The 137,580-nt window shown below is 52.6% G+C and overlaps 1 protein-coding gene across 3 annotated transcripts; it reads left to right on the top strand.

Annotated features, from left to right (window-relative positions):
• The first annotated feature begins 29,743 nt into the window (after window positions 1-29,743).
• CACNA1I (calcium voltage-gated channel subunit alpha1 I) lies at window positions 29,744-137,097 on the top strand. Of its 3 annotated transcripts, XM_066257479.1 has the most exons (37): window positions 29,744-30,076; window positions 43,983-44,235; window positions 60,758-60,869; window positions 62,397-62,530; window positions 78,390-78,487; window positions 91,795-91,954; window positions 95,658-95,973; window positions 97,129-97,221; window positions 100,647-100,959; window positions 102,716-103,137; window positions 109,259-109,410; window positions 110,014-110,199; window positions 110,486-110,603; window positions 111,360-111,515; window positions 111,967-112,060; window positions 112,710-112,909; window positions 113,468-113,938; window positions 114,310-114,410; window positions 115,090-115,213; window positions 115,480-115,548; window positions 116,084-116,268; window positions 116,685-116,811; window positions 118,045-118,170; window positions 119,271-119,360; window positions 120,703-120,895; window positions 121,474-121,625; window positions 123,067-123,176; window positions 123,797-123,930; window positions 124,638-124,708; window positions 126,803-126,881; window positions 127,492-127,613; window positions 128,085-128,432; window positions 128,679-128,822; window positions 129,224-129,346; window positions 129,895-130,060; window positions 131,661-131,857; window positions 132,872-137,097. In XM_066257479.1, the coding sequence occupies exons 2-37, from the start codon at window positions 44,003-44,005 to the stop codon at window positions 133,475-133,477; spliced, it is 6,525 nt and encodes a 2,174-aa protein (XP_066113576.1). In that variant the 5' UTR covers window positions 29,744-30,076; window positions 43,983-44,002; the 3' UTR covers window positions 133,478-137,097. The 3 variants fall into 3 exon arrangements, with proteins under 3 accessions (XP_066113576.1, XP_066113566.1, XP_066113556.1); XM_066257469.1 differs by lacking the exons at window positions 29,744-30,076; window positions 43,983-44,235 and having other exon boundaries at window positions 60,774-60,869; window positions 102,716-102,825; XM_066257459.1 differs by lacking the exons at window positions 29,744-30,076; window positions 43,983-44,235 and having other exon boundaries at window positions 60,774-60,869; window positions 102,716-102,825; window positions 131,658-131,857.
• Window positions 137,098-137,580: the final 483 nt, after the last annotated feature.

Here is a 137,580-nt window from a genome sequence, read left to right as displayed (position 1 = left end):
TTTATGTGTAAAGCCAGTAGCCGTGGCCACTTTCACAGCTGCCTGGCCCGTGAAGGTTCGCATTTGATTCGGACAGACGGTAATGAAACAACAGAGCCAAGAACTGGTGGGCCATTAGCTTTAATCCTAGCTTGCACCTGGTGGGCAAGAAATACACACAGTGGGAAAACACTTCCCTTTCCATTCAGGGTTCCCAAAGCCACTGACTTATCTGAGTTTCCTAGAATCAAAGGTTTCTACCTCACCAGCCTTGTTCACCTCTGTTCCCCATCTCCTCTCTGTACATACTGGCTTCTCCTTCAGCACTCCACCATCTTGGCTGCTTCCCCTCTCCTCCATGTGGCCTTTCTCTGCTCTCCTGCATGGGCTCCTCTGCCTCATTTTATAGTTTAGAAATCAAAACCTTTAATCCAATACAAACAAGGAAGTCTCTGATACAAAATCACTTATCTGAGGCATAATGGGATTCCTCATGAGATTGCACCACCCCACATCATGCAACAGTCAAGGGTGTGGGGAAAAGCTGTCTTAAAACTAAGCCTTGGGCTATAACGACCCTGCTTGCTTACAGCCTGTCCCCTACACCCAATGCAAACTATAAGCAAGCAAACATATATATCATATTTACAAACTTATTTGACCAACATTCCACCCCTTTTGCTCACTTCACAATCTAAAGCACAGGTATTCCTGCACAAGGAAATTAGGCACATTACACAAATTACAACAACATGACAAACATACAGTTTTAACAATTACAAAGGAACATTTCACCAGTCTCTGAGCACTTTGCCAAAAGTGCAGTGTCCTCTAACTTCTTTCTATCCGTATGAAAAGCTTTCAAGGGCAGAGGGAGGGCCTTTAGCAAAGCCGCCCCCCACCCCCATCAGGGGATTTCACATTGTCCAAAATCCGTAAGTCCATCCAACAAAGGAGCCACTGCCCACTCCGGTCGTAGTCCAGGAATCAGTTCACACACATGGGGCCTCCTCCATCGCCCTCATCTCTGCTGTCCTAGCAGGTCTTACACTGTCCCAAGGAGGAGCACGTGGCAATGGCAGTCAGCATTTCCATCTCTGCTCCAGAGAGCATGATGGCATTCACCCTTATGTCCCAAAAATCGCAGACTTACCGGGGGCGTAGTAAGAACTCCTTGCTGCTGGGCTCTCACCTTCTGGAGACTGCGGATTGCAACTCCAGCCGGATTCTCCTCATCCTCCAAAGAGGAACTGAAAACACCAGCTCCTGCTGCCGGGCTTGAGACCCAGGCCACCGCCGCCTTCTACTCTGCAGGCCCTGCAGCCTCAGCTCCGGCCTCAGCACTGGCCTCCCATCACAGCTGGCTCTCCACAATGTCCAGGGCAATCTGCAACTCATGAACCTGTGATTTCTTCTCCAGCGGCTGCTTCATTTCCAATGGAATCTCACAAACCTGGTTGGCCTCCTCCGGTGCTTGCTCCAGCTCCAGGGTTGGCATCTCTTTCTCCCATGTTTGCTCCAGCTCCTTCCACTGCTCGGTTTGCAGGTCCCAGGAAGCCTCTTCCACAGAGCTCTCAGTTTCCTCACCCATGGCTGTAAAAGTCAGCCAGCCTATGGCCCCCAAAAGGACAGCCATGGGGAACCATAACAGCAGCCAGTCCTCTACTCCACCTCTCAAAGGTGGTGGTGGCTCCATACTGATCTGTATTGAATCCTGCCACAGACTACACCAAATGTAAAGCCAATAGCCATGGCCACCTTCACAGCTGCCTGGCCTGTGCAGGTTCGCATTTGATTCGAACAGACGGTAATGAAACAATGGAGCCAGGAACTGGTGGGCCATTAGCTTTAATCCTAGCTTGTACCTGGAGGGCAAGAAATACACACAGTGGGGAAACACTTCCCTTTCTGTTCAGGGCTCTCAAAGCCACTGACTTATCCGAGTTTCCTAGAATCAAAGGTTTCAACCTCACCAGCCTTGTTCACCTCTGTTCCCCATCTCCTTCTCTCTGCACAAACTCTGCACAAATTGGCTTCTCCTTCAGCAATCTGCCATCTTGGCTGCTTCCCCTCTCCTCCATGTGGCCTTTCTCTGCTCTCCTGCATGGGCTCCTCTGCCCCATTTTATAGTGTAGAAATCAAAACCTTTAATTTACTATACAAACAAGAAAATCTCTAATACAAAGTCACTTATCTGAGGCATAATGGGATTCCTCATGAGATTGCACCACCCCACATCATGCAACAGTCAAGGGTGTGGGAAAAAGCTGTCTTAAAACTAAGCCTTAGGCTATAACGACTCTGCCTGCTTACAGCCTGTCCCCACACCCAATGCAAACTATAAACTATGATAAACATATATATCATATTTACACACTTATTTGACCAACATTATGCTAACATGAAATGAGGTTATTTTTAATGAACTAATAAATATTTTAAAAATTGTTTTATTGGGAGAGAGAGACAAACAGGAAGGGAGATGAGAAGAATCAACTCATAGTTGTGGCATTTTAGTTGTTCATTGATTGCTTTCTTAGACGTGCCTTGATAGTGGGGGTTTAGGGGCGGCACGATCTTGGGCTCAAGTCAGCGACCTTTGGGCTCAAGCCAGTGTCCATGGGGTCACATCTATGATCCCACAATCAAGCCAGTGTTCCCGTGCTCAAGCTGGTGACCTCAGGATTTCAAACCTGGGTCTTCAGTGTCCCAAGTAAATGCTCTATCCACTGCACTACGCCTGGTCAGGCTGAACTTATAAATATTTAAAGTTGTCTCAGTCCTCATTTCTGTGGCAAATAGCAGTAGATATTTGCATATACAAAAGCTCTTTGGCATCCTGAAATTTTAAAAAAAACATGAAGAGGTTCTTAGACCAAAAAAATTGAGAACTTCTGGTCTAGAAATTACTCCTCTTGCAGCGGAAAGGAACCCTGTCTTTACAGCTCCATCTACAGCTTCTAGTCCAATACTACCTGGCATGCAGAAGGCACTCAGTAAGTGAATTGTAAGAGGAGGAACCACTGAATTCACTGACCAAACATGTTGTAAGGGTCTTTTGTGCATCTGGCACTGTAGAGTGTGGGACACAGTGATGACTCAGCTGGTTTTTCCTGGATGACCTTACTGTTTAATTTCCATCAGCTAGGCCAAGAGGGAGAGAAACACCTCAAGAGATGTTAATGATAACAAAAAACTATGTCAAAATACTGTCCTTTATTTTATTTTATTTTTAAAAAAGAGACAGGAAGTGAGAGAGATGAGAAGCATCATTTTTTTGTTGAAGCACTTTAGTTGTTCACTGGTTGCTTTCTCATATGTGCCTTGATGGGATGAGGGGGGTGGGCTCCAGCCAACCAGTGACCCCTTGCTCAAGCCAGTGACCTTGGGCTCAAGCCAGTGACCTTGGGTTTCAAGCCAGCAACCTTTGGGCTCAGGCCAACGACCATGCATTCATGTCTATGATCCCACACTCAGGCTGGCACCTCGGGGGTTTCTAACCTGGGTATTCAGTGTCCCAGGCCAACACTCTAACCATTGCGCTACCTCCTGGTCAGACAAGTTGCTGTTCTAAGTGTTTTACACTTGTTAACCCACTCCCCCCTCCCGAAGATTCTGAAATAGAAATAATTGTTTTCCCATTTTATACATAAAGAAACAGAGAGATCAAGGTATCTGACCAGGTTACATTGGTGGTATGGGAGCTGGGAATCAAGACAGCCTGGCCTGAGTATTTGTGCACTGGATGGGGCTGGCATGTCTGGGGTCAGGAGACATCCAGAAGAGAAGAATAGCTATATGAAAAGGCAGAGTCCCTGGCAGGAGGACCCCATGGTGAGTTTAATTCCCTGGGACAGGAGTGGCCCTAGAGGAGCCAAGAAGGCAGGACGGTCTAATTGGCAACAGACTCCATGAGTTTGCTGTAAGGGCCGTGTGTGTGTGTGTGTGTGTGTGTGTGTGTGTGTGTGTGTAGCCTAGTGACTTGTCAGACATGCTCTGTTCCACTGCTTCTAAAATACCTAGATTGTTCTGTTTGATGTTTATTGTGTTTCCCCACCATGCCTGATTTTAAGCTCCACAAGGGCAAGGATCTTTTTTATTTGCTTTGTTTTATTTTTAAAGTCTATTTTATTTTATTTAAAAATTAAAAAATAAAATCGATTCTAGAGAGACAGGAAGGGAGAGAGACAGAAACATCAATCTCTTCCTCTATGTGCGCTGATGAGGGATCAAACCCACAACCTTTGAATATTGGGAAGATGCTCCAACCAACCGAACCATCAAGCCAGGGCAGGGATCTTTGTTTTGTTCATGTTTATCTCTAGCGCCTGGAACAGTGCATGGCATATATAAGCGCTTCATAAATGTAAGAATTAGATAGATGAAGGTTGAGTTTGGAACGTCTCTGGGCGGTGGGTAGAGATGTCTAGGTAGTCGTAGGATGTGTGAGTCTGCCTCTCGGGAAGGTCAGGTCCAAGCTCTACTGTACTTGGCCCTCCTCCAGACCTGGGATGGTCAGCAGAAGGCCCCGGGGCAGAGGAATTCTTTGCATTCTAATATCGGAATGAATAGGGACGCCTAGTGCCGGGGCGATTCCTGCGGCGTTCCCAGCACAGTACCTCACTCATCCGGACCCGCGGTGTCAGGAGTCCTCTTCGGCCACCAGGTGGCGCCGCAGGACAGCTTTCTCGCGCCGCACCCCTCCGCGATGCGGTGTGCCGCCATCCCGGTTGGGGTGTCCAGGCCGAGTGTGGGGTCGGGCCACCCCTGAGTCTCAGCTGGCTCTTTGCAGCTTCCCCTCCCCCCCCCCCCCCACACACACACACGCGTGGCCCCAGCTTCCTGCTGTCCTTGCGCAGCAGCCTTCCAAGACCAGGCTTACACACCCTTGCTGGGTCTGGCTTGGAGGAGTGGGTGAGAAGTTGAGGCAGAGTGCGGGGCTGGACTGCTCGGGAGGAGATGAGGGCTCCTTCAGGAAAGTTGTGCGAACGGCAGCAGCTGGGCATTCACTGTTGGGGAGGCTGCAGGGGGACTGTGTGACCCTAGCAATCTCTCTCTCTTTTTTTTAAATTATTTATTTCTGAAGCTGGAAACGGGGAGAGACAGTCAGACAGACTCCCGCATGCGCCCGACCGGGATCCACCCGGCACGCCCACCAGGGGCAATGCTCTGCCCACCAGGGGGCAATGCTCTGCTTCTCCGGGGCATCGCTCTGTCGCGACCAGAGCCACTCTAGCGCCTGGGGCAGAGGCCAAGGAACCATCCCCAGCGCCCGGGCCATCTTTGCTCCAATGGAGCCTCACTGCGGGAGGGGAAGAGAGAGACAGAGAGGAAGGAGAGGGGGAGGGGTGGAGCAGATGGGCGCTTCTCCTGTGTGCCCTGGCCGGGAATCGAACTCGGGACTTCTGCACACCAGGCCGACGCTCTACCACTGAGCCAACCGGCCAGGGCCTCCTAGCAATCTCTTAAAGGGTGCCTTAGGTTCCTTCTCTGTTAAATGAGGCTTAGCTTTTCTTAACAAGGTGGGTGTGAGGAGTCAGTAAACTAATACTGTAAAGCGGCTAGAACAGGGAGTGGATAGGTCAGGGCCCAGAAACTGTTTGCATCAATATTACAGATGTCTCCACTCCCACTCTGGACAAGAACGAGGTGCCCATATCTGGGCACCTCAGAAGTGGCAGACCTGCCCTGGACCCCTGAGAGGACAGGCTCAGGAAAGGCAGCTCCCTCCTGCTCTGTCCCTCTCCCTGGCAGAGGGTGCAACTGGGGTCGCACAGTGGGTTCCAGTCCTGTCTGTATTACGTTGAGAGAGCGGTTTCCTTATCTGTAATGGAAGCACTGGGTCCCTACCTGCCCATGGCCCTTCCTTAAGTCCCCCTCAGTGCCTGCTCAGCTGGGCCCTCTGCCACATAGAAAAAAACATTATGGGGTGGTTGCTGCCTTCCCAGATCCTGTTGCCCACATCCCTTGACCTTCCCAGAACCAGCTTGACCTCACCAATGCTCAGGAGACTCCTGACGCTCAGAGGGAGACGGGTCTTCTGTAAAGTCACAGTGTGTTTCAAGAGCAGAGTCAGCACTAGAACCCAGGTCTTTGAGTACTGAGCAGGAGTGTGCATGAGTATGTGTGTGAGCCTGTGGGGAGAGTGCTTGTGTCTGTACGCGTGGCCTTTTTGAATTGTGTGTTGGGCACACCGAGGATCTTGTAATTTGCATTAGCTTTTCTCTCTTCCTTCTGTCTTTGTGTGTCCTTTATCTTCTTTTCTTCATCTCTGACTCTTGTCTCTCGTGTCTCTGTCCTCTCTTCTCTGACTGAGTCCTCTCTCTTTCCAGCTCTTCCTCAGTCATCCCCGTCCTGAAACTCCTGGCCTCTCTCCACCTTCAACTGAAAACCTGAATGGAATTTTCAATTGTCTTTTCGGACAAGTGATCCAGTCTCTGCAGGTCGGTACCTTCCACGTTCTCTCTGCTACCTTGTCCTGCATTATTGCTGAGTACAGCCTCCCTCTCTCCCTCTCACCTCTGACTCCTGTCATCGGTGGCTTTGAAGTGCGTTTACCTGAGAGCTTGAGAGAAAATCCATTTCTGCACTGTCTGGTTCTAGATTGTCAGTGGAGGGGGTTCCTTTTGGCCTCTGGTCTGGTCTTGTTTGTCCCTCTCAGATCTCCTGGCCCTGGCTCTGTTTCGACTTTCTTTTCTAAAAACTGATGCTTGTGTCTCACATCTTGTTTCCTCCTGACCATGCTCTCACAAGGCAATTACTTCTCCTCAGTGCCCCAGATCAATGTCCTCCTGGGTGGGAGATGTTGGGAGATAGGCAGGGCTGTGTGCAGAGGGATCCTCAGGGCTGACACCGATGCTTGGGGTTGACAGACTGCACACACAGCTGTGTGTCCAAAAGCAAGCTGCCTTTTTTTTTTAAATTTAATTTTATTTATTCATTTTAGAGAGGAGAGAGAGAGGGAGAGAGAGAGAGAGAGAGAGAGAAAGAGAGAGGAGAGAGAGAGAGAGGAGAGAGAGACAGGGGGGAGGAGCTGGAAGCATCAACTCCCATATGTGCCTTGACCAGGCAAGCCCAGGGTTTCGAACCTGCGACCTCAGCATTTCCAGGTCGACGCTTTATCCACTGCACCACCACTGGACCTGCTTCCTTCTCTGTGAATTGGGTTTTGAGCAGTATTATCTAGCCCTTTTCCCAGGGCTGGAGGTAGTAGGGGCCCAGAGTTCCTGGGTCCTGAGGGCTCGAGGGAGCATGGGTTCTAGAGCCAGGCTGTGCTAGTTTAAATCCTGGCTTTTCCACTCACTAGCTGTGTGACCTTGGATAAGTCACATAACCTTTTTGTGACTTGATGCCCTCATCTGTGAGTTGAATATAATAATCATCATAGCATTGCTGTGAGGATTGAGTGCAAAGCACTTGGAATAGCACTGGACATAGTGTAAGTGCTATATGTTTATAAATAAATGATGTCCACATGGGCCAGAAGTGTGCCGCTGGGACCTGTGCCTGTGTCTGTGTGCATGACCTAAATGTGTATGTAGCTGCTGGGCCCCATGCTCTTGTGATCCGCACAGGGGGTAGGTTGAGGCCATAGAGAGTAATGTTCAAGAGCTTGGAAGAAGGTCGGTGTTCAACTGTAGCATTTGGCACTCACCAGCTGTGGGACCTGGTGAGGTTATATCACCTCTCTGAGCTTCGCTGGAGGGTGGGGGTTGGGTTGGGGCAGTGAGAGGCAGCATGCCTGACACTCAGTCATGTACTCACTCAGCAAACATCTGCTGAGTACATACAGTGTGCAGAGAGCTGGATTTGGAGGAAACACAGGGCTGCTTGTGGGCCTGGTGGCGCTCACACGTTCACGCTGTGCTCTCAGCTAGTGTGGGCCTCTGCTGCCCTTCAAGAGCCTGTGTTTGTGATCTCAGGGTGTGCAGGGTTCAGGGTGGCACCTGGAGACAGTGGACCCATCTGGGGGTATGTTCCAGGTGGAGACAAGGTGGCTTCTTTTCAATTATTTGGTAATGAAAAGATCAAATTATTGACATCACTGATTTTAAGAAGTCAATTAAGACATAGGAAGAAGCTGCTGGAAATTCTCCATGGAGCCTGGGTCAGACAATGATGCTGGGTGGGGTCATGGGCGGAATCTTCTTTTTAAAATATTTATTATTTATTTATTTATTTATTTATTTATTTCATTGCGTGAGATACAGAGACAAATGGGAAGACAGAGAGATAAGAAGCATTAACTCATAGTTGCAGCACCTTAGTTGTTCATTGATTGCTTTTCATATGTGCCTTGACTGGGCGACTCCAGCAGAACCAGTCACCCCTTGCTCAAGCCAGCGACCTTTGGGCTCAAGTCAGCTACCATGCAGTCATGTCTATGATCCCAAGCTCAAGCTGGAGACCTGAGGTTTTTTCTCTCTCTCTCTCTCTCTCTCTTTTTTTTTTTTTTCATTTTTCTGAAGCTGGAAACAGGGAGAGACAGTCAGACAGACTCCCTCATGCGCCCGACCGGGATCCACCCGGCATGCCCACCATGGGGCGATGCTCTGCCCATCCTGGGCGTCGCCATGTTGCGACCAGAGCCACTCTAGCACCTGAGGCAGAGGCCACAGAGCCATCTCCAGCGCCTGGGCCATCTTTGCTCCAATGGAGCCTTGGCTGCAGGAGGTGAAGAGAGAGACAGAGAGGAAAGCGCGGCGGAGGGGTGGAGAAGCAAATGGGTGCTTCTCCTGTGTGCCCTGGCCGGGAATCGAACCCGTGTCCTCCGCATGCTAGGCCAACGCTCTACCACTGAGCCAACCGGCCAGGGCAACCTGAGGGTTTTGAACCTGGGACCTCAGTATTCCAGATTGACGTTCTATCCACTGTGCCACCACCACTCAGGCTGGGATCTTCTTATTCCTTCTTCTTTTTTTTTTTTAGGCTGGGATCTTCTTCCTTTTTTTTGAAAGAATCAGTTATAATAACTTTAATTTATCTTGCATTTTACAGAAGTCTGTGAACAGTTAAAAAAGCACCGCCTTATCCCTCATGTTGAGTATGTCAACATGCAACATCCTCTTGCAAGGATTTCAGACCAACCATAGGCTGGGATCTTCTTAATGGCGCTAACCTGACTAGCCAAAGACACCGCTCTGCCACTAGATTCCTGTGTGACATTTGCACATGCCCTCCCTCTTGGGCCTCAGTTCCCCCTGAGGTAAGATGGGAGGGGACACCCAGCCCTGCAAGGCCCCCAAGGCCAGTGAGGTGTGAGAAGTTACAGGGAGGGGAAGGGGTAATCTTGGAAGACTAAGAGGAGGACTTTGGGGACCCTAAGCAAGCCAACACTCCTCCCCAGCCAACTCTTACCCCACCCTCAAGGATGGGGACATAAAGGGGTTCTTCAAATAGAGCAGATAGAGGCTAGACTCTGGGGAGTTGGCCTCACTTTGAGACCTTGAATAAGTCCCTTCTCTGCTTAGGACCTCACGGTACCCATCTGGGCAGGGAGGACAGACATTAGGGGTGCGGTGGTAGGAAAAGTATCAGGTGAGGAGTGAGAGTGGGTTCTGGTTCCTAAAGGAATGGGATGGGTTCTGTCCCTTTCAGCCTCAGCTTCTTAATTCTAATTACATCTTCATTAAAATACAAATTCCCAACAACAGGCACTGGCGGCCCTGTTGTCACGGCAACTGGATCTGGGAATAGGGAGAGGGGAGTCATCTCCACCTCCTGACCCTTCCTGACCATGCTGGGGACTGCCTGGATGCCCCTCTTCTCTCCCTCTCAGAACTCTTAGCATCTCACCCACTGCTTGGTGGTCTCCTGCCCTGAGGCTGGGTCTTCAGGGGAAGGGAGCTGAATAACTTTACAAAAGTCATTTCCCCTTATTGGTCTCAGTTTCCCCATCTGTGTATTGGGGAAAACATTATAGACTTCTCTTGCAGGGTCATCCTGGGAATTCAGTGAATTAATGTATAGTACATCAGGGAAAGTGGTCTGCCCTCCAAAAGTCAGTGTGAAAATGGCCTTCCAGTCCTCTGTAGGCTCAATTCTTTAGGCCTAGGTTTTCTTACAGTAATCCTGTAGCCATTTGACTTTATGTTGTTGTTTTTCTTGCAAGGGGATATGGGTGGGGGAAAGATCTTTCTGCCTCAAGTGGATCTGAAAACAAGGGAGAATAGAGAGAAGAAACTCTAGGAAGGGAAACGGGAACTGGCAAAAAAAAGCAGGAAGAGATGAATATACGGAGGAAGTTCTGTTTCCTTTTTTGTCTGGGCATCTAGGAAGCTCAGATTGAATAGTATTTTGACTGTATTACGGTAATACATGTAATTTATTACATTATTGTATTACATTTCTAAATTATTCAACTGTGATAAATATTCATTTCAAATTTCTAGTACATCTAGCTCACTCCTGTTCCCTAAATGATTTCTGATCTTTTATTTTACTTTTTAAGAAATCCTCTTTAGAAATAGCTGAGAGTATAAATTATAAATTAACAATTGTGACAGAGAGAAAAAGAATGAGCGTGGCCGTCCGGCACAAACCTTTCAGCTCCTACATTGCTAGGGGATTTTGGCCTTATGCCAAGTGCCCACCAGGAGGGGAAGGCGGGGTGAGGATGATGGCATTTTGTCTGATGATTGGTTTTGAGTAGGGCTGAAGAGCTGGTTTTAGAGGGGACTGTTATCGAGCAAGATGGGGCTCGGTTCCCAGAAGGGGCTGCGCGTTACCTCCCTTACCAGTTTGGGGAGGACAGAGCGTGGTGTTCACTGGTCTCCCCACTTCTACCGCAGCTTTCTTTGCAATTAGGTGGGTCCAGGAATTGAGTTCTGAGCCTGGCCTGGCTCTTGAAAGCATCCCTTGCACTCTCCAGCTCATTTTCCTTGTTACCATGGCCTTGGTACAATGTGGGTGGCAGGGAACTGTCCAGTTGGACGGTGACACAAATAAGCAGTAAATTATTGTTGTAATAAAGCTCTGAGAGTGTTGAGATCTATTTATTACTACAACATAGCCTATCATATCCTGACTAATACATCCCCCAGTTCTCCTCCTGACAGTTTCTGGGAGCCCCCAGGAGCCCCCAGGAGGTGAGGCTGGGGCTCTGGGATGACTTGTGTCAGGCGAGGGGCATTCTCAGAGGAAGACCAAGGAGGAGCAGACATTGTCATGGCTTCAGAGTCCTATGTCTGCTCGGTGGGCAGAATCCCAGTCCTCTGAAGGCTCAGACTTCAGAATGCAGAGGCCCAGAAAACCCGTCCCTCTGCCCATCCACTTCCTTGGCCAGGAGCTGGGGCTTGAGGCCTATGGGTGTGCTGAGCTTTTGGCCAGATCCCTGGGACTTCCTCTTCAGAGGAAAAAATCTGAGGGTCCCGAGATGGCTTGGAGGGGGCATTTAGAGAAGAACAGGGTCAGAGACAGGGGCCTGCATCCTGCCCCTACCTGTCCTCGCTGGCAGGAGTCATCCCCCTTGGGCCTTCTTCACCAACCTGTGAAAGGGAGGCATGAAATGTCTTAATCTCTTCACTCCAAACAGATGGTGCTGAGGGGGCAGGGGATACTCCTCTGGACCCAGAGCCCCTAACTGGGTTTGTACTGAGAGGCTGCATCTGGATGAGGAGCCCAGGACAGGAGTCAGGACGTGGCCAGAGAGGAATTGCAGGATCTCCAAGTAGAAAGCAGAGTCAGAAATTTGCACCGACAACTCCACCAAGGACCTCTGAAAGGGCTGGTTCGTTCCATCCCACCGCAGCTGGTCTGACCCAGCCGATACGCTCTAGTCTTTGCTTGGTGCCTGGCCCTGTGCTGGGCTTTGAAAGAGACACAGAGAATTATCTGTCCCCACTACCACGAAGGAGTTGGTGAGGGAGACACCCGACAGTGCCTCTTGACTTGGTGTGACAGGGCTGGCAGGCCAGAGGAAGAGGGGGGGAAGGGGAGGGTGTCTGTTGGAGGCCTTGTGACCCTACGGGCAGGGCTGACTACACAATTGTGGTGCCCAGTGCAAAATAAAATGCCACCATCTGCCATCAGCCTGGATTGCTGAGAACGTCTTCCATCCCACAGCCAACAAGAGAACAGGGGCCTCAGTCCTGCAACTGCGAGGAAATAAGTTCTGCCATAACCGTCAGAGCCTGAAGAGGGACCCCAGGCTCCAGGAGAACACATCATCCTGCAGACACTGATTTCAGCCTCAGAAGGCTCTGGCACAGGCATGCCTGCCCCAGACTTCAGACCTACGGAACTGGGACCTAGAAACGGGTGTTGTTTTAAGCCACTAAGTTTATGAGAATTTGTTATTCAGTATAGGAAAACAAGTATACTATGGATGAAAATATTATCAAAGATGGTGAAATAATATTTAAAAAAAGAATCAAAATAAAAATTCGGGGTCCCTTGTTAAAAAATTATTCAGATGGTGAGAGCAGAGCATTAAACCAAGCAGGAGGCCTGACCAGGTGGTGGTGCAGTAGATGGAGCGTCAGGCTGGGATGCTGAGGACCCAGGTTTGAAACCCCGAGGTCACCAGCTTGAGCACAGGGTCGCTGGCTTGAGTGTGGGATCATAGACATGACCTCATGGTTGCTGACTTGAGCCCAAAGGTCACTGGCTTGAGCTCAAGGCCGCTGGCTTGAGCAAGGGGTCACTGACTCAGCTGGAGCCCTTCAGTCAAGGCACATATGAGAAGCAATCAATGAACAACTAAAGTGCTGCAACTATGAGTTGATGCTTCTCATCTCTCTCCCTTCCTGTTTGTCCTCCTCTCTCTCGCTCTCTCTAAAAACAAAAAAAAACAACCAAACAAACAAACAAAAAAAACCAAGAAGGAGGCCCTTCTGAATAAGTTAGGGGTGTGGGGAAAAACCCTGTGTGACTGTCCCAAGGGCCTGGGGAGGATTCTCAGCTTGGATATTGTCTAAGCCAGTGTTTTTCAACCAGTGTGCTGCGGCACACTACTGTGCCGTGAGACATGGTCAGGTGTGCGTGGGGAAATTAAACATGGATCCCCAAACTATGGCCCGCGTGCCAGATACGGCCAGTGGAGGCTATTTATCTGGCCTGCCACCAGCCGCCTCCATCTGAACATAAACATTCCCCTCACAATCCCTCTAGCTATCAGCGACAGGAAGAGTGGAGGCACAGGACCACTAGCAATGAACCAATAGTAGGCCGCCTCTCATCCACACCCAGGAAGATCCCCGCTGGGGCTGCCGCGAACTTGTCATTGTGTGGCCACAGCGAGTAGTTGAAACTGCTACTCCTCCCCATGGTCCTGATTTCTAATACTGGTCAGGACTGGAGGTAAATGTTGCCACCACTAGATGAAGCCTCAACCTCAGCTGGTTATGTTTATCCCGATGGTGTATATAGATATTTGACCTTTTTCTTTTTAAAAGAGGCCCCCGCAGAGGGTGATATACAATGCATTGCAATGTTATCTAACTTTAAAGCTAAAGTTTGCTGATCTTCCTTTGGACAGTTTTTGGTTATCTGTTGCCAAGGAGTTCCCTATTCTGGCCAACAAAGCTATTTTGACATTGCTCCCGTTTTCAACCACATATCTATGTGAGCTGAGCTTCTCAAGCTTGACTGTGATAAAAACTAAAAACAGAGAGAGACTGAGAACTGTTGAGGAAGAGCTTCGTGTGTGTCTTTCTATCATTCCTGCCAGGATATCCCTTCTGTGCTCATCAAAGTGAGTATAAATACATTTAGAAACTATATTATTAACTATATGTATAATATGTACTGTGTTAGAGTATCATTTTGGTAGGTGGTGTGTCCCAGGATTCTGTAAATGTAAAAAATGTGCCACGGCTCAAAAAAGGTTGAAAATCACTGGTCTAAGCCACTTTCCACCCCACCCCAGTTAACCTGGTGGCTTCTAGCACAGACTGGAGCCAGAGGGCCTGGTGCAGATCTGGCTGGGAACAGAGGCCAGATACTGCCTGTACCTCAGTTTCCTCACCTGCAAAATGAAAAGAATAATAACACCCACCTTCAAGATTTGTTGTGAGGGTTCTGTGAGCTAAAGTGGCTAAAGCCTGAGCCAGAGCTGGGACAGAAATCACTGCACAGGTTCAGATTGCCATCAGCACCCCGACCCCTCGCTCCTACCCATGCTCTTCCCTGCTGTTTTTCTCCACAACACATACCACTTTCTGATTACCACATGGTGCTTCATAGTCTTGTTTGTTGTGTGTCTTCTCAATCACAGTACAGATATCTGTTCTCTTCTGTAGCTGCAGAGCCTAGAATGGTGCCTAGCACATAGTAGGTACGTGACATCAGCCCTCCCCACATATCTCCTTCTGCCTCTAGGCTTGCCCCCTTCAGAGGCCTCCTCAGGGCAGAAGTTGCTGGGAGGTCCAGTCGGGAATGGACAGTAATGGACAGCTTTTGCCTGCCCAGCCGGTGGCCCACACGGTGCCTCTGCTGCCTATCTGCCTGCCTCTGGGTTGGCAACACTCCACCTGCTCCTACAAACCATTTGCGCCTAGGGCTGCATGGCTTCCACACAGGCAGGCTCACAAGACCCATTGGTCCTGGAGTGGGGGTCTGTGTCCCCAACCCAGGTCGGGTCCCAGAATCACCCCCTTTTCTGCCTCTGCCCCCCCTTCTCTGCTAGTGTCCTCCTCCTGTGTCCTACCAGCCTTAGTGCCGGCTCCCTTCCCTTTTCTCCCTTCTCAGTCTCCTTGGGGAAGGGAGCAGAGCATGGTGGCTAAGGGCAAGACACTGGAGCCAGCCTCTTGGGTTCAAATCCTGGTTCCACCATCTATGGGCTGTGTGACCTTGGGACAATTACTTAAACTCTCTATGCTTTAGTTTCTTCACTATAAATTGTGCTTAATAATGTCAATCCTGTAGATCAGGGGTAGTCAACCTTTTTATACCTACCGCCCACTTTTGTATCTCTGTTAGTAGTAAAATTTTCTAACTGCCCACCAGTTCCATGGTAATGGTGATTTATAAAGTAGGGAAGTAACTTTATAAAATTTATAAAGCAGAGTTACAGAAAGTTAAAGCATATAATATTACTCACCAAGTACTTTATGTCGGATTTTTGCTAAGTTTGGCAGAATAAATCTTTATAAAACAACTTACTATAGTTAAATCTATCTTTTTTTATTTTTATTATTTTTTTGTATTTTTTTTTTTTGGTATTTTTCTGAAACTGGAAATGGGGAGAGACAGTCAGACAGACTCCCGCATGTGCCTGACCGGGATCCACCCGGCACGCCCACCAGGAGCGACGCTCTGCCCACCAGGGGGCGATGCTCTGCCTCTCCAGGGCATCGCTCTGTCGCGACCAGAGCCACTGTAGCGACCAGAGCCTGCACGCCAGGCCGACGCTCTACCACTGAGCCAACTGGCCAGGGCCTGTATTTTTCTTAAGTTGGAAACGGGAGGCAGTCAGACAGACTCCCGCATGCGCCTGACCGGGATCCACCGGGCATGCCCACCAGGGGGTGATGCTCTGTCCATCTGGGGCGTTGCTCTGTTGCAACCAGAGCCATTCTAGTGCCTGAGACAGAGGCCATAGACCATCCTCAGCACCCGGGCCAACTTTGCTCCAATGGAGCCTTGGCTGCAGGAGGGGAAGAGAGAGAGAGGAAGGAGAGGGGGAGTTTGTCCTCCTCCATGTCCCACAGACTTCTCAGCCTTGACTTGTCTCAGCTTTGACCTCCCCCAAACCTGCTCCTCCTTCCTCTGTCTCACCCCAGTCAGAAACCGGGGTGCCACTCTCCCTCTCTTTCACGGCACATGAGAAGAGTCACCCGTCCTGTCCACTGAACCTTCTAAATCACCCTCAGACTCTCCTTTTCTCCACCCCCAGAACCATGTTCCCAGCCCAGGTCATCAGCCCTCCCCCACATATCTCCTTCTGCCTCTAGGCTTGCCCCCTTCAGAGGCCTCCTGAGGGCAGAAGTTTCTGGGAGGTAGAGAAGCAGATGGGTGCTTCTCCTGTGTGCCCTGGCCGGGAATCGAACCCAGGACTCCTGCATAAATTTATCTTTTTATTTATACTTTGGTTGCTCTGCTACCGCCCACCATGAAAGCTGGAACGCCCACTAGTGGGCGTTAGGGACCAGGTTGACTACCACTGCTGTAGATGGTTGCGAGGATTAAATGACCACATGCTTTGTGAACATTGCGATCATGTTTTTTGTGCCCATTCATTTACTAGTTACCATCTGGTCCTCACACTTAACCTGTGACACAGGTGTCAGACCCACTTGAAAAATGTGGAATTTGAGGTCCCCACCTACTTAGTTCAGTAGAAAGGCTGGGACTTAGGGATCAGACTTGGGTGTGAGTTTAAGCTTGGCCATTTCCTGTATGTCTTTGAGGGATACACTCCCTCTTCTGAGCCTGTTTCTTGTTCTTTAGAATCAGGATAATCAGCCTTACTTTGTAGGACTCGGAGAGTCCACCACTTTTTCGCTCTGTGACTGTTAGCCAGTTACCTGCCTCTCGTTGTTTCAGTCTCCTTACCTGTGAAACGGAGGGGATGATACTAGCACCTGCGTCATAGGTTGTTGTGAAGGCAAAATGAGTTTATACGTGAACGTGCTTAGCAAGGTCTGGCGCATAACGAAGACTGTACAGGTGTTTGCTATTGTTATTATTAATATTATTACTTGTTGATGTAATTTGCACATAACTCAGGATCTCCAGACATTGCCAGGAGGTTCATCCCTGGAGTGTCAACATCCTTGGATTAGATGTCCCCTGGGATTCCCTGTCAGAGATGCAGTGCATATGTGTGAGAGATTGCTGTGGAAGTGTCAGCAGGGGCTTCAAGCCAGAAAGAACATTTTTTTTCCTTTTTCATATATTTCCGAAGTGAGAAGCAGGGGATGGGGATGGGGGTGGGCAGGCGGATAGACAGACTCCCGCATGCGCCTGACTGGGATCCACCCGGCATGCCCACCAGGGGGCGATGCTTGGCCCATCTGGGGTGTTGCTCTGCTGCAATTGGAGCCATTCTAGCGCCTGAAACTGAGGCCATGGAGGCATCCTCAGTGCCCGGGGCCAACTTTGCTCCAATGGAACCTTGGCTGCGGGAGGTGAAGAGAGAGATAGAGAGAAAGGAGAAGGGGAAGAGCGAAGAAGCAAATGGGCGCTTCTCCTGTGTGCCCTAACCTGAAATCAAACCTGGGATTTCCACACACTGGGACGACGCTCTACTGCTGAGCCAACAGGCCAGGACCCAGAAAGAGCATTTTTAAAAACACTTATCTATTTCTTATTACTTGCCAGTCAAAAAAAAAAATATTTATTTTTATTTTTATTTTTACAGAGACAGAGAGAGAGTCAGAGAGAGGGATAGACAGGGACAGACATACAGGAACAAAGAGAGATGAGAAGCATCAATCATCAGTTTTTTGTTGCGACACCTTAGTTGTTCATTGATTGCTTTCAAATATGTGCCTTGACCGTGGGCTTCAGCAGACTGAGTAACCCCTTGCTCAAGCCAGTGACCTTGGGTCCAAGCTGGTGAGCTTTGCTCAAACCAGACGAGCCCGCGCTCAAGCTGGCGACCTCGGGGTCTCGAACCAGGGTCCTCCGCATCCCAGTCTGATGCTCTATCCACTGCACCACCGCCTGGTCAGACAAGAGCATTTTTGAGTCCTGGTTGTGGCCCTTATCTATCTTGTGGCTTTGGGTAAGTTTCTTCTTGTCCTATGAGCCTCAGTTTCTTCTTTTACAAAGTGCAGATGGTAATACTGTGAGGTTATTAAGGTCTGTTGGATGAAGTGCTTGACAAGAGAAGACCCTCAAGTAATGACCACAATGATGGTGCTCTCATGCCCAGTTCTCTGGCTGTGCGTGTAAGTTGGGCTCTGGAAACACCAAGTGGGGTTTTCCCCTCAGCCCCTTGCTTCCTCTCCCAGCCACCTCCTCACCTTCTACCCAGCACCCTGCTTGTCCCAAAGCCCAAACATGATGGAGGGACTCCCTGCCGGCAAAGTAGAGGGCATACCCGGTCTCAGAGGACAACCAGACCCTGGCCTTCTCCCTTCCTTGAAACAGGAAAGAAAACCTTCCCTCCCTCTACTTTTATTCCACCCTCTCAGGGACTATTGAGCGATACCTCAGACTCCAACTCAAATCTCCTCGGAGACTCAGATTAATTAAAGATGGAAATGTAGCAGGTGAGGTAGTGGAGGAGGGGAGGCAGGGCCATCTTTCTGCCAGGGGCTCAAAGATTTTCTCCTGAGGGGCATTTGTGGCCAAATAGGGCCCAGGGGCCTGGGAGAGCGAGCCGGCCCCCTCCCCGCCTGCTGCCGCTCAGAAGGACATCCCCACACTCTTGGTCAGCTTCAGGATGCCCACTATCTCCCCGGTCAACTTTGTACAAAGCCCTTTTCTCTCAGCCTCAGTTTTCTCATCTGCAAAATGAGACAAAGTAAGGAGGGAAGACTATACATGTGTGTGTGTGTGTATAATGTTATATAAAACATCTATAATATATATTATATGTAGTGCTATATATAACATATATTACATAAAATATTATATATAATATAAAATATAACATATATATCCATTGATTTGAGAGAAAGAGGGAGGAGGGAGAGAGAAGCATCAACTTGTTCCACTCTTTTAAAAGATATTTTTTATTATTTATTATTATTATTATTATTTGGATTTTTCTGAAGCTGGAAACGGGGAGAGTCAGACAGACTCCCGCATGCGCCCGACTGGGATCCCTCGGCACGCCCACCAGGGGCGATGCTCTGCCCACCAGGGGGCGATGCTCTGCCCCTCCGGGGCATTGCTCTGCCGCGACCAGAGCCACTCTAGCGCCTGGGGCAGAGGCCAAGGAGCCATCCCCAGCGCCCGGGCCATCTTTGCTCCAATGGAGCCTTGGCTGCGGGAGGGGACAAGAGAGACAGAGAGGAAGGAGGGGGGGTGGAGAAGCAAATGGGCGCTTCTCCTATGTACCCTGGCCGGGAATCGAACCCGGGTCCCCCGCATGCCAGGCCAACGCTCTACCGCTGAGCCAACCGGCCAGGGCCTATTTATTCATTTTTTTAAGAGAGGTGGGGGGAGAGTGAGTGAGAGAGAGTGAAAGAGAGAGAGAGAGAGAGAGAGAGAGAGAGAGAGAGAAAGACAGTGAGAAGGGTAGAGGAAGGAGAAGAAAGCATCAACTCCCATACGTGCCTTGACCAGGCAAGCCCAGGGTTTCGAACCAGCGACCTCAGTGTTCCAGGTCGATGCTTTATCCACTGCACCATCACAAGTCAAGCCTTATTGTTCCACTTTTTAAAAACATTTTTATTTATTGATTTTTGAGAGATAAGAAGAGAGAGAGAGAGAAAGAGAGACAGAAACATTAATCCATTCCTGTACATGCCTTGACTGGGGATCAAACCAGCAACTTCTGTGCTTCAGGACGAAACCCCAACCAATAGAACCATCCTGCCAGGGCTTGTTGTTCTACTCAGTTGTTCTATTTAGCTGTTCTAAACTCACTGGTTGCTTCTTGTATGTGCCCTGACTGGGGAATCAAATACTGAGCCACCTGGACAAGGCTAGGAAGAGAATATTAAGTTGTCTTTCAGGTTGCTTTGGGCAGTACTTTTCTATTTAAGAACATGGAGACCTCTCCTTCTGAACACCTCAGACACTCTCCTTGCCCCAGGCATCAATATTCACCCATCCCCCAATCCTAGGATATGTAGCTAGGAATTTTTTTGGCTCAGCTCATTCATATGGAAGGAAAGGAAATTAAGTGAATGTATATGACAGGCTCTGCACTAGTTTCTGGGGGGTACTTCCTGCCCTGCAGTGTCCCAGAGGAGACAGAAGAGCTGAAAGGAGAATGTGGGTCTAGAATGCACTCTGGGTGGGGGGAACAGCATGTGCAAAGGCCTGGAGGCACAAGACAGTGTAGTGATGGGGCAAGTGTGACTGCAGCATGGAGGAGGGGGTCATGTGTGTGCCAGGGAACAAGGTTCCTGAGCCTGGCATATGACAGAGAAAAAGAGGGTTAGTGTTCTTCTATGTTTCCAAAGGAAAACAAAAATTTAAAACTGTCAGAATTGTGATGGAACTGTCAGGAGTACATGAAACAGCCACGCATTCTGGGAAATGGAAGTCATAGATTGGTTTGTTCTGTGACAGTGTGAAAACTCACAACCTTTTCATCAAGACGGGTAATAAAACACAGGAAAACTAGAAGCACTTTGGTTGAACTCTGCTCAGGCCATTACTCTCAGCCCACCCAGCTCCCGCCCTCCAGCCTGGATTCCTTTGTGCATGTCAACACTTGCTCTGCTTTGCAGACATCTCATTCTGCCTTGCTTCCTTGATTTGTCAGCCATCTTCACTTGTGGTGTTCTTGGTAACTGGCTGTTTGAAAACCATATCAAAGAAGAAACTGCTTTCTCTCCATAAAAATCTCTGGCTGGGGCCACCTCCTCAATAATCCCTGTCTTTTGTTTCCTTCTTCCCTTCCTTCCCACCACCTTCGATCCTACTGAACTCCTGGGAGACGTCTGGGTGGGAATGGACACTGTCCAGATTGGGGAGAGACAAAGAAAAGATTCAGCACCGCGGACAGCGACACAGCTCAGGCTAGTTAGGAAACGAATTGGGTTGGTTGGGTGGCCTTGAATGCCTACTTGGGAGGTCTGGTGCAGGGAGCTGGTGCCAGAGAGCTTTCTGTGGGTTTGGAGATAATTTTGCCAATGGAATTCTCTATCTATTTTGCTCCCAGGATTCTTGATCACCTTCCCCTGACCCCTCCTACCTCAATTCTATTACTTCTTTGATTTGTGGGACTTGGCTGGTGCTCTCTCTCTTTCCTTCTACATTTGACTCTCTCTTCACCAACCCCCAGCCTGCCTACCCCTGGGAACTCAGCCTCACCACCACAGACCCTCACCCCCATCTCCTGGGGGAGTTTCTGGCCTGACAATTACAGAAGGCTCTGGTGTAGCTCATCCATTTGAATGTTGTGTAACTTCGGACAAGTGTCACCCCCTGACTGACTGGTATCAGAATGGGCAGTGTGGACCATGTTATTTTTGAGCCTGCAGCCAAACCCCATGGTCAGCGCTGGGTAGGAAGAGCTGCAGGCAAGGGCAAGATGTGTGCTAGTGCAGCAGGAGGGCACAGGCAGAGCCCTGTGGGCTTGGGAGAGAGAGAAGCAGGCAGCACAGTGTGTGTGTGTGTGTGTGTGTGTGTGTGTGTGTGTGTGTGTGTGTGTGTGTGTGTGTGTTGGGGAGGAGAGGTGAGGGCGGGAGGAAGAACACAGGAGCTGCTGGACCAGAACAGAAGAACCCCTTAGCCTATATATTTAGCTCATTGAGGTATATAAACAGAAACCTGGAGCCAACTCAACGCTCCCCCCCCTCAAGTGTGAGTCATCAGTGCTGCTGCAGCTAAAGTTAGGCTCCAATTGCAGCTCCCTCTCCCCTCTTTCTTCCTGTCTTCTTTCTTGCTCTGTCTCCCACTGCCTCCATATCTCCTTCTCCCCATCTTTCCCCTCTTCCCTCCATCTTTCTTCCTAAATCCTTCTCCTTTTTGGATGCTCTATACTTGCTCCCTGATCTGCTGATTCCTTCCTTATTTCTTTCTCTTTGATTCATCTGTCTTCCTTTTGACTCTCTTTCTCTTCTTTTCTCTAACACCTCAGTATGTCTTCTCCTCTTCCTGAGTGCATTTAAAAAAGGGCATATTTGCACTTGCCTTTGTGTTTGTGTGAACTTAATAATAATAACATGCTGTGTGTACTTGAGAGGGAGTATGAATGTATCTGTGAATTTGTGTTTTGGTGTGAGAGTGTATTTAATCAAAACGATATAAGTTGTTTGGGTGTATGTGTGAGGGTGCATGCGGTGTTTGTGCAGTCTGTGTGAATGTGTTGGTTTGTGTGTCAGTTTTATGTTTCTTTTCCTTTGAGAGAGGGAAGCTCTGTGCCCCAGAAGTAAATGCTGTGGGTTAAGCTGTGGAGAGTACCAGTTTTCTGTGGAGGTTTGTTGTACAGGGGGGTCCCAGGGTCCCTATTGACTGGGAGCACGGTGGCCACAAGCTCCAGGCTATCTACAGAGTAGATCTAGGCTTCGCTTTTGGGCTCTGCCACTTTCTGCTATGTGAACCTGGGCCAGTCTCTTGGCTTCTCTGGTCTTTGCTTCTGCATCTGTCAGAGGAATGTGACGACTCTGCTCACCTCACCAGGCCGGGGGCGGGGACGACACAAGGCAATTCATAGGTATGGAGGTGCAGGTAGATGGTGCTGGGGACAGGCTGGTCACTAGGACATCAGAGACCACTCTGTCAGATGTGTGTTTTTCTGCCTCAATGGTTCATACTGCTTCCTCAACAGTGTATTTATAATTTATACCAATGTTCAAATAGAATTGGAGGTTGTATACCCTTGCTGGAAGTACTCCCCCATCTTAACCTGTGGTTGGCCACTGCCACATTCAAGGCATTTCTTTTTTTTTAAAAAAAGATTTTATTTATTGATTTTATAGAGAAGAGAGAGAGAGAGAGAGAGAGAGAGGTGGGAGGAAGGTAAGGAGCAGGAAGCATGAACTTGTTGCTTCTCTTACATGCCTTGATGAATTTCAAATCGATGCTTTACCCACTGCACCACCACAGGTCAGGCTCAAGGAATATCTTAAAAGCCACTCTCTACGTAAAGCCTCCTCAGATGTCTGCTGAGGGTGTGCACCTGCCTCCTTCATCCCTCCCTGCATGGGCCTCTCTGACACCCCACCACGGTCTGTTCTCTGCTCCTGCTCAAGGGGTTCCTGGAGAGGTTTTCTGAAAGGGAATGCATGTGCCCTGGGGATGGTGTAAGACAGCGGAAGATGAGAGATGAGCATGCATGAACGAGTGAAATAAAGGCGGAGGGGCTGGTGGGGCAGCTTGAGCCCCAGGCTCTGCTCACCAGGAAGGAGGAGTGGCTGGGCCCTCAGCTGGGTAGGTGGGTCCAGGTATCAGGGGCCATTTGCATCAGGGACCAAGCAGCCTGCTGAGAAAGCATTAGTCTTCTCGCTATAGGGTGTGTGTTGACTGATAATAGCATCTCCTCCCCATCTAGTCTCTATGCAGCAGACAGAGAGGTCTTCTAGGATTTGAGTCAGCTCATGTCCCCGACCACATCACTGAAAACACATCTACAATTCTCATTCTCTATCCATCTCTCCTGCTTTATTCTCCTCTATAGGCTTATATCATCTGAAGTACTACATAAGGCACATATTTACCTTATGCAATTTCCTAACTCACTACAATATAAGCTCCATGAGGGCAAGGACTTCCTTTTGTTCAATGCTGAATTCCCAGGGCCTGAGACTCTGCGGGGCACACAGCTGGGGCTCACAGGGTTGTTGCTAAAGAAACAAAGCTGCCCTACCACATGCTCCTGTGTCATAATCATTCATTCATCCATTCATTCACTCAGCAAATCTTCAGTATGGCCTCTTCTGCAGGATTCTCAGTCTGGTGGGAGTACGGCCAAGGAGTAGTTCATGACAGGGTAAGAATGTGGGGTGAGGGACCCCTGACTTGGCCTGATGTGATTCCAGAGGAGGAGATGTCTGAGCTGGGTTTGAGGATGTGAAAGTACTCTCTAGGTGGTGGCACTAGATTATGGCCTTTTCTACTTTACCTAAAATCATGGTCGAGCAGAGGGGAGGGCTGGAGATTATTCTCCAAACCTGGAGTGGGCATATGCATGCAGCTGGCCTCAGGGCTGGAGCTCTGGTTTCCATGACCCTCCCCAGGGCGGTTCCAGTTTTTTTTTATTTGTGTGTGTGTGTGTGTGTGTATGTGTGTGTGTGTGTGGCAGAGACAGAGAGAATCAGAGAGAGGGACAGACAGACAGGAAGGGAGAAAGATGAGAAACATCAATTCTTTGTTGTGGCTCCTTGGTTGTTCATTGATTGATTTCTCATATGTGCCTTGACCGGGGGGCTACAGCAGACCAAGTAACCCCTTGCTCAAGCCAGCAACCTTGGGCTCAAGCTGGTGAGCTTTGCTCAAACCAGATGAGCCCGCACTCAAGCTGGTGACCTCAGGGTCTTGAACCTGGGTCCTCCACATCCCAGTCTGATGCTCTATCCACTGCGCCACCGCCTGGTCAGGCTGGTTCCAGTTTTAACAAAGATCAAAACCTTAAAAGAAAGGGCTGCATACCTGATGGTGGAATTTCAGGAACTCTGGCGGGTTTAGGAGCTGCCCACCCTGCCTCTAAAATGCTCATCCTGAGGTACCTTGGGTCAAAAGGTGGCAGGGTAGGGGTCATGGGCATCCTGGGTCAGACTCTCCAGCCCAGGGCCCTACTTCCATCTGCATAGCCCCCAATCATTTCTCCTTTATGGTGACATTGACGGTGGCTTCCTGGAGGCCTGACTGCTGAGCACCAGAAGTGCCAGCCTTTGTCCAGCAGAGGCTAAAAGGAAGAGGTGCCTGCTCCATTATTCTTTTTCCAGCAGCAAGCACAACACAGAGACAAACGGCATGAGAGTGAGAGCGCACGTGTGTGAGAGACTTACACACACAGGGCGTGAAGACAGGGAGAGCGAGACACAGAGGGAGCCCAATACAGGGAGTTAGGGAGATAGTGGGGTGAGGACAGAGATCCAGCAGGAGGGAGAAAGAAAGATGGAGAAGGAAAGAACAGAGAAGCAGGCCAGGAGGAAGAGAGACAGGCGAAAGGAACTAGAGAAAGGAGACAGATACCCACAGAGACACAGGGGTAGAGAATGCCCCTCAACTGTGTTGATTTCTTTCCTCCCTTTATTCCCCCTCCCACTCCATCAGGCCAGCACTTGTCTTTCCCCTCACCTCTCTTCCCATGGCCTTTTCTATCTCATAGTTCCCTCTGATTTGCCATCTCTCCCTCACTGTGCCTGTCACTCCAATCATGGTTCCTGCCTTCCTAGGCTCTGAGGTTTTAGAGCCAGGCTGGGAGGAGCCCTGGAGATTCTGCTGGGGAGGGCCGCAGGCACCACCATCCAACCAGGGAAGGTCCAGAAACCAAGGCCTTCCTTGCTCCCCTTCTTCCTTAAGTTTCCAAGTTCTGTCCCTCTGTCTTCTAAATGTCCCTCAAACCCGTCCCATCCAATCCCTCCTGTCAGCAATGCAGCCCTGGGCTAATCCAGGACTTCCGCGTCATGCTGCCCTCTGCAAGCGGCTCTCCTGCTGCCCCCAGGTGGGGCTCTGCCGCAAACCTGACCTTGCTGCCGCCCACTTCCCTGCGCTTGGCCTTCAAAGCCACATGGGACATCTATTGTTTCCACAACAAGCCTGGTTCCTCACACCCCTGAGCCTTTTTTCTTGCTGTTGCCCCTCTGGGTTGACTTTCCTTCTGTTAGGAGAGCTGTCACTGCCCACCCCTCTCCAAGCCTTCACTTGGTCACTCTACATGTGAGACCTTCTGTGTCTGTCCCCTGCCAGAAATGACAGTTTCCTCCTAGGGTCTCGATTTCTCTTCTACTGTGCCTAACTTGGGTTCTCAGTCTCTGTATCCAACACCTGGCACATAATAGGTGGTTAATATGCATCACCGAGTGACCATCTAGGGTTACTGTTGGCATGTCCTATAACCTCTCGAGATCTTAATTTCTTTATCAGTAAAATAGAACTGGAAATGACTGCTTGGAGCCCCGACGTTCAAGAAACGCACTGAGCAAACATTGAGCACCTGCTGCATGCCAGGTTGTGTGTGCTGCGTGTCATGGGGCACAAAGGAGACGATGTGCCAGCTTCCAGCGCCAGTCAGAATGGGGGAGCTTCTGGTGTTTCCGTCCAGGCAGGCGTCCGGGCAGTCCCCCTGCCAGTCTCCTCTCTGACATTCACGCTGGAATAAACGTGCTGCTGCGCCATGCTCCCGGTGCCATTTGCACACTGTTGGACATCTACCAGCCCTTTCCAGGTGCACCCAGACTGGATTGTTCAAGCCCCATCCAAAGAAGCTTCTATGGCATCAACTGCCTCTTTTGACTGAGAGTCAGGGCCCTCCCACCTGGCAGAAAATTGGGGGTCCTGGGACCTATTTCTTCTCCCTCTGCCCATCTCCAGCCTCCTTCCTTGGGCAGGTGGAAGAAGGATCTCTCTCTCTTTCTCTCTCTCTCCCTCTCTCTCACACCCACATACACACACTGGCATAGAATCTTATTTCTGCTGCTCATTAGCTGTGTGACCCTGGGAAATTTACTTAATTTCTATGGATTCTGGCTCTCCCATCTGTGAAATGAGCTTCCTCTCACCTAAGACTGTGCCAGGGTTAAGCAGGCTAATGGAGCAAAAGGGCACATATCAGCAGGCAGGTGTGTTCTCCGCTCCTCAGCTGGGTAAGCCGCTGTACCCCTACCCTTCCTGCCAGAGCAGGATTCTGTCACTACAGTGATGTTGGGGGAATGCCAGTGTCCTCCTAGGCTCCTCTGGCTCTAACCTTTGCTTCTGCTGGCTTAGTCCACTTGGGGGATGGACTAGGTTACTTACTCAGTATCTAGCCCACCCTCCTCTGAGACTGACTCTAGCTTCCCCTCCTTGTTTCACCCACAGTCGGCACTTCTGGACCTCTCCACATGGTAATGTTCTCCAGCTCTGGCATATGCCTTGTACCGGTAGATGCTTATGAAAGCTCCCACCATTCACTTTCTCCTCTCTTCTTCCTATCATAATGGGCTGCTCCCAGGGCCTGGCTCGGAGGCATTCAAGGTGCTGCTTGGGGCTGAGAGTTGTCCTTCTTCATGCCCTGGGGGAACATGCTCTAACAGGGTGGGGGTGGCCCATGTGCCAGTATCTCAGGTCAAGCCCCTCCTTTGTCTAGTAGGTGGGGCCATGCTGCCAGTTTGGAATCCTGGCAATCTTGACTCTTCAAGTTTTGAATCTTAGAACCCAGGACTCTAGTTAAGAACACAGACTCTAAAGTTAGGACCCCTGAATTCAAATCCCAGCTCTGCCATTTATTAGCTGTGTTACCTTGAACAAGTTACCTAACTTCTCTGTGCCAGTGACTCCTCATCTGGAAAAAAAGAATACAAGATTGTGGGAAGGATTAAATATGTTAATATTTGTCAAAGGCTTAGACTTGGGCCCAGTGCAGATAATCATTTTGTAAGTGTTTGAAAAAGAAGTCATTGTGGATTCTGAGGATACTGGAATCTTGTTTCTGTGATCTTAGGGTCTTTAAGCCTGAAAAGAACCTCATCTTATGTCCCGGGGCAGGAATCTTGTCCCAGTTTCCTTCAACCCCAGCTTGCTTATCCCTATTGACACTATAATTGCTAGCAAGTTCTCCTGGGGGACTGAGGTGAACCTGGGATGCTCTACCTAGCAGCTGCTGAATTTGTGAGTGAGTACCTACTTGGTTAGGCCTTGTCCCTGGGAAAGGGGATCAGAAGTCTGGCCCAGTGGCCAGTGGGTGCACTAGGGAATTCCAGGATGGGGTCCATCTTGCCTACCTCTTGGCAGTCCCTTGCTTCCAGGGCATGGCGGGGCCTAATGAGTGTGTGTGGCTGCTGCAGCCTTCTGCAAATACCAGGCACAATATAAATAGCAATAATGAATAAACGAAGCTCCCGCAGTCAGCAAGAGCCTCCAGGAGGGACTGCCGCAGTCTTGCTTCTTGCTGAGACCTGAGTTGCAATCCTATCCCCCTGCAGGTTTGAGGGTCATTCTTCACCCCACTTCTATCATGACCTTTAGTCTAACTGCACCCTCCATGTCTACTGCTTGCTGAGGGGTGGGGTGTGGTGGGCAGAAAAGTGAAGTAGTAGACAATGAAGGCTTTAACTGAAGCATAAAGCATTTAGATTGGATACAAAGCAGGACTTCCTGACAGTGTGGATGCTTGAAGAAGGCTGGGGAGGCGCTGTTCGTCCTGCCAGAACAGGGAAGGGACTAGGATTACGGAGCGGGCATATTTCTCCTTAGATATAAGAAAAGAACTTTGAATGACCAGTGATGCCCAGAGAACAAAGGAGCTGCCCCAAGAAATGGTGAGATCTGTGTCACCCCAGGTATGCAAGCAGAGGCTGGGTGGTCACTTTGGGAGGTTGTAGATGAAAGGATCCTGTCCTGAGAATTCACCATCTGGTTGCTTCTCAAAGTCCTGTCCAGCCTTTTGAACTTCATGAAAATGTTGCCAAAGGATAATGGAGAGAACGTAATGGCTGTTATCTTCTCCGAGCCCTGCTGTCAGACTGCTTTCATTTGCCTAGGCCTGAGCTTTCCAGCAGGGCACTCAGCCGGGCGGGGTATGAAGCGCCTGCCTGTGCCACCTTATTCCTACCTCTATGCTTTTGCTTATGTCCTTTCTATTTCCTAGTAGATGCAATTTCTCCCCCATCTTCTCCTCCTCTTATCTCAATCCTACATAAGCCTTCAAGGCCCAGTGTAAGCCTCTGGCCTTTGATGAGGTCTTCCCCGAAGATTCCTGATCTGAAGCCCACTCCGATGTGAAATAAATCCATCCTACCTGTGGACGCCTTCTGGTCTGTTCAGTCCATGCCCACGAGACACCTCCTAGCACTGTGTTCTGGTGTCAAAGGTTTGCTTTGTCTTCCTGGAAAGATGAAAAGATAGAACAGGGTAAATATTTCTTGAGTACCTACTATGTGCCAGGCTTGGTGTTAAGCATTTTTTAGACTGGTTGACTGGTTTCATTCTGTAAAGTGTGAACTTTTATCCTCATTTTACAGATGAGACACTGGAGGCTCGGAGATTGTAAGGGGCATGCCCTAAGCGTTCAGTCAGGAATTACAGAGCTGGGATCAAATCCTGAGCGCATCTTCCTCCAAATCTCTGACCATCTGCCAAGCCAAATAGCCCAGGGGCAGGCCTCAGCATCCCTCCACCCCCACCCCAGCCCCAGCCCAGTTCCTGACCCATACTGTACATTCTCTGAGGAGATGAGATGAGGTGGGGGTGGGGTGGAGATGGCTGAGCTGTCCAGGGGAAGTGGTGAGGTTTCGGCCTGTGCAGCTGGAGAAAGAGGCATCTGTTCCTCTTGGGAGCGCTCTTGGAAACCTTCCTGGAAGATGTGGCCTTTCAGCCAAGCCTTGAGAAGAAACATTAGTGTGGGTGAGAAGTGAGGAGTGTCTGGGCCTTGGAGGAACCTTTGGAGTCGAGTTTTGAACTGGCTCCACCATTTAAGGGCTGTTGGCCTTAGATGGGTACCCCCTCACTGGAATAGTAGCAGTCCCCACCCCTCGCGTTTCACAGCACCTCAGTGAGAATCCAGAGTGGAATGTGGCCAACCAGGCACTTTGGCCATGGGGGTGGTCAGTATTGGGGTCCCTCCCTTTTTACACATGACGTAGCCCCCTTGCTGAAGGGGTAGGGCACTCCCCCAGGCACGAGCCTGACTTTTAAGAAGGTAGCCACAAGGCTGGGGGCTTCCTGCTCTCCAGAGAGGGGTGGGGGCTCATCAGCCGCCGTCAGTCTGTCTGTCGCCTCCACGCCTCCCTCCTTCCCCGTCCCGCGCCTGCAGCTTTCCCCGAAGACATTTGGTGTCAGTATAAGGACGGCTTTGCCTCGCACGCGGCGCGGCTGGGTCTCGCCGCCGCCGCACGTTCCCGCACCGCCCGGCGCTCGGGCTCCTCCGCAGCCCCCGCAGCGCAGACCCCGAGCCTCAAGCCCGGGGCCAGAGGCTAGCGGATCCCAGCTAGGGAAGCAGCCCCGACCCCGCACCCCCACCCCGGGCTGCCGCCCGCGCCCGCCGCCGCGCGGGTCCTCTCCAGGCACTTGCCCGTCGCTCAGTCTCCGCAGCGCCCCCGTCCCCGTTCCCGGCCCCGGAGCGCCGCGCACCCGCCAGCCGACCGCCGCGCGCTCCAACTCCGGCTCCGTTCGTGGCTCGTCCGCGCTGCTGGCTTCTAGGCGCCCGCGGAGCCCTGCCAACCCTCCGCCAGCCCGCCGTCTCCTCACGCCATGGCCCGGGCCCCGGGGCCCGCAGCCCACCGCCCGCCGTCCCTGGCGCCCCAGGGGCTCAGCTGATCCTGAATTGACCGGGGGCGAACGGCGGGGTTGGAGGTCCCCCTCGATTTCCGTCTTGGGAGGGGATACGTCGCCCCAGCATCTCTAACCTGGGCGATCTCCCCCGCTACCCTGCCAAGTCCATGCCCAGGTAGGTGGGGGTGGGGGAAAGAGGTGGGGGAAGAAAGGGAGGGTTCAGCTCCGATACCAATTAATTGGCGCGTCGGTTCCTTCTTTATTGAGGCATTTATTTATTTCTGGGGACTGGTCCCTCCACCCGCGCATACCCGTCAGGTCGACCCCCCCCCTCCCCCCAACCCGTGTCTTCGGGGCAGGTGCCTTGGGAAGAAGGACGGGAAACTTTGACCGGTCCCTTCTCCAAGGCCACGAAAGTTCTCTCGGTTCCAATGCTGAAGCCAGCTGAGCCAGCTGAGCCAGCTGAGCCAGCGCTGCAGAATTTATTCAACAAGTCAGGATGCCGGCCGGGGCCCAGGCTGTCTGTCTGTCCCGCTGCTCCTCTGCTGCTGCGGCTCTGCTGCCAGCTGGATCAGAGCTGGTGCTGGTAGCCAGGGGGCTGAGCTGGAGTGTTGGGGAGGGGAGAGCGTGGCAGGGGATTGAATGGGGGAATCCCAGGCAACGCTTAACTTTCCTGGAGGCCCAGGTGGCTGTGGACCCTTTCCTTGTAAGCACCCCAGAGGGTAGCCAAGGCCTCACTGCATGAAGCCAGGCCAGGGTCAAAGCTGGGACTCTAGGGGGTAAAAGAATCCTCAGCAGGTTAGGGCTGGTTATATAATGAATGTTTATCATGATTGGGTTTTAATTGTCTCCTGGGTGGGATGTGGGGGATGTGGGGTACAAGAGGCCTTGGCATGGGGTGAGAAGGCCTCCTGAGGGTGGTGGTCAGGATACCTGGGTGGGAAGGGGGGGCTCCTGGATGGGCCCCTGCTGAGGCATCAGGCAGTTACTCTGCTGTGTCTTTCTTCCCCTTCAGGGCCCTGGGGGCTTCTGAACTGTGGATAAGAATGGCAGTGGGGAGACCCCTGAGCTATATTCTGTCTCTGGGAGTCTGTGTTCTGGGGCCGTGTGTGTGTGTGTGTGTGTGTGTGTGTGTGTGTTGTGTGTGTGTGTGTGGAGAGAGAGAGAGAGAAAGCTTGCTTGCGTCTGTGCCTGTGTGGTGTGATGGGGTCTGACACTCCGTGTGAGGAGTGTCCTAGGAGCTGGAGTGTTCAGGTTGGCCTGAGCAAGGAGCCAGTCTGTCCTGTCTCTGGCCACCTAGGAGATCCACCCAGCAGATACTGGCATACTAGGGATACTAGGGGTAGAATGCTGTGAAGATAGGGGTGTGGGTTCATGGGCTTTGCCCTGAGGGAAATGGTCTGAGTTAGGGCTATAGTCTGCAGGCCTTCCCCACATTGTTGGGTCACCTCTTAGATCAATGTCTTCTCAGCCCCAACGACTGGCTTCAGACACTCTTATCCACCCTTTAGGACAAACTTTCTGTTCAGGCTCCAGGGCAGGGCTGGGAAGGAGACTAGGTGGGGAGACTGGAGCCCTCCCTGTCCCCTTCTCACCCCCATCATCCACACTGAGCCAGAGAAAAGGGATGACAGTGGGTGACAGGGCAGGGTGACACTGAGTGGAGATGAGTTCTGGGGCTGCAGTCAGGGGAGGGAGAGGAAGAAAGAAGAGCACATTGGGGGTGGGGTGGGGTGAGAGTGGGACTGAGCTGGCACCAAATTCAAGAGCTACCATGGGGCCTGGGCACCACACCACTGTGAGTTCCCTTCTGGGCTGCTCAGAGCTGCCCAGGCCTGCCCCGGGGATCATGATGGCCAGCTTGGAGGAGGGGCTACAGCCCTGGCTGAAGGTTTCTCCCTGTTCCTTTGACCAAGGTTCTTTGCCCCCTTCACCCCACCCCTGTATTTTAGGTGCCTCTTAGAGGACGTTTTCTAGGCCCACCAGGAAGCAATGGTACCCCTGTCTCTGCTCCTTGACTCCCCTTGACCTTGGGTGAAGGCTGAGGTTGCTCAGAGAACCCCTCCTCTCCCATGTTTTGTCATTGGCTCCAAACAGCCTGCCCCTCATGAGCCCACAGCCAGGCTGGGAGCAGCTTCAGGGACCTGTGTGACTGTAGCCTTTCTGTGGTCCTGGACCCAGATCCATACCCTGAACCTAGGGGGCCACCTTTGCCTCCCCTCCCCCAGACCCCCTTCACTGCCATTCTTATCCACCCTCACCCTGAGCTCCAAGTGGGGTCCCCTGAGCCTCAACCTTCCTAGGAGAGTCTGTCCCTCCCCCACCCTGGAAAGATTCCACCCCCAGCAGCTTCTGAGTGTTGTTTGAGGTAAGAAACAGGTTCTTGTGGGGCTCCTTGACTCCCTGTCTCTCCTTCAGCTGCCTGTTCTCTGAGTGTCTCCCCCCTCACCCCGCTAGGGTGCCCAAAAACTACATCTGGAAAGAGGGAATGCTGGGCTGGGTGCAAGGCTCCAGGGTCATCCCATGGGCTGCAGGGTCCTCCTTCTCTTCCCCTTTTTCCTCTTTCCCCTTCCCTTCCTCTGTCTTTCTTGTCCCTCCCAGCTTCTGCTCCTTTCTGACCCCTTCTTTCCCTCTGGTTCTTTACTGCAGAACGTTTCCTTCCCACATGTTCCCAGGACGTGCTCTTCCCTTATGCCCTCAACCCTGTACCCCCAGAAGTCCTGGGCTGGTCTGGGGGCTCAGAGGCAGTCCAGGCAGCTGTGGGTGCATGATTTGTGGGCATGTGGTCTGTGGGCACAGGCTCCAGGATCCGTGTTCTGTGAGTCTCTGTGACTGTGTGAACATGTGGGGTCTGGGCGGTCGTAAGTTTCATGGGCCCGTGGGTCTACAGTTCTGTGGGTGGATGTGTCTACGAACTTATGGCTGTGCAGTTTCGCGGATCTGTGGGTCCATAGGTCCGTGGGCCTGTGGATCCTGATATTTAGGAAGGTGTGGGCTGAGTCTGTCCTCCTCATGGCTTCTAGTATAAGGAAGAAAGAAAACAAATCTGATTTTCTGATTTCCATCTCTCTCTTTTATATTTGTTAAGCACCTACTCTGTCTAGTCCTGTTCTGGTCACTGGGGGACAATGCAGTGAACAGAAGGGAACGGACAAAATCTGCCCCCTTGGAGCTTCTGTGCCCCCACAGAGAGCGTGGGCCTCCCCGTGCCACATGTGGTGTGGGCATGTGGCCACCGGGCCTGGTTTCCTCTCATGCTGTCGGAGGGGAGACCTGGGTTGTGTTTGATGCGTAGGGGTGCAGATCATGGAAGACTTCGAAAGCACAGGGTGTTGGGATGTCCTGGAACATATGCTGGGATCTCCTGGGGCTCCTTGAGCAGGAAAGGATGGGCAAGGAGTGGTTTCTCCACGGTGTTTTGGGGCTGGAGGTTATCACAGACCTGGCCGTGCCTTGCAAGCCTTCTGCTTTTATCTCGGTGGCCCTACCTCTGCCAGCTCCCGCTTCCCCTGCACCCTTGCCAGGGCTCTCTTACTGATGGTGCATTGAGAGAAGAACATCAGGATTTTCCTTCTCCTTACTGCTGACCACTGGCCTTGATGGGCAGCGAGGGTTGCATCCCACTATTGGTTTGTTCAGGGACTTAGGCCTCCTCCCTGGATCACTTAGCACTTGTCCTGCCCAGAGAGGTATGAGAAAGTTCATGATTGTGAGCATGGCCCAGAAGACCAAGGTTCTTAGCATCACTGGAACATTGGCTTCTTGTAAAATTAGGATCACGTCTTGTACCTTAAACAGTTTTGTGAGGCTTAGAGTGTCTTTATAGTGCCTAGCACGGGGCCTGATACAGTGAAGCTATCTTTCTTTTATTAAGGTACTGTACTTTCCAAATCTCTGTTCTAGTTTGCTACCCTTTCTGTGAGATAGATAAAGAATCATTTTTGCATTTTATACAAGAGAAAATAAAGCTTGGTGAGATTGTATGATGCAGTGAGGGTGGAGTTGGACTTAAACCTGGGCCCTGGGACTCCTGACCCAGTGCTCTTTCTTCTAGAACACCCTCCCTCCCATCAGAGATCATGTTCACCCACCCCAATTGGTTAGCTGAAGGCCCTAATTACTGCAGAGTGAGTAAGAACTGATCAGCAGGGTCGCCTGCTGGGAAATGTTCAAACACACTGATGGATATTCAAACACAGTCTTACTTGCTGGCACTTGTCATAATGCTGAGAGCTGAAAAACAAGTGACAATGCCTAGTGACAGACACATGGACAGGTACCCATGTGTTCTGGAGCCCCACAAGCACCCGGCACTTGCTCAAGGGCATTCGAACACCTAGTGCTTTCCAAGCCTTCCATGATCTGCACTTCCACGTATTAAATACATCCTGGTTCTCGGGTCTGAGCAGTGGGTGGGTGGGCTGCAACCCCCTGTCCACGTTAACTGGTGACCTGGATTTGGGCTTCCCAGATCCGGGTCCCAGCTCTTCCACCAAGTACTTCTTGATCTTTGGAAAATTCCTGAACTTTTCTGTACCTCAGTTTCCTCACCTATAAAATGGAGAGAGTATAAGTACTTACTTCATTGGGTTGTAATGAGGTACCTGGCACATAGTAAGTTCTTGGCCGAGAACGTTGCCTGTGACTCTTGTTGGCCGTCATGGGAGAGGTTGCTAATCCAATTCCTTGAACCTTGCAAAGCTGGGAGGGCTAACTGTCGATTCTGGTGAGAGGACAAGATGCTGCAGTGTGGGCAGGCTCAGCTGGCCAAACCAGAGCAAGTCCTGTGTCAGGTCATACACCTTGGGGCCACACTGTAACCATTCATCTATGGGCTGGAGGAGCCTGGCTTTGCTGCAGTTCCTCTGAAGAAGATCTGTGGGAACCAGTGGACCACCTACCCCACAGGTGCTACAGTCTGACTGGGTTGCCAGACAGGCTATGGGGCTCCTAGGTTGCATCAAGAGAGGGCCCCCTGTAGAATCAGGCAGGTGACTTGTCTGTTCTACTCTGAGTGAACTTGGTGCCACCTGCTCTAGCCCTTGCAGAGGAAAATAGGCAAGCTTGAATGTGGCTGAGGATGGAGTCCCAAGGAGCAGATGATCTGGAAATCGTCACCTCCCCAAGGAACAGATAAAGAAGTTGGTGACAAGAGGCCCAGGGCAGATGAGGCTCGGTGGTGGGCGGGCTGTCATCAAGCATCTGCAAGGGCTGTCATGCAGAAGAGGGAGCAGACAGAGGGTTCCAGAGGCTCTGGGATGCTGGCTGGAAGATTCTGGGAGACAGGTTTCCTGTAGCCTCACAAAGACTTTTCTTTTCTATAGGTCACCAGATGCAGCCTCTGTGTCGGTGTGTGTGTGAGTGAATGTTGTGTGTGTGTGAGTCTGATGAGTGTGTGAGGTATGTGTGTCTGTGTGAGTAGATATGTATGTGTCTGTAAGTGTGCACCTGTGTCAGAATGTATGTATCTGTGAGTGTATATCTGATTGTGTATGTCTGTGAGTGTATGAGATGTATGTCTGTGTGTGATTATGAGTATGTGTGGTGACAGATCAGGCCACTTTAGGGTCCCTTCTTTTCAGAGATTCCCTGTGTGATGATCAGGAGCTCTAAAGAATCTGAAACCAGACGCTGTTTTTCTGGGACTCCTGCATTCCGGGATTCTGGAATTCCGTGGCCGATGGCACTGACACGCATGGGAGACCATCCCGGGGCTCACTGTCACCGGCCCAATGCCTGGTGTGTGGTCAGGTCTTCAAATGTGTTACCCCGGTTCATCCTCCCAGTAGCCCTCCTCAGAGCAGTTGTCACCCTCATTGTTAGACAGGGTCACCGAAGGCCTCTGCCAGGCTGAGTTGTGTGCCAAAGTGGATTGGTGTCAGCTGGTCTCGGCTTTCAGCGCCCATGCTCTGAAACACCACATGGTAAAGTCTAAGGTTATGGTAGTTGATATCTGGTGCCTCTGAGGTTCCAGGTGATCCTCAGATATGATTTAGAAATTACTGGATTCTAGTATTCTCAGAATGAATTCATTGCTTTTTCTTCTAACTGTGAATTTGCTGATGTGTGGTTGTTGACAAAGGGATAATAAACAAGTTGCCTGCCTTTGTGTGTCTGTGAATGAACACACACACACACAGCCAGGCCTCGGGTCTTTTACCCTCCAGGACTCTGAGCTGTGCAGACACAGGCCTCCCTACACCTCACCCCAAGGCCTTCTGAGCAGCAGCTGGAAGATTCTTTGCCCACAGTAAGGGTCTTGGCTGGACCAGCAGCTATAACTGCACTGCTTGGTGACTCAGCTAGGAGGAAAGGCCTGGTTCCAGGGCATATATCCCTGTCCCAGAGTGTGCCTGTCCTGGTTCAGTGCTTGGGTTTAGGGGTGGCAGACCCGAACTGAGACTCAGACTCTGCTCTCTAACAAATGGGTGACTGGGGCAATGCCGACTTTCCTGAACCCCACTCTCCTTCCTCATAAAGTAGGAATAAGCATGGTCTGTATTTCATGGGACTGTGGTGGGAATCAACATAGATAATGCATAGAAAGTTTTTTGTCCATTGCCTGGCATAGTCAAATGTAGAGCCTCTGTGATGATCATGGTGATGGTTATGGTGGCAGTGTTGGTGGTGTTTTAGGTGATGGTGATGGTGGGTAGTGATAGTGGTGATGGAGATAATGGGATAGTGGTAGTGATGGTGATGATGGAGGTGGTGGTGGTGGTGGTGGTGATGGAAATGATGGTGGTGGTGATGATGGTGGTAGAGATAGTAGTGATGGCAGAGAGAAGGCTGAGGTGGCATCCCCTGGAGATAGCTTAGCTGGCTCCATGCATGCTTGGACATCTACCATCATGGGTTCTTGAGAGCCTTCCCATTTATATCATGTATTCTCAAGGGCCTGTGAGGCAGGCAGGAGGGGATCCAAACTTTACAGAGAGGAAAGCCAAGAGTCCAAGAGGCTGATGGAGTTAGGGGTGGATGTATGTTCCAGACCCAGTGGGGTTCTGGTATTCCTTGGCCCCTGCTCATGGAGCCCAGTCCAATGACCACACCACTGCCTGGTGGGCCCTCCCTGAGAATGTCCAGAGGAAGGATGCTGGGAGGCAGAAGTAGCTCTGGGGCCAGATGGACCTTAATTAGAATCCACCAATTCTGACACTTAATGCAGATCCTTTAGACTCTGTGAGGATCCATCTGCAGACAGGTTGGAGCCCAGGTGGGCCCACCTGCCAACGTCCCAAAAGTTTCTAGCCATAGGCACGTGGACAGCTGGGGACAAGAGCTAGGTGTTAGGCCCAGGGCAGAGGGAATTGAGAATGGGTAGCAAGTCTGGGTGGTCACTAAGGAGCAGGCCAAAGGGTAGAGGTCTGGGTGGTAAATGGGGAACAGGTCAAGGACAGAGATTGGGTGGTCACTGGGGAATATAAGTCAGAAGGTGGAGGCTGAGAGGTCACTGGGGAATATAAGTCAGAAGGTGGAGGCTGAGAGGTCACTGGGGAATAGGTCAGAAGGTGGAGGCTGAGAGGTCACTGGGGAATATAAGTCAGAAGGTGGAGGTTGAGAGGTCACAGGGGAATAGGTCAGAAGGTGGAGGCTGAGAGGTCATAAGGAATAGGTCAGAAGGTGGAGGCTGAGAGGTCACAGGGAATAGGTCAGAAGGTGGAGGCTGAGAGGTCACAGGGAATAGGTCAGAAGGTGGAGGCTGAGAGGTCACAGGGGAATAGGTCAGAAGGTGGAGGCTGAGAGGTCACTGGGGAATAGGTTTGAAGGTGGAGGCTGAGAGGTCACAGGGAATAGGTCAGAAGGTGGGGGCTGAGAGGTCACTGGGGAATATTAGTCAGAGGGTGGAGGCTGAGAGGTCACTGGGGAATAGGTCAGAAGGTAGAGGCTGAGAGGTCACTGGGGAATAGGTCAGAAGGTGGGGCTGAGAGGTTACTGGGGAATGGGTCAGAAGGTGGGGCTGAGAGGTCACTCGGGAATAGGTCAGAAGGTGGGGCTGAGAAGTCACTCGGGAATAGGTCAGAAGGTGGGGCTGAGAGGTCACTGGGGAATATAAGTCAGAAGGTGGAGGTTGAGAGGTCACAGGGGAATAGGTCAGAAGGTGGAGGCTGAGAGGTCACAGAGAATAGGTCAGAAGGTGGAGGCTGAGAGGTCACTGGGGAATAGGTCAGAAGGTGGGGCTGAGAGGTCACTGGGGAATATAAGTCAGAAGGTGGAGGTTGAGAGGTCACAGGGGAATAGGTCAGAAGGTGGAGGCTGAGAGGTCACAGAGAATAGGTCAGAAGGTGGAGGCTGAGAGGTCACTGGGGAATAGGTCAGAAGGTGGAGGCTGAGAGGTCACTGGGGAATAGGTCAGAAGGTGGAGGCTGAGAGGTCACTCGGGAATAGGTCAGAAGGTGGGGCTGAGAGGTCACTGGGGAATATTAGTCAGAAGGTGGAGGCTGAGAGGTTACTGGGGAATATTAGTCAGAAGGTGGGGCTGAGAGGTCACTCGGGAATAGGTCAGAAGGTGGGGCTGAGAGGTCACTGGGGAATAGGTCAGAAGGTGGAGGCTGAGAGGTCACTGGGGAATAGGTCAGAAGGTGGGCGCTGAGAGGTCACTGGGGAATAGGTCAGGAGGTGGGGGCTGAGAGGTCACAGGGGAATAGGTCAGGAGGTGGAGGCTGAGAGGTCACTGGGGAATAGGTCCGAAGGTGGAGGCTGAGATGTCATAAGGAATAGGTCAGAAGGTGGAGGCTGAGAGGTCACTGGGGAATAGGTCAGAAGGTAGAGGCTGAGAGGTCACTGGGGAATATAAGTCAGAAGGTGGAGGTTGAGAGGTCACAGGGGAATAGGTCAGAAGGTGGAGGCTGAGAGGTCACAGAGAATAGGTCAGAAGGTGGAGGCTGAGAGGTCACTGGGGAATAGGTCAGAAGGTAGAGGCTGAGAGGTTACTGGGGAATAGGTCAGAAGGTGGAGGCTGAGAGGTCATAAGGAATAGGTCAGAAGGTGGAGGCTGAGAGGTCACAGGGAATAGGTCAGAAGGTGGAGGCTGAGAGGTCACAGGGAATAGGTCAGAAGGTGGAGGCTGAGAGGTCACAGGGGAATAGGTCAGAAGGTGGAGGCTGAGAGGTCACTGGGGAATAGGTTTGAAGGTGGAGGCTGAGAGGTCACAGGGAATAGGTCAGAAGGTGGGGGCTGAGAGGTCACTGGGGAATATTAGTCAGAGGGTGGAGGCTGAGAGGTCACTGGGGAATAAGTCAGAAGGTAGAGGCTGAGAGGTCACTGGGGAATAGGTCAGAAGGTGGGGCTGAGAGGTTACTGGGGAATGGGTCAGAAGGTGGGGCTGAGAGGTCACTCGGGAATAGGTCCGAAGGTGGGGCTGAGAGGTCACTGGGGAATAGGTCAGAAGGTGGGGCTGAGAAGTCACTCGGGAATAGGTCAGAAGGTGGAGGCTGAGAGGTCACTGGGGAATAGGTCAGAAGGTGGAGGCTGAGAGGTCACCGGGGAATAGGTCAGAAGGTGGGGCTGAGAGGTCACTGGGGAATAGGTCAGAAGGTAGAGGCTGAGAGGTCACTGGGGAATAGGTCAGAAGGTGGGGCTGAGAGGTCACTGGGGAATAGGTCAGAAGGTGGAGGCTGAGAGGTCACCAGGGAATAGGTCAGAAGGTGGGGCTGAGAGGTCACTGGGGAATAGGTCAGAAGGTGGGGCTGAGAGGTTACTGGGGAATAGGTCAGAAGGTGGGGCTGAGAGGTCACTGGGGAATATTAGTCAGAAGGTGGAGGCTGAGAGGTCACCGGGGAATAGGTCAGAAGGTGGGGCTGAGAGGTCACTCGGGAATAGGTCAGAAGGTGGGGCTGAGAGGTCACTCGGGAATAGGTCAGAAGGTGGAGGCTGAGAGGTCACTGGGGAATAGGTCAGAAGGTGGGCGCTGAGAGGTCACTGGGGAATAGGTCAGGAGGTGGGGGCTGAGAGGTCACAGGGGAATAGGTCAGGAGGTGGAGGCTGAGAGGTCACTGGGGAATAGGTCCAAAGGTGGAGGCTGAGATGTCATAAGGAATAGGTCAGAAGGTGGAGGCTGAGAGGTCACTGGGGAATAGGTCAGAAGGTAGAGGCTGAGAGGTCACTGGGGAATATAAGTCAGAAGGTGGAGGTTGAGAGGTCACAGGGGAATAGGTCAGAAGGTGGAGGCTGAGAGGTCACAGAGAATAGGTCAGAAGGTGGAGGCTGAGAGGTCACTGGGGAATAGGTCAGAAGGTAGAGGCTGAGAGGTCACTGGGGAATAGGTCAGAAGGTAGGGCTGAGAGGTTACTGGGGAATGGGTCAGAAGGTGGGGCTGAGAGGTCACTGGGGAATAGGTCAGAAGGTGGAGGCTGAGAGGTCACCAGGGAATAGGTCAGAAGGTGGGGCTGAGAGGTCACTCGGGAATAAGTCAGAAGGTAGAGGTTGAGAGGTCACTGGGGAATAGGTCAGAAGGTGGGGCTGAGAGGTTACTGGGGAATAGGTGAGAAGGTGGGGCTGAGAGGTCTCTCGGGAATAGGTCAGAAGGTGGGGCTGAGAGGTCACTGGGGAATAGGACAGAAGGTGTGGCTGAGAGGTCACTGGGGAATATTAGTCAGAAGGTGGAGGCTGAGAGGTTACTGGGGAATATTAGTCAGAAGGTGGAGGCTGAGAGGTCACCGGGGAATAGGTCAGAAGGTGGGGCTGAGAGGTCACTCGGGAATAGGTCAGAAGGTGGGGGCTGAGAGGTCACAGGGGAATAGGTCAGAAGGTGGAGGTTGAGAGGTCACTGGAGAATAAGTCAGAAGGTGAAGGTTGAGAGGTCACTGGGGAATAGGTCAGAGGGTGGAGGCTGGAAGGTTATTTGGGAATAGGTCAGAGGGTAGAAGCTGGGTGAGCCCTGGGGAGTGGGCTGGGAGTGGTAGCCTTGGCAACTGTGGTCACTAGTAGCCCCACAGTGAGGGGGAAAGGTGAGAGGACAAAGGACAACACAGTGTGACAGCTGTAAGTAGGGAGTGAGGAGAGGGAATGACACATGCTGTCCCAGAGGCCACAGCAGCTCTTTCCACCCATGTGGGTACAGGAAAAGTTTTGGCAGTGCTGGGTGGTGACCTTGGCCCAATACAAGCCCCAGCTTTTCTGCCTCAAACATTTATGTCAAATTCACCCCTCCGTCCCACCTCCACCAGCACCCAGGCCAGGCTGTCCCATTTCCAGCTTTCTCCGGCTCTTCCTGGCCCACCCGAGCCCCTGCACCCACTCTCCGCCAACCCTCAGAAGGATTGCTTAAAGGTGCACACCAGAGCACACCACTCCTTACGTAAATGTCCTTCTGTGGCTTCCTGTTGCACTTGGACTGAAACCGATGACTTTGCAACGGGCCATGCCAAACCCTTCACTTTTATCCCTGCTCCCCGCCCCAGGATCAGCCACACTGGCCTCATTTCTGTTCCTTAAATGCAATTTCCTCTACCTGGAGCGTTCTTTCCACAGATCCCTCATGACCATGCCTTCTGATTATTGTTTTTTTAAATTTCTTTTTTATCTTAAATGTTTCTTTCTTTAGAGAGGGCTTGGTGGCTTCTCCCCACTCCTACTTCCCCCCCTTGTTTACTTACTGGCCAGCACTTTTTATTAATTTATTCAACAGATATTAATTGAGCACCTAGTATGTTTCTGGCACTGCTCTAGGCACTGGGGGATACAGTAGTGAACAAAACAGACCCCATTCTGTGCTCTCTTGTAGCCTTCCTTCAGGTGAGGAGACAGACACTGAATCATGAAGATATAAATACATAAATTATACGGTATGTTTCATAGCGATAAGAGCTATGGAAACCCAGGGAGAAAGAGAGATGAATTAACTTGTGTCATTTTCCCTGGCTAGAGTGTGGGCATTGTGAATGAGGGCTGGTACCAAGTCTGGCTCATTCACCAGCATAGCCCCAAAACCTGCACGGTGTCTGCACATAGTAGGTGCTCAGGAAGTATTGTTGGACAAATGAATGAATCTTCAGGGCCTGGTAGAACAGGGTGTGGGCAGTGAGGGAGAGAGTGCTCCAGGGAGAGGCCTGGAGGAGGCAGCCAGGACTCTAGGACTCGGGGAGGTCCAGTTTGGCTGGAGTGAGGGGCCAGTGGACTTTCAGGATGACACAGTAGTGGGCAGACCTGGAGCCACCTCAAGGAGCAAGGTTTTCAGTCCAGGGGTTGACACGTGGCAGGCTGAGGTGCCTGGGAGCTTATGTAAGGCCTGTGTCTGTTTTTCTGGAACCAGGAGCAAAGACCCAAGCGTGAGAGGAGACTCTGCCTCTCTGACCAACCGGACGAAGTGGCAGGAGGTGCCAACTCCCACCTATTGCCCCTGGGAGCCAGGGAAACGTCCAAATGCATCAGCTCTGGCAGCTCAGCAGATAGCTCAGCAGCTGTGGGTGGCAACCTGGTGGGTGCCAGGGATTTGGGCCTTATCTCCAACTCCCATTGCCCAGCCTGGCGCTGTCAGGGTTCTAGGTTCAGGAGAACCCTGTGGATAAAGATTCAGGGTTGGTGGCCTCTGAGAGGAGGTGGTGAGGGGCAGGCCCTGAAAAATGCCGTTCTTCCTACCCTGGCATTGTTCGGCTATAGAGGGGACGAGAGAGACCACAGTCAGTCACCCCTGAGTCTAGAGGGCTGCTGCTGGGATTCTGGCCACCAAACATGCCTCAGTGTGTAGTCTTGGCACACTACTCCCTTCACTGTGCCCTAATTTCACCATCTGCTAAATGGGCATAATAATCCTGCTGGGGTTGCTTGTGAGCATCAGACAAGACCAGGCTGTGGAAATGCCCCTGAGATGGAGTCAGGACCACCTATGTGATTTGTAGAGTGCAGTGCAAAATGAAAATGTGGGGCCCCTGAATCAAAAAGTATTAAGTCTTGAGTTGGTGGCAGCAGAGCTAATAAGCAAGCACAGGCCCTTCTGAATGTGGGGCCCCAGGTGGCTGCAAAGGCTGGATAGCTAGGAAGCCAGCCCTGCTGGAGTTCAGTCTGTGCTGAGACCTGGCTGTGTGTCTGCTCTGTCCCTTCTCTGGGCCTTATTTTCTCCAACTGTAAAGCAAAGAGATTGGTATGTAAGGCACCGAGGTTCTCAGCTTTGGGAGGTATTGAGTGGTGGGTCTCTGGGCTCCGATGCAGGTCTCAGCTCAGCTGTCCTCAGGAAGCCTGCCCTGATTTTCTCTCTGCTTGCCCAGGTCCCCTGGGTTTTGGTCCCACAGCCCCCTGACTTCTCCTTTGTAACATGTATCATCCTGGCAATAATGCTTGTCTTTACAATAACTTTCCATTTTTTCTTTCTTCCTTTCTTTCTTTTTTAAGTGAGAGGAGGGGAGGTATAGAGACAGACTCTCGCATGCGCCCTGACCGGATTCCACCAGCGACCCCCATCTGGGGCCGATGCTTTGCCCATCTTGGGCCAATGCTCACAACCAAGCTATTTTTAGTGCCTGAGGCAGAGGTTCAGGAGCCATCCTCAGCACCTGGGGCCAATGCACTCACATCAATCGAGCCATGACTGCAGGAGAAGAAGTGTGTGTGTGTGTGTGTGTGTGTGAGAGAGAGAGAGAGAGAGAGAGAGAGAGAGAGAGAGAAGAGGAAGATGGGGTGGAGAAGCAGATGGTCACCTCTCCCATGTGCCCTGACCAGGAATCCAACCTGGGACTTCCACACGCCAGGTTGATGCTCTACCTCTGAGCCAACCAACTAAGGCCCCCTTTTTTCTTGAAAAAATTTCTTTACCTTTGATGAGGTAATAAACACACAACTCTAGTCTTATAAAAAAAGAAAACTAATATCACAACTACATTCTAAGAAGGTTTTATTCTCCCCACTCTTTATCTCCCCAAACTGAGGCTCGGCAAAGTTGCCCAGACTTGCCCCAGGACCACCCAGCCTGGAAGTGGATTCCAACTTGCAGGCATTTGGGACTTCACTGCTTTTCTGATCCTCATGGCCAGAGTGGGGCAAGGGACCTGCAGGCCTGAGGCTGGGCTGTCCCCTTTTGGGGGAGGCTGGTTGGGGACTGTGTGCCAGGCCTGCCCTGCCGTGTGTCACCTCTTTTTCTTCCCCAGGCTTCTCACTCAGCGCTGACATGGCTGAGAGCCCCTCGCCGCCCTCCTCTTCTGCTGCGGCCCTGGCCCCTGAACCAGGAGTCACAGAGCAGCCCAGACCCCAGAGCCCCCCGCCCTCCCCTTCAGGCCTGGAAGAGCCCCTGGATGGAGCCGATCCAGATGTCCCTCATCCGGACCTGGCACCTGTTGCCTTCTTCTGTCTGCGACAGACCACCAGCCCTCGGAACTGGTGTATCAAGATGGTGTGTAACCCATATCCTTTGTGGGGCCTGGGCTTGTCGGGGGCCCTGCTTGTGGCCAGGTAGTTCCTGAGGTAGCTTACCTGCCATGCCCACCTCTGGTTAGGAAGCCTGAGGCTGCTGGGCCTTGTTGGTGGGGAGCAAGCTCAGTGGTGAGGCTGGGGAGGTGTTGGGGGCTGGAGGTTGGACTGATGAGGAACTGGTGATTGGCTGATATGAACATTCTGGAAGTTGCTGACTGCTGAGGTGAGTCTAGTGGCTGGCTGGCTCAGAAAGTCTTCAGGTGTGAACCCCAGCTCTGTGCTGGAATTAAGGACAAGAGTGAAGTCAAACGCTGGCCCATGGCCCAGCTCCCAGTGACTGAGCTATTCCATGGATGGTAACCACAGGGGTCATGAGAGCTGAGATGGGGACCTGTGGGTATGGCTGAGGCAGCAGCAAGCAGCCCCTCACAAACCTGCCTGCCTTCACTTGCTGGTTCTGGTTGGCTCATGTCACCCCTATTTAAGACCTTTCACCATCCCCCTGGTCAGTAAAGTCTAACTCAGCACACCAGGCCCTGCATGCCCCCGTCCAGGCTCACTTCCCACCTCTCTCCTCCCTCTGTGTTCTTCCAAACCTCAGGGCCATTTCATGTGCTCGTCCCTTTGTCTGAAGTGACCTTCTCTTCTCTCTTCACCTGGGCAAATCCTTTGTTGTGTTCTTCAAATCACAGCTTAAGTGTCATCTCTTCAGGGCAGCCCTCTGTGATTGCTCCTTAGCCGCCTTGATTTTTGTCACCACCTAGTTGTGGAATTCTTAATCTAACATTTGCTTCTTCCAGGGGTACTGCCAGGTGACCAGGACACAATCTGAGCTTGTCATATTCACTGCTGAACCTCAGCACCCAGCACAAGAGCACAGCTGTGGGTGCTCCTTCAGTGTTTGCTGGGCACATCTTGGCAATGTCTGAGCTGAATCCAGTAATGAATGGTGTTAGGTGGAGAGGGCAGCAGGGACAGGGGCATGGGAGGAGCAAAGGCCTGGGAAGGCGAGGGACTGAGGGCAGTTTGGTGTGATTGGAATGGGGAGTGAGGGACAGAGTGGAAGGAGGAGGCTGGCGGGGTAGTGGGAGATGTCACAGGCTCCATGGGCCAAGTGAGAAGCTGACCTGTGTCCTGAGGGTGATAGAGACCTGGCATAGTTTAAAATAAGGACTTGATGTGGTGAGATCTGTGTTTTATTAGGACAGCTGAGCTGTGGATGCATTGCAGCCTGGCATAGTTTAAAATAAGGACTTGATGTGGTGAGATCTGTGTTTTATTAGGACAGCTGAGCTGTGGATGCATTGCAGGTGTGAGCCTGTGGCTGGAGGCTGCTGACCCTTCACCTTCCCAGACTTGGAAAGATTCTGCTCTCTATCAGGAACCCAAAGGAATGGTGGGTGGATAGGCATCAGGGCCAGGCTAATAGGAGCAGCTCTCATGACCAACAGGCCCAGGGCAGTGTGGGAAGTCTGCCCCAGAAAGACAGTCCTAAGCACTAGTGTCACCGGTGCCAAGGAGCCCTGGCTCCATTGACTCTTGGTGCTTCCTAACTTGGCTCCTCGTCCAGCCTAGAGCTAGGCTCTGAGTCACCACTTCACTCACGGGAGAACCAGAGGCTGCTGGGACCCTCCCTGAGCCGATGAGCAGGAGGGGTTCACTTCAGCAGTACTTTCTGCATGGTCTGGGCCATGGGACCCCCCATGCATTGTCAGCTGGGAGTCCAGCTGAGAGGTCTCTGGGTCTAAAATGTCGGGGGATTGGTTGCACTGTTTGATTTGTGGGGAAATGACGTATAGAGTATGGACCTTAGACAGACCTAGGAGCTGGTTCTGCCTCTTATTTGCTGTGTGATCATGGGCCAGTTTCTTAACCTCTCTGAGCTCCAGTCTCCCCACTTTTCAAACGGGGGTGATAATTCCCATTTCACAAGATTGCAATGAAGACCAAAGCAGTTACATAAGGAATATGTGAGAACAGAGCTGTACAGACTAGAAAAACTGCCACACATGCGGTTTTCATTCTTATTATCTGTGCCCAGAGGCGAGCAGGGACCTTGTGTGCGGCTGAGTAAACTCTGCTCACGGTAGAGTCAATGACATTGGGCATCAACTCTTTAGATAGATCATAATGCTTTCAGAGGATGTTGTTTCTGGGGAAAATAAGATTCAATCTCTGTTATTTAGGTAAATTTGTGCTGGTTATGCTGCTAGTATCCATGCCCTCATCCATGCAGACATTGCTAATCCATCACAGCATCCTCTAGCAGGGCAACCCTGGCAGCAGGACTAATCAGTTGGAAATCTATTTTCCGCCTAGATTAGACTTAGAGATCCTTTCTTAGTGTGACCATAGGCATGTGGGAGAAAAGCCAGTAGTGCGCGTACTCACTCTACTTTCCCTTTCTTGAGTCTGTTTTTCATCTCTGTAATGGGACAGTTTAAGGTGGTTAGAGGTGATTCCTGTAATGCATCCAGTGGTGTGGCCAGACTGGAGGAGGTGCTCAGGAATGACAATAAAGAAAGCTGGCATTTACTGTGCTGAATACTTTGCCTGCATTATCACCTTTAACCCTTATAACCACCCAGAGGTGGGTGCTGTCACACGAGGAAAGGGAAGCCCAGAGAGGTTGAATCACCTTTTTCCAGGGTTGCACAGCCAGAATGTGGTGGAGCTGGGATGAAGCTCTCCAGCCTTAGCTTTTATCCAGGATGCTGCTACCCCTGGCAGAGCCTGGAGAAGCAGGGTTCTCCACACTCACTGGGGCAGGGAGGTTTGCTTCGTCGTGCCAGGCAGCTTGGCGAGGGTCTCCTTGGGTTCCAGGATCTACATCTGGCAGCACCTGGCCGTGGCCTGCCTGGGGCCACCCCCCTGAGGAGTTTGCAGCTCCCTCCTTCCCAGCATGCTTGGGGCTGCTGCCACCCCCTCCAGCCAGGGCTGAGCCAGCGCTTCTGCTGCTTGCGAATCATTCATGCACAGTGGAAAGCCAGTCGGCTGTGAAGGCTGCCTCTCTGCTGGGGGGGGGGGGGAGGGTTGTGCCAGCCTGGGTGGGGAGGCAGAAGGTGCCAGCTGCCAGTGACTTTGGACAAGTTACTCCTCTCTAACCCTCAGTCTTTTCTTTTTGTCTGCAGGATGGGAGAATTGGCCAGAGTAGTCAGGAAGGGTATAAACAGGGTACTTATTCTCTGGCACCCTCCTCAGGCAGCATCTCAGTGGTGTATCTTGGGTTCAGGCTTCTTGTGGGGGCTCACTCAGTCTGTGCCTTTGTGGCTGGGCTCCTGCTTTTCATCTGCCACCCTGCCCCTCTTCCCCTGCCTGGCTCTAGCCCTCTGCTTGCTAGGTTGGGGTCTGTGGGTGCTCTCACTTCGAGGTCCCCCTGGCCTAGATCCCTGCTTCTTGGAGACAGAAAGAGGGCAGGGCCCACAGTCTCATCATAACCCTGGACTGCCAAGTCCTGTGCTGTTCACCGTGAGAGTTCGGCATGTTTGTTGAGGGGGTGAAGGGCTCCCGTTCATCCATTTTTCACTCACCCACTCACGAGATCATTCAACAAGCCTTTATTGAGTGTGTGCTGTGTACCAGGCATGTGCAGGGACAGCCGTGGCCATTCTGTGCAGGGGAAGGTCACTCTGGCTCCTGTGAGAGAAGCCAGCTGAGAGACCGTCACGAGAAGACGCCTATGGGATGGAGGAATGATGGTGGCCCAGGGTGCTGGCAGGCCCTGGAGTGGAGGTGTGTCTGCCTTGACATTGGTGTTGGAAGGAGAGGACTCAGAGGGGGCACGGGGACTGTGGTTTGGTTGCTGTGTGAATGAAGACTTGCTCTTGCTTCTTGGCTGAGGGGCTTTGGACAAGGCTTTTGCCTTTGCTGAGCCTCTGTTTGCTTATCTGTGAAGTGGGGGTCACAGTGACCCTGGTTGGGAATGCCAGGGAGTCAAGTGAGAAGCCAGGACAAGTATTGACTGGGCAAACTGTTGAGCGCTGAGCAGCAGCTGTGTGCATACTGGGGCTGATGGTGAGCTAGCAGGGAGCCACCTGGGATGGCCCCGGTTGCACAACAAGAGGTGCCTGGCCTGACCAGGTGGTGGCACAGTGGATAGAACGTCGGACTGGGATGTGGAGGACCCAGGTTCGAGACCCTGAGGTCGCCAGCTTGAGTGTGGGCTCATCTGGTTTGAGCAAAGCTCACCAGCTTGGACCCAAGGTCACTAGCTTGAGCAAGGGGTTACTCGGTCTGCTGTAGCCCCACGGTCAAGGCACATATGAGAAAGCAATCAATGAACAACTAAGGTGTTGCAACGAAAAACTAATGATTGATGCTTCTCATCTCCTTCCATTCCTGTCTGTCTGTCCTTCTCTCTGACTCTCACTCTGTCTCTGTAAAAAGAAAAAAAAAAAGGTGGCTGACTTCTGGACAAGGGTCTGGAGGTCGTCAGGCAGATGGGCCCCCTGTCCTTGATGATGGTCTGAGAGGCCTGGGCCACTCCAGTAACCTCTGTGAGCTACCTCTCAGTCCTGCTGCACGGGATGAGGCCTTAGGCCACTGGATACAGCCCTCTTTCTGAGGGCTCCTGACTATCAGGAAGTTCTCCCTTAATCTAACCTTCGTTTCTCCTGTCCTGAGCCCTTTTTCTGTGGCGTGGCCATTGGTAGCCTCAGGGGTTGGATTTTTTCATCTCTTCCTATATAAGTAGGCAGCTCACCTTCTGCCCCACGAGATAGCTGGTGCCACCCTGCCTCCCTTCCCCTGACCAGTGGACAGAACACTTGGCCAGTACAAAGCTGTGTGACTTCTCCCCAGACCCACTCTTTCCTCCTGACCTGCTTCCCCCTCAGGCGTTCCTGGGGCCTCTCCGTGTGTAGACATTGTCAAGTGCTGTGTGTCGGGACAGGCTGTGTCTCCTGCCTGCCTTCTTTCCTTTGTTTATTCTGTACTCACTCAAAGACCTTTAGTGGCTCTCTGTCACCACAGGTCACCTCCCCTCACTTGGATCCGAGGCTTCCGGGCCCCACACTGGTTGTCTCCCAGCCGCTTTCCTGCTGCTTCTCTCCTGCACTCTGTTCTGGAGCCCAGACACGCTGCTGGCTGCTGGCGGTTCCTGAGGACCCTGCTGCCCTACCTCAGCTATGGGTCTGCCCCCGAAGTGGCTCGTCCCCCCACTGCCAGAGCTCCAGCCCCTTTTCAGTTTTTCGCCATCCTACAAGTTTCCTTCTGCCTCAGGGGAATTAGTGCTTCCTCTCCTCCACCAGGTGGGAGGGGGCCCCAGAGGGCATGTGACTTTCACCTACTCTGGTCCCTAAGGGGCAGCACAGGCCCAACGCTGATGTGACCTCTCAGACTCTCTCAGCACCTTTCTGAGGTGGCAGGGAATGTGCTAACTTCCCATTGTACAGCTGGGGAGACTGAGGCCCAGGAAGGGAGCATGACTTGCCCAAGGTCACATGTTGTATAGTTGGCAAAGTCAGGGTGGACTGGAGCTTAGGATGCCAGACTCTTGCCAGTGCTGTGCCCATCCAGTCTGCTCATGGCTGGGGAAGAGGTTCTTTGGGGAAGACTGTCCCTTTCTTCAACCCTGACCTAATGGGAACACCCAGACTAGTGGCAAGTGCTGATGGGAGAAGCAACACATGTCTGGGAAATTGTTTCCCTCCATCTGGTATAGAGAAGGTTGTTTTTCTCCAAAGTAAAAGTCAGTATTAAGCTGTGCCATGGTGGGATGCTCACTGAGGCCAGAATGGATGCTGATGGGCTAGCAGATGGGCTGGACGGCTGGTCAGAGGAGCCTGGCTGGGCCAGGGAGAGCCTGACCCACAGGGCAATGCCAGGAACTGTCCCATGGAGATTCCTGTATAAAGAGAGCTGCAGGTGCAGAGCTGCCCCTGACCAGCCTGGGGGCATTGGTGAAGCTTACCTGGAGGACGGGGCATTTGGTCTGGGTCTTGCTGCATGAGTAGTTTTCTAGGGACCAGTGGAGGGATGTTGTTCTAGGCAGAGGAAATAGTGCAGAGAACAGAGTGTGGTGTGGCTGGAACAGTGTGAGATACTAGCTGGATAGCAGGGTGTATTATGCCAGGTTAGAGCTTGTACTTGGTCTTGTGGGCACTGGGAAGCCATTGCTGGGTTTCCAGCAGAGATGGAGTGTGGGAAAATTCATTTACTAGAATGTAAATCAATTTTAGGGCAGAATGGAGGATGTTTGAGGGAGATACTGAGGTCTGAAGACCAGGCTGGAGGCTCCTGCAACAGATATTGATTGATTGATTGATTGATCGATCCATTGATTGATTCATCCATTCATTCAACAAGTGTTTCTTGAAGCTAGCTATGTATTGGACACTATTCTGGACTTGAGGGTACATCTCCTGGACAAGGGCTCTGAACTGAGCTGGGGTCACCAGGAACTCTGATAATAGCCTGGAGTATGGGCTGGGTATGGAAGGACATTTGGTGTTCAGATTCTGGAAGGCAAAGTGAAAGACTGTGCCAGGAGGGCACTGGCATTCACTAAGGACCTCCTTGTGTGCTGAGTGTTCTTCATGCCGACTCTAGAGATTGCCCACTGGAAAACTGAGGCCCAGAAAGGTGAAGTGCTTGTCCAGGCCACCCAGCCTGGTGGTGAATGAGTGGGCTTGGCCAGAAAGTCTGGGTCTGCGCAGCCCATGAGCCCCGTGAGCCTTGCCAGGAAGTGTCGTGGTAATTGATATAGAGCAAAGAATTAGGAAGAGGGCTGACTGGCTAATGAGGAGTTCACCCCTCCTGGGGCATTTAAAACATGATTGGATTTTAACTCATCCATCGGGCCTGGGCTCTGGCTTCTGTGTCAGAAGCCAGCTTTGACTTGCTGCCTCCCTCAGACCACCTCACCATCCTATTGGGAGAAAAACAGCCCCATTTGTTTCCCTCAGAGAGAAATCAATATGTCTTTTTAATGAGCCAGAATGTCTTCCAGCAAACCACTCTCCGGCTCTCCTGTGGGGCTGCCTTCCCCATTCCATCCCTGTCTGCCCTGTGGAGCTCTGCTTTGCTCCTCTGGTCTCCTTCTTCCATCCCCAAGTTCAAGTCCTGGTGCTGGTGCTTAGTGCTGTGTGATATTGGCAAACATCTTGACCTCTCTGGGCCCCAGTTTCCATCTAGATTGGAAAGCAGGAAGAGAAGGCTTGGCTGCCTGTGAGGTGCTATATGAATGTGAGGGCTTGAGGTACTGGAGTTGGGGAGAGAGGGCTGGAGTGGAGGTAGACAGAGCAGTGTGCCCAAGGGCTGTGCCTGGCTTCTCCAGGAGAGTGGTAGGGAAGGCTTCCACCCACCCACCCACCCACTTACCCATCTATCCATCCGTCCATTTTTCTCTTTCCAGCTCTTCTCCATTTATCTGGCCACCTACCTCACCCAGCTACTCAAACCTTATATTCAGGCCTGACCTCTGATGGTGCAGTGGATAAAGCATTGACCTGGAACACTGAGGTCACCAGTTTGGAACCCCCTGGGTTTGCCTGGTCAAGGCACATATGGGAGATGATGCTTCCTGCTCCTCCTCCTTTCTCTCTCTCCTCGATCTCTAAAAAAAATTCTTTTAAATAAATAAAGAAAGTAAAAAAAAACAAACACCCTTATATTCATGCATTTATTCACCCACCTTCCCAACCATCTTCCCAAGAACACTTACACAAAAGCCTTGAATGCCAAGCCAAGGATTTGGAAACTCTCTGAGAGGCACTGGGAACCACAGAAGCCTTTTGGTTCTGGAGGAGCCCTCTGGTTGCTGGGTGGAAGATGCATTGTAGGAGACAAGGCTGGAGGAGGAGGAGGAGAGACTCATGAGTGCTGCCTGCCTGGGGCCGTGGGGGTGCTGAGGAGTGGGTGCAGAGGAGAGATTCAGGTGGTTAAATGAATAGGTCTCTGAGATGAATGTGGAGCGAGGGAGAGGGAGACTCTGGAGGGTTCTAGTCTGGACAACTTTCAGGATTGGTGGTGGATGGGGGTTTATTTACAGGGGTGAGAGTGCAGAGGGAACATTTGGTGGTCTGGGGACAATACGACATATCCATTTTAGACATGATTTGAGATTCCTGGGGATGTCCCAGGGCAGTGTCTGGGAGGCCTGCTTCTCAGCAGCGAGTAAGCCTGGGGCTGGGACAGACTGGGGACTGATCAGCCCAGGGACAGTAGTTGGGAGTAGGTGTGAGGGAAGGGACAAGAGAGGGGAGACTGGAGGCTGGAGAACCTGGGAAGGGCCAGCGTTTAAGGGATGGAGCCCACAAAGTAGGAGGAGGACCTGCCTGGGGCCATCTGGTGTCCCCAGGGTGCGAGGGGGAGAGTTTCTAGACAGGGTCTTCATGAACATTGAAGGGGACAAGCTGCATGTTCATCTTCACTGAACTCTGACTGAAACTCAGCTTTTCTACCATGAGTGGGATCAGTGGCAGTTCCTGTGACTGTCCCCAGGAGCAGTCACTGATATTTCCATGTCACATCCTGGTTGTTGTAGAGCTCTCTGAATGTCACCCACAGTCGTCCCTGCTTCACAGTCACACAGTGTCAGACCCATCACTGGCTCTGGTTACTCATTGTGTTGACAAGGAAGCATGTATAATTCTCTATCACAAATTTGTGTTTTTATTTTAAAATTTAAAATTTTTATATTTTAATTTTTTAAAGGTTTTGTTTATTGATTTTAGAGAAAGGAGAGAGAGAGAAAGGCAGTGGGAAAGGAGCAGGTATGTGCCTTGACCGGGCAAGCCCAGGGTTTTGAACCGGCGACCTCAGTGTTCCAGGTTGACGTTTTATTCACTGTGCCACCACAGGTTGGGCCACAAATTTGTTTTTTTAAAAAATATTTTGACAGTTATTTTAATGTAACTGGCTTCTTTCCTTTCTAATCTTAAGCAGTAAAAAAAATTATGTGCCTCAAAACATTATTCTGAGAAAGGGCCTGTGATCTCCCCCTGGGCCGGGAGAGTGTAAGAAGCACTGTTTCAGGTGAGTGGGTGGGCCGGGCCGGAGGCTGCCGGCCTGGAGGATGGTAGGGGCTGGGGTGGGGTGGGTGGTGTAACATGCAGTAGTGTGTGCAGGTGCAGGAAGGGACACCCATATGGACATGTACATACGTGTGGCTAGGGCAGGTAGGGGGAGCCTGTGGTAGGGGTCAAGCCCCAGAAAGCCCAGGGAGAATGCCATCATCCTTCATCCAGCTCAACCTCTCTGTGTCTCCACTGAATGTGTCCTGGTGGTTTCTGGAGGGCAGGGCCCATGTCTTCTTCATTCCCAAGCCATTGCAGGCCACGCCCAGTGGGGGTGCTGAGGAAATGAATACTGTACAGTGGGTGTTAAAAGGAGGGGAAGGGATTGCTGGCGAGGGAGGGAGGGAGGCTGCAAAGCCCTCCAGCACAGATATCCCTCCTTAGCCTCCTTGCTGCCTACAAGTGACAGGGATCTCATTCCCTCCTGAGACTGAAGTACCCCTGAGCTTCGGCTCCAGGTAGGGCTCCGGGCACAGGGAGGGGTGGATATGCTCTGCCCTTGGAGAGCACAGCCTGATTGGGGGTGAGAGGCCAGGACAAGCCACACTCAGTTTGTAGCTGCTGTAAGGAGGGGGGATATCCAAGGTGCTGGGGGTCCAGAGGAGGCATCTACAACCCCTGCTTGGGACTCCAGGAGGCTCTGCTCCAGGCACACCTTTTTATGGGTGGGCTCCTGAGGCTGGCTCAGCTCATAAGCAGTGGGACCTCAGTCCTTCTTCTTAGCTGGAGCTGAAGCGGTGGCGTCTGGAGCGTCTTCCTGGCTGGAGCGTGCTTCCCAGGGACTGGCCACCCTGGGTTTCCTGCCAGCCTCTGGGTTTGCTGGCAGCCCTGTTCCCTCGTCACTGCCTCCCCCACTCCGGCTGTCTGCACTGGCGCTGCGGCCTGCTGGACATCTGGGAGTCAGAGACTTTGGCCAAATTCAGTGAGTTCTCAAATTATGAGGTTTGAAGAAGTGGGGTTGTGGGCAGGGACAGGAAGGAAGGAAAAGCTCATCCCTCATCCCCTCCCCCTAAGGAAACTCGGTCCACTGAGGCTCCATGGCTTATGAGCAGAACCAGTCAGCCGGGGCAGGGCTGTGTGGCATGTGGGGGGTTCCTTGTCGCTGGAGGCATGTAAGTGGAGAGAGGTTTAGGACCATCTGCGCAACAGGTCTGTCCACTTGATGAAGCAACTTTCTGTCCCAGCTCAGCCACTGTGTCACCTTGGGCAAGTAGTGCTGTCTCTGGACCTTCATTTTCATATCTGTAAAGTGGGTATGATGACTGCCATGCCTGTCTCCCAAGGTGGCCGTAGGCATGAACAGAAGAAATCCTTAAGCAAATGCAAGATGGGTGTGGGGTTCAAATCCCGGCCCTCTCCCTCACCAACTGTGGCCTTGGGCAAGTTCATGAGACAGGATGACACCTCTCCCTTGCACCACTCCTTGCTGTGGTGAAGGTTCCGGTGGCAGCCTGTGACAGCGGGTGCCCCAGCAGGTGCTTGAGTTTTTTAAATTGTTGCATTTTTATTGTTCCTTATAGCAGCTGTGCTTCATTATTTTTTGTTGCACTTTTTATTGAGGTCAAACATGCATGTGTGAGAGCTCTCAACTCTTAATGTTCAGCTCAAGGCATCTTTCCATAAAGACACACTATATTGTGACCCCACTGAGACCAAGAAGAATATCTCTAGTCCTGGATCTCCCACCTCGATCCCCTGTGGATACTCCCCCAAAGTTACCACTGCTCGAACCTCCTTCATGGAGGCTAACTCTGCCTGACTTTTCACTTTATATACTTGGTAAATATACTCTTGGCTCTTTGATGCCATCTATGCTGTTGCATGCATTGGAAGTTTGTTCTTTTTCATTGTTGTATAGCATTCCATTCAATGGATGGGCGACAGGTTTTCTCAGCCTTGGCACTGCTGACGTTTGGGGCTGTTTTGTGCATGGCAGGATGTTTAGCGGCATCCCTGTTTTCTACTCACTGATGCCAGTGCCTCACCTCCTTAGGCTATGGCAATAAAAAATGTCTCCAGGCAGGGCCACATGTGCCCTCAGGGTCAGAATCATCCACACTTAAAATCTGCCTCCTGAATTATTCTCCCATTGGTGACCACTTGAACTGTTCCCTGGTTGGGGCTATTATGGACAATATGTGCCTTTTGGTGGACTTACACTGGCATCTCTCTGGGGTGTGGACACAGGAGTGGCCCTGCTGGAGCTGAGCATGGCCTCTGCTTTGCTTTGATAGATGCTGCACAGAAGCTTTCCAGTGTCACTATTCATAAAGAGAAATGGAATGAATGAATGAAGGAGTTAGTGAGTAGATCTCCTCTGTAAAGCCCAGAGCCTGCAGTACAGTTGACATTCAGAATGGTAGCCACTGTTACGATAGTGCAGGCTGCATGGGCTCACATGTGGGGTCCTGGGACAGGGGCACACTCTGGGTACCCCCTGGGGACCAATAGGGGAGGGACCCCCATATAGAAGCTGGCCCAGCTTCCCTGCCTCCTTTCTACACTTGATTTATATAGACAACTGAGGCCCACCCTAGAAAATGGATTAGATTTCAGATTTGACAAAAATAGAAACAAACTTGGCCACCCTAGCCAAACCCAGCACTGTCACCCCACCCACCCTTCCAGAGCCCCCCAATTACAGAAACCGTGGCTGTCAGCTGGGCCTCCAGGATAGAGGGTGGTGGTTGCCATAGTAACTGTGCAGGCCTCTGGCTCCAGTTCCTGGAGAGGAGGCTGCCCCTAGGGGCCTGCCTGGGTGTCAGGCGCTGCCCCTCGTTTTGGCCACTCTTCTCCCTGGAAGTGGCAGGTTTGACCCCTGGCACGGTGCCTTCCTTGGTGACTCTGTCTCCCTACTTCATATCCCAGCCTTCTCAAGACTCAGCAGCCGGGACGTGGGTTGGAGTTATGGTTCTGATCCAGCTCAGCTTCTTACTGGGGGCCTTGAGACCAGCACCCCTCCCACTATCTCCTGCAGACTGGTCCTTCCTTCCCAGCCATGGAACAGCCCCCTTTTTGACCCCTGTAGGATTAAACAGATGGGCTGATGCTTACTTAGCTCATGGCCAACCCAGGACCACTCGGGAGGAGACAGTGTGAATGAGAAGGGAAAAGCAAATATTTTACTGAGCACTCGCCTGTCCAGGGTTCCTCACATTCCAGGCCCTGTTTGCAGAGCACATGGCTGAGAATGTAGGATTTGGAGTCGGCAAGAGGCAGGTTCAAATCCTGCCCATTTCATATCAGCTGTATGAACCTGGGCAGTTGTGTGTGACTGGAACCCTGAAACTGGCTCTGGTGCCTTAATTTCCTTATTGTAAAATGGGGGTAACAGTACTACTTGCAGTTTTAAGGAACTTTGCTTAAGTCTTGGAGCAACTAACTCCACATTGCCAGAGCTGAATGGATAGAGTTTTTTGAAAGGCTTTGAGTGCCTGATCTGTGGTGGCGCAGTGGATAGAGTGTCGACCTGGGACATTGAGGTTGCTGGTTCAAAACCCCTGGTTTGTGGGCTTGCCTGGCCAAGGCACATAAGAGAAGCAGCTATGAGTTGATGCTTCCCGCTCCTCTCCCCCATCCTCTTTCTCTCTCTCTCCACCCCCTCTCTAAAATAAGTAAATAAAATCTAAAAGAAAAATAAAAAGAACAGCTGTGAGGATTGAGCATGCTGCGAGGCGATGTCCATCCAAGGGGCTGAGATAGCATCTCTTATTTCTACTCAAGGTCATGCTAAGTAATCAGCAGACAACGCCAGGCAGCACGGGATTCTCAGTCCTCTGCTGGTGAGGTTCTGTTTTGTTTTCTCCCCAGAAGCCAATGAACGATAGACCCTGGGCCCTGTTATCTAGAGGTTGGTGAAGGAAGGGGCTATTTCTGCTGCACGGCATACGAGGCTATGTGGGCCCTGGGTTTAGGGCCTTGTGCTCTCTGCCTTGTGTGCTTGCTGTGAGCTTTAAATGAGATAACACATGCAGTTTGATTAGAAAGCTCCTTGGCAAACAAACACTCAAGAACACTTGAGAAATGTTTGCAGTTGTTGCCATTTTCACTGTTGCTAATCTGGTGCCTGGCACACAGCAGGCACTCAATACATGCTCATTGACTCACTGCTGGTTCATTGACCCCAGTTCTGAGGACCTGAGAAGCAGAGCAGGCGCTAGGGTTTGGGGCTAGGGGTAGGATAGGGCCTGCGCCACAAGGTGGGGCTGGGTCTGAGCCAGGGGTGCGGGTGGGGTTAGGTAGTGGGGTGGGGGCTCAAAGCTCCTCCGAGATGCTTGGTTGTTTTGCTTTCCCAAGCCAGGTGGGTGTGTGGGAAGGCTTTGGCTGCCAAGGAAACTATTGATTGGATCGCCATTGATGTGTTTCCCCATCTGTGTTCCTCAAAGGCGCCTATGCAGCCTGTCAGGGATCTAATAATCAGCTTCAAATGAGTTCTATACTGAGCCTGGACATTTGGGGAAATGTGGGGTTTCAGTGGCTTTGAAATTCAGCCTGGCTCAGGGACCCCACAGATGGGGAGTCTGTTGTCTGAAGGTCGCTTTGTTTTGGGCTTGCTATGTCTCTGGGATGGCTCGCTGTTCTCTGTTTCCCATCTGTGCAATGGGCAATTGGACCAGATGCTCTATGAAGACTTTGGTGGGGCTGTTCTGTGACAAGGTCACCCTGGCAGAAGTGAGGGTCTGAGTGATGAAGTAGGCAAGGTGGCAGGGTCTCACTTGCATGGCCACAGATGCCAGGTGGGGGGCTTTGAGCCTTGCTGTGGGAGGCAGTGGGGAGTCACTGAGGACCACCTGCCCTTATGGAGTTGGCGTGCAAACCCCTACTTTCCCTATTATCCAGAAATCCTGTACCACTCTCTTGGGGCCTCAGTCCTCCCTCAAAGTGTCCCAGAAAACTAGAGCTTGCCCTGCTGAGTTCTCAGAGAGTTCCTCAGTAACTAATCGTGGAAATATAAGGCATTGGGCCAGGCCATGGAGTCCTTCAGGCTGGAGACCTCGACTCCCTCTGACAGTCTCCTTCCCCACACCGCGTGGTCTGGTTCAACTTCAAGGCGGGCTGGTGCCTTTGATTCCCCAGCTAGTGAGGAGCATGTCAGGAACCGTGGGCAGCGATGCCAGCTCTGACCTAACTTCTGAGCCTCACAGGCTCTTGGAAAGGACCCAGGCTCTGCCATCTGGGATTTCCCCGAGAGCCTCAGGGCAGGGCTGAGACTGTCCATCTCTGAATGTCTGCAGCTGAGCAATCTAGAGGTGAAACCTGATCCATCTGCCCCCTTGGGGGATTCAGTACCATGGGCAAGCTGGATGAGCAAGAGAGCCAGCACCAGGCAGAGCTCTGGGCACCACCAAGTCAGACTGTTTAGGCTGCTCAGTGACTGTGTGACCTTGGGCAAGTCACTCTAGCTCTCTAGTAGGCCAGTTTCCTCATCTCTCCCCCGTGGGCTGTGATGAGAGCTAGGGGGCCTATCATGCAGTAGTTGGGGTTACTGCCAAGTTCATTACTATGATACCAGCTAGACCAGGTGAGCAGGGAGCATTTCCAGAGGGGATACCTTGTAAGTGGGGAAACTGCTTCATGAAAAGCTTTAAGAAGAGCTGACAAGTGAACTGGGCTGTGAAGGATGAGTAGGAGCTTGCATGGTAGAGATGGTAGGGGGGGGAGGGAAAGTGCATGTAGGGTATACTTGGGGACAGCAAAAAGTTCAGTGCATGCCAAGCAAGATGAGGTCAGAGGAATGCACTAAAGTCAAGAGTCTAGGAGTTCTTGGTTGTCAGGCTAGGTGATGGAAACCATGGTGTTTCTGAACAGGGAGAGGCACACTCAGAGTTGAGCTTCAGGCAGATTATTCTGGCATGAGCAAAATAGCATGGGGATGAGGAAAGCAGACTCTGGTTTTGTATCCCCTGCTCAGCCTTTTCCCAGCTGGCGACCTTGGGCAAATCCTGCTCCCCTTTGTGTCTCAGTGTTCTCATTTTTGAACGGGACTTATAATAGCACTGCAAGGATTAAATGAGAGAACACTTGCAAAGTGCTCTGATAGTGTTGGGCACACAGCATGCCTGGTTATTGTGTGGGGCAGACTGGAAGGGCAGAGAGCAGCTGGAGTTACAGGGGAGACTGCTGAGGGTGGGCTGAAGACTCAGTGGAGGGAGGGTGGTCACAGGCAGGGACAGACCATGCATCACAGAGGAGAGCACTGGCCTTGGAGTCCAGCAGACCGGTGTGAATCTCAGCCCCTAGGTTCTCTGAGCCTCAGTTTTCCTCATCTATAAAATGGGCCTGCTGACCTCTACTGCTCAAGGTCCTGGTGAGGAAAAAGTGGGGGTGCTAGGCTCCTGGGGATCCCCTGTTAAGAGCACTTTGAACTTGAAACTGGCAGGAAGGTCAGAGGGAGTGGAGAAGGAGGCTGGAAGGTGAGAGAGCACAACAGTCAGAGAGAAAGTTAAGGGGGATGGGGGACGTTCCCTAGTAATTAGAATGTTTGAACTTCAAAAAAGTTAATTAATGATGAAGCTGCCGCTGGAGCAATGCTTAGGCTAGAAGGGGGCCCTGGCAGTGACTAAAATTAATTACAGGCTGTGGTGGGAGAATGGCAGCAGAGGGAGGGGGCAGGAAGGAGCAGGGCTGGGCAAGGAGGGTCTGAGAGGGAGGTGGAGGAAAGACAGCATCCCAAGGTGAGCAAGGGCCCAGGGACGGGAGGGAGGCTGTTGCCAGGGAAACCAGGTCAGTCTTTCATTGGGGAAGAGGTGCCCAGCACCCCCTGGGTGGGATCCGGCTGGTGTGGCTATATCTGAGCTTAGAGCAAGGCTGTGAAATTGAGAGTGAGGGTTTTTATTTGGAGACAATCAAGAATCACTGGGAAGGGCCCAGAGAAGTTTACTTATTAATACAATAAACATTGACTAGATGCCTGTTACTGTCAGAGCTGTGAATGTAAAACCTCTGTCCCCTTGGAATGTAGGTTCGAGCTGTGGATAAGGACAAGGAGCATGCCAATAAGACAACTTCAGGACATAAGTGCTCAGAGACCATAAAACTGGGAGAAGGTGGTTCTTGGGATGGGAGATAGTGACCACTACAGGGGGAGAGATTAGGTGGGGACTTCTCAGAGGAGATGACAATGAAGCTAAAGGGTCAGAAAGAGCAGTTCTTGAAGGTCTTGGGAAGAGTCTGCCAGGTAGAAGGAACAGCAAGTGTAAAGGCCCTGGGGTAGAGTATGCCTAATGTGCTTGAGAACCAGGGTGCGAGCAGAAGGAGATGAGATGGGGTGGGCAGGTAAGGCTTTGCAGACCATACTGAAGGTTTGGTAGTTTATGCTGACAGAGACAGAGAGCCGGGCAGAGTTTTAACCCATTTAAGGAAGGAACCTGGAGAGGGGAAGAACCAGGAATGGGCTGTTTGCCTGTGTTTGTGGTGGGTGAGGGTATTATCTTCCAGGGTGCACTCTGTCCCAATAGCCACGATCCCTACTGTTTTGTCCTTGACTCTGTGTGCACATGGTTTGAGTGTGTCAGCATGCTGGTGATCCTGCTGAACTGCGTGACACTTGGCATGTACCAGCCGTGCGACGACATGGACTGCCTGTCAGACCGCTGCAAGATCCTGCAGGTGAGGCCAGCCTGCCCTGCCCTGCCCACCCTGGATGCTCCACTGTCTCACAAGCCCTGTCCGCACCCCACCCCCAACCATGTAGCACCGTGCGCAGCCAGGCACAGCCCAGCCACACCCCCACTCCCTGCCCTTGCAAAGCTGGCTGTTATCTTCCTCACTCCCAGCTGGTCTTGCCCCTTCCCCTTTGCCATCCCTTCTTTCCTCTATCCCCTCCTCTTCATCTCTGGGCCTCTGTCCTGGTCCAGGCCCCCATCTTCTCCCACTTCTTCTTCCTGGCCTCCTCAGTGTCCAGTGACCCCAACAGTCCTCTGCGGAAAGCCTGCTTTCACTCCCCAGTGCTCTTGGAATAAGGTCAAGCTCTGTAACTGGTCGTTGATGCTCTTTATGAGCGGCCCTGGTATTTCGTCTGTGTCCCTCCTGTTCTCATCTCCTGAGGTCCCAGATGGGGCTAACCTTTAGTACCTGCCATGATCCCGTGCAGTGCATGTACACCTGGAATGTGCGGGTTTGGGTTATACCCATTTACAAATGTGGAAACTCTCAATGTCATCTCCTTGGGAAAGCCAGATTCCTCCAGGGAGGAACTGCCCTCTGTCTCCTGTGTTTCCCCAGGACTCAGCAGTTCCCAAGCAGTCCAGGGCCTCAGGATCCCCTGGGGCACTTGTTAAAGATCCAGGCCTCTGAGGGGAGTTAGAAGTCATTAGCCTCAGTCAGTAGTAGGCTGGCTTTTCTACTAGGTGGTGAGTTCACCGAGGACTCACCTCTATGTCTGCAACACCCAGCCTCTTTCCTGACACACAGTAGGTGCTCAGTGCTCCTTTGTTGAACTGAATTTACTGCAGCCCTCATCTATCCTGGACAGAGGAGTTCCACCCAGGTCCTGTCCTCAGGAAATATATATTCATCTGAGCCTATGGTTAGGGACACATTTGGGGCTTCTTACTGAGCACAGGAAGGCAGCACTGAGACCTGTGCCTGGTGGGTGTGCCAGGCCTGTTCAGAGAAAGCTCTTCCTTGTGGGCTTTGGAGCCAGCTAGACCTGAGAGTCAGTTCTGGTTCTGCCACTCACCTGCTGTGTGATCAGAGGCAAATCGCTTAACCTCTCTGAGTCTCAGTTTCCTCCTCTATAAAACGAGACTAGTCATTGTGATAATTAGAAACGAGAATTCAAGTCAAGTATATAGCCCAGTGCTTAGAGATTATTAGGGAGAGCCTCTTTGTTGTAGCTCCCTCTGGGTTCATTGTTATTATACTGGATTTTAGGGAAAAAATAGAATGGGCTGTATTATCTTGGGTAAGCCCATTCCCCTCTCTGGGCCTCAGTCTCCTCATCTATGAAATGACTATATTTTTAAATCAGGATCTCTGAGGTTCCCTTCCTGCCCAGGAGAAGAAGTGTCAGGTCTTTTCCGGTCTCGTTGTGTCCATGACCATGTCCTGATTTCATACTGTGGCTCCAACCTCTGGGTCCTGCTCTTGAACCTCACATTGTCTTTTGCTTCTCATCTGCCTCCTGCCCTGCAGGTCTTTGATGACTTCATCTTTATCTTCTTTGCCATGGAGATGGTGCTCAAGATGGTAGCCTTGGGCATTTTTGGCAAGAAGTGCTACCTTGGGGATACATGGAACCGACTGGATTTCTTCATTGTCATGGCTGGGTAAGTAGTGCATCAGGCAGGACTGAGCCTCTGGTTTCCTGGTGACAATGATGTAGCTGCATGGTACTGTTGGACCAGCAGATTTTCCTTCCTTTCCTCTCTGGTAAGTTGTGTGTCAGCTATACTGGGTCTGTTTTACACTAACTATATGACCTTGAGAAAGCTAGCTACCCGCTTTAAACTTCAGTTTCCTCATCTGTAAAATTGGGGTAATAATAGCTGCATCCAAATGAGCACCCAGTAAATGTTAGCTGCTATTATTATTATCCTAGATCAGCAAGTCAGAGATAAACACAGATTCAAGCATTGTCTGACTCCAAAGTACAATTGTTTCTACCAAGACATAAGCTATAGTCAGAAAGTGGCCAGGTTTCAACTTAGCCCATTTGGAGTGCTTGTGCCTTGTTCTGCTCTGTGCCTTATTCCTGCTTTCCTGGGTCAAAACAGGCTGGTGGCTCATTCATGCATCCATCCAACAACTGGGGGTTAAATGACCTCCTAAGTGTCAGTGCTGTCGGACTATGGAGGACAGCAAACCCAGACAGAGGCCTTGTCCTTCCCAGCTGCTATCTGGGGAGGGGCATCCAACAGCTCTGTGGGTGAACGTGTCACACACACTGAGATGAAGGCTCTGAGCAAAGTGTTGTGGTTTTCTGGGAGCATCTCTGAGCCAGGCTCAGAGCTTGGCAGCTTGAGGACACAGAGCTGAAGGATCAGCAGGCATTAAACCATATCCAGTAATGGGTCAGCATGGCAGAAATGACCAGGGGGAGAAAAAGGCTAGAGGCCTGTGAGTGTGTATGGGCACATATGTGTGTGAATGAGAATGTATGTGTGTCATTGTATGTGTGAGTGTGTGCGCATATATGTGTGTGTGGTACTATTGAGAAGGGACAAGGGGGGTGGACAGACACGTGGCTGAGAGGGGAGTCATTACCACTCAGTCTATGCGAAATTCCACAGATATGTTCTGAAATGAAATGATGTGCCCACCAGTGTTAAAAGAAAAGTTACACCTCTTCTAAGCATCCTTTCTAAGAACCATATTCAATTTCACAACCACACTGTCAACAATTATTTAGACCTAACTAGAAGCGATGCTGGGTTCACATGGTTTCCTGTGAACCATGTCAACCCTCCATCAAGTTCCTCATTCTTATTCTCTTTTTGGTTTGGCTGGAGGATAGCCTTAAGTTATTCTGTTTTTTCAGTCTCGCCTCTCCAAACACATTTTCCTTTGATCTTTGTGTGGGAAAGATAGTTCTGTCTGCATTGTTCTAGAGGTGGAATTTCTTTCCCCCGGAACTTGGCACGTACTGCCATTCAAATCTACGTGCAGACTTGCAGGTGAGTCCAGTACAGTCTGGTTCTTCTTTCTTGGGAGTCAAACTGCTTTTTTCTTGCTAGAAGCTCACAGGGTTAGTTCTCCTAGCCTTTGGAATCCAGACAGTTCACTAGAGTAGGTCTTGGTGTAAAAGGCTTCCTGTGGGGCCTTTTAGAACTCAAGGTCAGCAAAAAACTCTTTTATTTCTGCTTTGGTTACTGCCCTTTCTTCTCTGATCTCTCCTGAAATTCCTATTCAATGGGTCCTTACCTCTTGTGGCTATTCTCCACGCCTCTCTTCTCTTCCCTCACAAATTTCATCTGTGCTGGGAGAGGATTCCTACCCTCAGTCTTCTGAATCACTGACCACGTTCTTCCCTCCGCAGACTGCTCCTGCTGGAGGCGTTCACCTCCTCTGTGTCTTGTGAATTCCCAAGATCACTGCTTGTTCTGGACTGTGTGTTTTTTGGAGCAGCGTGGGCCTGCTCTTGTTTTATGGGTGTGATGTTCCCTCGGATCTCCTTATAGATTCTAATTAGGCTCTGTAGAAGTCCTTGCCTGATCCTGAAGTCAGAAGATAATTTACAAAAAGCTTTAAAAAATGACCCTTATATCAATCTTACAAGGAAGATGTATCATGGATTTATTCAACTCGTTAATGAGGAACCAGCAGGATGGTAATTAGCAGAATTAGGGAAACGGGCATTGGAGAAAGAGCACGGGACTGAGCACGCTAGGTTAGAATCAGAGCTGGTTAACAAACTACGGGGTCATGAAACCATAACCTTTGGAGTTCTCTCTTCTATTAGGAAGACATCACTAATAAAATCTACAAGTGAGTATGTAAATTCACAGCGGCCAGAGCGTTAATTAACAGTCAATGGTGAATCAAACGTATATTCCCCTAATGAACTCATCCTTAGAGAAGTCTGTTAAATAAGCTCCAAAAGGACATGGCGAGAAATACTGCCCTCCCTCTGCCTTATGTCCAAGTTTTAGGATAATTTTTCTTACTTCCTGTTTCGAGGATGTAATCTGTTTCACTGGTTCCACTCACTGACTCCCACGAGCGCCCCCCACCCTGCCCTTTTGACTTCAGGAGTTTTCTCTGTTGCTTAGTGATCCCCCGGGACCAGTCCATATTTATAAATTAGGACCTAAGCGGAGCAGAGTGAGGAGCTGGCCTAGCTTCAGCCTTGTGATGAGGCCTCTTTCTGATATCGATTCTTGGTCCTCGGGTGGGGTCCACAGGCAGGTGTCCTCCTGGGGATGAGGGAGAGCTGGGTGCATGTGCAGTTGCGGTTGCGGTTGCTTAAGGTCTTGTGCTTGGTTTAGGGCAGTGGTCCCCAACCCTCGGGCCACAGACCCGTCCGTGGGCCATTTGGTACCGGTCTGCAGAGAAAAAATAAATAACTTATATTATTTCCATTTTACTTATATTTAAGTCTGAACGATGTTTTATTTTAAAAAAATGACCAGATTCCCTCTGTTACATCCGTCTAAGACTCACTCTTGACGCTTGTCTCGGTCACGTGATACATTTATCCGTCCCACCCTAAAGGCCGGTCCGTGAAAATATTTTCTGACATTAAACCGGTCCGTGGCCCAAAAAATGGTTGGGGACCACTGGTTTAGGGTTCCGCTGTCACCATATTAAAATTCTTTATACATTTTGATCAAGGGGCCCTGTGTTTTCATTTAGCACTGGGCCCCACAGATCACGTAGCCGGCCCCGGCTGGGAGCAGGTATAATGGAGACCCATGTGTGGGCTGCAGGGGGTCCAGATGACTCAGACCTGCCCCTGTACTCCAGGTCCTCTCCATCCTTTGTGCGTGGGGCAAGGGGCAGGAGGGGAAGCTGCAGCTCAAGGCTCCAAAGTCCAGCCCCTCAGTTTCGCTCCCACTCAAGACCTGTCCCCAGAGCTGCCTGCCCGTCCGCAGGGGTCCCAGCCAGGCTTGGTGCTGTAAATGTTCTGTTTCCCGAGTAACAGGCCTGACATCCCAAGGTTGTTTTCTGCTTTCCCGCTCTTCCCCATCCCCAAATTACTGACTCCATCTTCAAGCTACAGAGGAGGCAGAACCTCCACACTAGAAGGTTCTTCAGAGGTCAGAGCCTTCACCTCCACATCCAGTCGGCCCCTGCTTCCATGCTGCCACTGACGGAACTGTCTCACAAGGCAGCTGATCCCAAACTGGGACAGCCTCATGTGTTGGAAATGTCTTTTATTTACTGAGCTGAACTTTGTCTTCCTGTAGGTCCCACCTGATGGGACCATTCGTTCAACTTATTCATTTCAATTCAAAATCAATTCAATTCAAATCAGGTTTTTATTTATTCAGTTCAAAATCAGGATTTATTAAGCACCTACTAAATGCCAGGCCTTGTGCTGGGCAGTGGTGACAAGACAGATGCTGTTGCCACCTCATGGAGTTAAAGGTTTAGAACAGGGGTCCCCAAACTATGGCCTGCAGGCCGCATGCGGCCCCCTGAGGCCATTTATCCAGCCCCCGCCGCACTTCCGGAAGGGGCACCTCTTTCATTGGTGGTCAGTGAGAGAAGCACATTGACCATCTCATTAGCCAAAAGCAGGCCCATAGTTCCCATTAAAATACTGGTCAGTTTGTTGATTTAAATTTACTTGTTCTTTATTTTAAATATTGTATTTGTTCCCGTTTTGTTTTTTTACTTTAAAATAAGATATGTGCAGTGTGCAAGGGATTTGTTCATAGTTTTTTTTTTATAGTCTGGCCCTCCAACGGTCTGAGGGACAGTGAACTGGCCCCCTGTGTAAAAAGTTTGGGGACCCCTGGTTTAAAAAATGGATGCAAAGCAGATAATAAATACTAAATTGGGGTCAATGCTGTGGCAAAGAAGTATAGTGGGTCATGAGGGCATGGATCAGGGTCCTGATTTAGGCAGGGGTGTCGGCCTATGGCTCCCAGAGGAAGAGAGGCTCGGGGGTGAGGCAGAGCTGAGCAGGCAGAGGTGGGGGCCAGGGAAACTCAGGGAGAGGGGACAGTATGCAGAGGGTCTGAGGGAGCTACCTGAGGAAGAGGAAGGAGAGCACAGGGGACGTGGGAGCCCAGGGTTCCCAGGAGGAGATGGGTGCTGAGGAATGAAGCCAGGGCAGGGGCATGGACCTGATCCCACAAGGGTCTGGAACCAGGGTAAGGGCATCCCTGACAGACCCACAACAGTCCTTCATAATTTGGAAGGTGGCTTCTTTCCTTCCCAAGTCTCTCGTCCTCCACATAAAATGTCCCAGCACCTCCCACCATTTGTCAGAAGACAGATGAAGAGGCCTCACCTGCTGGACTCACTTAAAGTGACCAAAGCACCCTTGGTCCCTGGCCAGGGAACAGGATCCCAACCTCCCAGTGATGACTTATGAGCATGGGCTGCCTTTGTCCCAGTGTAATGTAGGATTGTGGTGACCTATTGAGTGGCTGTGCTCTCTGTCACTTCCAGGTGGTGTTCAACCGCCAAGCCAGGTCTCTCCTACCCTAGAACTAAACACAGTTGATATATTTTTTATTCCAAATATCAAACTTTGCATTTATTACTATTATTTTCACTTTACAGTGATCACTTGGAGACCTGACTCATTACATTTACTTCCTGTGCTTGATCAGCCCAGGACAGTAGGCCCTGTGGCTCCTCACCAGAGATTCTCTGCCAGTGTGTGGCAAAGCCCTGCTAATCATCCTGCAATAATTGTACCTACCTCACTGTTTTATTTAAGCTACCTTTTCCTTTCTCTGTCCATTAAGTGGTCATGAAAGATTCAATGACATTCTTGTTGAACTTGAGATATTCTTTACCTATATAATCATGCTGGTAATTCTTCCTCTTCCCCCTCTTCCCCTAACCAAAAGTGTAAGATGGCTCCTGCCAGCTGTGGGGAGAGACATTTTCATATTAAAAGCTTCCCCAAGAATTCCACTGCCGCGTCTCTAGGGTGAACCAGGGCTGGAGGGCTGGGTTTCAGGGACTACTTCAGAGTGAGGCTGAGGCAAAGCCTTGCCAAGGGCACAGCTGGCATGGGTCCTGCCATAGATGGGTGCAGGGAACAGAAGCTACCCCTTATAAGTCTCTGAAAACCTTTTGAATCTTCCAATTGTGACGATGAAGGCATCAAATGGAGCAGCTGAGGGACAAATTTGAGCAGACTGGAAAAGAGCGAGCTCCTCAATCCTCAAACATGTGCACAGCCTTGCACCCCTACTTGGTGCTCCTCAAAATTCAGGGAACAACAGACACTGGAACACATGTTAAAATACAGATTCCTGGGATTCACCACAGGGATCCAGACCCAGTAGGTCCAGCTGGACCTGAGAACCTACATTTTAGCCAAATGCCCAGGTGGCCCTGCTGCAGGTGATCTAGTTCATTTGACCTTCCCAGAGCCCCTCACTGTGAGTGCTGCAGGTGGAGATCACGAGTCCCAGTTCCTGGGCACACCAGGGAAGGGAAGAGGCATGTGCATGGCTCCATTTCTGATCAGCATCCAGGATCTGAATTAATTCTCATCACAAGTCGATGTACTTTGTAAACAGAACAGTGAGACTCCTCATAAGAATTTCTATTATTAATAATATTAACACAAATAGCAGTAATGTCAGTCACTCAGCACCTGACCAGGGTGTGGGAAGGAGAGACTGGGCTAGGATCTGTCACCCTCTGGAAACGTCTCCCGAGTGCACAGCTTCCTGCTCGGGCTCTTTCAGGCTCTTGGGAAATAAAACGTCAATAAGAATTATTCCTCAGCCCTGGACTAGAGCTTTCTAAAAAGATCAGGCAGGCACGTCCCCTCTGCGGTTGCTTACTGAGAGTTCCTTTTGTCCAAAGTGCGCCATCAGTGGGACTTTAAAAAGCAAAGGAAATTGAATCCTCTTAGGCATCATCCAGGGTGTGATAAAAATAAGAGCATCTACTGATTGTGGAGTACTCACTGTGGCCCGATGCTGTGCATTATCTGGTCTAATCTTTCAACTAGCTTTGTGAGGGAGGGACTGTGGTCAGTTCCATCTCACCAAGGAGGCATGGGGACAGGGAGTGACCTGCTCAAGGTCACGGGCTGGTAAGGGGCATGGCAGGAATTGAATGCAGGAAGCTTGGCTCCATGGGCTGAGTTTGAGTCCTGGTTCTGTGCAACTTGCTTGTTTATTTTTCAGGGATGCATTTAGCTGCAAGTAACCAAACATCCAACCAACAGTTGGCTTGAGCAAATTCTAGGGTATTTTCTCTGCTATAACATGAAGTTCTGAGGTCAGTGGTTACTGGTGATGGCTTTATGATGTCCTTGTGATTTTTCAGGCCTTTCTTCATGGTCATAGATGGTTGCTGAAGCTGTGGGCATCATACGTGCATTGAAGGCAGAGAGATAGGGAGGTAGGGCTATGCCAGCTGCATCAGGAAAACAGTGTTTTCTTTCCTAGATCCTTCTCCTGTCCCAGCACACTGGGCTAGAGCTGGATCTTGTAGCCATCCTTAGCTGAAAGGGAAGCTAGGAAAATAGGAAACATCATTGAATTAGGCTAAATCAACCAAGAATTGTTCCCTGGGGCCAGGCAAGATTGGAGGAAGAGAATGTCCATTGGGTGGGCAACTCTCAAAATCTGCCACATTACTGTCCCAGGGCCTGAGTCCTTTTGTTTGCTCTTTGCCAAAGCTGTGGTGCTACTATGTTTCCAAGTCCTGGTCTGAGCTTTCAATTCATCTGCCTGGGCTGACTGGGCAGGGTGTGTGAGCTGTTGAGAAATGTCAAGTCAACTACCAGCCAGTGCAAGCTCCACAGAGGTCTGTGCCTGCCAGCAGACCTGGCTGTGGTTATGGGCATCAGAGGGTCATCACTGGGGCAGTTTCCAGAAGCTGTTGTGGCTAGCCTCCCGTTTGCATGGCTCTCTGTGCATTTTCTGTAAGTCAAGGAAACACTGTACAAGCCAGGGCACCCTTCAGACCATCACATTGACTTTATCCCCTTATTTATCCTGGACTTTATCCCCCTATTTAGATCTGTCTGCTCTAAGGACTGGGTGCTCTGAGGGTGGGGCTGAGGCTGAGTCATATCTTGGAGTGCCCACAGTCTCGCCTTGGCCAGCATGGAGAAGGAAGCTCCATGACACATTTGTTTCATATCTGTCGTGTCCAGGCACTGCAGAGCTTGGGGGAGGGTATCTGGGGCCATTTCCTTTGAGCTGAACTGGCCATTAGGTAGGTGTGGATCTAGGAAAGTTCCAGTGAGAACCTTGGTGTGGATAATTTCTCAGTTGTGTATGGAGTATAGTGGGAGAGAGAATGGTGATTACTGCTCAGGTCTGTTTCCATGGAAACAGGATGCTCAATGCCATGGGGGAGGGGGTTAGTTACCAGAGAGTCTCAGGCCACGGGCTGACAAGCCAGATACCAGTTAGTCATGAATCAGGCAGGACTCTCTCAGTAATATAGGATAGGAATCCACCAAATAGGGTTTAAGAGTTTATCATCTTACTGAAAGTCAGAGGGCCCTGGCTTCAGGGCCTGCTTGATCCAGAATCTGAAAAATTGTCACAAGACAGTATATCCTCCCATCCTACAACTGCTCGTTCCTCTGTGCCAACCCGCATCTCTGGTAGCTTTCCTCTCTGTTGGGAAGTGGATGGGTGGCCCTGAGGTGCACAACCTACTCCCTCAGGTTCAACACAAAGGCCCTTTTCTTTTCCCAGCTCTTCCAACCAGTGCGGAAACTACCTCGCTTGGCTTGGATTGGCTGGCATGGGTCATGTGTTCACCTCTGAACCAACCACTGCAGCTGGAATGAGGCAGCACTTTGATTGGCCAGACCAAGATCAAGGCCCACCACAACGCTTGGTAGGAGGTTGGCCCCACCCATGCCACATGGCCTGAGAGTGGAGAGCTTGGAGGCAGCAAATCCCAGGACTATTACCCCAAGAGCGGAGAAGGGACCTCCAAGCAGGCAGAAAATACCTCTAGTTAGGTGGTTTACCAGAATTCTGTTTGCTAACTGGGCTGGGAATTCTTACATTCTCACAATCCTGAGAATTTGGGGTTGGTAATTCCATTTTGCAGTTGAGGAACTGGAGGCTCAGAGAGATTAGCAGCCTGCCCCAGGTCACAGCACCTGCATGAGCCAGATCTGGGATATGCTCACTTACAACTGCCCCCAGATCTCATGCTGACTCAGGGTGAGGGGTTTTACTTTTCCAGAGGCCAAAATATGCTCCCTGAGCTGCCCTGGAGGACCTAGGCAACAGCCTCACTAGCCCTCAGAAGGATGAGAGTCCTTGGAGAGGGACATTTCTCCCAAGCTTTGGTGGAGCTGAAAGTATTTCTACCTTGTTGTGGCGCCAAGACTACTTCGTGGCAACGTGAAGCTAATATTTCATGAGAGGTAGATATAAGGTGTATTTTGGACATATTCTAAAAAATCATATATTGTCACTGATCTGAAGTTCAAACTTAACTGAGCATCCTGTATTTATCTGGCAACTCTATCTGGAGATAAAGTCACTGGAACATTGTCACCTGCAGAGCCCTGGGGAGAGAGACCCAGGTTCTCCTGCTGTGGTAGCCCCCGAGCTGCCCTGGTTCCGCCTGCCTGGGGTCTGTCTGTGAGCCCTTCCTTTGATTTTGTAGCCCTAATTCCCCCTTTACTCTGAACTTGGCCTGAGCTGGTTTCAGAGCTTTGTGTTTGTTGGGCAGATAAAATATGTATTATGCTCACTTTGTTAAAGTGGTGCTGCCCACGTGGAGGCCGTTGTCCAGGTGATATTAATGTGTGTTGAGAATCCTTGTAGCCTGGGGCTTGGTTTTGGGATTAAGCCTTTCCCACCCTTTTTGATGTGGGGCGGTACAATCCAATCATGCCTCAGAGAAGTGACTTTGTATTAGAGACTTTCCTATTTTGTATATTGGATTAAAGGTTGTGAAGCTAGACTATAAAGTGGGGGCAGAACAGGAACTTGCTCTCTTGGTTCCTGAGATTATCATTAGAGGAGAAAGCAGAGCAGAGAGCAGAAGGAGGCCACGTGGCGTAGGCCAGGAGAAGCAGCCAAGATGGCGGAGTGTTGAGTGAGAGGCCAGTTTGTGCAGTTTGACGCTGGAGAAAGAAGGAGATGGGGAACAGAGGTGAATAAGTCTGGTGAGCTAGAAACCTTTGATTCTAGGAAACTCGGATAAGTCAGTAGCTTTGTGAGCACTGAATGTGAGTGAGTTTTGGAGCCCAGTGTATATTTTTACTTGCCCGCCGGGTGCAAGCTAGGATTAAAGATTATGGCCCACCAGTTTGTGGCTCCGTTGTTTCTTTACTGACTGTCTGAATCCAATGCGAACCTGCATGGGCCAGGCTGCTGTGATAGTGGCACTGGCTGCTGGCTTCACAGTGTTCTTTACCAGTCAGTGGGCTTAATAACCCCTGTTCTTCTGATCTCATAGGATTCATGTGAGCATGTATGGCCCATAAGTCAGTGCTGGCCAAAGTCAAGACCTGGCAAACACAAAAACATGTTGGCTGGGAACACCATGGTACACTCTGGGAGCTGAAGTTCAGGTGTCCCTTGAATGTAGGGCAAATGGTAGGCAGTGTGGGGTTATGCCAGAGATCTTGATTCTCTAATTTTTACTTTCCATTATTTCTCCCTTCCCTCCCTCCTTCCACTGAACACCTACTATGTGCTGGGTGCGGGGAAAGTGGTATAGGCTGGTGGTCTAGTTACCAACCTGCACAAGCCTGAGTCATCACAGAGCTGGTTCCCCACAGATGATCTGCTGTTTCCAGCCTCTCAGGTTCCTTTCCATTAGCTACATCTTAAATTACATTTTAAGAAAGCCCCCGTGGGCCCCTTGAAAAGATTGAGGAAACACCCTATTTTTATCAGCAACACACAGATATCATCTCCTGGGAGGGATATTTCCTGGAAAGATGTTAAATCTCAGTCATCGATGTTTTTTTTTGTTTTTTGTTTTTTTAGCTCCGAGCTTCTTTTCTGATCTTGTCCTTCAGGTTATTTGTTTGACAAGCTGGCATGGGGAGCCATGGGCTGGGTACGGGGGACCCAGCTGGGACTCTGAACTAGCCCTGGCTCTGAGGAGCGGGGACATGACTGAGGTACCCTAACAGAGGTGCAGTGGGACACAAGGCAGGAGAGTTCCAGGCTGCCCCGGGGTAGGGTCTGGGAAGCCGGGGAGGGTGCTCCAGGGAGAAGGTCTGGCTGGAAACACCATGGTACACTCTGGGAGCTGGAGAAGTTCAGGTGTCCCTTGAATATAGGGCAAGTGGTGGGCAGTGTGGGGTTTTGCCAGAGAGCTTCCAGAGCCCCCTACAGCCTGGGCTTTCTCCGGCAGGAGGTGAGTCCAAGGAGGGGTTGAAGTAGGCATCATGTGGTTCTTGGGCAAGTGTGACCCAAGGCAGCCAATGAGGCTGTGATATAAGACTAGCTGACACTATTTGTTTCAGACTTGTGCCAGGTTCTGTTCTAAGCACTGTTCCATACAAGAACACTTTCATTCTCCCCACCCCCATGTGGGATGAGTTCAGTGACTTGCCCGAGGTCACGTGGTGCACTAGCAACAGAGCTGGGATTGGAACCCAGGCTCCATCTCTAACCACTGGGAAACAGTGCCCCCATGCTGGCCCCATCCCATGTGCTTCCATGTGTGTTGTGCTTACTGACCATCTGGGGGGTGCTCAGGAGCCAGAAGGCAGCCTGGCCTGATGACTGATGAGGTGGGTGGGGGTTGCAGAGTTCCTGGATCCCCCACTGCATGGCCATGTGACCTGGGCTCTTTCTGAAGCTCAGCTTCCTCATCTGCAGTGGGCTCCATAATCCCTCCGCAGGAGGGGGTATAAAGCGCTCTGCACAGGCACATAGTGAGTGCTCAGGAGACCCCTCTGAATCAGCCAGGACTCTGAGGTATCAGTGGCAGAAACCCAGTGCAAATGGGCCCCAAGCCCCAAAGGGAATGGACTGGCTCACAGAATTGGGAAGTACAGAGGGTGGATTTGGGCTTCAGGTACAGCTGGAGGGAGTGGTCAGACCATATGGTCAGGATCCTGCCTCTCTCCAGCTCTGGCCTCAGCCTTCCTTTGTGTTGGCAGAATTCTCAGGCCACCACAGAGGCAAGATGGCCATTAGCACCTCCGGGTTCCCAGGCAGTGGCTTAGCCAGGGAGGGCACCTCTTCCCTGCTGTGCCAGCTCAAGGGCTGAGTCCACCTGAGGTCACATGCGCATCCTGAGCCAGTCTTGGATGGCATCTCTGGGTTGACCAGGCCAGAGTCTCTGGGCCTCCCCTGGGATCCAGGGGGACTGGGAGTAAGGGAGGAGGCTCCTCGGCAGAAATAAGTGGGGCTTTATCCTGAAGAATGAATGTCTACCCTCCAGCCCCACCCAGCACAGCCATACCCCAGTCCCTCTCTCCAGATGACACATGAGAACTGGGTGCAGCCACTCTCCCCCTGGGGTGATGTCAGGACAAAAGTGCTAGCTTCACAGTGAAAGTGATTATCTAATTAGGTGCTCGGGAGCTCACAGGAAGTAGTGGGGATTTTGTTGATTTTTTAAAAGAATTTTAGCACTGAAGCTATGTGATAAAGTAACTATGTAATTAAGAATTAATTTCTTACTCCTGCAAGTAATGTCTTACTTGGGCTTGAAGGAAGTCAGCTCGATGGGTATTCACCCACAGTGGCCCCTCTTCACCTTCTCTTTACTGGGGATGGGACACTCCCACTGCTCACATCCAGGTGGGCAGAAGAGGAAGTGGGTGGAAGAGGGTAAGAGAGCGCCTGTCACAAGCGCTACTCCTGCTACTAGATTCCCTGAGTGCCCACTGTGTGCGGTGGGGCTGGTGCCAGGGCTAAGTCTGAAGAGGAGAAAGGTGCTAAGCCAGTATTCAACCAGTCTGTGGATAATACCACAGCCTTGTGCCCTCACTGGTTCAATTCTGGGGCCACATGGTCTCTTGGTGGTTCCAGTGGGCTGGCACCCCCATTGCCCACAGCACTCTCCTTCTCATGGACAGCCCCTCACTAACTTTCCTCCCTTCCACCTCCCTCACTGTACTTCCTGAGATCACCTCCGGGATAAACTGCTGCTCACAAGGCCCTGGCTCAGGGGCTGTTCTGGGGGAGCCCAGACTAGATAGGGCATGGAAAGAGCTGGAGCGTAGAGAGGCAATCAGCCCGGGGGGTAGGGGGGCCTGGGCAAGGCTTCATGGTCAGGCGGCCCGGAAAGAAGGGTGAGAGTGAGGAGAAAAGGCATTGTGCAGAGAATGGGAGCCGAGAGGGGTGTGTTTGAGGAGCTCAGAGGGCCTGGGATGCCTGGAGTAGGAGCAGGATTGAGGGGAGGGTACAGGCAGATTGGTGGGCCTCGAAGGCTCTGGCCAGGTACTTGATCTTTGATCTGAGGGCAATGAGGGGGATGTCGAAAGTTCAACTTGAGGAGTGATACAGCTAGATTTGAGTTTTAGGAGGTTTTCTTATGCTGAGGATGGGTGGAGGAGACAGAAATGAGTCAGGAGGCTGCTGCAGTGGTCAAGAGAGAGGGACTTGGACTTGGGCAGGGTGTAGCTGTGGGCAGACTGGTCCACACTGGGCCTGTTGGTGCATGGAGTCACTCTCAAGATGGTGTACTTCCCAGGGCAGAGAGTGAAACCCACAGTTCTTACCTCCCAGCAACATGCTGTACCCATCCCTCCCGTCCTTGTCCGGGGTACCCTCTTCCTCTCAGAGAAGAATGGGAATTCCTGGAGTTTTCATTGTGCACCTATCATGGGCTCTTTATCACTGAATGTATTTGTATCCAGTCTTGTTTCCTGACAGGAGAGGCAGCTGCAGCAAACAACCCCCACAAAGTTCATAGAATATGAAACAGCGTTAGGACCTGGGAGAAATGTTTAGGCAAATGGATTCTCTGGAAGGACCCACAATGCCAAGATCTTTCATGCTGCTAAGAACTCATCACATTTCCCCTTTTGAATTGACTTCCAGGAAGCTCAGACAGAGCTAAGATCTTACACTAAATTCTCCAAGAAATTTCTCTTGGGGACTTTTTAGTGGGGACCCTGAAGGCTGCAACTGATGAGGTCTTGGGAATTTTTGCAGAATGTGTGTTCTCACACTGAAGACCCGGAGAGTCAGATCAGGGATGAAGAGCAGGGGCCATGGTGGGTGTTCCTAACTTAATCAAGAACCAATAGTTCCAGACTGTGGACCATGGGTTTTGTGAGGGTTCTGTAAGGAGGAATGTGGAGCCCGTGCAGCAGTGTGTAATGAGGAGTCAGAGACCAGACAGGATTGTCCCGACGGCTCTCAGAGTATCTGGGCACTGGGTGGCTTGTGATCATGGTCTGCTCTGGTCCAGCAGAGCATGAAGAGGATTGAGGTGGGATCCAATAATGCGAGGGTTTCAAACAAGTTAACGCAGGCTGAGAACGAGAACGGTGCCTGGCAGGCAGCAGGCCTTCAAAAGCCATTTGCTTTTTTCTGTCTAATCATCCTCTATGAAGCATGTATTTGTTTTTATTGTGAGATTTCACGGGGCTGGGAACCAATCCTGGTCTTGCACCTGCTGGCGCTCAGTAGGTGAGCCCTGGGGCCCCTGGAATAGCACTAGGGTGGGTTCCATCTGGCATGGGCTGGGTACCCTACCTCCAGCACATCCAGCCAAGCATCAGCTGAGCCTGGGTGGCCCAGCTCTTCCCGGGGCCTGGTGCTGCCTCCGGAGGCAGGATGGAGAGAGCCAGGGCAGGAGGAAGAGGGCTGCATTCATGGGGGTGAAGTGTGGGGCCTGGCTGGAGCTGAGCCTGGCAGCCTGCGATGGGGTGATGCGGTGTGTGTGTGTGTGTGTGCACGCGCGCGTGCCTGTGTGCACATCAGTGTGAGAGTGCCTGTTTGTGTGCCCATATGTGCCACCCCCACAGCGCCTTAGTCACACATATTTCCTTGGCTGCCTGGAGAGCCTTTTCTACAAAATATGAAAATGACAGTTTGGCTCAACCATGGGTGGAATCCTCATATGATACAATTCCACTGCCTCAATGCCCCCTTCTCAGATCACCCTCTGCCCTCACTCACTGCCCCCACCACCACCTCAACCTTCCCCTTCTCTGCCTGCCTGCTGCCCCTGGAACCCCTGGCCCCTTCCCTCCCTCCTTTCCTCCTCCTTTGATCCCCTAGCTCTGTCTCTAGTTCTAGGTCTTCGTCATTTTTTTGGTCACGCCCCCTCATCTGAATTTGGGCTCTGGTAGGAGTGTGTGTTAATGAGGGTGTCTATGGAGTGAGTGTGTGTATGTGCACCAATGGTTGTGTGTAGGTGTGTGACTGTGTGTGTGTGTGTGTGTAAGGAGGAAACAGAGAGAGGGAGAAAGAGAGATAGGGAGAGAGAACAGAGCCAGAGCCTGTGCCCCAGAAAGCTGGGGGATGGATGAGGCATTTCAGGCAAAGGAAGCTTTCAATCAATTACTCTTCAAGCAGCGGGAGGGAGTGGCGGCTTTACAACAACCGGACAGGTTTGCGTGGTGTGTAGAGAAAACCTTCATTTCCCGCTGATGGCGGTGACAGGTGGAGCTGGCAGCAGTGCTGGACCCCTGGGGTGCGGGGTGGGAGGCTGGGGGGAAGGGTTTGGTGAATGGGACACAGGGGTCAGGCTAGGGCTGCAGGTCTGCGTCAGTGGGGGATGGAGGGCCATGTAGTGACTGAGCAGGTAGGATCTAGTGGAGGGTACGGAACCACAGCGGGAACCTCAGACATCTGCCTCCTGTGGAGATCTGGGAAGCCATCCTGGAGGAGGCACACTGTGACCAGGGAGCTGCAGGGCTGGTAGACCATGGAGTGGGAGGGCGGACCTGTTTGGTGAGGCCCTGAGGAAGAGAACTCTGCAGTAGTGAGGGCTCCAGTGTTGTTTTTGCCTTTGAGTCTCTCCCCTGCCTGAGTGGGTACTGAGGAAGGTAGGGCTGTGTCTGAGTCATTCTTGAGTTTGTTTTCACCCACAATGGCTTGGTTCAGTGTGGACAGTGGTGTGGAAAACTTCCAGGACTCCAGGGGCAACTGCATGGAACCTTAAAACATTAATAGGTTTCAGTGGACAGAGATGAGGATTGTGATGTCCAGTTGCAATCTGGGGTCAGTCTGGGGATCTCAGCTCCTCAGTCCCCCTCTGAGGAATGAAGCTGACCCTTCGTCTATTTCAGAGGCTGCTCTAGAAGTGGGGGCAGGAGCCACCTGGCCCAGTGCTAGCACAAAGTGGGGACCCGGGGACTCTGCTCTTCCATTCCCTTTGCCCCCAACAACTACTGATCCTCAGGACAGTCTAAGAGGATGGTGTCACCAGCCCTCTGCTCACAGAGGAGGAGACAGTCCAAGGCCACACAGCAGACTGAGGCGCAGCCCGGATTCCGACCTCCTTTCCCCACTTACCCCTCCAGGCAGGTGTGGGCATATACAGGTGGGCGTTGGTGGCCAGAGACCTCTGCGCTCTGGTCTGTGGCCCCGCTTGTCCTCCTGTACCATCCCTCACTCTCTTCTCCTTTCTCCACAGGATGGTGGAGTACTCACTGGACCTTCAGAACATCAACCTGTCGGCCATCCGCACTGTGCGTGTCCTGCGGCCTCTGAAAGCTATCAACCGTGTGCCCAGTGAGTTGGTGCCCCGCCCCCATCCCTGGCCCACAGAGACGCCCGTTCACCCAGGGAAGACTGACCAGCAGCTTTCAGTGCTAGGTGTGGGACCCCTTGGCAACTGGACAGATGTTGGCCCTGCTCCCACAGGGCTCATAGGTCAGTTTTTGGGCCTGAAGACCCTGGAGGGTGGCCTTGATGCCTCTGAGTCCCCTAAAATCTTGGATTGCAGCATACTGGGGAACCTGGCTTTTCCAAAAAAGGTTCTTTGAGGAGAGGTATATGTCATAGTGACAAAGTGTGAAAAGAAGCTGCTTAGTTCAAGGGAGGACATTGTACAGCTTTTCACCAAGGAGGGGACCCCCAGACTCCCTCACTTGTGCTAAGTGACTTAGAACTTGAGCTCTGTCACCCACCCACCTGTGAAGGGCGTGCACATGTAGGGGTGTGTGTGCACATGTGAGGGGTGGGCATGTGAGGTGGTATGCACATATGGATATGTGTGCACATGTGAAGGTGTGTGTACATGTGGGGGTTTGTGTGCACATGTGAGGGGTATACAGATGTGGAGGTGTGTGCACATGAGAGGGTGTGTGTGTACATGTGCACATATAGTGTATACATATATGAAGAGTGGGCATGTGAAGCAGTGTGCACATATAAGGGTATTTGTACACATGTGAGGGTATCTGTGTACATGTGGGGTGTGCACAAGTGAGGGGTGGGCATGTGAGGTGGTGTGAGCGTGTGTGCACACGTGCACATGTGACACATGTGCAATAAGGGGTGTGTGGACATGTGTGTCCCCCCTTCCTCTGTCTCCCGCTGTATAGGAGTTCATTAGATGTCTCCTGGCTGTGGTGGTCACTTGCAAATCCCTGGGGCCAGCCTGTCTCATTCTCTGGAGAAGGGCAGGCTGGGCCCTGTGCTTCTTCCTGGAGGTTCCAATTTTGGAGGCTGCAAGGACCAGTGAGCCCAGAGAGGAGTTCGGGTCCTTCCTCAGGGGTCTCCTCCCTGCTAATAGGCAGCGCTGGGAGGCCTGGGTGGCCCGAGTCGGGAGTGCCTCTTTCCACTCTGAGTTGGTTCCATCTCTCCGCTGACAAATGAATCTTGCTCTCAGAACCTCACGTGGGAAGTCCTGGGAGCACGAACCCTCTGGATCCAAAATATAAAAAATTCCCTCCCTCCCCTGACTTAGAAATGCCCCATTGCTTCTTCTGGAAAGGGGCCTTGAGATAAATTCATATTCTTGAGTAACTTAAGTCACAGGAGTCTCGGGCCGTTAAGAGCAGGTCCATTGATCCGCCTTGCCATTTACAGGAGGGACAGCTTCGTACCCGGGTTCCCTGCCCTCTGCCCAGAGTCACCAGGGAATGAGTGACATGAGGGACACGGGCTCTCTGATGTGCTTCCTAGAGAGGTTTGGTTGGTTGTCTCCTTTTTTCCCAGATGTTCCCTTGAAATATTCCACATCCTCCGCTATATTGTTAGAGCTGCTTCTACCCTGAGACTCATTCTTTTCAACAATAGCCCGTGTATTTCTTTTCTTTTTGGGGGGGATTTTTCTTTTTTGTTGACCTTATTGGGGTTACATTGGTTAATAAAAGTATACAGGCCTCAGGTGTACAATTCTGTAACACATCATCCGTATATTGTATTGTGTGCTCACCACCCCAATCCCATAGCTTTCAAGTTTGCCACTAGATGGCAGGCTGGAGAGTTGGGAATAAAGCAAAGTCAAATTATAGGTTATTAGTTACAAAGCTGTGGAGAGTGAGGTGGCTGCCTGCCATTTAGAAAGTAGTTTAAAAACACGACCAACCAGGAAGAATCAGTTGGGTTGTCAGGGAATGCAAGTTGTGGTTTTCAGCTCTGCCAGGAAGCATGCTGTGTGACCCGCGAAGTCCCTTAGTGTCTCTGGGCCTCAGTTCCCCACTTGCACAAAGCAGGAGGAAGGACTTCATTAGATGTGTGGTTTTAAATTTTGTCCAGGATGCGGGGGGGGGGGGGCTGGAAGTCATGGGGCTGTTTATAAAACCCCATAAAATATGTCTCTCCAACCCACCCCTGCAGGTCTCTGTCCTGGCCAGTCAACCACTAATGGAGAAATTAAAGGAGAAAGGATGGAGGGGAAGCTTTGGGAGGGAGGAAGGATGCAGACTTTGAGTTAGGAGGTGGTTGCTTGCTGTGTGACCTTTCATAAGTCACTAGCTTTTTCTGGGCATTGGCAAAATGGAGCTGGGTTATCCCTAAAAATGCCCCCTTCTGGCATTAGCTGACTCCAGGGCTCACCTGACCTATACACCCTTAAGCCTGCGCAGTGCCTCCCAGAGCCTACTGGCCAAGCCATTTAAATATGAAAGTGGATTTTTTTCCCCTCCAGTGAGAAACTAGGGCAGCCACTGCTAAGGCCTGAGCCAGCTGAGTCTGAGCTGCTGGCCCACATGTGCACCCGGCCACAGCACACCCCCAGCCCAGGCTGGAGGGGGGAGGTCCTGAGGCCTGGGGAATTCAGGGGCAGCAGGGGAGATGCTGAGCCTGGCCTAGGCCACTGCTCATCCCCACTTCCCCAGACCCCCATCCAGCCACAACCCCTGGTTCAGCAAGAATCATTTCCATGCAGTGGCCGCTGGGCTGGGCCTTGGATGGGGTGGTGCAGGGAGGCAGAAAGCGAGCTCTCGGGGCAGGGCCCACAGACAAGGCAGCAAAGCTGACAGTGCTTCGGGAAAGGCCACCATCAGTCTCCAGCTGCAGAACCAGGAACTGGAGATTTGCTCTGAACTGACAGGCACAGGGTCTCATCCCTCCACTTGCCTGCTGTGAGATCCTGTGCAAGCCACGCTTCTTTCTGGGCTTTCAGTTCTCCTACGATAAAATGGGGTTAATAATAACAATTTCCATATGGTTTTGTAAGGATGAACTACCATAATGTTTGTAAAGAGCTTAGAGGAGAGCTTCGTATGCAGTAAGTGGTTAATCACTGCTAATGTTAGGAAGAGGGGCTAGGAGATTGAGGAGGCAGGCTGGTGGCATCAGGACGTCTTTGCAGAATCTGGTATTGGAAGACGCTCGCCTAGCACACAGAGGGTTGGGAAGGTGTTCTCACCAGACAACCCACATATGCAAAGTGGAGAGGAGGAGCCAGCCAGGGAACAGTGTGGCTGGGCAGGGGACTGCAAGCGGGTAGAGCGGGAGGTGACTTCCCAAATCTTCCAGAGAAGTACCAATAATGATAAATGGCTACAATTTAGCAGGTGCTTACAACAAATCCATCACAATGCCTTACACAGGTGGTAGTATTTCATCTTCACAACAGCCGTAGGATATTGGCCTACTTTACAGATGGAGAAACTGAGGCAGAGGGAGCTTGAGTAATCCACCAAAGCCGCACAGCTGGCCAGGGGCAGAGTGAGCATTTGAACCTGTGCTTGCACAATTCGAGGGCTTTTTACTCCTTTTCATGACCTCCTTTCTCTCTTTTTAAGGTGTAGGCACCCCAGCCACCCACCTGTCTGCAGGGCATCAAGTAGGACCCCTGTCCACATCCAGGGTCAATACAGAAAGGCCCCATAGGCTGAAATGATGCCCTCCAGGACCCCTCTGAATGCCTGTCACTGTAAGGATGCAGAGTTCTCATGGTACCGGGTCCTATGCAACCTGAATGGGATGAGTCAGGGCAGGAGGCAGGCTAGTATAGTGGCCAGCACAGAGCACGGCCTTGGTCCTGTGTTAATTAGCTGCAGGGCCTGGGTAAAGATTCTTCTCTTGCTTTGGTCCCTGTCTGCACAATGGGGATGGCACCCAGCAACTCCATGTGGGTTAGACTGCACTGCCAGGTGGAAAACAGGTGCCCCACGAACTGTCGCATCCCAGCTTTCCTCACAAGGAAGGACCCCAGTGACAGGACTGTAGCATCCAGGGAAGTTAGACCAGGGTTTGTGTCTAGGATCTTGTCCAGTACCTTGGCTCCATCTCTAATGCCTCAATTTCTCCAGCCATCCATTTCTAGACCATGAGGCAGCAAACTGTGCCCAGTGAAGGTGTTGATGCTGCACATCGATGTTGTGTGAGTCTCATACTTCTGAGATTGGGGAATTAGCCTTGTTGAGAACCACAGACTCTTAGAATCATCCAGCTGTAGAATCTTAGACTCTTGGTTTTAGAAGAAGTCTCAGAACGGTTTGGTCCTAGAGGCGCAGGGTTTTTGATTGCCTGTCAATTGAGGGCCCTGGACTTGTGGCCGGCTCTGGGCCCTTCCAGCCCAGGCCCGCTCTGGCTCTTCCTGCGAGGTCCATGCAGGACCCGGCCAGCAGTGCTGAGGATGGAGGAGCAAGGCTCTGGGGCTTCTTCTTGGACTCTATCTTGTGGGCTTTCTGTTGGAAGGAAGTTCGGAGACTCACTTTGAAACAGAGCTTGATGAAAATCTCCATGTTTTCACTTAGAGTGTGTGTTTACTTGGAACCTGGGGAGGGGGGGGGGTGGAGCTGAAGGAGGCTCTGATCCCAGGCACAACTTGGACTTCAGGGCTGTCTGTTCTTAGCACCCACAAGAGGTGCCCACGCCACCCTGTGGGAGAGATGCCTCGCTGCTCCCCTGGGGATGGAAAGAGGTGGGGAGAGAGGAGGGAAGATGGAGTGAAGGGGCCTGATTTCCCCCTGGGGATCAGCCTTCTTTGAAGAGATGGAGGTGGGAGAACATCTGGTGAGAACCTGACTCAGGAACAGGAAAAAGCAGCCAGGACTGTGAAAGAAGAAATGATGGGAGGTGGGTGCAAGGTAAAGACAGACCCCCCCCACCTCCCAGGGTCACATTTACTCTACAAATCGGCATGGGTGAATGACTCCCAGGTGGGATAGCAGATCAAGAGAGTGGGCCACTATGTATTCATTCATTTATTCATCCATCCATCCATCCATCCATCCATCCATCCATCCATTTATCCGAAGGAGCATCCACTGAGGGGCCACTGGGCTAGGCTCTGGGTCAAATGTGGGGTCATGAAGAAGATGCAGATGCAGCCCCTTCTCTGCAGGCAGCCATGTGAGCCAGGCGCTGTGGCCCGTGGGAGATGTGCGCTCTAATGGAGGCAGCAGGGGCCAAGGGGAACGGCCCCATGTACTTTGAGGAGACTTCATAGAAGAGTGGGCACAGGATGTTTGAAAAGTGGGTAGATTCCTGTGACTCAGTGGGTGTGGGGACCTTCAGTGGGACACAGGCCCAACCCACACCCCAGGACATGAGCATGGTGGTCTTGGGAAGGAACCCAAGGCCTCTCCTGGGACGGAGGGTGAAGGAGTTGCACGCTCCTTGGCTGGGTTTTGTTTCCTATCTCAGGAATGGGCACTGAGGCCCCTCATCAGCATATAGGTGCCCCCAGCTGAGCTGGGACAGTAGTGTGTCCCCAGGCTAGCTTGAATGTTGCCTGGCCCGCCCTAGGCACCCACCGTGTCCCTGATTAATTGGCTTTGGAAGTGACAGAAGCAGCAGATGGCCTTTCCTGGTCACTCAGCACCCTCCACTCACCTGGCCAGACCAGAGACAGAGGGGAGCACCTGGCCAGGCTGCAGCCCTGGCCCCTCTTGCCCTCGGCCTGACTCCCCTCCTCTTGGCTGCAGGCTGTGCCCGGCAGAGGCTGTTGCGAGTCCTGCTGTTTCTACATGAGCTGGCTTGGCAGAGTGTCTGTGCTAATCTGGGCTGACAGCTCCTGTCTGCGGAGGGCACCCCGGACCTCCAGGGAGATGCCTCTCAGGAAGCACACCCGCCATCTCCTCCAAGGTCCCTTACTATCACCAAAGAGTTCCCTTGCCTGGCTGCTGCCCAACTTCCTTTGAACAAAGGGTCCTGTCTAGGGGTCGCCTATTAAAAGGGGTGAAAAGGTTGAGCAGCTCCATCACTTTGCTCATCTGTTTCCTCCTAGTTCTATTTTTTTTAGGGGAGAGCGGGGAGATAGTGAGGCAGACTCTCGCATGTGCCCCAATGGGATCCACCCGGCAACTCTATCTGGGGCCAATGCTTGAGTACTAAGCTATTTTTAGCACCTGAGACTGACACACTTGGACCAGAGCTATCAGTGCCCGGCCCATGCCACTAGCTGCAGGAGGGGAAGAGGGAGAGAAGAGGGAGAGGGTGGGGTGGGAGAAGCAGATGGTCGCTTCTCATGTGTGCCCTGACTGGGAATCGAACCCAGGGCATCTATATGCCGCGCTGATGCTCTATCTACTGAGTCACCAGCCAGGGCCAGTTTATGACTTTTAAATACCATCCAGAGACTGTCTCTACCTTGGTGCCACCCACATGGTGCTCCAGGCCACATTCCTCTCTCCTGATCCCGAGATCATACAAAATGACTGTGCATGGATATATACCAGGTGCCTCATCTGTCCAAATGGAGCCCCATCTCCAGTGATGGCCGCTCCATGCCTCTGGCCTTGAGCCCTGAACCTTGGAGATGTCTCAACTCCTCTCTTGCTTCTATGCCCCACATCCCATCCTTCTTCTCAACTTTCAAAATATCTCCAGAATTTAGCTATACCCCTCCCCCTACTTTCACTGCCTTCATCATCAGGATTCAAGCCAGATGTGCATTATCATGATGGCTGGTGGGTGATGGATGGAACAGGCTGGGCAGGACTGAGAAGAGCAGATGGACGGACAGCCCAGTCTCTACCCTGGAGAGTCACAGAGGAAGCCCAGCATCTGACCTGGACAATCTCAGCAAGGAAGGCATGGGTTTGGGGCCGCATCTCTCCTGGATTCCATCCTCAGTGCTTCCCATTTCTGTCCCGGGGGAAGGCAGGAGCTGCCGTCAGGAGGCAGCCAACCATGTGACCAGTGTCATGATCCTGGCCCTGGAGCCCACAAGCCTGGCCCTCTTTCCAGAGATGAGAGTGCACATGTCAGGGTCACACGCAGGCATGTGTGCACGATCCCACGAGTGTTATCTCCTGACAGGTCACCCCAGTCCCTTCTCACCTGCAGCTGTGGTGATCATTTCAAGCTCCTCAGATCTCTTTTCTCTTCTGCTCATGACATTGGAGAATGAAAGGCAGAGTCCTCATGCTGACCTTCCCCCCCTTGCTCGCTCCCCTCCAGTCTCACTGGCTTTCTCATTTTTCCTCGACTGTGTCTGGCTCACTCTTATCCCTGGGCCTTTGCCCTGGCTATTCCCTCTGCCTGGAGAGCTCTTCCCCAGGTGTGCATGCAGCTGGCTCCCTCACCTCCTTCGAGTCTCTGCTCTATGTCTTCTTGCCAGGAAGGTCCTTCTTGGCCCCCATTTTATGCCAAACTGACCCCTGACCCAAACCTGGCACTCCTTACTTCTTCTCCTTTTCCACTTTTTGTTTTAAAGTGCTCAGCAGCCAACAAACAGGGAAATGTACTTACTTACTTGTTTGTTGTTTTCTTCCTGTCTCTCCTTACTACCAGGACTGTCTGCTTCATGAGAGCAGGTGGCTGTGTTGTTGTTTTTTTTTAATCTGCTGTATCCCTAGGGTCTAGAATAGTGTCTGACACATAGTAGGTACTCACTAAATATTTGTATAATGGATCTATTCACTCACCCATCGCTCCTTTATTTATTCAAGCTGCCATCCTCAGAGACTACTCTGTGCCAGGCCCTGGGCTGGATTGGGGGATGAGGATCACCCCTCCTGGGCCTGCTTTAGGATGCTCCTGGTTTATTTGGGAGGCAGAGCTGTGAACCAACAAAGGCCAGAAGTATAATGAATGCTGTGATGGGGGGAGGGGACTGAGGAAGCTCATTGCGGGGGCACCAGCCTAGCCTGGGGACCAGAAAAGGTGACCACTCAGCTAGAGTCTTAAAAAGGAGAAATGGCCTTCCGAGCATGTTTATGGACTTGGAAGTGACCCAGAACCACAATGGGAAGTGGGTCAGTCTGGCTGGGTCACACCAACACAGACCTCCGCCTGCCTTGGAAATGGGCCTAGAATTGCCCCGAGGCAACATAATAGTAACAGGAACTCTTTCTTATGTCAGAGAGTTGGGGAGGCAGGGTAGGTGGGAAGCAGAATGTGTGCAAAGGTGGGGAGTGGAGGTGGTGCTAGGGGCATCTGCCAGCCTAGTTGGAGCTGCAGGTTCAGTATGGCAAGATGGACACAGGGAGTTAGGCTGGGGCCAGATTGTGGGGCCTGTGAGCGGGGAGTGGGCAGGTGGGATAAGCATTTGTACTTTCCTGTTGTGGGGGTGGTGGGTTGCTGACAGCTTCTGACTTCAGGGGGGCTCCCCCTTCTGAGGTGTCCTTGCCCCTTGTTATTCCTGAGAGCCTGGCTGGACAGGACCCACTGTCCTCTATTTCTATAGATGAGGCCACTGGGGCTCAGAGAGGGCAAGATCTGCCTTGAAACTACCCAGCCAGGACTGAGACCCAGGTTTTCTGTCTTGGGTTGACGCTCCAGGTGCTCACTAGGGTAGGGGCTGCACTGGATGTCCTGGGGACTCCAGTGTCCTCTTTCTCTTCTTGGCTGGAGGAAGCAGGGACCTCAGTCGCACTCATGGAGTTGTCTGCAGACTGTCCGTATCAGGCCCATCTGGCTTGTACACTAGGCTGAAGGCCAGAAACATCACTAAGAGCAGAATTAAGTAAGCTCCAGGAGGGCTTCATGGCTACTGGGGGGTGAGAATCAGAGAAGGCTGCCTGGAGAAGGAGGTCTTGGTTGTGGGAAGATGTGGAGGGTGATGAGTGGTCTGAAGTAGGTGGTGACAGGTCTTGAAGGCAGCCTCCCTGTTTCTGTCTCTCTTTCCATCTCTGTTCTGTCTCCATTTTCTCTGTCTCTCTCTGTTTCACTTTCTCTTTCTCTGTCTTTCTGTATCTCTCTCCTCACTCTGCCTCCATCTCCAATGCCCAGTGCCAGAGGACTGAGGGCAGAGCAGAACCATTCGACTTGCCTGGGCTAATTACTTGGCTTTGGGCATAAAAGGAGGATTAGCCAGGGTCTCTCAGGGTCCTCCCTGACTCCCTAATTCCATGGCTCCCTGTCCCCGGCACAGAGGTAATGAACTTGTTGCTTAGTCCCTAATTAGCTAATTATGCCTTGACTGCATGGCCCTGGGACTCCCTGGGCCCCAGGGAAGAGCTCAGCTCAATAGAGGGAGGTGGGAGTGAGGAGGGATCCAGTTGCCATTCAGGGAAGTCAGGCAGGCAGGTTTTCAGGAGCCTTTCAGAATTTTAATATCCTGGAGAACAAGGGAAATGTAATTAATTGAGCAACAAAGGCTGGGCTCGGGGGAGCAGCCAGGCGGGGATTGTACTGAGCCACCTCCTCGCCTCCCTGGGCCTTTCTGATCCAGCCCCTTGCAGCTGCTGCCTGGCCCTGTGCTGCCTCCGGCCCCTGTCCTGGCCTCCAGGAGTCCCCCTCTTGTTTAAATCCCAGAGCCCAGGAAGACTCGCCTGCTTAGAAATCTGCTGACTGGCCTCCCCAACCAGTGACCTAGCACACAGAGCCCCACACTCCTTAGACCCCTCCTTCCCCTGGTGCACTCTCTGAATGGTCACACCTCTGTGCCTTTGCCATAACTCCTGTCATGTGGAAAGCCCAGCTCAAGTCAGCCCCTCTGGGAATGTGCCCAGAACTGCCCCACTCCCAGGCATGGTCCTTTCCCCCCAACACGGCAGTTCCCTGACCTCCTGCTGCTAGACTACAAGTTCGGAGGGGGTGAAAAATGGGATTTGTTTGTTCTTGCCCCCCCCACCCCCAGGTAGCCAGTACTGCACCTGGCATGCAGCACTATTGATAAGTGTTTGAGAAATGAATGAATGGTGGGACACCGGAAAGGCCTGTGATGACTTCCTTTACACTCAGATGGATTATAGGGCTCTTGTTGTCCCTCCTCTCAACGTCCCCTGGCTACTCTTGCTGGGGCACATGTGGGGAGCTGAGGTGTTGGGCCCTCACTTACCATGCCCTGTTCTCAACTGCCTGCAAGGGAGCCCCGTGCCTCTCCTGAGAGGGGACTGACCTAATTCTGTGGGGAGAGAGCATGGGGGTGGGCATTAATTATTGATTTAGAACCCACTCCACACAAAGCTCATGATGCAAATCCGAAATAATCACCCTTGTTAATAACCACCTCAGCATCAACCCTGGGATAAATAAAAATTTAGACAGGGCCATTGTTCTCCTTGTCACCACCTTTCCATCCTCCCCTCTCTTATCTTCCACTCTCTCCCCAAGACTTGTCACTTCATGCATTCATGAGCAGTCATTCAACAATGTTGTTCTGGGCCAGGACCTGCTGGGTTCTGGGAGCATGGAGGGGACTCAGACACAGGCCCTGAACCCAGAGGCTTACAGCTCAGTGGAAGAGACAGGAGCATAATCAGATAGCTATACACCAGGGCTAGAAGAAGACCAGTTGTTGATGGGGCCTTCACGGTGTGCAGGATGTACCTGGCAGCCAGGGCTAGGTCAGAGGTGCTGAGATTATGCAGAGCAGAAGAGAGAACGAGAAACTCTACATGGGATGGAACGAGAAATAGTCTGGGAAGGCTTCACAGAAAGAAAGAGCTTCAGCTGGGCTGTGGTGGCTGAGTAGGAGTTTTCCAGACACAGGAGAGATGGAAGAGAGAGAGAATAGGATGAGTGATAGCAAGGAGGTGTGAAATCCTGTCGTATGTTTAGGGAACTTCAAATGATTTGGAATTGCATAGGGTGCAAATTGGTGAGAGAGAGGGAGAGAGAGATGAATCTAGAGAGGTAGTCAGTGCTGGATCTCATAAGACCTTAGGGGGTGTACAAGCAAGGGTGCGTATCTGCCTTTGACTCTCTTCGGGGCCAGCATGGACCTTTTCTCGGAAAAATTTACGCATCATACCTGCATCTTTTACAGCAATTTCGTAAGGTTCACGAACCACCATCCAGGGACTACCCCACAGCTTCCGTAGGTGATAGGAACTTGAGATTCTTATGCATGGTAGTCCAGATCTGTGTTCTGGAGTGGCTGTTGTCAGGACTCAGCCCCTCTCTGTCATGAGCTCTGTATTTCCTGGGCTGGCTTCAACATCAGGCAGGCACTGTCCTCCCTAGGCTTCTAGATGGTCCTAGAAGCTCCAGGTTTAACTCCTCCCAGCTTGTAAACTCTGCAGAAAGAGAGCATTTTCTTCCCTCTAATTCCAGCGGAAGTCTCAGGGCTAATCCTCAATGGTCCTGGCTGGGGTCACTTGCCCATCCAGGACCAATCCCTGGGGCTGAGGGAACAGAAAATGCTGACTGGCCAGGCCTAGGTCATGTGATCTCTATGTCAGCCCACCCAAACCACAGGGACTGGAGTTGGGGAATGATGCTGTTTTCACAAGACTGGGGAAGGTGGCTGGGCAAAAATCACAAAGGGTTCCCACCTGTCTGGGGCTTGCCCTCCTATGGGTTCTCCAGCGATCAGAGAGGCTGGATTCCATGCGTGGAGTCAAGAATGGATCACATACTAAAGTCATTGCAGTGGATGGTATCACCCAGACCTGGGAGAGCAAGTCAACTTCACAGGTGGGAGATGGGTAGGGAGGGCTGAGCTGTGGAGAGAGGAAAAGCATGGAGGGTGTGGATGGGTCAGCCCAGGGCAGGGCAGGGTGGAAGGGAAGGATGGGGAAACAGATGTGAAGACTAAATATGTAGAGTGGAGCTGGAATCTAGGTGTATTCTTCATTTTCTCTGGAGTTTGGGAGCCCCAGGGTTAGCTGAAGGTTGAGTGTGGCCCTTGAGGTGGGGACTTTTGCAGGGTGGCTATTGTCTTCTTGGGCCCCTTTGCTGAAGGGCCTTCTCCTCTGAGAGGGAAAGGGCCTGGCTCAAGGTCCTACAGGCCAGCAGGACAGGATTTGAATCAGGAAATCAGAGGCTGTGTGCTTTCTACAGGCTTTTTCTTCCTACCTACCAGGTTTCAGGATGTCAGCCCTCCGGGATGTGACTAACAGATTCTTCTCTCCTCCCCATGCCTGCCTGAACCCCCTCTCAGGTCTCTGGGTCGCCCTTCCTGGGGGCTTCTGTCTCCATTCCCTTTTCCCCATTCTTTCCCCTTTTTGCTGCCGGCTTGGCTGGTTCATTGCAGCTCTTTCTTTTTTTCTTCTTTCTTTCTTTCTTTCTTTCTTTCTTTCTTTCTTTCTTTCTTTCTTTCTTTTTCTTTCTATCTTTCTTTCCTTTTCTCTTCTTTATTTTTTATGAGAGATAGAGAGAGAGACAGACAGGAAGGGAGAGAGATGAGAAGCATCAACTCATAGTTGCATCACTTTAGTTGTTCATTGATTGCTTTCTCATATGTGCTTTGACTGAGGGGCTCAAGCTGAGCCAATGACCCCCTTGCTTAAGGCAGCAACCATGGACTCAAGCCAGCAACCTTGGGCTTCAAGCCAGTGACCTTTGGGCTCAAGCCAGTGACCTTGGGATCATGTCAATAATCCCGCATTCAAGCTGGAGAGCCTGCACTCAAGCTGGATGAGCCTGCGCTTAAGCTAGTGACCTTAGAGGTTTGAACCTGAGACCTCAGCGTTTCAGGTTGATGCTCTAACCACTGCATCACTACTGGTCAGGCTGAAGCCGTTTCTCAGGAAGGCAAAGGGCCTCTTCTCCTGACATCAAGCCATATATGAGTATGAGTTACTTGCTGGCCATGTGTCTTGTGTAGGTGACTCTGTCTGATTCCATCATGCAGTGGGCTGGGTCACGGGTGATTTTGACTGGTACTGGTGTGTCCTGGCATGCTCAGGGACCTTTGACTGCCCTGGAGATGAAGGGCATTTAGGACACGTTCATTAGGCACCTGCTATGCCCATCCTGGTTGGGTGCTGGGCATAGTGAGCTGAGCCAGCCTTGGTCCCAGGCCCTGGATACTGAAAAGAGTGCTAGGCTTAGTGTCAGGACACCTGGTTTAAGTCCAGACTCTGCCATTTTCTAGCTGTGTGACCTGAACAAGTAGCTTCAGTTCTATGAACCTCTAGTTGGCTCTTCTATAAAACAGGGATAATATTACCAGCCTCACAGAGTTGTCATGAAGACTGAAGGAGGTCATATTTGTGTATTATTCAGAAGAGTGCTTGGCACATAAAAGGTGCTCCATAAATGCCTGCTTATTCATCCACAATCTAGTGGAAGTGCAGTGGGGCCCAGAGCCATTTCCATGGCCTCTGGGTGGAGGGGCAGATACCAAGGAGAATGTTTCTCTGGTGGCCACAGAACAGGCTGGGAACAGTAAGGAGCCCTGGGCCACGTGTCTCTGCCTCCCCTCTCCCTGCCCCTCTCTCTGTTTCTCTAACCCTGGTCACCTCCCCCTCTTTGGGCCCTCTGCTCCCTGTCTGACAGTCCCTCCTCCCTCTGCATCCCAGGTATGCGGATCCTGGTGAACCTGCTCCTGGACACGCTGCCCATGCTGGGGAACGTCCTCCTGCTCTGCTTCTTCGTCTTCTTCATCTTTGGCATCATCGGCGTGCAGCTCTGGGCAGGCCTGCTGCGTAACCGCTGCTTCCTGGAGGAGAATTTCACCATGTGAGTCAGGCCCTGCCACCCAGGTGGCCCTTGGCCAGCTTGACCTTGGGCACCTGTGGTGCTGAATATTTCAGGGCTAGGGAGGTCTCTCCTTTGAGCACCTGGTCCCAATCCTTGTTCCCAGGGGTGCAGCGAGATCAAGGGATGTGCCAAGGTGAGTTGGTGATGTTTCTCTCCTGAGTGGCTGGACGCTGACATGAGCACACAACACCTCCGAGCTCTCAAAATTGTTATACACAAAGTCCCGGTGCAAACTAGGCCCTTAGATACCCATTCAGCTCCTAGTGACTCTTACTTAGAGTCTTACACAGTTTTTAACTTGGTAATTGGGAGTCGGGGCTAACAGAATGGAAGCAGCAGACTACAGTCGACCCTTGAACAACATATGTTTGAACTGCACTAGTCCACTTACACGCAGGTTTTACAATAAATATATTGGGGAATTCTTTGGAGATTTGCAACAATTTGAAAAAACTTGCAGATGAACCTCAGGATTTTTAAAACAATGTGTTTTTTTTCCTCCAACTTACTGTAGTATACAACATAAAATATATGCTAAGCAACCGTTTATGTTATTATTGGTAAGGCTTCCAGTCAACAGTAGGCTATTGATAATTAAGTTTTTGGGGAATCAAAAGTTTTATGTGGGTTTTCCACTGCACAATCTCTGTGCTGTTTAAGGATTCACTGTTGAATTGTTCACTGTCAGATAGGAGAGCAAAGGCAGTTAAGACCCAAGAAATGATGCTGACAGGGAGAAAGCAGATAGAAAACTTCAAAAGCAGATGTGGAACCTGGTTCTCTAATCACAGCACAAACATTTCTTCCTGTTAGTGACTCTGAGTCATCAAGGAAAGGTCAACTCACATATGGCTCTCTCTGTCTAAAACCAGGGGGTGGCTACTCCTCAGACACGACTGTCAGGAGTTGTTTAAACAGAAATCAAGCTTTGGCTTTTGGAGGTGCTGGGTTGAATTGTCTGAGAAATTTGACACCTACAGAGTCCCAGCAGTGAGGGATCAGCCACATCTCTAGCATTAATGCAGATGTGTCTGCAGATGAGTGTATGTTCATTGTCAGATGCATTAGTGCATCTCTGCGCCTGCGGTGTGCCGGGCCTGGGGGAGACACTAGGGAAGCACTTCCATTCATCCTCTCACTCGACAAATGCACCCAAGTGGCTGCTCCCACCATGCCTGTGACCAAGTAGATGGTGGAGTTCCTGCCCTTGGTGAGCACCCAGGCAGGGTGCTGGTCGCAGGTGCCTCCACTGAGTGGCTTTCACGGACCAGGGATGGATGCAGGAGGCCTGGGGACACTGTATAGGGGGGGCTGAATCCCTCATGACCTGTTGGTTGTAAAGATGGAGCTAAACCAGAACCAGGGTTAAGGTTGGGGAAGGGGCTGTGTGGGAACAGTGGGTCCTGTTGGGGGAGGGTGCCTATACTTGTGTCAGTCATCCAGAAAGCAGGACCTGAGTCAGGGCCTGGGATGGCAGGAGAGGGCACTGCTTCTCCTGGCCTGGTTTTCAAAGATAGAGACGTGTAGGTATGAACTCTCAGCTTTGGGCGTTCTCAAGACACATCCAGGCCCTTCTGTCCCCTGTGGATCTGTCCCTGGGTCACTCCGTAGCCACCTCTTCCCATCATCCCAGTCCAGCTCCAGCATTGCCTCCTCCTGGAGACCTTCTCTCACCGCCCGCACCAGACAGTCATGCATGAACCTGCTTGATTTTCTTCTTGACACTATCTCTGTCTGAAATGACCTCGCTTGTGAGCTTATTTACCTGGTTGTTGGGTATATCTCTAGACCAATTTATTTATGTTTATTTACTTGGTTAGCCATGTAGTGTTCCTGTGTGATGGGAAATCCAAACTGAGTCTAAGAGAGAAGAAGAATCTTGCTCCAGGGCGAGCTTGGCCAAGTCAGAGCTAGAATCAGAACCTGGGTTCCTCCGACTATTGACTAACCCATGAGAGTGCTCAAAGCATCCCTCCAGGTGCATAAGCCCCTGGGGAGAACAGAGATGGTGAGTTTGAAGGTTTTCAATGAACGCACAATCAGGACAATGTCGTCCAGCTAAGAAGTGACTGGGCCCAAAATCTGAGCATGTTTGGTGTTCTCTGCACAGCACCTGCTCCCTTCTTCCAGATTTTGTCTGGATGTGAACATGCATATACACTGCTGTTTACATCCCCGACTGGTTTTTACACTGTAAATTGCTTTGGCAGTGCATCCTGAGCATGTTTCACATCTGTATTTCTCATTCCACAGGTGAACCACAGTTTGTCTGGCCAGCCCCTTTTGAGGGACCTTGAATGGTCTTCAAGTTTCTACTCTTACATACAATTAATAATGAGAAATTTACATTTTTTTCTTTTGATACCGAGTCTTCAGGAAGTTTATTTGTGTTTATGGTGTGAGGTAGGGATCTATTTGTATTATTTTCCACATGGATAGCAATTGTGCCAACACCATTTATTGTTTAGTCCTCATTCCCCATAGATCTGAAAAACCATCTCTGTAATATACTAAGTTCTTTTTTATACGTGGGTTTGTCCCTGTGTACTGTGATGTTCCATGAATCTTTCTGTTCTGGTTACAATACCACTGGATTAACAATTGTAGTTGTATTTTGTTGTCTTGTAGGGCTCAACTCCACTCATATTTCTTGTTTTAAAAAATTGTCTTGGCTTCGGCTAAGTGGTAGAGCATCAGCCCAGCATGTGGAAGTCCCAGGTTCAGTTCCTGGCTGGGGCACATAGGAGAAGTGCCCATCTGCTTCTCCATTCTTCCCCCTCTCCTTTCTCTCTTTCTCTCTCTCTGTCTCTCTCTCTCTTTCTCTCTCTCACCTTCTCACAGACAAGGCTCCATTGGAGCAAAGTTGGCCTGGGTGCTGAGGATGGCTCCATGGCCTCCATTTCAAGCACTAGAATGGCTCCAGTTGCAATGGAGCAGCACCTCAGATGAGCAGAGCACCGCCCCCTAGTGGGCATGCTGGGTGGATCCCAGTCGAGCGCATGGGGAGTCTGTCTCTCTGCCTCCCTGCTTCTCACTTCAGAAAAATACCCCCCCCCCAAATTTTTTTTGACTGTTCTCTCATCTAGATAAATCCCAGAACCAACTGGCCAGGTTCCACAGACAAAATCATGTTGAGATTTTGATTGGGATACCATTGAATCATAGATTAACCCTGTAGGAGGGTAGGATGGGGATTGTTATCTCTGCTTTACAGATGAGGAAATCGAAACCCAGAGAGGGAAAGCACCCACTCCAAAGTCCTGTACATAGGAAGGTTAGATCAGTAAAATTCAGCATCAGTTTATTGAGCACCTACTCTGAACTGACCAAATAGTGTGTGGGGCTTGGGATGCTGAGACCCAGTCCTTCTCCTAAAAGAGCCCAGCCTCCCAGGGAAGTTGGGTGCATATGTCCCAAGAGCAATAGTGGAGGCATATGCAGGGCAAGGTCTGGCCACAGGGGGCTCAGGATCAGCCCTGCTTGATCCTGGGGAAGCTCCCTCAGGGAAGCCTCCTGGTGGGAGTGACTCTTGAGCTGACCACAGTGGTTCTGGGGGTGTTTTTGTGACCATGTCAGAGGAGGGGAAACGTGTCCCAGGCAGTGGGAACAGCATGTGCAAAGGCTTAGAGTCAATGGCAGTGACCTCTTCCCTTCTCTTTTACCCACCATCACATCTGGACAGACAAGGGGATGTGGCCCTGCCCCCCTACTACCAGCCGGAGGAGGACGACGAGATGCCCTTCATTTGCTCCCTTTCGGGGGACAATGGCATCATGGGCTGCCACGAGATCCCTCCGCTCAAGGAACGGGGCCGTGAGTGCTGCCTGTCCAAGGATGATATCTATGACTTCGGGGTGGGGCGCCAGGACCTCAATGCCAGTGGGCTCTGTGTCAACTGGAACCGCTACTACAACGTGTGCCGCACGGGCAGCGCCAACCCCCACAAGGGCGCCATCAACTTTGACAATATTGGCTATGCCTGGATTGTCATCTTCCAGGTGAGGCCACTCAGGCTGGGTACCCACACCCCTGCTGGGGCCTGGGGGGCTGAGGCTTGTGAGAGGGGCTGGAGTCAGCAGCTTCGCCTGCCAAGCAGTGCTCTGTGCTAGACATCTGCTACCACTTTCATTGAAATCTGCCCAACTTGCTGGTACAATAGGTATTCTCATGCCCACATTACAGACAGAGCAACTGAAGTTCAAAGAAAGGGCTGTAGGACCTTGGGTGCATCGCTTGATGTCTCTGCACCTCAGTTTTCACATCTCTAAAGTGGATAACAGTTCCCCTCCACTTTGAGTGGCTGAGAACAATGAGCCGATGATGTGAGCAGAGCAGTCACCCAGTGTGCAGTGAGTGCTCTGTCAGGACCACCTTCCCGCTGTCCTGCTGTCGTCAGAAGGAAGAAGGGGCAGGAGGAGAGGGTGGTGGCGAGAAGCCCCTGAGGAGGCAGGTTGTGTGTGTCCCTACTGAGGTGGCTGCTCTCCTCACTCTGCTCTGGGGAGCGGCAGGGTCACAGAATCCAGAGCTTTCAGGCGTGATGGTGCCAGCCTGGCAGCTGCATTCTGGGACCTCCGGCCAGGGAGGGTGGGTGGGCTTCCCAGGGGCTCTTGCTTTGTGCATTTTCCAGAAATGAACAAGACAGCAGTGCTGGGGAGGGCCCTGTGCCAAAGCTGCTTCACCTCCTTCTCTGGGAAGGAAGGTGTGGGGACATTCACACGAGCCTCATCACTGCCATACTCCCAGGCGTGGCTAAGCTGCAGCACAGCCCTGCTAGGTGGGCCTGTTAGCCTCACACACTGGAGAGAAGGAGCTGAGGTGTGGAGCAGCAGCTGGAGCCCAGGAAGCCCTCCTTCAGGCTTCCAGTCTTGGTGTGGTAGACTGGAAAAGGGGTGGGTGCTGGAGTGACAGGGACTAGGTCAAGTCTTTGTTCCACTCTGGCTGTGTGACCTTGGGCAAGTGCCCTCACCTCTCTGAACTTGTTTCTTCACTTGTATAATGAGCATGTGGATGCTGTCCTGTATAAGATGTAGTGTATGTAAAGCATCCTAGCACACAGTAGGGCCTTGTCTGGGGCACTACTTTTGCTGCCTGCCTTTCCTGAGAATCAGCCTGGCTTAGGCCCTCTCTCCCTGTCTGTCCTGTCCTGGCTGCAGGTGATCACTCTGGAAGGCTGGGTGGAGATCATGTACTACGTGATGGATGCCCACTCTTTCTACAACTTCATCTATTTTATCCTGCTTATCATAGTAAGTGTCAGAGAAGCTGAGCCTCTCTGGGCAAGCTCAAGGACCCATGGATAAGGGGACAGAGTTAGGGGGGGAGGGAGTTAGTAGTTCCAGGGAACTCCTCAGAGCCAGAACAACTGGGTGGGAGAGAGCAGGAGGGACAATTTTTTTTTTTTTTGTATTTTTCTGAAGCTAGAAACGGGGAGAGACAGTCAGACAGACTCCCGCATGCGCCCGACCGGGATCCACCCGGCACGCCCACCAAGGGGCAACGCTCTGCCCACCACGGGGCGATGCTCTGCCCCTCCGGGGTGTCGCTCTGTTGCGACCAGAGCCACTTTAGTGCCTGGGGCAGAGGCCAAGGAGCCATCCCCAGCGCCCGGGCCATCTTTGCTCCAGTGGAGCCTCGGCTGCGGGAAGGGAAGAGAGAGACAGAGAGGAAGGAGAGGGGGAGGAGTGGAGAAGCAGATGGGCGCTTCTCCTGTGTGCCCTGGCCGGGAATCGAACCTGGGACTTCTGCATGCCAGGCCGACGCTCTACCACTGAGCCAACCGGCCAGGGCCAGGAGGGACAATTTTTTAAATGCATCCCAGCAGCTATGATAGAAGGGACTCATTAGGGGAAGCTGCTGGAAGCATCCATCACTTCCGATTGTCTTCATTTCTCATTTTCCGGCATTTGAGTCCACCCTGTGGCTCCCACTCCTGTTTCTCTGTCTTGTCGTCCCTGGGAATACATGCTTTTCCTTGACCTGAGACAGGTGCAGCCCCAGAATGAAAGCTTCTCCAGCTTCTCCCTTTTTCCCCGGGGCAGGGAGACGAGAGGCTCTGAAACGGAGGCTGGGGCTGCTTCCCAAGCAGAGTTTGGAGAGGAGACCAAGCCTGTTGTGACTGTGGAGCTCCCTGAAACTCTGGGAGGGACCCCAACTCTCAGGCAGCCCTGCCTTGTGGGGGGTGACCTGGAGATGGAAGCTGGGCTCCACCTGCCTCACAGAGCATCTCCCCCACACAGTCTCCCTAGAACAAGCTCATCCACCATGTCATGCCTGACTGCAGCTGCAGCCACCATCCCCACAGTCCCCAAATGTCAAGGTGATTCACTCCTGAGAGAGTCCCCGCCGGCTCCCGGCTGCTGTGAGCTGGCTTCTCTGGCTTCCTGGTGGTGGGAGAGGGCATGCCTGGCCCTCTGGGACAACACCTCACCCTGGCCTGGTGGGACCTTGACCTGGGGGTTTAGGACAAGAGTACAGGTAACCTGAGGCATACCTGCTGTGGCTTTGCTTTGATGACTTTCTGGGGAGGCTGGGGCCTTGGAACCGTGAGATACACCCAAGGTAAAAGGAGGTGGACACAGACTTTGTTCAGTGTCGCCATTCATCCACTGGTTGGTTCAGTCACTCCCAGCACATTCAGGGAAGCCTGCACTGACCCAGGCCCTGGGCAGAGTGCTGGAAGCTGAGCAGGGAGTCAGACGGGGCCCTGCCCTGGAAGAGCTCAGTTTCATGGGGGAAAATGGGCTACAGCAGACAGTGACCAGACAGCATCTTAGGAGCCATGACAGAGGGACACCAGGGAGGCCTCTAACCTAGCCCAGAGGAGGGATGGGGGAGCAGGAGGCTTCCTGGAGGAGGGGACACCAGAATTGAGACTTAAAGGCTCGGGCTGGGGGGAGAGGGCGTGGATGTGACAGCTAGAGGAAGAGCCTGCTGGGTAGGGGTTGATCACAGAGACCCTGAAGCAGACAGAATACTCCAGCAGGGGCGACAGTGTGCCACAGGGTTGTTAGAGAAGCCTAGAATTCCAGAGAGTCTGGAGAATGCCATCGCTCCTCCTCCTGATGGAGTTAGGGGTTAATTTTGGGGTCGGTCACTATTAGCGTGACTCAGGGCGGGCCCCTCGCTCCTGAGCTCCCAGTGAAATGGAAACAGTGACAGTCCAGACAGTCTGAGTGACCATGCTGTCATTTACCCCTTCAACCCTAGACATGTAGTGTTACCTGCTCATTCCTCAGGTGAGGAGACCGTGCCCAGAGATATGAGGTACCTGGCCCGGGCCGTCATGCTAGTGATGGGTCCTTACCCCTTTGACCCAGATCTCCAGTGCTTCTTCTGATTGAAAAAGTTCTAAGCTGGTCCTGCCTGAGCTTTCCATTTTACAGATGGGGAAGTGGAGTTCCAGAGGGGATGGAGAGATGCCTGGGTCCCTCAGGGGAAGGAGTGCAGAGATGGGCTGGGCAGAAGACTGACAGTTGTGAGCTCCCAGAGGGCAGGAACTGCACCCCTCACACAGACCTGGGAGGGAGCAGGTTTCCAGGAAATGCTTGACAAAGAAATGATTGAGAGAGTGAAGGCACGGGGTATGTTCTTACCTGGGAATTTCCCCAGAATCCTCTGGGCCTGGAAGCCTCCACCTCACGACCCCAGAACCCTGGCCCCCAGCCATGCAATAGGGAAAAGAGGGGAGAGTAAAGCAGCGACTGGGGCTGCAGCCTTTATGAACCTCCTGGCGGGCAACCTGGAAGAGGATGAAACCCCACCACCACCACTCTCACTGGCAGGGTCTGAGCTCATTCAAAGGCTGAGCAAATGCCAGGGGAGAGGCCTGCCCTCTGGACAACAGAGCAGGAAGGGCCCCTGGAGCTGAGCCCTGGGACTTGAGGCGGCAGGACTGTAGAGCTCCTCCCACCATCCCATCTGAGCCCAAATAAACCACACAGGCAAACCCTTTCTTGGGTTTCTTCTCTGCTCTTGTCTGGATGCCCAGCTGGACCCAAGGGCAAGGTCATAGAGAGGGCAGGGCTGGCGTGGGACTCGGGGTCTGGATAGCCTTAGAGGGGCTGTGCCTTCCTCTTGGCCTTAGCGCCGATGTCCCAGATGAGAGGGTAGCTGTGGCCAGAGCCTAGGGCTCTAAGGGGAGCAGGTTTGGAAGCAGGTCCCAGTGGGGCCTGGGGAGCTGCCCGGGCTACTGCTGCCTGCAGCCCTGACCTCCTCTTGGAGCAAGGCCTCAGTGCTCTTTTCCTGTCCCTACCTGTGCTGTGCCTCTCCGTCCTTCCGGGCCCTCCACCCTCCTTTCTTCCTCTGTCTTCCTGTCTCAACCTGCCCCCCCCATCACTGTGTCTCCTGTGCCCTCCGTTTCTGTCCTCTCTGAGTCTGCCTCACTCTATCTCTCGGTGTCTCTCCTTGTCCTTGTGTCTCTCTGTGCACCTGTTTCTGGCGTCTGCCTCCCGCTCTGTCCTTGCCCTGTTTTATCTCTTATCTGGCCCTGCCCCTTCCCCATCTTCCTTTCTGACTCTTATCCATCTGCTTCTCGCCCTGCCTCGCCACTGTCTCCATCCCTATGTCCCTGTCTCTCTCCATCTCTCCATCTTCCTCTCGTCCCAACCTCACTTCTGCCTCTCCTCACCCTTCTATCCCCTCTGTCCCTATCCTCTCCTCCCGTTGGTCACAGGTGGGCTCCTTCTTCATGATCAACCTGTGCCTCGTTGTCATAGCGACCCAGTTCTCGGAGACCAAGCAGCGGGAGCACCGGCTGATGCTGGAGCAGAGGCAGCGCTACCTGTCCTCCAGCACGGTGGCCAGCTACGCTGAGCCCGGCGACTGCTATGAGGAGATCTTCCAGTACGTCTGCCACATCCTGCGCAAGGCCAAGCGCCGCACCCTGGGCCTCTACCAGGCCCTGCAGAGCCGGCGCCAGGCCCTGGGCCCGGGGGTCCCCACCTCCACCAAGCCCGGGCCGCATGCCAAGGAGCACAGGCACTTCAGTAAGTGGTCCCGCTTCCTGTGGCCTCCAGGGTGCTCCACGTGGGTCTCCGACTGGCGACTCAAATGGCACTGTGCACAAGCATGTCTCCCTGTCTCCCCAGCACAAGAAGAGCAGGCCAGTCCAGCAGGTTGAGAACCTAGATTTCCCCGGGGAGCTCCAGTCTGCACCCCTCTTTCCCTCTCCTTGTTTCCTGCCAGTGCCTGGCCTGGGCTGGCCCCGGGCTCAGGTTGAGTGCAGGTGGACTCAGGCTCTGTCCCTGATATTCACACTTGAAAGACACGAGCAATTATCTGTCCTCAGTCTTGCAAAACTCTAAAATCCAAGCCCCCCCCCCGCCGCACCCCTCTACTGTAGTGTAGTTGGCCTCACCCCTGCATGGGTTTCTGCTGTCACCACATGATCGCTAACACATTTGAGCAGTGACTCCTGGCCACCTGGAATAAAAGGGCCAGGCCACCCTACAAAGGCATGATATGTTGGGGACATCAGTGTCACTCTGTGATCTCCTGCTTCTGGTCCATTTTTGTCACTGGTTGTTTCTGAGAATTAACACTTTAAGCTCAGAAAGGGCTCTCTTTTCAAACAGACCCGGCAGAGTGAGGCAGAGTGAGTAGTGTTATCCCTAGAGAGGATGAAAGGAGTCACTATAGTTTGCATAGCATCAGTGACAAAAACTCAGCATCAAGGATGTCAAAGTTTTGTCTCAGTGGAGCCACTTGGGAGAAAATGAGCCCCAGGAGGAGGCAAATGTGCCACAGTAGGTGGGCCCCACCCCAGACCCAGTCTTGCTCCAGTTGGTGCCCAGAAGAAAGTCAGCAGGTGTGAGGACTGTGCCCAGAGCAGGTGTAGGTGTGTGAATTAGAACAGCCCTGGCCCCTGCTCTGGGCACGGTCCTCACACCTGCTGACTTTCTTCTGGGCAAACCACCCAGAGACAGCTCTCTGACTCCTCTTTGAAATGGTTTACAGATCACATAAGTCAGGTTTGGCTTCTCACACCCACTCCCTGAGCAGCAGAGATAAAGGCACCAGGAAGCTCCTACCCTCACCCCCATCTGCCCCTGTGACCTGTCCTGCCCCTGCCCCTGGAGCCAGCCAGACTCTCTCAGCTTGGGCGGAGGGAGGTCCCAGGACCTTCTGGAGAAGGTGTGCACCCTTCCCAGGGCTCCTGCCTCCTTCCCTCCCTGGGACACAAGTCCCATGTGCAGGCGGGAGAACTGAAGAACACTGAGGCCACCTTCACTTCCTTGGAGGGGCGTCCATCCTCCACACAGGTCTGGCTCTTCAAGAAGCTCCTCAGCCATTTCCCAAACTCTGTGTCAGCAATCAGGATGGTGGGGAGGGGCTGGGGTTTTGGGAGGGTCTGTTCAGTGACTAACCCGGGCCACAGCTCAGGACGTGATGAATCAAGGACAGTTAACTTGTATGTGTGCCCCAAGCACTGCTCTGCACACATCATGCTGAGTAACCAATAGAAAGTTCCACAACCCAATGGTGGGCGCTCCTGGTCCACGCTTGTGCACAGGGACAACAAAGCGCAGAAGGTGAAACCATTTCCTCACGAACCACAGGCCACTCAGGCCTCCAGGATGGGCTGGCACGTCCCAGGAAGATCCTGTGGGCAATAGGTACCTGAAGTACACACGCAGCTGTGTCCCAGGGTTAGGCCAGCGCCTGGTATGGACAGGTACTGCCTCCTCTGAGACCCTTGAGTGTGACCTGAGGCACCAACCCTGCCCTCTGTTTGCTTTTCAGAGCTATGCCCAAAACACAGCCCACTGGACCCGACGCCCCACACGTTGGTGCAGCCCATCTCTGCCATGCTGGCCTCCGACCCCACCAGCTGCCCCCGCTGCCAGCATGAGGTGGGCCGGCGGTCCTCAGGCCTGGGCAGTACTGACTCAGGCCAGGAGGGCACGGGCTCTGGGGGCTCCGGTGGTGGAGAGGACAAGGCTGACGGGGACAGGGCCCCGAGCAGCGAGGACGGGGCCTCCTCAGGGCTGGAGAAGGAGGATGAGGAAGAGCAGGCGGATGGGGCCAACCGGCTATGCGGGGATGTGTGGCGGGAGACAAGAGCCAAGCTGCGAGGCATTGTGGACAGCAAGTACTTCAACCGGGGCATCATGATGGCCATCCTGGTCAACACCGTCAGCATGGGCATTGAACACCATGAGCAGGCCAGTGGGGGTGGGCACCAGGGCCTGGGCTGGGTGTGGTGGGGGTGGGCTGGGGCACCCACGCCAGCTCCATCCAGCCTAGGTGTGTTGAACACCCACGTGTGTCTGTCTCCCCCACTGACCAGGGCTGGATCCAATTCATCCATGTGGCCTTAGTGCCCAGCCCAGGGTCAGGCACAAAGGAGGGAGGAGCTCAGGGCACCTGCTGAATGGGTGAATAGCCATTGTGTGAAGTAGGGCTAGGGCTGGTCTACTTGGGGTGAGAATGGCAGAGATCTGGGTCCTGTCCCCTTAAGCAGCTCAGCATGAACACCAAGGCATCCACAGTGAGTCTGCTGTCAGTCCCTGCTAAATCTAACTTCCATTCATTGCTTCTCCACGTGGACCCTCTGTCCATTTCCCCCAGGACAGCTGGAGTGATGTTTCCAGAGGCTGGGATATCCCCTGCCCACAACCTTCCACAGCTCCCCATTGTCCATGGCACAAAACACAGCCCTTTGCACTGACATTCAAGTCTCCTTGTGGTCTGCCTACAACATACCTTCAGCTAACAGGGTGTTCCCCTATCCTCAGGGCTCCCATTAACCTTGCCCTCCCACAGCCCCTCGGCTCTGAGGGTAGCCCTGCGGTTGTCTTGCAGAGGCTGTCACCCATCTCCCTCCTTGGCCAACCCTGCCGTTTCTTCTGTCCTCAGCTCTAGTGCATGGGGTGAAGGGGGAGTGTGGCCTGAGTTGAATGATGTATCCCAGGCCCCTTAGGCCCCTGGGAGTATGGCGGGGGGTTCAGTGGTGGGAGGAGTTCAGAGAAGGGTTCCCAAAGAGGAACAGCACGGAGGAGAAGATGGCTCCCAGGAGGGGTGGGAACACGGAGAGGTTGTGTGTAAAAGGAGAGGAGGCTGGAGGGACACAGGATGAAGGGCTGTTGAGGGTTAGCCCAGATGTCCCCAGTCCATAGTTCCCGCCCAGGTGACAGCCAAGATGACACCTTTGGCCCTGGCTCCATTGGGAACAGCACCGTTTTCTGGCTCCCAGTGTCCCCAGCCTACAGGTCACCCCAGCCCTGGGAGGGCACTCTATTTGGCAGCTGGCGACCCTGAGGCCCAGGGAGGGGATGTCACTGGCCCGAGGTCTCACTGCCAGCTTCTGCAGAGTTTAGGGTTCCGATGCCCCCTTGGCTTCCCTGCTGCCCTCTTTCTGCAGAGCGCCCCACCCCACCCGCTGCACCCTGCATTGGGCCACACTCTCATTTCCCTCTTCATTAGTTCACCAAGCTCAAGCCCCATTCAATTTACTTAAATGTGGCCCCTGGGGCTGCCGTGACACTCTGTTCAGAGCTGCTGGTTTGCCAGTCATTCTGGCTTAATTAAAAACGTCTCTGGGGAGGGCTGGGGGAAGGCTCTGTGCAGGGTAAAGCTGGTGAATCAGGTAGCCGGATCCCCTCGCCTGGGTTCCAGCCTTGTGGCCTTTGCCTGGCCCAGGTCTGCAGGAGACTAGCGCTCCTGGGGAAGGCCCCATAGGGAACCGGTGCTACGGGGGTGCTGGCCCTAGTGGGGCAGCACCAATGGGGCCTGTCACAGTCTTGCTACCAGAGCCTGGGAATTCTTCCTGCCAGTGATTTACTGGAACCAGCTTGCAAGAGCAATTTTCTAACACTGAGGAATTTTGCAAGGCCATTATTAAAAACAGTTGGTAGCTTGAAATTGGCCATGGTGGAAGTATTTACACCACGGAAATTGGCATATGCTACAAATCACAGTTATTCTTCAGAGGCTTGTTTGCCAGTGTACTACTGGTCCCTGTTTTCTCAGCTGTCCCCTCCAAAGCAACATAGCAGTTGGGGAAGCTCTATCCTCCAGGTCCAACCTCTCTTTCTACCTGTCGGCCCCAGCCTCAGACCAGGCCATGGTTCCTGCCGAAGCCTCTACATGATCTCCCTGCCTGGCCTGTGCCCCCTCACTCCTTCTGCCATATCTTGCCCTAGCGAGCTTCTAGCCTCAGATATGCTGGTGACTCTCCTCTGGCACTGTAGCCCCCACTGGGCTGGGAGAGACTGTTCTCAATGGCTAATCTCCTGCCCTTTGTAGGGTCTGCCTTGGTTTCCTTAGCTTGGTGTCCTACCTTTGTGCCCTTTCCCTCATAAGGATCAGTTCCCATTAACTGATCACCTATTAAGTGCCAGGCCTAGAGCCTGCATGGTGTTCTGAGTCCTCACAACCTCCTCACAGAGTGTCTGGGATGGGGATAAAATGCATTAAGAAGCCTGGCACCTAGTGGGTGCTCACTAGTTAGTTATTATTTTTGAGTCTTTTCTTGAAGCCTATACCATCATTTTGGGGGTGAGTTGACCATCTGCTGCCTGGAGCCTCAAAAAATTAATTAAAGAAAAAGTGAGGGGGAAGGAGAATTTAAAAAATGCTCTTTTTAAAGCAGCTCCGAGTGGCAGCCATTGTTCGGCAGAGCTCTGTGCGGGGCCTGCTTGTGGGCTGCTGGTATTTTTGCTCCCTCTCCCCAGACTCCCCGACACTGCTCAGTGGGAAATGATCCTCCCCATGTTTATTTTAAGCTGCTCTGTCTGGGTGGGGCCTGCAGAGTGAGGTGGCCCAGGCCTCCAGGGGGCAGGGAGAGAGGGGAGGAACAGGAGAAAGCAGGTGCGCACAGCCCTCTCCTGCAGGGGTGGTGACCTTGAAGGGGGGAATCCTGGAGGCTCCCACACACTGCAGCTGCCCACTTTGCTGGCAGGAAGCTTAGTGTGGCCACCACGGTGGCAGGTGGTAAGGGGGACAGAGCCTGGCCACTACTTCCCTACTCCATCTATAAAGTGGAGGTCACCCTGTCTCTCTGGTCATGGTGCTCAAATGAAAGGGGAGATCACAGGCACCCATGGCCTTTAGGTGGTCACTGCTGTCAAAATCACAGGGGAGCATCACCAGGATCCTCGTGACAACAGATGTTATTTCTTTCAGGGATGGCCTGGGGCAGTGACAGGGTATAGGGAGTGTTAGCCAGGTGGGGCCCTGCTTGTGACACATAGGTGGTCAGATGGTGCCAAAGCCTGCCCCCAGCCCCCACCACCTTAGGAAGAGAGTGGGTCCAGAACTGTCTGTAACTGAGGCTGTGTGACATCATCCCCACTGGGCAGATGGGGAAACTGATGCTCAGAGAAGTAGAATGGTGGTGAGCAGCTGTTAGCTCACCACCTGGGAGGAGACCTGGGTTTGAGATCTGATTCCACTACTGGCCGGCCATGGCTGTGGGCAGTCACATCTCTCTGAGCCTCATGTTTCCTGTCTGTAAAATGAGGATACCATAGGGCAATGTTTGAGGCTTAGATGAGATAATTCATGGAAAGTGCGTAGCACCGCCTGGCACGTGGGCAATACTAACACCAGCTGTCAATATTATCATGGGGATGGCGCTGGGCCCATGTTTATGGGGGCAGTTTAGACTTCTGCCCAGCTGGTCTTGTATCTACCCCTGCAGAGATGGCCAGAGGCTAGGCTGCCTGGTGCCTCCCAAGCCTGGCATTGGCAGGGATGTGGCGGCTCTGCCCCCCCCCCCCCGCTTCTGGACTTACCTCCAGGTTGCAGCCCCTCCTCATCTTCCCTCTACCCTCTTGCCTCTGGCTTAACCTGGTTGTTCTGCCCTTTGGCATCTCCTCTCCTCTTCCACTGGGTGGCTCTTTGCCATCTCCAGCCACTTGTCCACAGCCTTTTCTGTCTGTCTGCTCTTTCCCCTTTCTGTCTCTGACCGACTCCCATGGTTTCACGATCTTGGTCCATTATGTACTGAGCTGTGTTTTCCTCTGTCTTGTCTCTCCACAACCTGTCTTTGCCTCTCACTCCTTGGGCCTGTCTGTCTCTCTCTGTCCATCTCTCTCATGGCTGACCCTCTTCCTCTCCACATACCCACCATGGTCTCATTCATTATGTCTATATTTGTCTGTCTGTCTCTCCTACTCACTGTCTCTTTCCCAGAAAAATGCTCGCAGGAGTGATGGATGGTCCATTAGGAAAAGATTAACAGGTGTGCACCTGAGTAGAGAAACAGCTGTTGCGTGGGAGGAGGGGAGCAAGCAGGTGACCTTTCCCGGAGAGCAGCGGGCTCTGCCGTCAATTGTGGGCAGATGCTGCGTGTGTGGCTTGGAGCAGGGTGATCTGCAATTATGAATTGTCAGCGCCCACATTTCTCATCTCCTGAATGTCGAATGTCATTTGGCCAGCGGGGAAATTGGTGGTTCCAAGCAGCATCTGGGCCCTGACTTAGGCCTGGATGCTAGACCCCTGCCCCTCCCCACTAAGAAGCCTCTCTCAGGGTCCCACTCACCTTTTGGGACCATTTTCTGAGTCAGATAAAATTACATATGGGAATGGGGCTTTTTCCTTTCATCTGGGCTAGAGAGGAGCTGGCAGTTTTATTAAATTTCCCAGGTACCAGGAGGGAAGCAGGTGTTTTTTTGTTTCTTTTCTTCTTTTGACCCAAATAGAGTCAAAATCAGGCCCAAGAGGTAGCTGGCTGCCAGGTAGAGGGGCTTGGCTGGGGGTGGGCGGTTACCTGCTCCTCTCAGCTTTGAGGTCTCTGCTGAGATGTCACTTCCTCCAGGAAGCGTTCCTGACTCCACTATCATTGTTCCCTAAACACCCTCAGCTTTCCTGTCTTTAGCACCTACTGACTGGTTTGTTAGATAACATGCAGTTGGGCTTTGCTACCAGAGCCTGTACTTCCCGAGGGCAGAAACAGTGACCGGACTCATTCACAATGGCCACCATGGGTAGCACAAGCCAGGGCATAGTGGGGCTGGAGAGACCTGTGGATGATGCACTAGTGAATGGGTGAAGGAGAGAGTAGGTGAGCTCAGGTGGGGTCTCGGTGTGTGTAAGAGGATAGCAGTTTGGAGTCTGACTTGGTTCAGTGCTTGGCTCTGCCGCATCGGTGCTGGGTGGCTCTGAGCTAGTCGGTTCACCACTCCAAGGCTCCGTCTCGTCAGCTGTAAAATGGCGATGTCCACCGGGGCCTCGCAGGCTGTTTGAGGCATCAGTGACTGGGCTGGGTATCAAGCTCAGCATGGGCACGTGGTTAGGCCTATCAAATAGCCCTTCCCTTGTCTGTGATTCAGGCAGGCCTTTAGCAGAGAGGTTTGGAATAACTATCATCTCAGCCCACCTCTCACTTTATGGATGAGGAAACTGAGGCTGAGGAGGGGTGGGGTGGACCTGGAACTTTGCCCCCAGTCGTGGTCTGTCATGTGGGATCTGTTTTCTATACTGGGGTTGCTCACATGGTCCCCTTTGCAGGGGTGTCACCTGTTGCTAAAAAACAGAAGGTAAACAGCTCCAGGAGCAGAGAGTAGGTCTGTGGCCAATGGAAGTTAGTCTCCTTCTTACCAACTGGTGACTTGAACCATTAACTTCCCTGGTCCCCAGTGTTCTCCTATGAGAAGTGGGTGAACTAAACTCCACTGACTAGGGTCTTGAGTTAATGAAGATCCATATGGTACACAGTAGGTCATGATCTCCATCCTCCCTGCACAGCCTCCACAACCCCTGAGATGGCCCTTGTTGGGGAGGGAGAGAGTGGAAGACTGGATAGGGAGAGGTCAGCATAGGGTAAGGGTGGGAGCTCTAGACCCAGGCTGCCTGGGTTTGAATCCTGGCTCTGTTCCTCACTAGCTCTGCAGCCTCAGGCAGCAGAATTGCCTTCTCTGAATCTGCTTCTTTATCTGAAAAATGGGATGCCTTCCTGTTTTTTGCTCTGAATCATGTGACCTCAGACCAGCTTCTGAGCCTCAGTTTCTTCATCTGTAAAATGGGGGTATCGTAACACCTCTCTTGATATGCAGCAATAGCACCATTTCCAAATTTGAGGACAGTCAGCCCCATGGGGGTCTTACCATCTTAGTGGACATCCCAGGACTTGGGGCAACAGAACTGGAAGGTCCTCAAGGCCATGTGTAAAGGGTAGATGGAGCGCCAGTGAGGAAACTGACCTGCCAGGCTATGCAGCCAGGGTGCCAGAGCCAGGCCTTGCCACCTTCTTGGGAGTCCTAGAGCCGATGGGCTTCCACAGGGGATCTATGGCTGCCTTCTGCCTGACTGGGTCCCTGCCCCTGCCCCAATGCCCCACAGCCCGAGGAGCTGACCAACGTCCTGGAGATCTGCAACGTGGTCTTCACTAGCATGTTTGCCCTGGAGATGCTCCTGAAGCTGGCTGCCTTTGGGCTCTTTGATTACCTGCGCAACCCGTACAACATCTTCGACAGCATCATCGTCATCATCAGGTGCCCCCCTGCCCCCATCCCTAGGCTGTGGGCCCCGGGCCCAGAGGCAGAGCAGGGGAAGAGGGTGCTGACCCAGCCTGTGAATGAAGTACCTAAGATTAAAGGAAACCAACACTGAAATACAGTTAGCGAAAATATTTTAAAATTTTGTGATTTAGCCATACATGTACTTCTGGATTAATGCATTAAATAGTGAGATCTAGCAGCAGGTCTGTGACTACCATCATCCCGAAGAAGGGATAAGCATAAACTATATTTGAAACTATCTGCATCAATCATCATGTGATACAAAAACAGAGATTTCTATTAACCATGAGGTAATAGGACTTGCTGTTTCCCTTCATAATCAGAAGAATGAATGTTAAATCTCAAAAATTGCTCAGTAACCTTCTTGGACCTCCTGAATTCTATTCATAGACATCTTGGGGGAGAGGGAGGGGTCTGTGAACTTCAGGTTAAGAGCCCTCAACTTAGGGTATACCAGAGCAGAGATGACTTGTGAAACATTGGTTGGATGAATGGAACTTCCTCTCCCTTGGCCGCCTCCCGTTGACCCCTTCTGCCTCTCCCCTCCCAAACCCTGCCTGCCTTCTCCCTGTGCAGCATCTGGGAGATTGTGGGGCAGGCGGATGGTGGGCTGTCAGTGCTGCGGACCTTCCGGCTGCTGCGGGTGCTGAAATTGGTGCGCTTTATGCCTGCGCTGCGGCGCCAGCTCGTGGTGCTCATGAAGACCATGGACAATGTGGCCACCTTCTGCATGCTGCTCATGCTCTTCATCTTCATCTTCAGGTGAGCTTTGCCCACCCTGGGGACCACAGCTGCCAGGGTTGTAGGTAGGAGTGTGGCTGGTTAAGTTCTCTGGGCCACACTCTGGACCTGGATGTGAATTACCTCCCTCACTTAATCCCCTGTGGCTTTGGACGAGTATTTCTCCATTGAGTCTCAGTGTTCATTTCTGTAAAATGGGACCAATGTAGCCCCCTCCCATCTTACTGGGTTGCTCTGAGAATGATACAAGGCGGGTGGGCAAGACTTGGTGTGTGAGAGTCCCTTGAGCCACCTCCATCCCTTCCAGCATTCTCGGGATGCACATCTTTGGCTGCAAATTCAGTCTCCGAACAGATACAGGAGACACAGTCCCCGATAGGAAGAACTTTGACTCTCTGTTGTGGGCCATCGTCACGGTGTTTCAGGTGAGCCCATGTCCATATGTGACAGGGAAGGGGTTACATTTAGCCTTGGAGAATCCAGAGAAGAGTGTGCTTGACAGGGAGGTCCCTCAACTCCAGCTTAGTGGGCAGGTTTGGAGTGTGTGACCAGGCTGGCACAAGACAGGCTGTGGAAGCTAGACTGCCCACTAGTCCCACTCTTGGCCCCTCCTCTCTCACCCTGAGACTTTGAACATGTTAGTAGTTTTCCCAGAGACTGTTCCTTCCCTGTAACGTGGGCCTAGTTGAATGAGGGTGTATACATGGTGTGGGTGGGGGGCAGAAGGAGCAAAGGAAGAGGAAGGGTGGGCTTGTGCTGGGGTTGCTGATGGGTCACTTGAGCAAGATAAAGAATGGGGTTGTGGGAGCAGCAGCCAGGAGGAAGCACCACTCATTGGGGTGTGAATGTCAGGGCAGGAGTGTGGGACACAGGCTTGAGGGTATGGGCAAGCTGGGAGCAGCAGGCAGAGCAGTGTGTGTGTGTGTGTGTGTGTGTGAGAGAGAGAGAGAGAGAGAGAGAGAGAGAGAGAGACTGAGGCTCTGCCAGGTGGGCATGTACCCAACTAGAGTCATAATACTTGAGGTCCCTGGGTGTGCTCGAGCACCTGTGGGAGGACACCCTAGGTGTGCACGGGCTGCTGTGTGCCTTTAGGTATGACCCCAGTGGGGTCCCCCTCCTTTTGGGTTGGGTTGGGACCTGGGGTGACTCCTGTACTGAGCTGTGTGCTCCTTCCTCCACAGATCCTCACCCAGGAGGACTGGAACGTTGTCCTCTACAATGGCATGGCTTCCACCTCCCCCTGGGCCTCCCTCTACTTTGTTGCCCTCATGACCTTCGGCAACTATGTGCTCTTCAACCTGCTGGTGGCCATTCTGGTGGAAGGCTTCCAGGCAGAGGTGACTGTGGCCCTGGTGGAGGAAGCACCCCCATGGGGCCTACACAAGACTGGTGAGGGGAGGGGGTCTGGATGAGGGAGGGCTGCAATTCAAACATCTAGCAGGAGAGTTTCCAGAGGAGGGAGTTACTAATGAAGTAGTGAGCTTCCCATCATAGGAAGCATGCAGGTGGAGGGAGCATCTGGGATCCCTGCCTCTCCCTCTCTGAGATTCTAAAGTCTCCAAGACGTGGGATTCTGGATCCTGCCTCCTCCATTTTCTGAGGCTTGTGGGAACCTGCAGTCAGGCACATGTGGGTTTGTGTTCTAGGTCTTCATTAGCTTCTCACTTCCCTTTCCTGAGACTCAGTTTCTGCATCTGTAAAATGGGGATGAAAACACCCATTGAAAAGTTCACAAGGGAGGGAAGGGCTGAGCTGACTTGTGTTCCAATGTGAGGGACCATCTCCCAGGGTGACGCCAATCGCTCCTATTCAGACGAGGACCAGAGTTTATCCAACATGGAGGAGTTTGACAAGCTCCAGGAGGGCCTGGACTATAGCGGAGGTAAACAGACCTAAGGGGCCCAGGACCCTTCTCCAGAGATCCAGGTGGACAAAGGGCATGGCCTTTGGTTTCCCTTCAAGCCCAGGCTCTATGACTGCTAATTTCTGTGGTTTGTTGTTTACATTCATAATTGAAAGAAATGCTAAATCTCAAAAAGTCAGTGGCCTTCATGACCCTCCTGAATTCTAGCTACAGGGGTGGATGCAGCCCATCCTCATTCCTCTACATTGTGTGGCTTGTTGGAAAGAGCCTTGGGCCTCAGGATGCCTGGTTTATGGTCCTGTTTGGCACCACTGGGCAGCTTGGAGCAAAACTTCCCCAACTCGCCCTGTGTCCTTGGTAACTGGGCTGGATGGTCTCTGCCTTGCTTCTCATAGTGGGAGTGAGGTTCTCATGCTGGGTGAAGCTTGAAGGTACCCTGAACACAGAAGGCAAGGGATTCACTTATCCAAACATAAAGCTGAGAGCTTTGCAGGCTGGGCAGAGGGGAGGCAAATGTGGTGGGGTCCAACCTGGAAGACTTCTAATGGAGTTCTCAAAAAAACTCCATTTGTTATGATCCATGTCTGTTTCTTTGTCTCATGGCTTCTTTTGCTCTTGTTCTGGCCTTCTGTCTGCCCCTCCCTCTGTCTCCATCTCACCCCTCCAGATTCAAAGCTCTGCCCAATTCCCATGACCCCCAATGGGCACCTGGACCCCAATCTCCCGCTGGGTGGACATCTGGGCCCCAGTGCGGCCGTGGCACCTGCTCACTTGTCGCTGCAGCCGGACCCTGTCCTGGTGGCCTTGGGCTCCCGCAAGAGCAGTGTCATGTCACTGGGGAGGTTGAGCTACGACCAGCGCTCCCTGGTGAGTCCTGTGGGGTGCTATGGATGGTTGCTTCCTGCTGGGTGTGTGCTGAGGGTCCCTGGGCAGAAGTGCCTGCCAGTCCAGCTTCAGACTGTTACCCAGGCTTAGCATGCCAGAGTGTCTAGCCAGAGCCAGGCAAGGGTCGTGTCTGTTGTACTTCTGAATTCCCAGTGCCAGAGCGGGACTGGGGAGCAAGGGATGAATGAATGAATGGGTGAATGAATGAGCGCAATGGGTGTGGTGTGGAGAATGGGTTTTTTAAGTTGCAGGCTTCTCTGAGCCGCAGTTTCCTTACCTGTAAAGAGGAAACTGTACTTTCCTCAAAGGAAGTAAGGTGACAGGAGGAAATGGAACCAAACTGGACATGCCCACATAACGATGGATGTGAATGGAGTGAGAGGCTGGGTGCTGAAACAACTCCTGGAGTCTAGCTGGCTTTGTCACCTACTGGACAGGCCAGTGGTCCTTTTAGGGCCTTATTGGGTAGTCGGCAGGCTGCCTTCAGCCACAATCCTGAGTGTCTGTCTGGCGCTGACCAGTGCCCTGGCTTCCTCCCAGTCCAGCTCCCGGAGCTCCTATTATGGGCCGTGGGGCCGCAGCGGGGCCTGGGCCAGTCGCCGCTCCAGCTGGAACAGCCTCAAGCACAAGCTGCCATCGGTGGAGCACGAGTCCCTGCTCTCTGCTGAGCGCGGAGGTGGAGCCCGGGCCTGCGAGGGCGCCCGGGATGAGGGGCCACCGCGGGCCGCGCCCCTGCACACTCCGCACGCCCACCACCCGCATCATGGTCCCCACCCGCTGCACCGTCACCACCACCATCGCCGGACACTGTCCCTCGATACAAGAGACTCAGTGGACCTGGCAGAGCTGGGGCCCGCTGTGGGCCCTCACCACCGGGCGGCCTGGAGGGCAGTGGGCTCGGCCCTCGGGCACGAAGACTGCAATGGCAGGATGCCCAGCATCGCCAAAGAGGTCTTCACCAAGATGGACGACCGCCGGGACCGCGGGGAGGATGAGGAGGAGGTCGACTACGTGAGTGGGACCCGCTCTAGGGGCCAGGCTGAGTGGGACCCGCTCTAGGGGCCAGGCGTAGGGGCCCGTAAGTCTGCTCTGACAGAAGAGGGGCGGGGACGGGGGCGGGGTTAGAGTGGGAGGGCCAGAAGGGGACGGTTTAAGGGGCGTGGCCAAGGAGGACTGGGCTTCAGGCAGTGATCAGCAGGCGGGATGGAGTTGACCACCTTTGGGAGAGAGTCTCCGCTGCCATGGGTGAGGTAAGGGGTCTGGTCTTGCTGGGAGAGTATGAGGTCATCCAGAGACCCCAGTTTGCTGGATGGCCGGAGTGGGTGGAGATGGGCAGCTCTGGGCAGTACTGACCAGTCTGCACCCACTACTCTCTTTGTCAGACTCTGTGCTTCCGCGTGCGCAAGATGATTGACGTCTACAAGCCTGATTGGTGCGAGGTCCGAGAGGACTGGTCTGTCTATCTCTTCTCCCCTGAGAACAGGTGGGCAGGCCCAGGCTTGGGATAAGGTTAGACTAGAGGGTGGACATGTCTGGAAGGGAGAGATTTCTGCAGAGCAGGCAGGGCCTTTGCAGGGCTGGGGGTAGAGGGTCGCTCTCATACCTCAGAGGGACCTTAGAGGAGCTGCAGGGGAGGAAGAATGTTTGGATGAGGACTTTTGGAGCATCTCCTGTGGTCTTGGCCATCCCTGTACAGGGAACCAGGTTGGACAGGAGCCTGGGGTGCTCCCATCTGGGTGGGGCATTAGAAGGCTTCCTGTCGGAGGAGGCCTTTGTAGCATTCTGTAGGTAAAGCAGGGCTGTTAGGGACTAGTCCAGGTGGAGGGAGCCGCTGAAGGAAGGCTTAGGGTAACAGGCAGTGTGTGTCCCTGTGGCTAGAGGGCAGGGGCCAGGGATTTGGGCCGCTATTTGAAAAGCCTTGAGTGCCGGGGCAAAGTGGATGCCCTTTATCCTGTGGCTGTAGGAGTTGCCATGGGTGTGTGGTCAGGGAAGGTGGCTCCAGGCGGGCACCTTGAACAGATATAAAGTCGCCAGTGGTTGTGTGGCCAGAGAAGAGGAGGGTCAGCTTCTTCTAAGCCATACCTAGGCTTAAGCCCTTTGCCGTCCTCCTGGCTGAGGTGAGGGGCAAACTGACACTCGTGGCCCCTGCACACTCTGTTCAGGTTCCGGGTCCTGTGCCAGACCATCATTGCCCACAAGCTCTTTGACTACGTCGTCCTGGCCTTCATTTTTCTCAACTGCATCACCATCGCCCTAGAGCGTCCCCAGATTGAGGCTGGCAGCACTGTGAGTGACTGAGGCCTTTGGGCAGAGCAAGGGACAGACAGAGGGTCAGGCCACTGGGGCTTGCTATGGGACAGGGTGCGGGGCCAAGGGGGCTAGGGAAGCTGTGCAGGAAGGTGTGGCAGGGAGCTTGTCTCTGGGGTGGGAGACACCTCCTTGGACTCTGAAGTTGCAGCCTCCTCTGGATGCCCCTTGGCTGAAGGCAGAGGTGACCAGGGAGCTCGGCAGTTCTGGAGCCCCAGGCCCATGGTCCTTCCCGGCTCTTTCAGGAACGCATATTCCTCACTGCCTCCAACTATATCTTCACAGCCATCTTCGTGGGCGAGATGACACTAAAGGTAGCCCCTGCCTTCACCTGGGACTGCTTCCACCCCCAGCATGGTTGGGGAATAAAGGGTGTGGGGGTTTGGCCCTGGATCAGCCCTTCCTCAGCCTGTCATTCACCTGCCTTCAGCAACATTTCACAGGGGCCCCAGAGGCCCATCCCCTGCTTGATACCAGCACTGGGCTACTAGGGCCCAGGGGATGGGGTCAGCCACATTCCTGCTCTCCAGGAGGTCAAACTTGCCAGGAAGGCAAGTGCAGGGAAACATTTACAATGTAACAGAGATACTTGCTGGAGGTGTGCGAAGCAGGGGATCAATTCTGTCCTGGAGCTTTCCAGAGCACCTGGCTTTGAATTGAGTTTGCCAGATGGGGCCTGCGAGTGCCTTGACCTCAGTCTATGGCCCACCTTCTGAGTGGGCGGCTGGCACGTGGGCCCTGCCCTCCCTCCGGTTCCACCCCACCAGCCTGACTCTGCTCCCTGCTCACCTGTCCTTGCCCTGCCCCATCTGGCAAGCCTGACTGACCCTCCCATCACTCCGCCCTTAGGTGGTCTCCCTGGGTTTGTACTTTGGCGAGCAGGCATACCTGCGCAGCAGCTGGAACGTGCTGGACGGCTTTCTAGTCTTTGTGTCAATCATTGACATAGTGGTGTCTGTGGCCTCGGCCGGTGGAGCCAAGATCTTAGGGGTTCTCCGGGTCCTAAGGCTTTTGCGCACCCTACGACCCCTGCGGTAAGGACTCCTCAGTGTTTGGGGAAGCCCCTGAGGTCTAAGTGGACCATTCACTTCCACCCTTCCTACCCATTCGGTCCTCTGCTAGCATGTGCCAAGCACTAGCAGAGAGAGAGAGAGAGAGAGAGAGAGAGAGAGTGTGTGTGTGTGTGTGTGCTGGAAGACCAGGGCTGAAAGTGTCCCCAGGACAGCTACCCTCTCTCTGTGTGTCCCTTGTGTGGCTCACTGCTGTCTGTGGGCCTCAGTCTCTACGTGAAGGTGTATGGACCTCAAGGGGATGGGGTGAAGGCACAGTGCCTTGCTGTGCATACAGATCTGGAGCCTGGAGGCCACCGCCCTGGTGACTCTGGGGTGACTGGGGCTGTCTCCTGGCTTGCCTGAGAGCTAACAGTGCCCTGGCCCCTTCCTGCCTGTAGTGTCATCAGCAGGGCGCCTGGTCTGAAGTTGGTGGTGGAGACACTCATCTCCTCCCTTAAGCCCATCGGCAACATTGTCCTCATCTGCTGTGCCTTCTTCATCATCTTCGGCATCTTGGGAGTTCAGGTGAGGGTGCCCAGGCTGGGTAGGCAGTGGGTTGGCTCCAAGGTCAGAGAAGAAGCTCCTCACTCCCACCCAGCTCCCCTGCCCTGTGCTGGTTGACCTGGGTGCTCAGGTGGCCCAGGTGGAGTAGCCACGTCCCTGTTAGAGGTGAGCTCCCAGTCTGAGTGCAAAGTAGACTGGGTAAACAGGATCAAAGGGGTCCAAAGTATGAAGGAACACGGGGCTGGGCTGGAGTCAATGGGGGAAGCACCCTGAAGAAGGCGACCTTTGCACTGGGCCTTGAAGGAAAGGTGTTTTTGACAGGTCATAGTTGGGGGTTGGGTATTTCAGGGAAGGATAGGCACATGTGTGGAGATGAGCCCAAGAGCTCTGGCTGAAATAGAGAGATGAGACATACAGTGGGCTGGGCCAAAGGGGGAAAGACCTGGAGTGGCAGTTAAAGAGTTGGGGCTTGGCATCTCAGGGATCAGGGCTATGGAGCTCTCCGACACAGGTGGAACCTTGAGCTAACGGATTTTAGTTTGGAATCCAAACTAGGAGTAAGGTGGGCATCAGGGCTGGACAGAGAGGAGTGGATTGGGTCATAAAGTGTGACGGGGATGACCAGAGTAACCTGGGGCCTCTGGGGTCTCAGCTGCTACTGAGACATTTCCTGTTTGTTGAATATCTGAGCCTTGAAGTCCTGTGTTTGGAGTCCTGGGCACAGGTGTCCTTTGGGGTTGCTGAGAGATCCACAGTGGAGCTGCCTGGGTAGGGGGGGCTTGAAGTGGATCCCTTGTGGACAATGGCCGTGCTCCTTCCAGGCATCTGGGTGTTGGGCCTCGGGTGAGGAGTCCCTTTACTTCTCTCTCTCCTCCCTGGGGATATGCAGGCATCTTTCTCCTGTGAATTCCCTGCCTGATCGCCAGTGCTGGTACTGGGGTCTGATCTTGGATCTGTGGAAACCCAGGAATCAGACAAACCAGGGTGTGAACCTTGGCTTTGCCACTTCCTAAACTTCAAGTGACTTGGAGAAAATTACCGGTCACCCCTAGGCTTCAGTTTCCTCATCTGTGAGATGGGATGAGAGTAGCTCCACCTCATGTTGGGGGACTTGGGGAGATGGTGTGGTCGAGTGCTTGGCCCTGGCTGTGTATAGGGGAGGTTCCTCCTGAGGAGCTGTCCTTCTTTTGATTTGCACCCCAATCCCAGGAGTGTTGGCAGAATAGTCACTCAGTCTGTGTTCTTTTCCTCCAGCTCTTCAAGGGCAAGTTTTACCACTGTCTAGGTGTGGACACTCGCAACATCACCAACCGTTCTGACTGCATGGCTGCCAATTACCGCTGGGTACATCACAAGTACAACTTCGACAACCTGGGCCAGGTGAGCTCCACCGACCTACTCCTTACCTGATCCCAGCGACCTACTCCTTACCTCACCCCAGGGGGTGGAGCAACAGCTCTTCAGTGCCAACAGCCTGTGGTTATAGACCAGCTTCCACTCTTGCCCTACCAGGACTGATCCTGTGACTTCTAAGCCTCAGTTTCCTCTTCTGTAAAATGGGTGGGAGAACCTCATTTCCTGGCCCAGGGCTCCAACAAATGAACAATGTGGTGGAAGCATGGGATGTGGGGAGGTGTCCAGAGTAGGGTGTGTAACTGCCAGGCAGCCTCTGCTAGCCCAGGGCCCTTTGTGAACCCACTAACTTCACTGTGCTTGGGCTCTGCACAGATAGCATTGGTTCACTCTAGCTTAGAAAACCTTTGAGTGCCTACTGCATGTGAGCATCTGGGCTGGGTCCTTTAGAACCATCCCATAGCCACGTTGAAGGGAGATGAGGGTGTTTTGGCTGGCGTCTGTGTAGAAGCTTTGGCTGGCTGTCTCCTGGTGATCACCTCTGTCTCAAAATCTCATTAATGATAGTTATTTTTGCCATTTATAGACAAGGAAGCTGAGACATCGAAGAACTTTCCCCAAGTCATACATCCATTTAGTGTTAGAGCTTGGGCTGTGACCCAGGGCTTCAACTTCTTTCATGAGCTCCTGTGTTCAGGTGCTAGAAGCAAGCTCAGAGTGACAGTAACAGGGGCCCTCATGTTTATCAGGAACCTTCCCATTTAAAATTTCAGCTGACTTTCTCAGCAAACCTGGTAGGAGGCCACTTAAATATCAGCTACATTCTTCAGGTGAGGGGCAAGAGCTCATGAATTGCCTGGTTAATTTCAGAGTTGAAACTGGAACCCAACACCCCTGGTCCAGTGCTCATTCTCCTGCAGCAGTGCCTGCAGGATATATGACAGGCACACAGTAGGTCCTTGGAAAAGCTTTGTCATTTGAAGGCTCAGCTCTGCCCTCAACATGGAGAGGGCTTCCTGTCCCTCTGCCTCCCAGAGGCAGAAAAATGGAGAGCTGAGGAGGAGCAGATGCAGCATGAGCTGCCTATATCGATCACCTCTGTACCCTCTCCTCCCTGTGTCTTCCAGGCCCTGATGTCCCTCTTTGTCCTAGCCTCCAAGGATGGCTGGGTGAACATCATGTACAACGGACTGGATGCCGTTGCTGTGGACCAGCAGGTGGGCATGGCTGGGGCCAGGTCAGCAGGGCAGTGGGGAAAAGACACTGTGTTTTTGGGGTCCCGTGGTCTGAAACTGGTATCAGCAAGACTCAGAGCCCCAGTGTTGCCCACTGTCAACATGGCTCACTCCTCACTATCTTGGCCCAAATCCTCCACCACTAGGGCCACTCCTTGGGTAGCAAAAATCATTGTTCCATTTGCTTCAACAAAGCCCCCTGCTCTGTAGGGATAGCCTTCAAATCGGCTCCTGCCTGGAGGTGTGCAGAGCCTTATGGGTGGACAGGGGCTGAGCCAGCTGGTGGGAGGGACAGAAGTTGTAGGTTTGAAGCAAGAGAGTGACATGTTCAGGGAATCATAAGTCAAAGTTCAGGATAGAAAGTGACAGGAGAATGGCATGAGGTGTGGAGGAGGCCAGCAGGGCTGGATAGTCCAGAAGACCCCATATGTGTCACAGAAAGGACTAGAGTTATCTGAGGGCAGTGGGAGTCAGTGAAGGTGGTATAGCAAGGAAATGACACCATTAGGTTTGCTGTGGGAGCTTCCTGTGGACTGCTGGGTGAGGATGGATTTGAGCGTGGGCTGGGTAGAAGGGGGTCTGGGAGGAGGTTGGGCCTGATAGGAGGCCTGAGCTTTTGCTCCAAAGATACCCCTAGGAGTAGGGGCCCCTTCTGGGCCTAGGAAGGGAGTGAGAACACTTGGAGACATCTTCCTCCAGTTCTTAGTCTGTCACCCCTCCTGTGCACCACCCCAGCCACACACACACACACACACACACACCATACATACCACACACACACAGACTCCACCAGGATATGCTTTTCCCTCTGTTGGCTGCCTTATTTCTGGATGGATTAATAAGTGGATGGATAGATGGTTGGATGGATGGCTAAATGGATGGGTGATGGATGGACAGATAAATAAGTGGATGGATGGATGGGTGAATGGATAAGCGGATGGGTGAGTAGATGGATACATCGGTGGGTGGATGGGTGGATGGAAGGATGGACAGGTGATTAAGTGGGTGGATGGAAGGATGGGCAGGTGAGTGGATGGGTGGGTGGTGAGAGGGATGAGAGGAAGAAGACAGGTGGGTATGTATCTAAGAGGCAACAGAGGCAGGGAAGGGGAGGGGCTCTTCGCTGAGCACTTCACTTGTGCCAGGCCAGGGTGGGCACTCCCTACTTGCTTCCTCCTTTAAACTTCACAGCCCCCTAGGAGGCAGGCTCTGTCAATGTTCCCGCCACATTGAGGCTCAGCATGTAGGTACCCCCCCTGCGCTGGCAGGCCCTGTGGTGCTGGTGCCGGCTCAGCCTGCCTCAGCCCCATCTGGCTCCCTGCAGCCCGTGCCCAACCACAACCCCTGGATGCTGCTCTACTTCATCTCCTTCCTGCTCATCGTCAGCTTCTTCGTACTCAACATGTTCGTGGGCGTTGTGGTGGAGAACTTCCACAAGTGCCGGCAGCACCAGGAGGCCGAGGAGGCGCGGCGGCGGGAGGAGAAGCGACTGCGGCGCTTGGAGAAGAAGCGTCGGAGTGAGTGGTGAATTGAAAGGGCTCAGGCCTGTCTTCTGCTCACGACGCTCCTGGGTGCCAGGGCTGAGGCCTGAGCCCGGCACCAGCCTCTTGGCCTTTGGAGCTGGAAGGAACATAGGATATGGCCCTGGTGCCCCGGCCCTGCCCCTTCCCCCAGTGTCTGCCTGTCTGGGTGGCACTGCCTGTCTGCCCTGTGTCCCCCTGGAGTCTGATGGTGACACCAATGCCAACCAGGTGTCTCATCCAGACAGAGGCCAAAGGTAGAGCCTGGATGCTCAACCCTGAGCTGTGGGACCCCTGTCCTCCCTGCAACAGACCAGAAGCCCCTGACAGGGGCACGGTTTGGGGTGAACGGGGAGAATCAGTGCCCTGCCCTCTTTGCCACCCACCCCCACATCTTACTTGTTTACTTGTGGCCCCTGGCTAGGTGGAGGGGACCTCACTCTTTAACTCCAGGGACTGAATGGACTGACATCTCTCCCCTTTGCTCCCTCCCTTTTCTGTCTCTCCTAACACGCGTTCTGTTCCCTCCTTCACTACCCTCCATGGTCTGTGCCACTCCCCATGCACCCTGGCAGAGGCCCAGCGGCTGCCCTACTATGCCACCTACTGCCCCACCCGGCTGCTTATCCACTCCATGTGCACCAGCCACTACCTGGACATCTTCATCACCTTCATCATCTGCCTCAATGTGGTCACCATGTCCCTGGAGCACTACAACCAGCCAACGGTGAGCCCCAGCTCTGCCTCCAGCCTGAGGTCCCATGGGTAGTGGGGCCTCAGCAGGACCCCAACCTAGAGACAGGGCAGCAAAGGCTCTGAGCAGTCCCCCATCCTGGGTTCTATGCTCAGGAAGCTCACGGCTGGGCAGGACAGATGAATGAGAGAGAAACGCCAGAGAGGAAGCTGTGTTGTGTTTAATACGACTTTTTTGCTACAGATTTAACTCTCTTATCCTCGCAGTAACCTTAAGGTGAGGAGAGGATTTTCTCCAGATTTTGGAGATGAAAAAACTGAAGCTCAGAGAGGTAAAAAAAAAGAGCTAATTGCTGCTTCAATTAGCAAGCCAGTAAGTAGTGGAGCCAGGACTGAAGCTTTGATTTGCATTCTAGGATTGCCATGTGGCCTTCACTGCTGCCTGGGCACATGGAACCTGGGGGAGGGACATTCCAGGTGTAGGATTTCAGAGAGCAAACACAGAGGTGGGAGAAGATGACCAGCTCCCAGCTATTTGCAGGCAGTGTGCATGCATAGCATGTGAGGACGTGTAGGGGCAAGTACATTCCAAAAGCTTGTACTTACCGGAGATGGGGGGAAGGAGAGGGGAGCAGAGCCTCCAGATGAGCAGTTAGCATCTTTCTTTCCTAACTTTTAAAAATTTATTAACTGATTTTAGAGAGAGGGAAGGAGGGAGGGAGAAAGAGAGAAACATCGATTTGTTGTTCTAGAGATTATTAGTTATTTATGCATTCATTGGTTGATTCTTGTATGTGCCCTGACCAGGAATCAAACCCATTGCCTTGGTGTATCTGGATAATGCTCTAACCAACTAAACTACCTGGCTAGGGCAGGAGTTAATATATTATTTTAAATGATAGGGAAGGAATGTTATACATGCAGGGAAAAGGAAAGCAACCGTTTACAGAAAGGAACAGTAGTTGTAGAACTTACAAATTAAAATGAAGAACTGAAATAATAATAGCTCACATTTACTAAGTATTTAAGTATGTAGTCCAGTCTGGCACAAGGTTATTAGCATGTTTAAGTTTCACAACCACTTTCTGAGGTAAGGTCCTATGATTATCCCCAGTATACAGATTGGAAAACAGTCCAGAGAGGTCCAGAGTCATAGTGAACAAGGAGTAACTGCTGAGCCAGGATTCAAATCTAGGCAGTCTGGTTCTTAACCATGACCATTAACCATTACTCAACACTGCTTCCAAAGAGGGGTACCTGGACCAAAGCAGCAGAAATAAGGAAAGGAAACAGCACTGTGAAATAAATAGTGCACATTATGTAAGATGGAAGGAATAAAAGCAGATACCATTGGTCATTGCATTAAAGACAAATGGATTAAATTCTCCTTTAAAAAACATAAACTTTTTGACTAGAGGAAGGTAGGGGCAGGTTATGGGGTCTGGATCATGCTTCTCTTTACCCTTCTCTCGTAGTCCCTGGAGACAGCCCTCAAGTACTGCAACTACATGTTTACCACTGTCTTTGTACTGGAGGCTGTGCTGAAGCTGGTGGCATTTGGTCTGAGGCGCTTCTTCAAGGATCGGTGAGTGACTGGGCCAGGCCATCGCAGCATAGGAGCTACATGATGGGGAAGCAGTCTTGATCCCTGGGGAAGCCTGGAGCAGTCAGAGGAGGGAAACTAAAAGTGTTGGCCAGAAGCCTCTGGGTGCTGCCTACAGTCATGAACAAGAAGTAGTTATGGTCTTACCTGATGTGTGCAGGGCATTCTACTAAGTCTCTTCAGCATGTCTCCTGTGGGTCCTCCATACTCCATAAGCAGAGAAGGACACACTTTGTTCCCCTACAAAGGGAGCAAATAAGGTTCAGAGAGGTTCACAGACTAGCCCTAGGCCACACAGAAGGAACAGCAGGCTCCAAGGTTCAGAGCTTTAAGTTAGAGCCCATTTTTTCTCACCTGCAGGAGGCCAGAGATTTTATTTAGCCTGGTCAGCCCCTTGCTTGAGGAATTGGAGGTTGTTCAGGGGCAGAGAGAGAGCTGGACCTAGTGGGGTCTGGAGGGACTAGGAGGAGGATAGTCACCCACCCCTGCCGGCCACAGCAAGAGCGTGGAGAGCTTGGGAGCGCCTCCGGACTGAGGTGTGTCTAAACCAGAGTGACTCTCACTCTGCTCTCCACTTGTGCCCTCCCATGTTGTCTGAGCAGGTGGAACCAGCTGGATCTGGCCATTGTGCTGCTGTCGGTCATGGGCATCACGCTGGAGGAGATCGAGATCAACGCGGCACTGCCCATCAACCCCACCATCATTCGCATCATGCGGGTTCTGCGCATCGCTCGGGGTGAGGGCAGAGGACGGCCAGGGGACAGGAGCATGGGCATGATGGGGGGGAGGACCGTGGCACGATGGGCTTCTTGCTGAGCAGGGAGAACAGAAGTCAGGAGGACCTCACGCTGACGTGCACTCGCCCCTGTGTGTACACACTCACGTGCCCTCACCCACATACTGCTCTGTACAGCACCCTGCACCCCACCTCCTTATTACACCACGACCCATGCAGTCCAGTCTTAGGTTGGAATGAAGGGACCCAGTGCAGCCGGGAAGACGGGGTTCCTCACTGGCATTTCTCCAACACCAATGAGGACACACAGGCCTCGATGCTTCTTAAAAATCCCTTCTTCTCCCAGACTTCCCTCTCACACCAAGGCTGTCCCACACTCCTTCCAAAACCTCCTGCCTCATGCTCACCCAGGTGCCTCCTACCCTTCCACCTGCACCCACCTGTTGCCTCCGGGTCCCAAGGTGGCTGGGTGTGGAGAAGCTCAGAGTACAGTAGGGCTCTCTGTAGCCACAGGAAGAGGCTGGGCACTCACTGGATGGTCGTTTTTGGCACATCACGGTGAATTAGGCGCTTACACTTTTTTTCCCTCACACGCTTTTTATCCCTCGGTTCCCACTGGGCCTGCCCTCCTTCTCTTGGACTTTTTTACACCAATGTCCACACCTTGTGTGTCACATTGAGTGGGCCGGGCTGGGTCTCACACACAGTGCTGAAGCTGTTGAAGATGGCCACGGGGATGCGGGCCCTGCTGGACACGGTGGTGCAAGCTCTGCCCCAGGTAAGAGCCGCTCCCCACAGCAGCCCCTCCTGCCTGTTGGTGTCTTGCTGGGCCCTGGGGCACGCAGGCCCTGACTTCCCGTCTCCTTAAACCTGCCCAGAGCCAATGCAGAATCTTTCCTCCGGAGGAGCAGTTTGAGTTGGGGCTGTGAGAGCTGGGACAGGTCCCCTCTGCCTCTTTCTTCCTAATGTCACCAACTACTCTCCAACCTTGCTCTGTACCGAGCTCTTGGCTGGCCCTAGGGGACCCACATTCTGCCCTCAAGAGTGGCCAGGCTGGTAGGGAAGACCGATGCCTCAGGAAAATGTGGTGAGGAGCCTACACCATGCTGGGGAGAGAGGAGAAGCCCTGACACAAAGTAAGGAAATCAGAGAAGGTGTGAAAATCTATTGGCAGACCCTGGACATTACCATGGTTCTCTAAAGTGCTATGAAAATGAAACTTTGGCCTTTTCCCTCCTGCGCAAAGGGAGAAGGCATCAAGGAAGCCTCCTCAGGGGAGGTGACTGGTGACCTGGGCTTTGAGGGGTGGGGAGGAAGCATTTACCAAAGACAGAGAGAGGGTCTTTTCTGCAGAGGGAACAGAATATGCAAATAGGGTCTCTTTTCTGAGGTATGGCTAGAGTTGCCATGTTAGAAGATCAGGCCTGGAGGAGTCTGCAGGGCGAGGTCATGCCTTTGATGCCAGGGCAGCACATTTGGGCTTTGTCCTGCAGGCAGTGGGCACCACAGGAGGTTCTGGACAAGGGAGGCCTCAACCTTTTCGAAGGTTGCTCTGGAGATCAGAGGAGAATGCCTCGGAGGGAGAGGCTGGAGGCAGGGAAGGGGCGGGGAGGTGGCCGCAGCCCTGGCAGCTCTGGAACATGCTGAGGGAGGAGGGAGGACTGGTAAAAGTGAGGTGGACACTGGCTAACAAATGCTGTGGCCCGGGCCACACACGCATCATTCCTTTGGCTGCCACAGCCTCACACCTTGCCTCATAGGTGCTCAGTAAGTGATTGTTTCACTAATGTATGAGCCTCATTTAATTAGACACTGTTGGTGTGCCTGTAGAGCAGTTCAGAAGGGAACCCTCCTCCAGAGCAGAAAAGCATTAGGAGGCTGTGATTAACGTGGTTTACTTTCCAGCAATTAATGCAAACGTCTTCTGACTCATTCATGCAGGTCTTCTGAGGGGTCTAGGAGATATTTCATTTCTAGGGCAAGAATGTGTTTGAGCCTTATCCATAACATGAGTTAAAGGTGGTTTCTAGCATATGGTAAATTTGAAATAGGTTTGGAATCTGGGACATTTTCCTCCCACAGGAGCTGTGGGATGGGGGTGGCTGGGTTTGCAGGAGGCTTCTGGGGCCCACAGTCCTGCATGATTCCTGCTCCATGCTGGTCTGAGGAAGCAGATCTTAATCTAGCCATGTACCTGCTCTCAAGGACTTTCCAGACCAGCAGAGACAGTGGTAGGGACACATTAGTTACACTCACACTATTAGACTGAACCCCAGTCTGCCTGGAGGAATCTATGCAGGCTTCATGGAGAAGGTGGCATTATTGCTGAGACATCCTTTCCTCCCTCTCTGTATTCATCCATGGGATGGCACTAACTATGCACAGGTGTACAGAATAGTGATTCTGTGCATGGACCCTGGGGCCAGTGGGCTGGGTTTGAATCTCAGTCCTACCTCGTATTAGTGGTGTGACCCTGGGCAAGAAATTTTATCTCTCAGTACCTTTCTTTCTTCACTTAAGAATGGGAAGTAAGTGAACTAATGAATGTGAAGTACTTGAATCCACCTGACTTGTGGTGGCGCAGTGGATAAAGCGTCGACTGGGAGCACTGAGGTTGCCGGTTTGAAACCCTGGGCTTGCCCGGTCAAGGCACATATGGAAGTTGATGCTTCCTGCTCCTCCCGCTTCTCTCTCTCTGTCTCTCTAGGAGGTCATGTGAGGGGGTCAGGTGGGGGTGGCAGACATGAACACAGAGCCTGGTGAAATGTTACGGCTGCCCTGGCTCACAGACTGACCAGTTCCCTGGAGCCTGCAGGCCCCCTCCCCTGACTCCTACCCCAGGCCGGCCCAGCCCTTTCTGCTGTCTCCACAGGTAGGCAACCTGGGCCTCCTCTTCATGCTGCTCTTCTTCATCTATGCTGCCCTGGGAGTGGAGCTCTTCGGGAAGCTGGGTGAGTGATGCAGGCCTGGGATGGGGGGTGGACCGGATTGGGGGGGGGTGCTGAGAGCCCCTCTAGACTGTCATATCAGGGTCTTTGTACTGGGGAGATGCCCCCACAGATGGCCATGGAGGGATGGACGGGTGGCCCTCCACCATCTAGATCCCCCTCCCATGTGAGTAGGAGCCTTTGAGAGATGCTGGCCTGGGTCCATGTGCACACCCCCAGGGTCTATGCCATGGACCCCTACTTGGAGACCCCCATCTGTCTGTCCTTGGGTATGCCCCCTCTGGCCCCACAAGCCAATGTCCATCCTGGGCCAAGGTCATTCCTACAAGCAGAATGCCCAGGGCAACACAGGATCAACTCCAGAAAGCAGGACTCCCTTGGGGACTGGGCCTCACCCACTCTATCCTCTCCCTTTGGAACTAATACTCAGATTGGAGGTGGAGCCAGGCCCACCTGAGCCTGAGCCCCAGCTTGTTTGCCACCTTCCTATGCCTCAGTTGCTCCATCTGTGGGCTGGGCACAGTCCGCATGCACCTCTGAGGGTTGTAATGGGGCTACTGAGAAGAGGTGGGGCGGGCTCTGCAGTGGGACAGCTGACCTCCTTTCCTTTCAGTCTGCAACGACGAGAACCCATGTGAGGGCATGAGCCGGCACGCCACCTTCGAGAACTTCGGCATGGCCTTCCTCACGCTCTTCCAGGTCTCCACTGGTGACAATTGGAATGGGATCATGAAGGTACTTGTGGGCAGGCTGGGGAGGGAGAACTAAGGCTGGATTCTGAGAGCAGGGGTGCTGGTGACAGTCCCGATGGTCAGGGCACCTGGCTGTCTGCCCGCCCAGCACCACATTGCAAATGGGAAGGCAAGGCAAGGCTCAGAGAAGCAGAGCGCCCTGCTAGGGGCCCTGCCTGAGACTCAGAAGCACAGTGAGGTGCAGATGAAGCCAACATGGGTCCTCTGTCCACCCCTACATGCGGTGCTCAGATCGGTGCCCAGGTGCTAGGGGACATGACTCCACCCGGGGCCAGAGGGACTGCAGGCACATAGTCCAGGGCAGGGGCTGTAGTCACTGCTCCTCCTGGGGCCAGGGCCCTGGCATTTACTGTCCTGCCCATTGCCCTGCGGTGAGGGAGAAGGGCTCAGAAAGCAGAAGTGAAGCCTGTGCCTTGAGACCCTGGGGCCCTTATTGCCGTCCTCGCCCGCGCAGGACACGCTGCGGGACTGCACGCACGACGAGCGCAGCTGCCTGAGCAGCCTGCAGTTTGTGTCGCCGCTGTACTTCGTCAGCTTTGTGCTCACCGCTCAGTTTGTACTCATCAACGTGGTGGTGGCTGTGCTCATGAAGCACCTGGATGACAGCAACAAGGAGGCTCAGGAGGATGCTGAGATGGACGCAGAACTCGAGCTTGAGATGGCCCAGGGCCTCAGTCTCAGCCCACAGCCGCCCACTGGCTCCCCGGGTGCATCCGGCCGAGGGCCAGGAGGGTCAGGCGGGTCAGGCAGCGGGGGTGACTTGGAAAGCCGCCTGTGCAGGCGCTGCTATTCTCCAGCCCAGGTGGGCAGGGACCAGGGTTGCCAAGGGCGGGTCCTTGGGGCTGCCAGGGAAGCAAGCCCGGATGACCTTGGGCAGAGATCCCTGTCTTTTGGGGCCCCACCCTGCTCAACTCTGTGTGACCCTGTGGTGAATGGGTCGAGCCCAGGCCACAGGTGCAGAGAACCAAGAGGGCAGCTGTGCCCCGCCCACCCCACTGTCCCCACCCAGTGATAATCCCACTTGTCCCTGCCCATCCTGTCCGCCTAGGAGAACCTGTGGCTGGACAGCGTCTCTTTAATCATCAAGGACTCCTTGGAGGGGGAACTGACAATCATCGACAACCTGTCTGGTTCCATTTTCCACCACTACTCCTCACCGGCCGGCTGCAGGAAGTGTCACCACAAGCAAGAGGTAAGGCTAGCACCTTATGGTGGGCTGGCCTGAGGCAAAAGCGCAACTCTGTCAGAAACCTGCCCATAGTCTTGGCTCATACTGGCTGGTCTCCAGGGACACTTGGTCTGTGGGCAGGTGGACCAGCTTTGGAGTTCATGGCTCATGGCAACTTTCTTGCCCTAGGCCTGGCCCGGCCTGGCCCAGCCCTACCCAGCCCAGCCCAGGCTGGGCTGCTTAGATGCCATCATGTCTCTCCTGTGCCACCCTAGCTTAGGCTGGGCCCCTACCCAGGGTGGGCATACCATCCATACCAGTAGATCTCTGAAACTCTCTGACCACCACCCTGTGTCTTTCTGGAGGACCAGGCCAGCCTAGTCCCAGCCCCAAGGATGACTTGAGGCTGCTGCCTTTCTCTGCAGGTGCAGCTGGCTGAGACAGAAGCCTTCTCCCTGAACTCAGACAGGTCCTCATCCATCCTGCTAGGCGATGACCTGAGTCTCGAGGACCCCACAGCCTGCCCACTTCGCCCTAAAGACAGCAAGGTGAGTGGCCCTGGTGGGCTCCTGGGCAAGTAGGCTGGCCTCTGCCTGCTCAGCAGGACACTGCTTGTTCCCAGTGCACCATTTAAGCAGTACTTGCTGTATACCAGGCCTTCCTCTCTTGTTGGTCAGATGAGGGCAGTAGGGCTCAGAGAGGTGGAATGATTTACCTGAAGTCACAGAGCAAGTTCAGCAAGGACCCCAACGATGGCATCCAGTGGCCTCAGCCACTCCTTATTGCTTTAGATACTTTTTATCTAAATGAGAAAACCTTCTATTGCCTTTAAGGATCTCGGAGTCAAGAGGGGAGTGAGTGGTAAACTGACCTGCCTGGGACATCAGAGAGGCTTTCTGGAGGTGGAGCCTTTCACCCAGGTTTTGGAAGATGACGATTGTTGGCCAGGGGGACAGGGTGTGGAGAAGGTCATCCCAGGCATTGAAAGTGGCCTAAGCAAAGGACTATGGATCAGGAGCACAAAGGCAGCTGTGATGGGCTTGGCCCCTGCCCCCTTCTCCACTGCCCTAACCTATTTACCTCTCTTTTCCTGCAGGCTGAGCCAAACCCACCTGAGCCCATGTGTGTCGGGGACCTGGGTGAATGCTTCTTCCCCTTGACCAACACGGCTGTATCTTCGGATCCAGAGAACTTGCTGTGCGAAATGGAGGCTATCTCGTTCAACCCTGTCCGGTCCTGGCTGAAACATGAGAGCAGCCCAGGTGAGGGGTAGCCACCCACCAGCTCCCCACAGCCCTGTTCTCGGGTGACTGCTTCAGGGCAGCTGGTTGAGATTCTTCCTTAGTGTTTTTTTCCCCACGTACTATTATATTGATTGAGTCAGGAAAGAACCAGGTAAATGAGAATAAAAGATAGGAATTTCAGGCCTGATAGAACAATGATAAAAGATCAAGGGCCAAATAATAGAGAGGTGAGAAAAATTGTATCAGAAACCTGGGCTAGAGAAGGCTCCATTCTGAGCTTCCTGGGAGCTCTGGTGAAGAGGAAAACAGGTTTGCACACACAGATCTCAGTATCAAGCAGAAAGAAAGCTGCCACGTTATTGAGTTGTTTTTCTAGAGCTGAATTTGAGAGATATGTGTCCCACAGATCTTCACACAAGGTGATGTTGAACAACAGAAAGCCTGTTGACCTCCTCACTAGCCCTTTTGTAAAATGTCCTGAATTTATCCTTTGGCTCTGCCCTTGGCATCCTATGTTTGTGCTTTGGGCCTGTGGCTCGGCTCTGGGTACCAGGACAGAGGACTGAGCTGGCCTGTCCATCACCAGGGCTCACCTTCACCTTGAGTCCTCTTGGAGGGTGACAGGAGTCTGGTTTCATAGCACTGGCTAAGGAAGGGGACAGAGAGATGATCTCAACAGAAGAGAGTCCCCAAGACCCTAAGCTCACCTCAGTACTCTTCTGGGAGGCCTGGCATTGAGTACTGTTGAGAAGCTGGGGGTGGGCTGACTTTTCCAAGGACCTACCCTAAAATCAATGGCCTCTGGACTGGACATGGCAGCTGGAGGTGCTAAGACCCCAGACTTCCTAAACCAAAAGTCAGGGCCCAGGACCCAAGAACCATCCTGACTGAATGAAATCTCATCCCCTTTAATTAACCATTTATTTGCATTTTCCTTAAATAATAAGATGACATATTGCATCTGGGGACATTCAAGCTGTCCAGCCACTTTGGGTACATTAAGCCCCAATTCCTTCATCCCATCCTCACCCTAGAAGGCACTGACTAAGGAAATTGGGCAGAGGCGACTAGCCATGCCTGCTGCCCACCTTCATTGCCCCCTCACCCTATCCTTACCCCTCCCCACCCCCAGTGGAGCAGATCAGACAGATCCAGCAGTATTCTATCTGCTCAGCCAATCCAGCACGGTGCCCACCTTGCCTCCTGTCCTAGGTGGGTCCCAGGCCTGGCTGGACCCCCTGGGGTATCAGGCCCTGGGAGGTGGCACTGATAACATCTGCTGTGCTCCTGACACTGGGCTGGGAACTGCACAGCTGTCTCTGGTTCTTAAAACCTCCCTCCACCCCTTGAAGGAGGCAGCTGGTACCCATTTCATAGAGGCAGGAACCCAGTGGTCCTTGAGCCAGGTCTGCTTGGCTCCAAAAGCTGTGCTTTTGTCTAGTGCCTGTCCTCCTGGGAATCACATGGGCAGGCTCACTATCTCTCACAGTGGGGACACGGAGGCTCAGAGCGGGAGACTTGCCCATAGTCTCACAGCCAGCTTGTTAGGCAGCCCCTCCCTGCAGGGGCTCGCCAACCCGATCTTGCTCCCCAGCGCCCTCTCCTCCCTTTCCAGCAGCACCTTCAAGCCCCTTCTCCCCGGAGGCCTCCAGCCCACTCCTACCCATGCCGGCAGAGTTCTTCCACCCTGCTGTGTCTGCCAGCCAGAAAGGGCAGGAGAAGGATGCTGGTGCCAGGACCCTCCCCAAGATTGCCCTGCAGGGTTCCTGGGCATCCCTGCGGTCACCCAGTGTCAACTGCACCCTCCTCCGGCAGGTACAGCACCTCCCTGACTGGACTCCTCAGCTGGGGGACCTATGAGTGGGGCCTTGGAGTTCTAGGTGGAGGTAGAGAGGCAGGTCTGGGGGATGGGAGATTTTAGCCATTAGGGTCACCTGTATTGGACTGGCCTGGCCATCACCTGGGCATGAAGAGGGCACCGCAGATCCAAAAACCCCGTTCTGTGGGTGGCAGACCAGGGCTCGAGGAAAGGCAGGAGCTGTCCCAGATTTGCAGTGTGGTGGAGGCAGGGCTGGACACAGAGCTCTCCCAGGCACTTGTTCACTCAGTAGCTGTCAACCCCAACATTGTACCAGGCTATGTGCCAGGCTCAGAGGCTGGAGGCTGTAGCAGCTACAAAATGCAGACTCCCTGCCCCTGGGGCTTATAGTTTGTCTTTAGTGTGTATGTCCCAGGGGTGTGAGAGGAGAGATGAAAGCCAAAACCAATGCATAAAAAGTATGGTCTATTTCAGGGGTAGTCAACCTTTTTATACCTACTGCCCACTTTTGTATCTCTGTTAGTAGTAAAATTTTCTAACTGCCCACCAGTTCCACAGTAATGGTGATTTATAAAGTAAGGAAGTAACTTTACTTTATAAAATTTATAAAGCAGAGTTACAGCAAGTTAAAGCATATAATAATAATTACTTAGCAAGTACTTTGTTAGATTTTCGCTAAGTTTGGCAGAATAAATCTTTATAAAACAACTTACTATAGTTAAATCTGTCTTTTTATTTATACTTTGGTTGCTCTGCTACCACCCACCATGAAAGCTGGAACACTCACTAGTGGGCGGTAGGGACCAAGTTGACTACCACTGCAGAGGTTACTTGGGTGACTGTCATGAGAGCCACCCAGCTCAGATGGGGAGAAGCAGCAGGGTGCTGGATGTGTTGTGAAGGCAGTTCCTGAGGGATTTGGATGGCTGCATGTCACTGAGATGGGCAGGCTGCTGGATGGACAGAGTGGGGGATACTGGGTGGCCCCCTGACTCTGTGTCTCCCCGCAGGCCACAGGGAGCGACACGTCGCTGGAGGCCAGCCGCAGCAGCTCAGTGGGCAGCCTGCAGACCACGCTGGAGGACAGCTTGACCCTGAGCGACAGTCCCCGGCGCGTCCTGGGGCCGCCAGCTCCCGCCCCGGGCCCCCGGGCCGGCCTGTCCCCCGCCGCCCGCCGCCGCCTGAGCCTGCGGGGCCGGGGCCTGTTCAGCCGGCGCGGGCTGCGGGCGCACCAGCGCAGCCACAGCAGCGGCGGCTCCACCAGCCCGGGCTGCACCCACCACGATTCCATGGACCCGTCGGACGAGGAGGGCGCGGGACGCGGCGGCGCAGGCGGCGGGGGCGGCGGCAGCGAGCACTCGGAGACCCTCAGCAGCCTGTCGCTCACCTCCCTTTTCTGCCCGCCGCCGGCGCCGCCCGGGCTCCCGGCCGCCAGGAGGTTCAGCAGCACCAGCAGCCTGGCCGCGGGCCCCGGCCGCCCCCGCGCCGCCGCCGGGCCCCCCGGCCTGGCCCGCAGCCCCTCCTGGGCCGCGGACCGCAGCAAGGGTGCGCTGGGCCCGGCCGAGCCCCGCGGCGAGCTGCAGCCCGCAGACGCTGCGAGCAAGAGGAAGAGATGAGGGCCGAGGGCCCGCGCCACCCACCGTCTCACCGTCCTTACCTCAGGAGCCAGGGGGCAGACAGCAATACTTGGTTCACAACCTGGGAACCTCGCAGGGCCAGCCAGCGCCAGGCCATCGGGCTCGGGTGGAACCGGTCCGGGTGGGCTGAGGCCCAGACAGGGTCCAGATGTGGCCCAAATGTGGCTTGGCTGTGGTCCTTCCCATGCAGATACATGTATACATATATATGCATATATATAGAAAGAGAGACAGACATATATATATATATATATATTTATTTTTTTTACTGAGAGCTTATGACTTCCAGAAAGTGCTAAAGTTGGGGAGTGCAGGCCCAGACAACTCTTTGCCTGATGCTTATTAGGACCCAGACCAGACCTGCCCTGGGGCAGATGGATCTGCTGGGGTGTTGGCACCCCTACTTTTTGGTGTCTCCCCTGGGTTTAGAATAGCTAGGAAAAGGCTCTCAGGTTTTTGAGGGTCCCAGGCCCAGAGACAGGCACAGAAAAAGAGGTGTCATTCAGGGTGTGTTTTTGTGCTTTAATGAAGAAATGCTGCTAAGTTCCCACCCTCTTCCCCATGAATTGATGTGTCTGTCTTGTTGTTCCTGACTGTCTACTTGTATGAACAGTCTTTTGTAGGCACCCAGAATCCACAAACTCTTAGGCAACCTGGTAGATGTGTTTCTTTAGAAAAATCCGGGGTGATAGTGTGTTTTCTTAGGGCTGGGGTGTGGGTGGAAAGCAGCTCTGAGGCTTGGAAGGGGCTCTGCCCCCGGGAGGCCCCTGCCTTAGTGGACACTTTCTGGGGTGGGGTCTGCTATGGTCTTGCCCCAAGAAGCTGAGGGCAAGAATGGAGGCAGTAGAAGACAGAGAACAGTGAAGGGGGTTGAGCAGGCCCCGAGATGCTTGTAAGGTTAAGGGTACTGCCTGATCTGTGCTGGTGTGGCCTTTTACCCTCCAAGTGGGCCCTGAGCCACAAGTATTCTGGGAGATTGTGCTCCCCTTTGCCCCCTGAGCAACTGTCTCCCTCCAGTGGAGTTCAGGGTAAAGCATATGTGACAGGTTCTGAGCAGGGGTGGGGCACCTTCCTGGACCCTGGGACCAGCCACCTCTCCTCAGCTTCTCCCCAAACCTGTCTCTTTTCCCCCACCTTCCCAAGCTGCAGATCAGGTTTCACTATGGCAATGCTTCTCAAACGGGTTTGCAGACAGGCATTTTTTTTTTCTTTGAATAGTTATGCATTTATTTCAGTATTTATTAAGAAAAAGGCAGTACACTGAACCCATGATTTCACAAACATATTGCTTAGGTCAAGGCTAAACTTTTTAAAGTGAGTGGATAGGACAGTTTAAAGAAGATTGGGAACATGGTAGCAGTATTGTGGGATGGGAGCTGCTGTACATTTGGGACGTGCTGCACTTAAGTAATAACCAGGCCCTTTGCCTTTGTAATCTCACATGGTTTGGCTGGGCCCTGCCCAGGTGGGCCTGTCCTTGTTCCCAAACCCTGACCTTAAAGAACTTGCCTTTCAGTCCAGGCTAGCAAGTAGTGTGGGGGAGTGGGCTGCTTGGACGGGCTCCGGGTGTCTCCCAGACTGGCATGGAGACCCTTTGGGGCTGAGTACAGTAGCAAAGGAAGGAGGAGCGTGACTTAAGCTTAGTGGCCTGCAAAGCCCTTTCCTTAATGGGTGGGGGTGGGGAAGGGTGGTCAGGCCAACATAACAAGTGAGGAAACTGAGGTCTGGAGAGGCAGAGTGGCCAGCCCAGGATCCCTCAGAGCCCTGGAAGCAAAAAGGCTGGAGGATCCCTGGAGGCCAACACCAGACTACCTAGAATGTGAAAAATCAGCCTGTGTTCAAAGAGGGTGGGTTCAGAAGGCAGAGCCCCATAGAGGGCCTCTGTTGGTACTGTGGAGTTGGGCTGGCATGGTAGTCAGACCTGGGTTTGCATCTGCACCCCTGGAGTGTCCCTCTCCTTACCCTGAAGTGTGGATGGTGGGCCTCGGTGGAATACAGACACCCTGCCCAAGTGCTAGGTTACCTGTTGGGATGGCAGCCTTCGGGATGAGTGGTTAGCTGGGTCTTCCCCTTTGGGGAACAGGTGGACCTGTGGTCTTTTCACCTTCTGCCCCTGGAAGGCTGTATGTCTGGTAGGGGAGGCTGGGCACAAGTTGGAGCTGCTGCTCCAGAGAACTTAGGCTGGCCTCCCTTTCCCTGCTGATCTGTTCATTATGGGCACTGAGGGAAGAGGATGAAGGTAGACCTGTCTGGCTCTGCTTGCCTTCCCCACCAGCACCATGGGGTTCCAAGCAGTTGAAGTTAAAGGGAAGCAGCACACACATTAGTCAGTGCGTTCCTCTAGGGACTCATGTACTGGAGCCTGGAAGAAGGGCAGGGGGACCTCCACGTGGAAGAAATTAATTGGGTTCACTTGGCTGGGTTAACTTAACTGGGTAACTTGGCATCAGTTCAGGGGGACAGATTCTGACAATGGTCAGCAGCTTCCACTTTCTGAGCACAGGCATCATCCTGTTTAATATGTACGGTGCCCCCAAGCAGTGTGCACAGACAGAGAAATTACTTCCTTGTCACTGGGTTATAAGTGGCTGGGCAGAAAACACATCCCGGATGTGTCTGATACGAAACCATCCCTTTACCCCAAACCTTGTGGTCCCAAAACAAGTAGACATGTGGGGAAGACCATTTAGACAGAGGGGCTTACCTAAGTGAAGGTGTAATGGTGAGAGGGCAAGACAGAGCAGGGTGTGTGTAGAGGTGGGCCTAGCTGAGCCTAGAGGAGAGAAGCTTTGCCTGGGGAGTCATGGGAGATGGATCTGGTTCCTGGAGGGACTCAATGCTGTTCTAAGGCCCTGGAGGACACAGAAGCTGTGATTGGCTGGCTAGGACAAGCTGAAATAGATACGGTTGGGTGAATGGCCCCTCTGCCCTTCCTGATCCTATGGCCTGTCCATCACAAAAGCACAAACTTAACCTAACCCACACAGGGCTGGCCCTGGGGCGAGTGGGGACTCTGGTGTGGATCATACCAAACTGTCTATTCGCAGGGCTCTGCAGAGTGGTGGCTGGCAGATACCTTGGCATCTGCACAGTTGGACCTAAGACCAGCTAAGGCTGTGGCCTATCCCAACCAAAGTTCTTTCCTGCTTCCTGCCCACCCTTCTGCACCAGACAGCATCCCAAAAGATGAAGTGTGCACAGTATCAGCCTGTCTGCCTGTCTTCCTCCCCAGATCCTCTCCCTGGAGCCTTCTGTTTCCAGGGCCGCCTCTGGCCCCCTGTGCTGCGCTGTGTAAGGGCTTGAGGTCTTAGAAGCCGTTGTTTAGCCCAGATACACATACTCTTTTTGTCTTTGTGCAATAATCAGTGTTCCTGGTAGAGCCAGGATGAGTTGCAGCCTGAGGAGGAGGCAGAGACTGCCTCCTCTGGGAAGCCCTCGGCCTGGCTCTGCTGCTGTGACTACCACACTCCCAGTTGCTGTACAGTTTCTATGGTGTGAATGAACCTCCCTCCTAGTTGCTGATGGCACTGGTCCCTGCTGTCCAGATGGCCTGGGCATAGAGAAACCAAGTGGGAGCCGCCACCAGTGTTGTTTTGAATAAAAACCCAGAAACCTATTTCAAAATTTTTCTGTGTGCCTGTGCTATTCTTTCTGCAGGTAGGTGTTGAGCTGGGGGGTTCCCCAGAGGTGGGGTTCTCCATCATGCCCAGGCTGAAGGCCTGGGTGTCTGAGTGTGCTCTCATGGCTGGGGGTCAGGGTGTGCTGGGCTGGGGAGAAGGCAGGGCCTGGCTCTGAAGCTCTGGTTCTGTAGCTAAGATGCTGGACCAGGATGAAAGGGTCACATGATAATAATAACCTACTTATCTTTGGCACTGTTTCCTGAATTCATATTATATGTATTATCAGGAATCTCTTGGCTGCAAAGGACAAAAGCCCAACTCAAAGGAGCTTAAGAAGAAAAAAAAATAGAACAGAGAGAAAAGGAAGGGAGAGAGAAAGAAAGAAACAAGAAGGAAATAAGTAGCTAAAGAGCCCTGAAGTGGTGTTGGCTTCAGGTACAGTTGGATCAAGGGCTCCTGTTA

Source organism: Saccopteryx bilineata, chromosome 1 (genome assembly GCF_036850765.1).
Source record: "Saccopteryx bilineata isolate mSacBil1 chromosome 1, mSacBil1_pri_phased_curated, whole genome shotgun sequence".
NCBI lineage: Eukaryota > Metazoa > Chordata > Mammalia > Chiroptera > Emballonuridae > Saccopteryx > Saccopteryx bilineata.
Note: the sequence above shows the minus strand (reverse complement) of the source record. Positions and strands in the feature narration are given on the sequence as shown.

Coding starts and splice junctions, on each gene's coding strand:
- CACNA1I (XM_066257479.1), top strand. CDS start 44,003: ATGGCTGAGAGCCCCTCGCCGCCCTCCTCTTCTGCTGCGGCCCTGGCC. Junction 44,236..60,757: donor ATCAAGATGGTGTGTAACCC/ATATCCTTTGTG, acceptor CTCTGTGTGCAC/ATGGTTTGAGTGTGTCAGCA. Junction 78,488..91,794: donor AGCTATCAACCGTGTGCCCA/GTGAGTTGGTGC, acceptor TCTGCATCCCAG/GTATGCGGATCCTGGTGAAC.